Below are 144179 nucleotides of genomic sequence, written 5' to 3' on the forward strand. Positions count from 1 at the left end.
AGTTGTGTGAAAACTTTTCTCATGTAAAGAAACCTTTGAGAAGTCTGTAGCTTATCATATATTTTAGCTAACTTGTTTAAAAATGTTAATTTGATCCATCCATCCATCCATTTTCATCCGCTCATCCAGAGTCGGGCAGTGGGGGCAGTAGCCCAAGGCGAGGGGCCCAGACTTCCCTCTCCCCAGCCACTTGGGCCAGCTCCTCCGGGGGAATCCCAAGGTGTTCCCTGGCCAGGTGAGAGACATAGTCCCTCCAGCGTGTCCTGGGTCTACCTTTAGGTCTCCTCCCGGTTGGACGTGCCCGGAAAACCTCACCAGGAGGCATCCTGACCAGATGCCCGAGCCACCTCAACTGGCTCCTCTCGATGTGGAGGAGCAGCAGGTCTACTCTGAGCCCCTCCCGAATGACCGAGCTTCTCACCCTATCTCTAAGGAAGAGCCCAGCCACTCTTCAGAGAAATCTCATTTCGGCCGCTTGTATCCACAATCTCGTTCTTTCGGTCACTACCCAAAGCTCATGACCATAGGTGAGGGTAGGAACGTAGATCGACCGGTAAATCGAGAGCTTCGCCTTCTGACTCAGCTCTCTCTTCACCACGACAGACCGGTACAACGCCCGCATCACTGCAGATGCAGCACCAATCCGCTTATCGATCTCACGCTCCAGGTTTCCCTCACTCGTGAACAAGACCCCGAGATACTTAAAGTCCTCCACTTGGGGCAGGACCTCATCCCTGACCCGGAGAAGGCATTCTACCCTTTTCTGAATCAAGACCATGGTCTCAGATTTAGAGGAGTTGATTCTCATCCCAGCTGCTTCACACTCGGCTGCGAACCGCTCCAGCGAACGCTGAAGATCACGTTCTGATGAAGCCAACAGGACCACATCATCTGTAAAAAGCAGAGACCTGATCATCAGGCCACCAAAACGGATGCCCTCCACACCTTGGCTGCACCTAGAAATCCTGTCCATAAAGGTTATGAACAGAATCGGTGACAAAGAACAGCCTTGGAAGAGTCCAACTCTCACTGGGAACGAGCCCGACTTACTGCCGGCAATGTGGACCAAGCTCTGACACCGGTTATACAGGGACCTAGCAGCCCGTATCAGAGGGCCTGGTACCCCATACTCCCGGAGTACCCCCCACAGGGCCCCCTGAGGGACGCGGTCAAACGCCTTCTCCAAATCCACAAAACACATGTAGACTGTTGGGCAAATTCCCACGCACCCTGCAGGACCCCCCTAAGGGTATAGAGCTGGTCCAGTGTTCCACGGCCAGGACCAAAACCACATTGCTCCTCCTGAATCTGAGGTTCAACAATCCGATGGACCTTCCTCTCTAGAACTCCTGAATAGACCTTACTAGGAAGGCTCAGGAGTGTGATCCCCCTGTAGTTGGAACACACCCTGCGGTCCCCCTTTTTAAATAAAGGGGCCAGCACCCCCGTCTGAAAGTCCAGTGGGACTGCCCCCGATGTCCACGCGATATTGCAGAGCTGCGTCAGCCAACACAGCCCCACAACATCCAGAGCCTTAAGGAACTCCGGGTGGATCTCATCCACCCCTGGAGCCTTGCCAAATAGGAGCTTTTTAACCACCTCAGTGACCTCCGCACCAGAGATTTGAGAGGCCAACCCACAGTCCCCAGACTCTGCTTCCTCACTGGAAGACGTGTCAGTGGGATTGAGGAGGTCTTCAAAGTATTCTGCCCACCGATCCACAACGTCCTGAGTAGAGGTCAGCAGCACACTGTTGGTAGCGCACTGCTTTCCCCCCCTGAGGCGTCGGATGGTGGACCAGAATCTCCTCGAAGCCGTACGGAAGTCTTGCTCCATGGTCTCACCAAACTCCTCCCATGCCTGGGTTTTTGCCTCGGCGACCACCCGAGCCGCGTTCCGCTTGGACTGCCGGTACCCGTCAGCTGCCTCTGGAGTCCCACAGGCCAAAAAGACCTGATAGGACTCTTTCTTCAGCTTGACAGCATCCCTAACCACCAGCGGGTTCGGGGGTTGCCAACACAACAGGCACCGACGATCCTGCGACCACAGCTCCGGTCGGCCGCCTCAACAATGGAGGCACGGAACAGGGTCCATTCCGACTCAATGTCCCCCGCCTCCCCCCAAAACATTTTGGAAGTTCTGTCGGAGGTGGGAATTGAAGCTCCTTCTGACAGGAGACTCTGCCGGACGTTCCCAGCAGACCCTCGCGATACGTTTGGGCCTGCCTGGTCTGACCGGCATCCTCCCCCACCATCTGAGCCAACTCACCACCAGGCAGTGGTCAGTTGACAGCTCCGCCCCTCTCTTCACCCGAGTGTCCAGGACATGCGGCCGCAGGTCAGATGAAACAACAACAAAGTCGATCATCGAGCTGCGGCCTAAGGTATCCTGGTGCCAAGAGCACATATGGACACCTTTATGTCCATATGTAAAAGGTTATAGGTTAATTTGATCACTTATGTAAATAAAATGTATGACTAGGACGTACACTGAAAAAACGGTATTTCTCATACCAACGCAAGGAAGTCCTGGTCTTGGTTCTGACTGATATCCAGGTGGTTCACGTGCAGCAGTCACAGAAGAAGCAGTTGTGTCTGATCGTGTGTGATCGGTGTCAGCATCATGGACCCAGCAGCATCATGGACCCAGCAGCATCATGGACCCAGCAGCATCTTCACTCTGCTCCTGTTATGCTTGACCAACAGCAGAAATAGCTTTAATCCTCTAAAGTAATGGTGTAACCAATGATTTTCTCAGGTCTCTATTTTATAGGAAGGTTTCAGCCTCCTCACATGTAGGCTCATACAACCAGGCTGGACTTTTCTTACCTTGCACAGCACCTCCCCCTAGTGGCAGGAAAAGGGAAGCAGAGAGGCCTGATCATTCCCATCCAGCTTCTCCATGTTTATTTTCTTTAACGTTATTGAAGTTATTATTATTATTATTATTTTGTCTTTGAGTCTTTTTCCTTCATACTAAAGGACTTTTCTGTTCCTAAAAGTTTCCTCTAGGTCCCAGACACCAAAAGGTCTGAAACCTACAGCTCTTGATCCTCAGCGGCTCTTAATAACTTTGGGTTAAAACAATAAATAAATGAAAAAAACATTTTGCTTTGAAATTTTATTTTTAAAATACAGTTTTCTGCCTATTTTCTATTTTTCTTTCATGGGATAATTGCACTGAGTTTCCACATCATTTTAAATGTTTACTTAATTTGCTCCATCCCATGGACAAAAGAATCCACTCTTGTTAGAAAAGTTAGAGACAAGTTTGTTGTTTATCAACACTAACAACAAATCTCTTAAAGTTGATGTTTATGGTAAAGGGAAAAAATTATTTGAATCCCAGGGAAAAGTCAGAAATCCGATTTTTATGATTTTTGACTTTATTCAAATAATTCTGGGGGAAAAAATCACTTTTTTCACTAGACCTAATCCTCTTGCCCTGATAATTCTCAAAAATGATAAATAATGTTTGTGACGGTTTGAGCTCTTTGGATTGTAAAGGTCACAGACGCTGCATCAGATCAGAGATGTTCACCTGCAGAGAGCTGAGGAATATCCACTCAGGATTTGTTAGAACGGGAGATGAGTCAGTATTGTCCACGATGAACCCAAGGAACGAGGTAGAGCAGGTTACCCCTCAAAAAATATCTTCTTCTTCTTCTTCTTTGTCATTGTCTTCTTCTTCTTCTTCTTCTTCTTCTTCTTCTTCTTCTTCAAAAGCTGCAATATTTGATATTTTTGGAACTTATTTTGTTCCAGTAAGTAAAACTTAGTGAGAAACAAACAAAAAAGGTCAGATTTTTATTCCTTTTTCCTCTAAACAGTCCAAACTAAAACCATTTCTCCCAGATTTATTTTTTATCCTCTAATGTTAAAGGGATACGGTAGTTCTGGCTTGCTTGAACCCCCTTAAAGTTAAAGTTGTTTTGGAAAAAGTACAATACATTTTCTTTATTGGGGATCTTAATCACAGTTACTTTGGTCAATAATGAGATCTCTATTATTTAACACACATCGTGCGTCTGATATGGTGTCCGTTAGGGATGCTGTGGGCAGAGTATTGCTGCCAATCACCGATACCTGTTACCACTGGGAACTGGGGAAGACTTGTGTTCTGCCAGCGTTCCCGTCCTACAAACACTCTCCACATAGAAGAATTTTCTTCATTGAACTACTGACGGCCACAGAAAGGACACAGCCATTTTGAATGTAGAGCATATCTGATAAGAACATGGATATTTTAATGTTCTGTAGCTAACAACTGCTACTAACCTTATTAGAATAACTGTTTTTGTTGACTTTTATATTTAGTCCACCAAAGAGGTGTATACAGTTAGAAACAAGAGTCACTGTTTTTCTTTTGTCTAAAGACATGTTGTTATAAAAAATGTTAGTTTTCTGAAATTATTTCAAAATTTTAAAATGTTGTTCCAATAAATTTCAGAAACTGACCCAAGCGTGTATTTGCCTGTTTAATACAAAAACGTTGTGGACCATTGGGGTGCATTTATGTCCCTTTTAGGTACGGAATATGTTGTCGCTGGGGGTGTACCCTGTCAGGATCTGCTCCTACCCCTCTGACTCTCTCCTGCCCCTGATTAGTTGTTTATTAGTCTCACCTGCCCCTTGTTAACCTGCCCATGTGTTCCTGATTGTTTCCCCGTGTATTTATACCTCCCGTCTTGCACGCGTCCCTTGTCGGATCATTGTTGTGTCTTGTTTCCTGCTGTATCCTCTGCCATTAAATCCATTGTTTTGTTATCTGAGGCTGCATTCCTGCCTCCTGGTCAGCTCCACCACACATGGTCCGCCGCCACCCGCATCCCAGCGTGACATACCCTTTTCAAGGGAACATGTACTATAGCTTGAAGGTACATTTATGTCTAAAGAGGCACGTGATTGTACTTCAAATGGTACTACATGAGGTACAAAGACGGACCAGGACTAAAGGGTATAGAAATGTCTCTCAAAAAGGAACACCTCTATGGGGTGCCATTTGTAAAGTCAAACAGTCATGATCTAACAGCAATATTTTTGGTTATTTAGCATATCATAAGAGAAAAAATTGGGAGTTCACTTTTTCAAAGTCATATTTTCATCATGTTATTCATACATTTATAAATGTTAAAGTTTCCAACTAAATATTTAGTTAGCAAGCTAAATATTTAATTTGTAGTTAAATATTTATTTTGCAAACCAAATATTTAGGTCTGATCTAAATATTTAGTTTGTAAAATAAATATTTAGGTCTGATCTAAATATTTAGTTTGTAAAACAAATATTTAATTCACTAACTAAATATTTAATTTACTAATTAAATATTTATTTTGGAACTAAATATTTAATTTGTAAATTAAATATTTATTTTCCGAATTGAATATTTAGATCCCAGCTAAATATTTATTTGGGAGCTAAACATTTAGTTTGCAAAATCAGTATTTGGGAAATATATTTATATATTATATTTTTGGATCAGACTTAAATATTTATTTCCCAAATACTGATTTTGCAAACTAAATGTTTAGCTCCCAAATAAATATTTAGCTGGGATCTAAATTTTTTTTTGGAACTAAATATTTAATTTACAAATTAAATATTTAGTTCCAAAATAAATATTTAATTAGTAAATTAAATATTTAGTTAATGAATTAAATATTTATTTTACAAACTAAATATTTAGATCAGACCTAAATATTTAGTTTGCAAAATAAATATTTAACTACTAATTAAATATTTAGCTTGCTAACTAAATATTTATTTGAATACTTTAACATTTATAAATGTATGAATAACATGGTGAAAATATTACTTTGAAAAAGTGAACTCCCAATTTTTTCTCTTATGATATGCTAAATAACCAAAAATATTGCTGTTAGATTATGACTGTTTGACTTTACAAATGGCACCCCATACACTCCAGCGACAACCATTTGTACCCTTTTAAGTACAGTTTGGTGCCTCTACTTCTGAGAATGTAGTTTGTTAGTAAAACGAAAGAGAAACTTGTCTCCTCGCTGTGCGTTCACCTTTGTAACCCCTTAACCTAACTGCTGAGTGGTATGGAAGCCCATTCCTGCCACTTAGCTAAGTCAGAAATAGGAGATATCTCATAATATCTGGGTGGCAGGAATGAGCTTCCACAGAAAGTCTCCCCAGCAGAAGTGATTGTGTGTGAAAACAAATCAGCTGTGTTCACGATCTAAAACATGCAGGAAATATACTGGAAACAGACTGCAGAACTGGGCGTGTCAGCTCCACTTTACTAGGGACCGAACTAGATACTCTGAAGTTGCAAGTGTAGACGGCGGTGGAGTCTGGGTGATGTTTCATGAACTCTGTGAGGGTCATTTTTGCACCTACTGGCTCAATAAAGTTATTTAAAAACTTGAAAAAGTTGCATGGGATCCAAGATGCACCTGTTTTTGTATTTCTATCATTTTAAATGTTTATATTCAACTTTTTGAATCTCAAGTATTTATGTGATATGTTTTTTTGTTTGCGCTTTATTCTTTTACATTTTACTCTCCCTTTTGCACCTGTAAGGAATTAAATTGCTGCTGTGACACCAGAACCTTCCTGCTGAGGGACGGTTTTATCTTATTCTACCTGCTGTCGTAGATCCGTTTACACTAGAAGACTCCAAATGTATCCGTCTTGGAATTAAGTTTTACTATTTTCTTCACTCTTTTACTATTTATGTTTAAATAATCTGTAATTCCAATGATCCAATAATAAACGTTGCTTTAGAACGGACAGCACCACGCTGATAAAATAGTCAAATGAGTAAAAAGTAAATGAATTTCTCCAACAGGCATGTCTCTTCCATCACTGTGGCTGTATTAAGGTCTCTCGACTGATTTGAAGTTTTTAGCCAGATTTTACTGGTGTTGAATGTGGGAGCTATGTTCTTTAATCCATTACTGAAATGATAAATTATAGTTAAAACTTAAAACTAACAAACATCTTAGGCAAAAAGTGCCTTAAATATTTGAATCTCAGTTTTTATAGACATGTTCACCAGGACCTGCTGAGTAAAAGCAGGTAATAAACACGACTTTTCCAGTTTTACTTTGATGTTAAATGTTAATCTAGTCTATTATACTGCTGGTGTCTTAGGTAGGACTTCTTTTTTAATCTCATTGAGATTATTTTCCGTAAAAAACCAAGATTAAATAAAAAGTAAAAGGAAACCATGACTGTGTGTTTTAAATTAAAATAATAAAAGTAAAATATTTAAATTGTTTATTAAAAGAAATAAATAAGAGAACTAAACTAAAGCATTTTAATTTATAAAAATAGCAGAAAATTTTATTGCTTTGTTTCATATTTTCAATTTTAATTTTTCATCATCTTATTTATTTTTAAACAGAATAAAACCTGTTCTCATCTTCGCACTCTCTTCTGTACTTACACGTCTAGACCACTAGATGGCAATGTAGCAAAAGCATACAAGCTCTCCTCTCAGCCTGTTAGATCACTGACCAGCTGATAATAATAAAATATCAATAAAATAACAGCAATAAAACTCCACCTGGTTGCAAAAACAGAGTTTAGACACTTTAGTTAGAGTGTAAAATAAAATCCAGCAATTACATTAACATGCTTTTGAGCACTGTTGCTCTCATTGTTACTAAAACTCAAAATTCTAGCTGACTTTGGATTTTTGATCAGACTTTTATTCAAAAAATGTATTGCATTTGTTTATTTACAGTAACTGTGCACGGATAAATAACTGGATGGGGAATGTCTATTTTTCTGAGTGTGTTAATGAACACTACTGGGAAAACAAGAACAGACTTAAGAAACCCTAAACTTAAAGTTTGACCTCTAGAAATGAATTTGTATTTTTTCTGTTATTGATTTATTGCACGTTGCAGTGCTGGGAGGTCCATCTGAGCTGAAAACTAAATTCAAGGGGAAAAAAGGTATTTTTTTCTGCCTCCTGCATAGAAAACACCTGAGGTCCACTGGAACTGATCATGGAAAATATGGCGCAGTGAAGAACCTGAACACAACCATTTTCATAATGAATACAGGTAAGCTAAAGCAGGAAAGGAAAAGACTAGCTCTTCCTAAAGTGATTTTGTGCTTCAAATGCAACTAAACCACAGCCTGTGTTGCTTCAGCCAGGTGACTTCTGACTCAGAAGGACTTGAGACAGATGATAACTCGGATGTACAGGCTGTGCTGAGATCAGCTGTCCCTGCAGGACCGCTGTGAGCTGTCAGGTGTCTCCTGGTCATGGCAGGGTCAGACTGTCCCCGTGCCTTCACTGATGAGGACAAATGTCCCTAAGAGGCCTGCTGCCAGCCCTCTTTTCTCTTTTAGACGAGAGTAGAGGAGTGTTGTGTCAGCAACGTGTGAAACTGATGAGCTGGTGAAGGTTTGGCGGAAAGATGAGCAGAAAAAGGGTGTTTGATGTAATAAAGGCTAGAATCAGAGGCCAGAACAGAGATCAGGTGTGAAAATACAACGTCACAACAAAAAACTACTCAAAGTGAGAGTTTTCAAACACAATTATATCATTTGATTGTGTTTTAAGACATTTAAATGATAAGATGCAAGAAGAAGAAGAAGAAACGATCATTTCTATAGCGCCTCTCAAGATAAAATATTTATACCATAGTTAAATGTTTACCTGGGGCCAGAGCGGGCGACATTAAATCTTACCTGAAACTGCTGGCTAAGGATAAGCGTAGGGATGGGTACCGAATTCGGTACTTTTTAAGGTACCGACCGAATTCCATAGTACCGACTGAGCACCGATTCACGTCATTTCAAACGGTGCCTCGTTTCGATACCCGTCCATCATAACGAGAACTTGCCTAGACAGCTGCGCATGCGCAAGAGCGTTTTGTCGTCGCTTGCTGCGAGCCAGTTGTAAACAGAGCAGCATGGTAGAGAGAACGCACGCTAAAGCTTGGGTCCACTTCACTAAATGTGATGGGTAACTGGGTGATGATGAAACCAGCGACAACTATCTAAGTGAGACATCCTCATCTTAATCTGCTCCTGTAGGTAAATATAATTAGCTTGATATGTTAGCTTCGGTTTCGCTAATGGTGCGTTTGCTTTCTCCTCGGAACTCCGACTAGAAGAACATGAACGCGCTCTAAAGTTTGGCTTCACTTTACTAAATGCGACGGGTGATTGGGTGAAGATGAAACCAGCGACAACGATCTAAGTGTGAGGCATCATCGTTTTAATCTGCTCCAGCAGTTAAATAAACTGTTTAAGATAACGTTAGCTTGATGTGTTAGCTTTTATTGCTACCGTTGTTATCAGCTAATGGTGCGTTCGCTTTCTCCTCGGAAATTTTAGCTTCCCAGTAGGAAAAATCAAATGAAAAAGGACGGCAAAAGGAATGAAGATACACAGTAAATTTAGTTCACAGTAAAGATGTTCGCTTCAGTTTAATTATCAGCTTATAAAACTACAAGGACGATGTTAAAATACAAACAGTTGTATGTTATTTATCGTGATATTTATTAAACATTGTTATATATTGAGAAAAATATATATTTAATTATAAAAGAGAATTAAAATAATAAACACTCAAAAGTATCGAAAATTGGTACCGTTAAGTACCGGTATCGATTCGTAGGTACCGGGAATTAGTACCGGATCGATTCAAATGTCAAAGGTACCCATCCCTAGATAAGCGTAAATACAGTAAGATTGTTATTCACGCTGGCGGTAACGACACCCGGTTACGCCAATCGGAGGTCACTAAAATTAATGTTGCTTCGGTGTGTAAGTTTGCCAAAACAATGTCAGACTCTGTAATTTTCTCTGGCCCCCTGCCTGATCGGACCAGTGACGACATGTTTAGCCGCATGCTGTCCTTCAACCGCTGGCTGTCTAGGTGGTGTCCTGAAAACAACGTGGGCTACATTGATAATTGGAAAACTTTTTGGGGAAAACCTGGTCTGATGCGGAGAGACGGCATCCATCCCTCTTTGGATGGTGCAGCTCTTCTTTCTAGGAATATGGCCAGTTTTATTAGTCCTCCATGACAACCCAGGGTCCAGACCAGGAAGCAGAGTCGTAGTTTAACCCACCCCTCTGCAGCTTCTGTACTGTTACCCACCCACTACCCCATAGAGACAGTGTCCTGCCCACGGCCAAAACCACACAGATTAAATATCAGGCTTAATAAAGCAAATCATGGAAATCTCATAAATATTAGAACAAATTCAACTGAGCAGAAAACTAGAAAAATTAAATGTGGGTTGTTGAACATTAGATCCATTTTTTCCAAGACTTGATTTGTGATAATCAGATCTCTTTGCTCTCTCTCACAGAATCCTGGCTGCAGCAAGAGGACTATGTTAGCTTAAACGAGTCGACTCCTTCAAATGATTTAAATCACCATATTGCTCTAAGTACAGGGCGAGGAGGAGGAGTGGCAACCATTTTTCATTCAGATTTATAAATCAGTCCCTTACAGATTAATAGCTACAGTTCGTTCGAACATCCTATTCCTAATAAAATTTAAAAAAATATAAAAATAATTTAGAAAATGGTTAAAATATGTAAAATATATTTAAAATGAGCAAAAAATAGACAGTTGTGATTAAAAAACAAAATGTTAAGAAAGAGAGAGAGTGGGAAAGAGGGAAACCAGTGGATCCTGAGGAAGGTGGAATAGGTGGGGAGAGCAGAATAAAGAGAGAGAGGTGAAGAAGGTCATACAAAAGCCAGCTTGAACAAGTGAGTCTTCAGCTGCTTTTTAAAGGAGACCACTGAGTCCACTGATCTCAGGCTCAGGGGGAGAGAGGTCCAGAGTCTGGGGGCCACAGCAGCAGATGATCTGTCACCTTTGACCTTTAGCCTGGTGCTGCACAACCAGTAGGCTTTGGTCACTGGACCATTTAACACCAAGCTTGGCTTGTAGGGCAACTAGCTCAATTTTAAGAACACAACATTTACAAAAAGAACATCTAGATTTGTGTTGACCAGAGATGAAGTTATTTCCACATCTTTTGCAGAAGAATATTCCAGAAAGTCTCAAACGCATCAGAAACGTGACAAAATATCCAATTTTCATGCAGTGCTGAAGAATATCCAAACTCCGGGCCGGAGCAGTTATTTTAAACCCTCCGGCGAACTGCGGGAGAACATCTTCCTTTAATTTTCTCCGCCTGCTGAGATGAACTCTTCAGATGTTCTGGAATTGCCTGCCATCATCCGTCGGGTGTTCCCGTATGTCTTCTCTACACGTCGTTCTGTGTATGAGCCCCGTGGCTGATGCCTTCAAGTCCCGGCATCAAGCGAGGCATAAACATAAGACTTCTTCAGAGCACATCTCAAAATCAATGTGATTATCATATAACTATCTGGATTTTTTCTCTACAATCACACTAGAAAACGATTTCCATAAAAACAAATCCATGAATATTTGTTTCCCCGTTTTCCTTTCCATCTCCTGTTTGTGGCCAGTGGCCTCCTGAGGCAGAGGTTGGTGCTGAGAGTGTGGAAGTACACCTGAGTGTTGCTGACACGGCTGAGTGCTTCTGTAGTTCTCCACACCTGCTTCCTGTCTGGAGCTCATCAAGCTCCACACGAGCAGTAATCAGCTGACATGACTGACTACTGCAGAGAAACAACACTGTCAAAAGGAAAAACATCCTTGTTATGAATTTTATTTTTTTACTCAAAGTTTCTGCCTTAATTCTGTCTCCTAATGGCAAATGAAACAAACGACATCTTATCAATAATAATATTTTAACTAGAAACCTTTGGTGAAAACTAAGTTGACTCTGTGATTTAAAGCTGGAGTTCGTAGTTTAAAAAATTCAAAACAACTTAAAAATGCTTAAGTGTGACTCTGTGACCCCGTTCTATGATATAAAGTAGATAATCTCTTATTATTTCATAATTACCCTCCTCTAGCCTCCACAGAAAAGAGTAACCATTGACACGAGCCTGGAGCGTTGACCAAAAGAATTGGGCATCCACAAAAGGATGGCGTCAATCAACAAGAACGTGTCCCTGTTCCCAGCATGCACTACGGGGTAACACAGACGCCCCGTCGTGTCTGGTTCGATTGCCTCAATTTGGCGAGACGAACGTTTGGCGTTCTACACGTCTTCTCACACTAAACTTAAAATAACGTTTGCCCCCATTCAAAAACAAGCTCTTCCTTGGCTCCAAAATGTGTCTTTAAATCCCACATATGTGAAATCCACGGCACACATGATCAGAGAATAGCATTTATAGCCCTTGTGATGGACCTTCACATCTTATCATAGGGTGTCCTGGTGCCAAGAGCACATATGGACACCTTCATGTCTGAACATGGTGTTCATTATGGACAGAGGTGTTTATTTTACTCTGAATTTTTTTCCCTGGCAGTTTTGTGCGTTTTATGCAGGTTGTTGTGTAATAAGCTCCTTAAATGTTCAGTGAGATAAGTTTTGTTTTTGTTTTAGGCTGAAATGAGCTGGGCCAGCCTAAAAAAGAGAAAAGCAGGGAAGAGAGGGTTCAGTCAGTAAGCAGGATGAAGACCCTTACGAAAAAGAAGTATACTTTAAGTATCTCATTTCAAGTATACTTAAGTGTACAGAAGTTTATTTGCATACTTGTTCTTAAAGTTTACTTAGAAGTATACTCCTTGGGACTAAATTGGGCCACTAAAAGTATACTTGAAGTATACTACAAGTATACTTCAAAGTAATAATTTAAGTTTATTTGTAGTGTACTTCTAATATAATTGAGTATATTTTTCTCTTTGAAAGTATACTTAAAGTAACCTCACAAGTGTACTTGGAGTGTACTTCAGATATAATTGAGTATACTTTTCTCCTTGAAAGTATACTTATAAGTTTACTTGTAGTGTACTTCTGATATAATTGAGTATACTTTTCTCCTTGGAAGTATACTTAAAAGTAACAATATAAGTTTACTTGTAGTGCACTCCTGATATAGTTGAGTATACTTTTCTCCTTGAAAGGATACTTATAAGTTTATCTTAGGTGTGTTCTTGCTGTGTCTTTGTAAATCCATGCTTTCGTTCTTTTTTAAACACAGAAACAGTTTTGTTTACCTGTTTGTAGCTACGGTTTCGCGTAGAGGGGAGAGCGGGCAGTAGAGGGCGACAACGTCCTCTGCTGCCCGCAGATAAACGGAGAAGGAAGTGACGCGCCACCATCAGCGTCAGCCTGAAGAAGCCGGCAGCTGTCGGCGAAACCGTAGCTACAAACAGGTAAACAAAACTGTTTCTGTGTTTAAAAAAGAACGAAAGCATGGATTTACAAAGACACAGCAAGAACACACCTAAGATGTTCAAAGAGAAATATGGACAACAAGGAACGAAGGACTTCCGCCGTTTGGAACGATTACACCAGAAACGCGCACGTCTAAGAAACCACCTTCGCTTCTGTTTAAGATGCCGGGACGAAAACATCACACCCACAAGCCTACAGCTGAAAACATCGATCCGGACCAAGACAGCACAAAATATAATAGAAAGAGCACAGAGAGCACTGCTCAAGGAGAGGATAAGGAACGTCATAACCAAACAGAGGCGTGTGGAGGACGAACTGGAAAGAGGACACCTGGACTTGAAAAGGAATTACAAACTTGATAAACAAATGGAGGAACTAATTAAAGGACACATGATGGAAAAACAGGAACAAGAGTTCATAAAAGTGAAAGAAAGACACATAAAGAAGTTAAACAGACTCATAAACAAGAAAAAGAGGGGAGAAATACAAGGCAACTCCACACCAAACTCATGGGTATGTAACATTTCACAATACAAACTAACAGAAGCAGAAGAGAGCATATTAAAGAAAGGTTTAAACTTTGCAGTCACACCAAAAGAAATACCATATGATGAATTTATTGTAGCAACAGAACTAGCATGTCAACAGATCACAGATGAGGGAAAGAAAGCAGAACTCAGAAATAACGTAGTTGGGATATTAAAAAACAGCCAAATTCAACACAGCAATATTACAAAAGAAGAACAATCAGCCATGACAGCTTTATCCAAAAAGGAACAGATAATTATTCTACCGGCAGATAAAGGAAGAACCACAGTAGTTATGGACAGAGAAAAATATAAACAACAGATGAAACAGATGCTAGAAGACAAAAATACATATGAAATACTTAAAAAAGATCCAACAGAAAACATTAAGAAAAACATGAAAAAATTACTGAAGCCACTGCACGAAAAAGGCAAAATAACAGAAAAAATGTACAAACACTGGATTCCCACAGCAAACATAACACCAAGAATATATGGAACACCAAAAATACATAAACAAAACACCCCACTTAGACCAGTAGTTGACAGCATAGGTACACCAACATACAACATGGCAAAAGATATCAGCAGAATCATCAGCCCGTTATTAGGAAATACAGACCAACACTGCAAAAATAGCATAGAATTGGCAAAAGAACTAAAGGAAATTACAATAGAAGACAACGACATACTCATCTCACATGACGTCACATCTCTGTTCACAAAAACACCAACCCAAAAAACCATAGACATAGTAGTTAACAGAATCAGACAAGACAAAACTTTACATAAAAGGACAAACCTCACAGCAGACGACATAGCACAACTGATAGGACTGGTAGCTAACTCCACTTACTTCACATACGACAACACAATATACAAACAACTGGAAGGCTTCGCCATGGGTAACCCGTTATCAGCCACCCTGTGCCAGTTTTTCATGGAAGACCTGGAACAAAAAGCCATAGCCACCGCCCCCCCAAACTGCAAAATAAAACTATGGAAACGCTACGTAGACGACATACTGGAAATCATACCAAAAGGACAAACAGAAACACTAACACAACACTTAAACAATATTGACGACACGGGCAACATAAAATTCACTTATGAGTTAGAAACAGAAGGCAGCATAGCATTTATGGACATGAAAATCACCAGGCAGACCGACGGGACCCTAAACATAAACACATACAGGAAACCAACACACACAGACCAATATTTATTATGGACATCAGAACACCCCACCATACACAAAATGTCAGTAATCAGAACATTATATCACCGAGCAAACATGATAACAGAAGAGAGAGACCGTAAACAAGAGGACAAACACATACAACACGCTTTAAAGACCTGCAGATACCCGACATGGGCAATAAACAAAGGAAAACAACAAACAAAAACAGAAAGCAAAGAACAACCCAAAAAAAGAACCAGAAACCCAGAAAGACAAGAACCAAAACCAGTGATAACCCTACCATACATCAGAGGCATAACGGAAAAAATAAGAGCAACAATGAAAAAACACAACATAAACACACCAACAAAACCATACACAACAGTTAGAAACAGACTAGTGCACCCAAAAGACAAAATATCAGCTGGACAAAAATGTGGAGTCATTTACGAAATCCCATGCAAAATATGCAATTAAACATACATAGGAGAAACCGGACGCCAACTCAACACACGGACAATAGAACACAGAAAGGAGTGCGAGAAAGAGGCAAATCGTAAACACACAAGAGCAGCAAAAGAAGAAGCAGAAAGTACAATAAAAAAGTCAGCCGTAACAGATCATTGCTTAAGAGAAAACCATATAATGGACTGGGACAACACAAGGAGCATAAACAACGAACAACAAAAATACAAAAGATGGATTAAGGAAGCAATAGAGATAAGGAGACGTGGATGTGGGACCATGAACAGGGACGACGGAGTTTACACGCTGGACCACGCATGGGACTGCATCGTCGGAGGGGGGAGAGCGGGCAGTAGAGGGCGACAACGTCCTCTGCTGCCCGCAGATAAACGGAGAAGGAAGTGACGCGCCACCATCAGCGTCAGCCTGAAGAAGCCGGCAGCTGTCGGCGAAACCGTAGCTACAAACAAGTAAACAAAACTGTTTCTGTGTTTAAAAAAGAACGAAAGCATGGACTTATAAGTTTACTTGTAGTGTACTTCTGATATAATTGAGTATACTTTTCTCCTTGGAAGTATAAAAGTAACAATATAAGTTTACTTGTAGTGTACTCCTGATATAGTTGAGTATATGTTTCTCATTGAAAGTATACTTAAAAGTAACAGTATAAGTTTACTTCTAATAAAATTGAGTAAACTTTTGCCCTTGAAAGTATACTTAAAAATAAATATACTTAAAAAACTGTTGCTCGAGCAACAGTTTTTTGACCGAATGGGGGTTTGTTAAAGTACAAAAAGAAATTGGCTTTTGTATACCTTTTGATGAAAACTCTATGATAAATGAAGATTATTTTTTACACTGAATTTGGTATTTTTTTTTCCGTTGGAACCATCGACATATATACTAGACAATTCGTGTCCATAGGCTCCAATTATAAGTTTTTGTGCCAAAATGGGAGGTGGCCACCACCGCCATTTTGACCGTGTCACAGGTTCCGTCAAGCCCAGACAATTCCATTAAAGGGAAAAGAGGTGGGGCTGAGGGTGGGGCTGTAAGGCAGGGATCAAATGACGACACTCGTCGAACTGAAGCGACGTAGCTACACGCTAACCCAAAGCTAACGCGGAGGTGGGTGGTAAGCTAACAGAGGTAGCTACCTAGCTACAACCGGAGTTAACTGTGCACAACACCGGAGCTTGAGTCACAGATACGCTGGGCTGACCGCTGGGGAGAACCGGGTGGAACACTTTGGTTTCCATCTGAGAGCTCCACTAGCCGGCAGCCTGCGCAGCTACGCTGCTGCGGGAAGGGGATCATACCGATAGTGGGAACCCAGCTCCACCAACATGTTATATTTCAACCCATTTTCTAAAGTGCAGCATTATGTTAAATGCACTGGGTTTTACCCTATTACATTTAAATTTCATGGTTACACAGTACATGTTAAAATCTAAGCTCAGCTCGGCAGTGACCTAAAATACATAAATATAATTTTACTTACCGAAAAAAATGAAGTGGAGACTCCTTGGACGCTCTATTAGTGCAATTAATGCCACAGCAAGTCATTTTGTCCAACAATTGCACAAAAAAAATATCCAAAAAAGAATACACAAACGGCACAACTACTGGTCTAAGTTGAGAGACTGAAAATGGCGGAACAGTTTCCTGGCCAGACCGAGGCTCTACTGAGGCCTTTTCCCGGAGCTAGCTCTGTGGTCACGTGGGTCTGATGCTCATTAATTATACAGAATTTTAGGCTTTTAATACACTTAAACAGAAGAGTGAGAAAAAAATTCACCCCCCTCAGAGTTGTCATGAGTGTAAACTAGATCATTTAAACCAAAAACATGTTCTGGTACCAGGCTGTAAACATGTTTATTTCTGCTGTGAAATTGGTATTTTTAACATGGGAGTCAATGAGGATTTGCTCGCTTCTGACACCAGCCCCTAGTGGATGAGGGTGGAACTGCAATTTTAGTCACTTCCTGTTTTGCTTCATATCCAGACCCGAATTATGGGGGCCTGGTTGGAATCTTACGTGTCAGAACCCTTCACGTCCTGCAAACGTGGCCAAGTAAGCAATTTTGGTGATTCAAATAGCCACTACAGCCCCATTGATTTCCATTCATTTTTTCTTTGTTTCAGGGACCCGTGGTCCGGTAGTAGATGGGTGTGACTTAAGCATGGGGCACACCGAAGATAGATGCGCCGCGGAAGCGCTGCGGTCTTGAGAAGTCAAGTGTTCACACAGGACGCGCTGCACCGCTGAGCGCTTCTTGGAAAGTCGTGGTAGTCACAACATCACGTGCGACTTGAGAACAGGAAGTGGAACTCTTTTGTTTTTACATGAACAGACTTGCCGTCGTTAAGAGACTAATTTATTAAAAATGGGTAAGTACGCTGTTTGTTAGAATATTTTAAGAACAATAGTACTTTGAAGTTATCAAAACTGCGGTTAGGTTTGTGCCGTAAAGATGTCCCATGTCGTAATGCCCGTAGTAAAGTACTCCACAATGTTGCGCCGCTTTAAATAGAACTGGCACCCATCTTCGGTGCCTTGGCGCAGCACTTCTGAGGCGTGGCGCTCCCTGTGTAGCCACTCTCATAAACTATAATGGCTTCTATTTAAAATGACGCCGCGGACGCGTCTGCCTGCGGTGTGCCCTAGGCTTTAGGCTTCCTATAAAACGAACGGAGCACTCAGCACCATCTAGAAGGAGAGGGGGCAGCGCGGTTAAGGTCTACTTCACCCTTCTACTTCTGGACCGCCAAAATAAAATGACTGGAAGTCTATGGAGGGATACAAGTTATTTTCTTATCCTTTTGTTATGTGATGTGTGTATGTGATGGATTTCACATATGATGTCCGTGTATTTTAAAGACACATTCTGATGCCAACTAATCGCTTGTTTTTGACAGGCAGCAAAATATATTTTTGGTTTTGTGTGAAAAGATGTATAGAAAGCACGTCTCAGCAAAGAGATGTCATCAAACCAGACACGGAAAGAAAAATGGCCGTGAGTTTTTTGAGCTTCAAATCCTCCACGCAGGATGCGTCATTTGGAATTCTAGGATGTCCAAGGAAGGTCCCGCCTTTTAATTCAATTCAATTCAATTCAAGTTTATTGATAAAGCGCCAAATCACGACAAGAGTCGTCTCAAGGCACTTCACATAATAAACATTCCAATTCAGGTCAGTTCATTAAGTCAATCAGAAAATGTGTCCTATATAAGGAACCCAGCAAATTGCATTGAGTCACTGACTAGAGTCAGTGACTTTACAGCAATCCTCATATTAAGCAAGCATTTAGCGACAGTGGAGAGGAAAACTCCCTTTTAACAGGAAGAAACCTCCAGAGAATCCTGGCTCAGTATAAGCAGCCATCCTCCACGACTCACTGGGGATGGAGAAGACAGAACACACACACACACACACACACACACACACACCAAGTAATGTGTCTATAGTTATATTGTGATGTCTTAGTAAATATTCTATTTGGTGAGAGATCAACTTTATTGTATTTATCCTAGTGGATCTATAATTAAACAGATAAACTAGTAGTAGCACATCCAACGTCAAGGAAAGTAAAAAGTTATTATCAGGAGAGGGAGAATGTTTAAGGGGTCAGCAGCAGTGTGCTAGTCGATGGCCCCCTCCATGAGGCCACCACAGCTCAGCAGAACATCGTTGTAGCTTCTTCTGGGGAGAAAAACACTTAGAGAGAAAATAAAGTTAACAGCTGAAATAGCAGGAAATAATACAGTTAAAGAGCAGACTGTAGAAGAAAGTAGTAGAGTGTGAAAAGTGGTCAGTGTATCCTCCAGCAGTCTAAGCCTATAGCAGCATAACTACAGAGATAACTCTGGATAACCTCGCCTTTTAGATGGAGGCATGTTGGAGGCACCGACTGTACACTCCACCTCCCTCTACTCCCCCACTTGTCCAGATGCCTCTGATTGGCTGGATGGGCTCTACTACGATTGGCTATTTCGTGTTAGAGGAAACAGTTTTCCCTCGCTGCAGGCTTTTGTGTTTACAGCCAGATCTTGAGGATATTTTTGAAGAAAATGTGAACTCATCGCTATAATAAGCATCATTTCCTGTTTAGCAACAAACCAGGTTCAGTTTCTTTCATAAAAGAACCTGAAAAACATAAAATGTGAACTTGTAATAATTCTTGTAGCATTTTACCACACCGTAGACCAACTTTATATCTGTTGGCTCTATTGGAGTTATCTTATTACTTCATTATTAGACTATCCTGCTTTAACAGGTTAAGGCTGTTTACAAGTTAAGCACATCTCTCATGATCAGATAAATAATATTTAATTTAATCAAAAATTAAGTTAAAGCTGATTATGATTTAATCCTTTTTCACCAGTTTTCTTTATTCTAGAGAAGAAACAGACCTGATGCACACAGTTTTATTAAATGTCATACGCAGATAAGGCACATATGTTTATCCTGTGTACTTTAATGCTTCTGAGCCAAGAGCCGTCATTTATCAGAGTCTGTATTTTTCTGCCATTGCCTTCAGGGCCAGAGCCGCTGTTTAAAACAAAACAAAATGGAAAAACAGTCTTTGATTTATTGAAGAACGCTAATGCTTTCTTTTGTCTGCGTGACACGGTTTGTTGTGTTAGGTGTAATTCTGTAGCTTTTTGTATTCGCTCTATAGGGAGCACATAAAGAATGGTCTGAGCTGCTGGAGACGTGTGGTCAAGGACGTAATTTTCACTTTAGAAGTGGGGGGGACACAGGGGGGGGGGGTATCTTTACAGTATGTTCTAATGGGAAACCAGCTTCAACGGTTGTTTTCCGCTTTGTCCTAGTGCTCAGCCAGTGTCAATTTAATATAGCGTAATATTATTTTTGGATGGTAAAAAGTGCAGGGGTCAAAACTTGACTTTGGAAAAAGTGGGGGGACATGTCCCCCCTGTCCCCCCCCAAAATTACGTCCATGCGTGTGGTGCCACCAGCTCTGTTTGTGACTCAGAAACCTGCTGAGGTCGAGACCCTTCTGGTGAAGTTGGTAATCAGGCTGATGAGGTGCGTCTACGTGTTTACCGTGACCATAACAGTTTTATAGTAATCTACATTGGTTCTAATAGTTTTGGTCCCATCATTTAAAGCTGCTACAGCAAATCTACAGAACAAGCTAGCTTTCGAACACTAACGCGGTCACTGAACTCACCCCTCCCACCTCTATGGGCCACGTACGGTCCGCCTGATACCAGAACCCGGACTAAACACCAGTAACACCAGCCAGGAGAGAACACTTCTTTGCTAGAAGAAGCTAAGTGTTAGCATTAGCATCTCCACAACACAGTAGAACTCTATCAGGCTTGTGTTGTTTGTGCAGATAAAACATCAACGTTTTACCCAAGAAAGAAGAGCGAACGGAGGTAGTGGAAGAGTTGCAATGCTGTTAGCCAATCAGAGGTGAGATGTCATGAATGTCATGAATATTAATGAGTAAGATTTATTAGTATTTTTTGATTATGTTTCTGGTTTTAAGTGGGTAAAGTATCTGATCCAGTTTGATGTGCATGAAGGTCAAGAGAAAAATCTTGGATGAAACAAAGGTCAGTGACACAAAATGCGTTTAACTTTTACGCTTCATATTATTACAATTACCTGTGCTTTCTGACAACTTCTCCATTTTTTACTAATTACGCAGCATTTAAGCACACATTTATTGTTTGTTTTGTGGCTGCAAACAGTGACTAGAATAAAATGCATGCATTTATTTTAGGAATGTCTGATATTACCGGTCTACCATTTTTATAGTCCGATATCGGCATTCAAACATACTATCGGAAAATATGGGTGCCGTTTTCCAGTCTTTTAGTGACCCTACTTTTATATAGCATACACCTTTTATACATCAATCTTTTCAGCTACTTCTCCCCTCACTCAGAATGTTGAAGTATGACGGATCCGAGGTAAAACCTTTGAGATATTTTAGTTTATTTGGCTTGTAAAACTCGTGAAATAAAACTTTGCCTTGTGCTGTGAAAGTATGCTGTCCTCACAGCAAGTCGCTGCGTGTAGCTAGCCAGCTAACAAATGACTGAAACAAAAACAGGAATCCACACCTAATGTTTGCTTTTCAAGACAAAAAGCATTTTTTTTAAATCACGCATGACAGGAAAAATGTGATGTTAGTAACCTAAAAGGTTTTAGTTATTATTTTATTATGAAGAGGGAACAGAGCACATATTGGGTCCTTAAAGAGACAATGTGTAGTTTTACCATTCATTTCTGGAAATTTCCATCAAAATGTTGTTGAAAATGAATGAAATGATGCTCAGTTGTTGAAAAATATTGGTGGCTTCCTAACGTATAACCATAAAAATCTGGTCTAAAGTACATGGGTCTAAGTCTGGGTGACGCCATATTAGATCCTTCTACGGGAGCCCATGAGGACAAAATGCATTTACTGATTTGTAGCAAAAAACTTTGTCATTTTTAAATGTTATTGTTTTTACACATTTACCTCTTCACTTGTCACCAGTGATGAAAGGGAGTCTGATGTGCTCGTTATTTTTTTGCACTCCCCAGGGTGTTTTGACCCTAATGGTCATCCGTTGGTAAGATCTCACACCAGCACAATGATTTGGGTATGTACTGCCCCCTATCGTGTGGAAAAATGCACACTGTCACTTTAAAAGAGTCAGACAGAAAGGGTGTATCGGATATCGGTGAAAACCCGTTTTACACCATCCCTAATTTATTTACTTTACTGTATAATTGTTTAGGTTTTGTTTTAACGTATCAGTTTTGCTTACACAAGTAATAATCTTAGAATATTTGGACAAATAAAATTTTTGTTTTCCAGGATGATCGTGCTCTGATTTTGATTCTGTACTTTTAGCAGGACAAATGGTAAATGGCCTGTATTAGATATAGCGCCCCCCAAGGCGCTTTACAACACAATCAGTCATTCACCCATTCACACACACATTCACACACTGGTGGGGGTGAGCTACGATGTAGCTACAGCTGCCCTGGGGCGCACTGACAGAGGCGAGGCTGCCGAGCACTGGCGCTACCGGTCCCTCCGACCGCCACCAGCAGGCAAGGTGGGTTAAGTGTCTTACTTTCTTTTGTGAAAATGCTGCGAGCAAACACGCAAACGTATGCCCTTCCTTCTGACCCAGGCCTTTCTCTGTTAGTTAGTTAGGGCTAGGGTTAGTTAGTTCTCTTGTTTTCTGTCCAGAACCTCTTTTCCAAGCAGGAAACCGGAACAACTTAATGTCATTATCAACTTTTGGCTTCTTGTAACCGTGTGACCTGGCATGGCAGCCCTCACACAACACAAGTGCACCAGTTTCTGCAGGTTTGTAAGCTCACAACACGCAAAGCGACCAACGTTCATACACATCGTGTAACGCGCTACAGCACGTCGCAGCTGACCAAATAAACCATAGTAAATTATGTTTATGTTTATTTGTTTAGCAGACGCTTTTATCCAAAGCGACTTACAATTTATAACCTATAGGGCGTGTTGTGATCTGTGGGGGAAACCGGAGTACCCGGGGGAAACCCACGCATGCATGGGGAGAACAACTCCACGCAGAAAGGCCACAGCCGAGTTTCGAACCTGCGACCTTCGTGCTGCGAGGCAACAGTGCTAACCACTGCACCACCATGCAGCCCATGCATCTATGAATAATAAAATCAGAATCAGAATCAGAAAGAATTTTATTGCCAGCGCTCCAGCGATCCAGAGCATAGGAACTTGACTCCACAGTACAACCTGACCAAGGTTACACACACACATATAGACAGGACAGATACAGGCAGACCACGGGAGCAGCCATGACGGCGCTCCTTTTAGTAGATGAAGAGGGGAATACATGAGGAGAGTTCAGGGGAGGGAGAAAAAGGCATTAACAGGGTTACACCGGCAGGGTGTAGCTCTCCAATGCAAAAAAACACCCAACATGTAAGCACGAACGTCACAGTTCACAACATGAGACCCGGTAGGTAGGGGGGAGGGGCTGGGACCCTGGTTTCCTCAGCGGGGGCTGCCTGTGTAGCGCTCAGCCAACTGAATCCGCAGGTGGGAGGGAGGTCATGGGAAAGCACAGAGAGCAGTGAGTGCCTTCAACTTGATGACCTCGCTGTGCAGAGACCACAATCTGAAGGCGGGGGGGGGGGGGTAGGTAGGGTTTCACAGCATTTGTCTGCATTCCTTCCATCGTGGGGGTTGTTTTGCACGCAACTCCAAGGCTGCTAATGGCGTCAGATTCGATAACAGAACTTTGTTTGGGTCAGGCAGAGATAATTTTTCTCTCTGCCTTAAAGTCTGCATTGATCATTCAACTCCTCCAATGAAGCCAGTTCGGTGATTAAACATCTCCACACCAAAACCAATTAAAACGATGCTTTCAGCTTGATGGTTTTGGCCCACAAACTTTAGCCACCACTGATCTATTTGGTCCATTGATCGTCCACCAGAGCTGGCTTAACCCGCAGATCAGATGAACCAGAACCAAAACGAAGTTGGTGACCGTCTGAAAACCTCTTTATTTGTAATGATTATAATATTCAGTCTTCCTGATGTTCCACTTTCACACATGATGCCAGAAACATGTAAATACACTGGTTATAAAACACTGTTCTGTTCTCCGCTGTCCTGTTTTATTTGATTGAAATCACTGTCAGCATGGCTCTAACATCAGCATAAAAGCAACCAGAATCTCCAAACAAACCCAGTCACCTGCTCACACGGGCTTGGCGTTCACAGAGAAACGCTATTACAGATAAAGCTTCTAATCCTCGTTTTCACATTCGGGTTCTCGTTTTGACTGCAGAGGCTCTGCACTACTTTTCCACTCAGGAAGCAGCTGACGTCGTTCCACCTCAACACTCCTGATGAGATAAAGGTGGGACGGCGATTCTGGAACTTATGTGGAAAGTTATTTATCGTCGCACATCTTCGTTATGTTATTTGGTACGTTATATTATTGGTTCTTGACGTGCTGCTTGTTGTTGGTCATTCTTTATTTGCGTTTAACATTTTTACTCATAAATTTGTCCTTTTTTGGTGTTTGCATCAATAAAGTAAATGAAGAGTTTATTTTTGGTGAGTCTGAGGACGAAGCACAACATCCTACAGACTCTAGAGAGTGTTACAGGCAGGAAACCACTATTCTAACTCAAAGCTTTACAGTACATTACATTAGCAAAATACTGCCACCCAGCTTTATGTGGTTATTGTTGAGACTCACATTTATTCCTATTTATTGTAGCAATTAAAGCATGATAATTATGACCAGTAAGATGTGATATTCCATACAAATATGAAACATCAATCTGATTGATCTTTGAATGTTTAATCAGAGGATTCTAGTTAGTTTTACTTGTTCAGGGATCATAAACACACTTCGTATTAATTCAGACAGAGTCAGTACATAGTTTATACAATGAATTTAATAATAAATCCTAAACTAATGATACATGACAAGATATGAATAAGGAGATGTGATGTGGTGGATGTGAGGTGTTGTGATGGAAGCTAGATGTTGTAGCAGCCGCTCTTTGTATCTGAGAGAAAATGTGAACCCTGGGTGTAAAAGAACGTGTTGTTTGTTATAAACTAAAGAGTTAGTTATTGATAAAAGCCTCATCAGACACCAGTATGCAGGCTTACAATACCCTTGTACGAGTTGCTACCGGCGGTCCGGAGTGGTGAGGTCACCGGACGCCGAAACCACGATACTCAGAGATTAGTAGCTTCCTCTGAGTTCAGCTTCCCCGGCCATGAGATGCAACCCGGGGTCTGCAGATTAGGTGTCCCAGGTGTGAAGTAGCTCTGAAAGGAGCTGTTGTGTCTGTAATCACTTGCAAGGTCGTATAAAGGTTTGACTTACGGTCAGAGGAGTTTGTTTCAAAAGAGGCTTCTTTCCCGATTTGGCCGAATTGGGGGCTCAGCTGGAAACTGAAGTACTCAGGAAGTAATTCTTATTTTAGTAAAGTACTTTGTTATGATTTCTGGCCAAGTTTGGCAAATCAGAATTTGACACATTTCTGAGTCTTTACCAATCTCCCTCAGAAAGCCACGCCCTCCTTCAGATACAAAGATGTTTTTAACTTTAATATGTATCTTATTGTAATGTATGTAAATGTAATTAACAATTAACTTGTTAAATGTTTATGTTTATGTATTTAGCAGACGCTTTTGTCCAAAGCCACTTACAAGTGAAAATCGGCATATTGCCCTTGAGGCTAACAACAACAATAACAACAACAACGTTGACATCAATCATGGAGAGGAGGGAACGAGGAGTGGACAGTAGAGAGGGGGGACGGGTGCAGGGAGGGTGCTAGTTAAGAAGATGCTCTCTGAAGAACAGGGTCTTCAGGAGTTTCTTGAAAATTGAAAAGGAAGCCCCTGTTCTGGTAGTGCTTGGAAGGTCATTCCACATTTGTGGAACGATGCATGAGAAAAGTCTGGATTGTCCTGAGCATGGTGCAGGCACTGCTAGCCGACAATCCTGTGATGACCGGAGCAGCCGGGCCGAGACGTAAGCCTTTGCAAGAGGATTCAGGTAGATGGGAGTCGTACCATCTCGGACTTTGTATGCTAGTGTTAGCTATTTGAATTTGATGTGTGCTGCTAGCGGTAGCCAGTGGAGCTCAATGAACAGAGGGGTGACGTGTGCTCTTTTTGGCTGATTGAAGACCAGACGCGCCGCTGCGTTCTGGACCATTTGAAGAGGTCTCACAGTACAGCCTGGAAGACCAGTTAGAAGGGCATTGCAGTAATCGAGGTGGGAGATGACAGTAGATTGCACCAGGAGCTGGGTGGCATGTTGCGTTAGGTATGGTCTGATCTTTCGTATGTTATACAGCGCAAAGCGGCATGAACGAGCAACAGAGGCAACATGATCCAGATTTCGAACTGCCTTTAAGGAGCCAGAGATAGGAAGTCATTTTGGATTGAGATATTGTGCTGTATGGATGGTTTTGCTGGGATGACAAGTAGTTCAGTTTTAGAGAGGATGAGTTGGAGATGGTGGGATTTCATCCATTTTGATATGTAAGAGAGACAGTTTGATATTCATGCTGAGACAGTGTGGTCGTCCGGTGGAAATGACAGATAGAGCTGGGTGTCGTCTGCATAGCAGTGGTAGAAGCCATGTGATCAAATGATCTCACCCAGAGAGGTGGTGTATATGGCAAAGAGAAGAGGTCCTAGTACAGAGCCCTGGGGGACTCTTGTGGCAAGATGGTGCACGGTAGAGGATTGTCACAAATCAAACACATTCTGATTTGTGATATAAATGGATCATTGTTGGAACAATATTCATTTCAAATTCATGATTCATGATTTAAGCACAGATTATTCAAACATTTCATTCAAACATCTCGTTCATTCATCCCATATGATTATTTAACTTATAACTATAACATCGTGGAGTCTTCACTTAATCAGAGTGAAGACTGTTGACGTCTGGCGTTCACACAGAGAGTGCAGGAACCTTGGGTGAGAATGTTTGTTTGAATGTTTTGTCTTCTGTATGTAAACACGTGGTGAACAGAATCTTCTGGGTTTTAAAGGCCAGATATAAAGTGGATTTATGCTGTAGATGAAAGGTTATTATGTTTATCAATATATGGGAGAAAATTGACCCTTTTGGACGTTTTTGGAGTATTCTTTGTTTGTTAGCCATTTAGCTAGCTGAGCAAGGATACACGAGCGGTGTCTTGTAGCCTAGCCTTGGTCAAAAATTACCCAGAATACACCGCTGTATTTTCAAAAGGACGGCGGATCAGAAGCCGCTACTTCTGGGACAATTTTCAAGTTTTAAAGTAAGACAACTAATTTAAAATGGTTTTTTTTTAGATCCAAAGAAGTTATCTATGGTGTGTTAGTAGCTTAGTAGTTGCAGCGTCGGTGGCTAGCGGGTAGTACTTTGCTTAAATTTTTTATTTAATAAACATATACACAATTTAAAAGTAAAAGGCTCGTTATATATTTATACTGAAACTAATACATATAAAATACAATGTTATTTCCCATGTCACATGACGTTACGTGACCGCCGTGGAAGCCGCGGTCACGTGATGCAAGTCAGTGTCATGTTCTGTGGGTGGAGATGGCAGACCATGTGTGGTGGCGGTGTTCAGGAGGCAGAAGAGCAGGCAAACGGATGAAAAAATAAAAAGATGTTTATTGTAGACTGGGAGTAACAGGACGAACGAACATGCACAAACGACAATGAACCGACAAAGACAGCAACAAGGAGGGAGGTATAAATACACAAGGGAATCAGGAACACAAGGGCAGAGTAATGAGGGACAGGTGAGAACAATAAGGCTAATTAGGGCAGGAGAGACACAGTCAGGGAGGCCGGGGCGGATCATGACAGTCAGTTCCATATAACCGTTTACTTTGACCAAGGAAGGACCGTGTCCTCGTCAGCAAGGCGCCTTGACATGGAGCAACAGCTTAAATCTCTTCTAAAGCTTAGCGGAAGAAAAGGTGAGCCCAGATACATTTGTACTGGTAAGCTTGCTCAGCATGAAGGGTTGCTGTAAAGTCTCCGACACAAGTCGCAGACTCGATGCCATCATTAAGAAACCTGGTTGGTGAAATGAACTGAACTCTGCACAGATAAATAGGTTCAGTTGGAATGTTTACTTTGTGACTTGAGATGACTTGTTGTGACTTGGCGCTAAAATAAAGTCTCAAATAGGTTTTCTTACAAAATCAGGACAAAAAAAAATCAACTCATTTTGGAGATTTTTTTCCCTTTTATTGTTAAATGTGTTAGATATCAGGCTACATCACACAGACTTCCTCTTTCACTCTCGACTGCCCAGAAGTCCTGTTTCCTGTCTCTAACGGGTTCATGTTGACAGTAACAGAGTTTGTGATGGTCACCTTCCTAAATGACCTCCATTTGACCTTTCCTTCTTCACCCCGCTGGTCTTCCTCCCTGGTGCAGGATTCGCACCCATGGGTGCTTTTCCACTGTTTTGCACAGTGAAGAAAGGAAGTTGGGGAAGAAAGTAAAGAAACATGGGAGGAAAAGCCTGCTTTCAGCCTTGCTCGACACCACGGTGCATCCTGATTACAAACACAAAACTTTTAGTTTAGTTTTTAAAATCATCTGTTCACAGATTCTCTCTGTGGGGTCTTAAAGTCGCCCCTTCTACCAGAGTTGAATCCATCTCATTGGGTCAAGGCCAAAGGTCTGCCGCAGAGACAACAATACAAGCAGCGATGATGAATGGCTGCTGGGTTTTTCTCCAGAACCGCCATCTGGCTGTTTCCTGGATGTGAGCCATGGAGGAACTCATCCGGACAAGCGCTGAGACATCTGAGGCCACGGTGAGCACACCTGATGGAACTGATCCACCTGCCAGCTCACCAGAGGAAATGAAAAACTGTTTCATGAGTGAACCACACCTTTTAAAAATTCAGCCATCAAAATCCAACAGTTTTTTCAGCTGAGATTTTAATACTTTTTTATACGTCATCCGAGGGAAACTTGCCTCTGGTGACTTTAAACAGCCAAAAGCAACTCCTCTCTTTTCATTCACCTCTAGCCAACAGCTAAAGCACACTGTTGTACTACTAGCATTACGGTCACATGTTTTTTCACAAGGCTGTCACCCAGGGCCGGTTCTAGGCTGGTATATTTGAGGGGGCAGACTGTGGTGATCGAAGAGGAAAACACGTGTTGGAGGAGCTCTGGATGTGTTCGTCATGTTATTGGAATTGCATTTTGTTAAACACTGACCTTCCCTTCCCTTCTCTGTCCCTGAACCTTGTTCATCACATCATAAATCCTAATATTTTTGCGACTGCTACTTTGCAGAAAACGAATGACTAATGAGCACATCCGTGTGATCACAAGCAAGTTACATTTAAAAAGTCATTCATAAAACCACCGACAGATGAGCTGATTCGTGTAGAAGCATGAAAAAGCTGAAAAATGCATTGATTACATTTGCCTCTTCTTAAAGTTTCAGGGTCACCCTAATCCATACGCGGGCCCTGGAGTAATCACCGGCTCCAAAGATCCTTATTTTCCTGTTATCCTACATCAGTCGGCTGCATTAATTGTTTAAAGTAAATGAGTCCAAAGGGAATTCAGCTTCAACTAAAAATTCATGAGCTAGCTGTTTGTACAGAGTTGCTGAATCCTTTTTACCAATAATTCTTTTATCCGACTTTTCAATGAAATGCACAATCATTCATCTGTTGTCCCAGAATTCCTCCTCCTGCTGCAGTACTGATCAGCTTTATCGATTACAAATGTTGCAAACATCTCAGAACTTTTAGCGTTTGTAAATAAACTAAAGGAGCTGTTAGATATGAAGATTTTGCACGTCTCTCTTAAAGCTTCCTTCCGGAGTATTTCTCTTATCTAATGTCGCCATCTAGTGGCTGACAAGTGTATCACACAAAAACGCTGTTCCTCTGTTTTTTTAAGATGGCGACTTCACGTTTCTGTTTATAAATGTGCTTCTGTAGCCGACAAACGGAGCTAAAACACGCTGTTTCACGAGTATCATTCTCATGTCATGTTGTGTTTTCATATATTTATATTTTAGATATTTTCTTGTCTGTGAAAAGTTCATCAACTCTGCATCAGCCGAGGTATTCCTTAAATGTGAAGCGTCTAAGAGGTAGTCTAACGCTATTGGTTAGTTCTGGTCGGCGCTCAGTTTCCTATTGCACGGAGCTCTGCCGGGCAGGGGGTGTGCTTAGCAAAAAAAAAAAAAGACGTATTGCTTATATTATATTACGGATTTCTGACAAATCATCATTTCTGAAAGAAGAAAACTCCAGAAAGCGGCTTTAAAGACCCAGTTCACTCGTTTTTTTCATTACACTTGCATTTCTCTCCAAAATGAATGCCTTGTGAGTCGAAAAAACTCTGAGGTTCCTGTTTCAGGAAGTAGATTGTAGTGTTGCGCTGTGGACGGCAGGATTTGTAGTCGTATTTCCTGATAACAGCTGTTCAGCGCATTTACAGTCACATCTTAGTCAACCCAGGCCAAAGTTCGTTCCACTCCAGCACAGTAGGTGGTGTAGTGATTTGAAGATGTATATTTATATACTGTAATTAGGTCATCAGAAGTGGTTGTTTTTATCATCAGGGAGTTTACTTAAACACTCTGTATTGACTGAGAGACAAGAAAAGAGAGTTGGGATCGTTTAAGAATCTTTAATTTCTATAATTATAAATTCTTACAATCTACCAGGACTATCTCAATGATGAATGCATGTGGATGTGGATGTTTCGTGTGGGTGTGTGTGTGTGTGTTTTGTTCAGAATCTCTAGGCTGACGTAGCGAATCTGGTTTGTTATGATTAGGCTACCACGAGGCTTCAGAAGCTGATGACATGAGCCGCCATATTGCCACGTACCGTAGATGGAGTCTCCCGTGTAGATCAGGAATTGCCAGGTCCTAAGACCTCGGTTGTACTGGAGCTGGTTGAAACAGCGGTCACAGCACACAACGCCCGTCTGAGGATAGCTCCGGTAGTAGTCGGCAGGCGTCAGCAAGTTCACTCTTATTTTGAAGAAACGTCGTCTCGTTGGTACAAATGACGGAAATCTCCAGCTTGAACAGTTCTCAGCTTAAAACAGGAAGTACAGCTGGCCAGCCTGTACTCCTGTTTGCGGTGATGGATTGAGAGCTGGTTGAAAACAATGTTGAGAGTATGATGTAACTCCTTGGAGCTCGGATCGAATAGAGCTGATGTTAACGTGGAACTGAATATAAAATGGCGTTGCCTTCTTTTATATCTCCCAGTTGCTTACAAATCTCAGTAAACCGGATTGGACTACTTTCATAAACAAACCAGATTCTGCCCTACCACAGACGAAAGTTCTGATTGGTTGAAAACAATGTGTCATGCGTTTCCATGGTAATGCATATCAGTCTGTCTGGTGCAGTCCTGTTTATTCATTTAAACACATAACTCATGACATCTTTATTTCACAGATCATTCACCTGATTATTAATGATCAACATATGCTTTGATTAGCTTATCACAAATAAAGTACTTTGATTAATTAATGAAGAGCGTTCTTCTTCTGTTCTTCTGTCTCTTCTCCTGGAATGTAAACATAATGAACCAAGCGTCCGACCTTGGCGGTGTTACTGTGTGAAGGGGCAGCTGTTAAGGGCAGACCATTATAAGCTTCATAACGCTACATACACCCTTTCATAGTGGCATACTTCCGGTTATCTTATAGCAAGACAAATTGTAAACAAACACTGTTGAGAGGGAAGCAGATGGAATTGAAAGGAGAAAGGAAAGGACAACAACGCGGCGGCACATCTTATTGGGTACCTACTGCACTAGTGGTGTGCATCTCTACTTGCCTCACGATTCGATCCGATTCCGATTATCTGCCTAACGATTCGATTTGAGTCTGAAATGCATCACGATTTTTCACACAAAAATTTTTCACACACACACACACACACACACACACACACACACACACACACACACACACACACACACACACACACACACACACACACACACACACACACACACACACACACACACACACACTTTTAGTTTTGTTGTGTTATGAGCCTGGTGAGTTGCGGTCCCTGCTTCAGGAGGCCAGCGGCCCACGGGGCCTTTCCCTGATGATTTTACTGCTGAAGGTTCAGCACCTTGGAGAGCGCTCCCTCCTCTGCAGAGGCTGCCTAGCAGATGCCAGTGTGAAGTTCAGCACCATGGAGAGCTGCCTCTACCAAGAAGCTTCCTGCAGGAACACCAGCTGGAACCTATTAGGCCGTGACGAGCTAGCCTTGAAAAACACCTGTTGAGAGAGGGCTCAGGTTTTGTCTGGGTGCCTCTGCTGCTGCTGAGTGGCTTTCCCTAAGAGACTTGATTAAGGCTGGTTGTTGGTGCAGCTCACTGATCTACCTTTTTTGTAGCGTGGACTCTGTTTGCTCACCACCGGTTAACTTACTCACCGGCTCTATTAGTATATGTATACCTACCTCCTTAAAATATAAGTATCAACCCCTCTTGTAGAGAGACTTCTTCTGTTAAATAACCTCTTAAGCTACAAAGTGGCCTCACCCGCTAGTCCTCTCTTACTTGTGTTCCTCCGCCCTGGGACTCCCAGCCAGGAAGGAGTGTAACATGTTGGAGCAGAGCAGAATGCTTCTGATCAAAAGTGTCCCAAAAAACAGAGATTGTGCAAAAAAAGAAAAAAAAAGAAAAGCGAACTAAATTTATCCTGTAATGTTGTGTTTTGTTTCATTGTCTGCATTAAGGCTGGTTCAACAAGCTTCACTAAGAGCTGGCTAATTTGTGATGATGAACTGGGATGAAGTGCACAAATAAAAATTACCTTAATGGGAATGGATGTATTACATGTCAAAGATGCCAAATGAAAGCATCTAACTTAACTACATATGAGTAAACCCATCTGGGAAAGCGTGCATCCTGATTCCCTTCCTTCCTTCTGCTTTCCTCTGCATCACCAAGTTTCTCAGACATCAACAATTAAAAATTCAAAAGTTTCCAGTTGTGTGGACATTAATGTATTTCTCAATATTTGTGTTTCATCTCATTGAGGTGAAAAAAGTCGCCGTCACCCTTTCTGTTTTTTCTGTTTTTGTCCCTGAGGCACAGAAGTCGCCCCCCCCCCCCCCCCCCCCCCCCACACACACACACACACACACACCCATTCCCCTATCTCTCTGTCTTTTTCTCTCTCCCTCTACACCCTCTTTCCACTTTTGGTTCATTTCTCCTGACTTAAGCTTTTCTTCCGTAAGACTGGTTGGAACATGTATCTTACACAATCTCTATAATTCACACACACACACACACACACACACACACACACACACACACACACACACACACACACACACACACACACACACACACACACACACACACACACACACACACACACACACACACACACACACACACACACACACACACACACACACACACACACACACACACACACAGGGATGCAAAAGAAATGAACAGTGAAGAATCACATTAACTCACAAAGTGATGGGTAGCCTGCCTCCTCAGCAGAGACGATTCACCTCGAGTCGCTTTCAGGTTCTGTAAGGAACCTGATGCCCGTAACGCATTACAGAACACAGACCATCCAGAGAGGATTATATTTAAGGATGACCAAACGTAATCATCTTTTCTCCATCTTCTTCTCTTCTCTCGACCTTTCTTAGGCGTGGATCAGAGGCGGTCAGCCCAAACCTTGAATCTCTGCATTCTTCCTCCTTCAGGGTTTTCTAACATCTTCCATTTTTACCCGACTTTAACAGTGAGGCCATATTTGCCTGGCTATTGTTTTAGAAGAACAGTGGATCACAATTGTGGCGATCTCTTGGTAGATGTGTTTTTTTATTCAGTCCTTTTCTCCAAAACATCAAACCTAAAATGCAGCATGACACATAAAATGCCGAATCGGTAAAATCAATTATTCGTCATTAGCGATAAAATTCTATAAGATCTGATTTATACTTCCGCTCTGCCTTGTGATCTCTGAGATTGCTGCAGGATTTTTCTCCATGAGCTCAACTTCAGCGTACCGGGTTGAGGCGGTGTGAGTGAAACATTTTGCAGTCCGGCCATCTGTGCAAAACCTGACATGGATGACAAAGAGCTGCAAAATATGCAGCGATTATAGCTAATCTAAAGTTGCATTTCAACTGCAGCAACTTTAGTGGAGTTTTGAAAAGTAATAAAAACTCCTGTGTTATTATGTTTATGTTTATGTATTTAGCAGACGCTTTTGTCCAAAGAGACTTACAAGTGATAATCGGCATGTTGCCCTTGAGGCTAACAACAACCAATCCAATCCAGTTTTATTTATAAAGCACTTTAAAAGACCCAGCACAGGAACAAAGTGCTGTACAGAAGATACATTAAAACAATTGACTAAACAGAAAACAGCAAAGATAAATAAATAAATAAAACACATGATACATAAAATTAAAATAGCCCTATATTAAGAAATAAAAACTTTATAAAACTTGATAAAACCGCATTGAATCACCTAAAACAGCTAAAATAAAATAAAAAATAAAAACCAACATCTCACAAGGTATCAAAAGCAAGGGTAAAGAGGTGGGTTTTCAGGAGTGCCTTAAAAACAGATAAGGAACTGGCCTGTCTTATCTCTAATGGAAGTTCGTTCCACAGTTTAGGAGCTGCAACAGCAAAAGTGTGATCTCCTCTAAGTTTACGCTCAGTCCTGGGTACAATCAGGAGCAGCTGATCAGCAGACCTGAGAGAGCGGGAGGGAGTGTAAGGCTGTATCAGGTCAGAGAGATAAGAAGGTGCAAGGCCATGAAGACCTTTAAAAGAAAACAAAAGGATTTTAAAATGAGTCCTAAAAGAAATGGGCAGCCAGTGAAGTGAAGCTAAAACAGGGGAAATGTGCTCAAACTTTCGAGTGCCAGTTAAAAGACGAGCATTTTGCACCCTCTGTAGGTGACTAATACATGATGCACTGACCCCAGTGTAGAGTGCGTTACAGTAATCCAGCCGAGTGGTAACAAAGGCGTGGATCACTGTCTCAAAGTGCTGCCGTGAAAGAATTGGCTTTATTTTTGCCAGCTGCCTGAGGTGAAAGAAGCCAGATTTTACCACCGCCTTAATCTGATGTTCAAACTTCAGATCACAGTCCACTTTGACCCCCAGGTTTGTGACAGTTGGCTTAACAAACTGGGCCAGGGAATCTACAAACACTTCGGGGGTGTCAGTAGGACTACCAAAAATCATCACTTCAGTCTTTTTATCATTGAATTTTAAAAAGTTCGCAGACATCCAAGCCTTTATGTCGTCAAGACACTGAAGTAATGGCTGTATGAGGTTTCTGCCTTTTTTCTTTAGAGGGACATAGATCTGACAGTCGTCAGCATACAAGTGGAAGGCAATGCCATGCTTTCTCAATATAGAACCGAGAGGAAGAAGATACAAAGAGAAGAGCAGGGGGCCTAGAACTGAGCCCTGCGGGACACCACACAAGAAAGGAGAGGAGGACCACACATAGTCACCGAGACTGACACAAAATGTTCGCCCCGCCAAATAGGACCTGAACCACTCCAGAGCTGTGCCGCTAATGCCCACCCAGTGCTCTAAACGAGAGAATAAAACGGAAAAGCAGCTGTCAAATCTAAAAGCACAAGAACAACACAGTCCCCAGCATCCATTGCTAAAAACATGTCATTAAAAACTTTTAAAAGGGCTGATTCAGTGCTGTGAAAGGGTTTAAAACCAGATTGGAAAACCTCTAATACATTTTGCTTTTCCAGGAAGGCCAATGTTTGGCTATAAACTACCTTTTCAAGAATTTTAGAAAGAAACGGTAGTTTGGAGATAGGCCTGTAATTCGCAAGATCCTGCGGATCAAGAGCAGGTTTTTTAATCAGAGGTTTGACTACTGCATGTTTAAAATCTTTAGGGACAACGCCTGACATCAGACTATGGTTTACCAGATCAAGAACCTAAGGACCAACTGTAGGTAACACCTCTTTTAAAAGTCGAGGAGGAACAGCATCATTTAGAGACCCTGCAGGCTTAAGATGACCAACAGTCTCCTGTAGACATGACAGAGCCACAGGCTCAAACCTGTCAAAGACAGTAGAGCAGGAAACAACGACTGAGGGGTCATGAGCACACGGACAGATTTGAGCCCTGGTGGAGGAGACCTTCTCAATAAAGAAGAGTAACAAATTTTCACAGGCTTCTAATGAGGGCTCGATACAGTCAGCATATGGTGCACTAAGAACAGAGTTAAAAGTTTTAAATAAAACACGCGGGTTGTGGCAGTTAGACAAAATAATGTCCGATGGGTGTTTTCTTTTGGCCTCTTTCACAGTTCTTTGATACTGACGCCAACAGTCCTTCAGCATCTGAAATGACACCTGTAATTTGTCCTTTTTCCATTTGCGCTCAGCTCGACGGCAGTCGCGTCTGACAACTCGGGTCATTTCGTTCAGCCAAGGCTCAGATTTGGTTTTAGGCCGCCTGGTTTTTAATGGAGCCACAGTGACCAAAGCAGTCCGACAGGTGGAATCAAACCAAGAGCTCAGCTCCTCAGTCTGGCTGCATAAAAAATCCGGGATCTGACAAATCTGGTCAAAGACTGTTAAAAGGTGCTCAGCAGTGGAGGAGTTAAAAACACGTCTGCGCTGAGCAACAGCGCGAGGTTTAACTGAGGCACATACAAGAGGAACTTCAAACATCACAGGACTGTGGTCAGAAAACACAGCATCACAAATCTCTATGTTAAAACTAGGGAAGCCATGAGATAAAACAAGATCGAGTGTGTGTCCACGTTCATGTGTGGGACCTGTCACCCGTTGCACCAGATTACACGAATCAATGAGGTTTAAAAAGCCCCTCGCCATGGGCATATCAGGACAACACACGTGAATATTGAAATCCCCAACAATAAGAATACGATCATATTTTGGCATGAAATCAGCCAAAAAGTCAGCAAAATCATCCACAAAGTCCTTATTGTATTTAGGAGGCCGATAAACCACCGCACACAACACTGTGTAAGAGCAGCCCAGCTCAAACACAGACAGTTCAAAGCTGGTAAACGACGGGGCTGGTAGCTGTTTACATCTAAAATTACTTTTAAAGATAGTGGCTATCCCTCCTCCTCGGCCCAACATACGCGGGGAATTAAAATAGCAGCAATCGCCAGGTAGAAGATCTGAGAAGATGCCGCACTCACCGGCGCTCAGCCACGTCTCGCAGACACAGAGAAAGTCCAGTCCTCGGGATGTAAAAAAATCCTTCAAAATAAATTTTTTATCGTTAGAGACCTAGCATTTACCAGGCCAAACCTGGCGGTAAGCGGCGGGTCTCCGTCGCTAGAAGCCCGACACAGAGGCCGCAGGTTTCGCGGATTCACACGACCCCGGCGGGGACGAGGAGAGCAGGGTTTTCGGGACTGGGACGTCCCATCCAGGCCGAAGACAGGTACCAGCCAGGCACAGACAGGATCCAACGATCGCCGAGAGAAGCGGAGGTTTGGCACCGCTCCTTGTTTTCTAAATAAGGGCTTGTGAGAATACCCTAAAGAAGCTTTCGGCTTCACCAGGAAGCCGGCCCGGCGAGCCCGGCGATGGCACTTATGCCGGAGTGGTGGATCTGGAACACGGCACAGGTGAGCCGGGATCTCCGACATTAGCGGGGGCAGAGTTTTATGTCCAGCTTGGTTCCATTTTGCCCAGCCTTTGGCAGAAGGTCGGAGATCCAGTAGGGTTAGGCGATCATATACCAAGAGAAAGTTGGCATTTCCTACAATAGTCAATCAAATCAAAACAAACAAACATAACACTGGGAGTGACAGACGGCAAGCCACGCACACTGGCGCCATCTTTGAACTCCCCAACAATAACAACAACATTGACAATCATGGAGAGGAGAGAATGAGGAGTGGACAGTAGAGAGGGGTGATGGGTGCAGGGAGGGTGCTAGGTGTGTCTAAATCCAGGGACTGCATCCTTCCTAGTTCACATCTTTAAATCTCATTCCGTCGCAGCGAAGCAACAAAAATGTACAAAACCATAAGATACTCAAAAAATACATCCTCAGTTGCCTCCTCATTTTCTCTGAATTTCAAAGACAGGTATCCTCACAGGCCAAGGCTTCCCAAGGACTTATTGCAGGCAGAACAGGAGATTTTTGGAGGATTACAGTTTAAAATGTTGGAATATTAATGTCTGGTGGTACAGAAGTTAAAATCATGCGTCCTCTTGTTCCTCATGCGTCGTCGCTAGCTTAACCTATGTTTAGCGTTGTCAGGGTTGCTATGCAACAAGACGTTGAGGTGATAAATGTGGGCTAGGCCAAGAACCTGACCCACGTGGACCGGGTAGGACGGGTACTCTCATGAATGCTAACCCCATTAACCACTTCATTCTCACCTTCGTAAGCATGGCGTGCTTCATTCAGCGTCTCACTGGGATGATGTCATCGTGGTGGCTGGTGCTGCCTTTGGTGCACTTTGATCCCCAGCAGAACTACAAGCCTGATTCTGACTCGCAAGGACCGCTGTACCGGACATGAGTCTGAACCGGGCCTCGGTGTCACCGCAGTGATGGAGCAGGCTGATGACCAAAGGCTGTACATTTATACTCGTGTGTAAAAGCAAAAGGTAGGTTTTAGGTCAGTCGTTGCTTAAAATGCAAATCAACGTCAGGTCCTGAGCGCTTCCTCCATCCCTCCAGGCCACTCTTCTCACTTCTGTAACAGCGATGCTTCCCTGAGAGCGACCCGGCCACCCTGGGTACGCTGCTTCACTCCTGTGCCAGCTGGATGATCACGTTTTTACTCGAGGACTAAGCAGAATTGAAATCATAAGACTCAATGCACAACCCTGAATTAAATTTGGCTTTTGTTGAATTATTCATGAGGATTTGGAATGACCTGAGCTGGAACGGCACTAAAGTGTGGAGCAACAAACAGTTCTCGGTAAACCATCGGCTTCTTTGTGCATTTGGAACAGATTAATCACCTTTTTTCTTTTATGCAGCACAAGTTGGGACCTTAGATGAGAGTGGTGGAGGATAAGCAGATCCTAAATTATGGGCCATTCCCATCTGTACCGGGTCGGCCCTGCCCGGATAGCTCCAGTCGGCCCCAGCCTGGCCCGGTTGATTCCACACATCCTTGCTTAGGTATGCAAGGAATGCAGTCAGAGACACTTTCAGCTTCTAGGTAATCAGCATGATAATGAATGATAATGAATTGAGCATGCCTTAAGCCCATGTGGGCTGATTCTACCCACCAATCAGAGGCTCGCTCTAATGGAAGGTGTGGATTTGGGTGTGTTGGCCCTGGTCAGCCTGAAGCAGACCACCACAGAAAGAGGTCTCGTTGCACCCTGAAAAAAGGCAGGCCACCAAGATATGTAAGCAAGCTTTGCTATCCAGGCCGGGCCGACCAGGTACAGATGGGAATGTCTAGATGTTTTCTCTACATGATGAAAGCACCGGCGCTGTCCTGTGATGGAATCTCTTCTCACACCATCCAGCAGATATCTGACCTCAGGAAGAGGAACTGCAGCAGAAGGATGAACACGGAGACGTACAGTAGATCAGAGCAAGCGTTCGGACAGAACGGGTGATGGTCATCAGATGATGAAATGTTTCCGTCATGGACTCCACACACATCAGCAGCCTTGTTTGTGTCACTTGGAGCAGGAAGACGGGGGGTGGTATCAACTACGGTTCCCTTAGCACATCAAGTCCACCTACAGCAGTTCTGCTGCCGACTCCCGGAATCTAACTCCCTCTCTCTTTGCCTACTGCTCTGATTACAACAAGCAGAGCATTTTCAAAAGTCACGCAGGAGATGCTCTTTAGGTTTGAAATGCTCTTCACATTCTGATGGCAACCGGTAAATTAAATGTTTTGTCTAAAAAAAGGAATAAGTTTGGTCACCTCTGAAATGTGTGATCCTGAAAAAGACTCGTCCAATCATTGAGAATGTCCCATTCTTAAAGACTGGATCCTGATCCATCCATCTGTCACCTGACTGCCCCCCCCACCCCCCACCCCCCTGTTCTTACCCCTATGTGCACTATCGCACATTTTCATTGTGGAGAAGCTAAACAGGAAGTTAAGCTAGAGCTGGTCCACACAAATACTGGCTTCTCAAAAGCCAGCGATGCTAGTACGTTTTGGATTACCTGACAGGTACACCAGAAAGTCCGTTCTACGGGAGGACGAGGACGGCGTTCGGCACGAGCAGCTCTTGTTGCTACGGTTAAAACATGACATAAATATAAAAGGGAAATAAAATAAATAAATAATAGACATGTATACATATTATTTGTATAATATTATGTCTACTTTTTATCCAAACTGATAAAATACCAGCATTTCCCGCCTCTTTTATTTTGATAGTAGGTTAGCTAGTTAACATGTTGAGGGGTCATAAAAAGTAAGAAACAAATATGTAGTCTCCGGAAATGGTCTGTTGTTCCATCGACAGGTCACCTCTTCAGTATCGGGTCACATGGAGACATAAGTCTCAACTGGGGCTTTAAGCTGCAAGAAAGATACTGTGTGTGCCCAAGGTCCCTCGCAAGCTCCCTCTTATCTAAGACTGCTTTGCTTCACAGAACAGGACGGATGAACTTTTATAATTAAATCATATAATGAACAAGGTGAGTAAATAATCATATGGTTGAATGAACAATAATGGTTGAAGAATAATAACAATGTTCTGATTAATCTGTGCTTAAATTACTGAGGTTGAAATGAATATTATTATGTTTTTTTAATTTAACCTTTATTTACCCAGGAAAAAACGTCCCATTGAGATTTAAAACCTCTTTTTCAAGGGAGTCCCGCAGCAAACATCACACAAATGTACAAGACAAAATTTACAATTTAAACTTGTATGAAAACAAAAAATCTCTAATAAGATTTCTAAGAACAAAGTTAAGTAAAATATTTAAAACTTTAAACAGCCCAAAAATAAAAACAGTCTAAATAAAACAGGTGCATGTTATTGAGTAGTCTCAAGATTTCTTAGTTTAGATTCAAAAACATTATATGAAATAAAGTCTGTCATCTTCCATTTTTCCTGCAACTCATTCCAAGCTGATGGCGTTGGATGGGCAAAAGCTATCTAGCACTTCACTCTCAGACTGCAGGTCTACTGGTGGTTCCCAGAATATCTAAAATTAGGATGGGAGGCAGATCTTTTAGTTATCAGGCTCCTCTCCTGTGGAACCAGCTCCCAGCTTTAGTCCGTGAGGCAGACACTTTGTCTACTTTTAAGACTAGGCTTAAAACATTTTTATTTGATAGGGCCTATAGTTAAAATCTGATGTTAGCCTAGATCTGGACAAGTGGGGGAGTAGAGGGAGGTGGAGTGTACAGTCGGTAAAGACGGCTCTCCCTTGCCCTGCCTCCAACATGCCTCCATCTAAATAGGATAGATTATCCAGAGTTATCTCTGTAGTTATGCTGCTATAGGCTTAGACTGCTGGAGGACACACAGACCACTTTCCACACTCGACTACTTTCTTCTACAATCTGCTCTTTAACTGTATTATTTCCTGCTATTTCAGCTGTTAACTTTATTTTCTCTCTAAGTGTTTTCTCCCCAGAAGAAGCTACAACGATGTTCTGCTGAGCTGTGGTGGCCTCATGGAGGGGGCCATCGACTAGCACACTGCTGCTAACCACTTAAACATTCTCCCTCTCCTGATAATAACTTTTTGCTTTCCTTGACGTTGGATGTGCTACTACTAGTTTATCTGTTTAATTATAGATCCACTAGGATAAATACAATAAAGTTTATCTTTCACCAAATACAATATTTACTAAGAAATCACAATGTAACCATAGACACATTACATGGTGTGTGTGTGTGTGTGTGTGTGTGTGTGTGTGTGTGTGTGTGTGCGTGTGTGTGTGCGTGTGCGCGTGTGTGTGTGTGTGTGTGTGTGTGTGTGCTCTGTCTTCTCCATCCCCAGTGAGTCGTGGAGGATGGCTGCTTATACTGAGCCAGGATTCTCTGGAGGTTTCTTCCTGTTAAAAGGGAGTTTTCCTCTCCACTGTCGCTTTATGCTTTGCTTAGTATGAGGATTGCTGTATAGTCACTGACACTAGTCAGTGACTTGATGCAATTTGCTGGGTTCCTTATATAGGACACATTATGTCTGATTGGCTTAATGAACTGACCTGAATTGGAATGTTTATTATGTGAAGTGCCTTGAGGCGACTCTTGTCGTGATTTGGCGCTTTATAAATACAATTGAATTGAATTGAAACGTTCTTCTTCTTCTTCTTCTCTGGTTTGAAAACTTGTTCCATGCTCCTCTTTTTAATTCTGCGCGGCCTGGATCCCTCACAGCTGATTTTTTACCCACAGCGGCACCAAACAGAACAAACCATATTCATCAGGATTGCATAAGGCTTTTAATGACCCAGCTGTTGGCAGAGAAGGGTCGAATAAGGACATTAATGTTAGCTTGGCATGCTAGCAAATAGAGGAAATATGTATCTGTGTTTGTGTGACACAGTGAGGCACCATTCCAGTCACCAAACGCAGTCCGTCTGTGTATTGAACCCTGAGGTTAGATTTGGCCAATTTGAACTTTTATCATTCCGCCGTGCACCATTCAGTGTGTGTGTGTGTGTGTGTGTGTGTGTGTGTGTGTGCACTGCCAAAAGTTTTAAATAAATTCACTTGCGATGAGGAGACTGGATTCCACCTGACTTGGTCTGGTGAGGTCTTTTCTTCCTGCTGACTATTGATTCTAACCAACACTGTTTTCTGTTCACGTCTCTGATCTCAGGTCAGCCCGGTAAAATCAGCACCACCATAAAGCTGTGACTTACATCACTCATTTGCATATCACTAATTTCTTATATTCATTTTATTTTTCTCAAAATAGACATTTACAGAGAAATCTGTGGACAATATTCGAGGAGAGTAAATGACACAGAGCACAAAAAGACGCCCAGTAGAATTATAATACAACACCGGTTCAAAAGGGAATATGTATAAAAAAAATACAGTAAAGTTTTCTTTATATCAGGATTTCATCTTTGCAGAACTGTCAGTGATTCAGCTCAGCTGTTTTAGCTCAAAGGGACTGTTTGGTGCGATTACGAGTAGTCATGATCTTACCTGCAGGCATCAGCTTTTAATTAAAATTTTAAGTATTTTAATAATTTGACAGCAGTTAAAATTGCAGCCTGCCTAGAACTGATTTCCACCTCTTTTAAACAACTCAAACTAAAGACTGATTCATGCTTCTCCGTCAGCTCCAACAGGGACAGACACGCACGGACGAAGACATTTTGCTCTCATTCTTCTCCGTCTCCTGGAGAGCGTTGCAAAGCAGTTCCCCGCCAGGACAGCAGAGGGCGTAGCGCTGTTCTGTGGTATCCTGTCATGTATCCGGTCCAAGATGGTGTGTTTAAATTATGTTTTTGTATATATACGAGACTTTTTAACGTGGACAAATTTGTCTCTTATCCTCCTCCACCTCTTCATGCGCTCGCCACCTCTAAACCAACGTTTCCTGTCATTTCCGTCCACCAATAAAACGCTTGCTGCGCATCTTTTCACTCCTCCAGTCACGGGGGAATTAAACGTTCATGTTTTTAGAGTTTTTTCGCGAGGTATTCTTCAAGCTGCACCGTGTCTGCCGCTAGTTATCCTCGGCTCTCTTTATGTTTTTGAGGGCGCGATGGCGGCGGTGTGGACGACAGCGGCGTCCTGACCAATCTCAAGCTTGCGTTGTCCATCTCGACGGATGGATGTTTAGAAAAGAGAGCTCGACTCCGTCCGTCTGTCCGTGTGGGGCTCTCCAGCAGGCCTGCAAGGACGGATAATGGCGTTGCGTGTCTCCGCACTGACGCATGAATCAGGCTTCAGTATTTTGTCTGCGTGTCACTTTTGCATGACTTATTTTTTTCAGCTGAACAATGTGTGTGTGTGTGTTTCTGTTCATAATGGCCTACATGGAAGCTGTCTCCTGCACATAATCAGCTGTGCTTCACAATCTAATCCCAAAGCAACAGAGGCAGACTGCGAGGATGGCATTTGCCATTTTCTCTTGTAGGATTTCTGTGCAGGTCTGATTTTATTCCGATGAAGACCTGTTGAGAGAAGGAATAACCGCAGGCTCAGCTCTTCAGAGAAATGTTCCTGTAACACGATCTTGGACCCAAAATATCTTTTTCTGCCACATTTTTAGCCTCGCTCACACAGCTTTAGGTCGCTTGGTGATTAAAAATCACTTCTAAAACAAAGTTAATTTGTTAGAAACACAAAATGCTACTTACATCCTCAATGCCTGGTGGAACGAAAACACTAAGATGGTGATAATCTTTGTGCAGGTCGGTATTTATTCTTCAAAGTCATCCTCTCCACATTCTCCTGCATGTTGGTGAGACGCAGATTTAATTGTAGAACGCAAAGCTACGGCTGAATATTAATCTGCTGGAGGCAAATCTTTCTGATTCCTGATTTTGTCAGCATTCAATTCCCAAAAAAGCCAAAAGTGTAAAAGCCTGGAGTCTAAGCCGTCACTTGCCGAAGCAAAGTCATTTTGCCTTGCAAGTCGGTCTAGCAATGCTCCAATGGAACCGCTGCAGCCCCAGCCAGTATTGTGGCTGGCCAATCACAACACTTCATTTAGAAAAAACCCAAGTATTAATGTCTTCTTCCACGATGTTTGGTGAACTGCCCTAAAGAACTGACACCCATAGCGGTCCAATCAAAGCACTCTATTGGTTTAGAGGGCCAATCACAGCGCTTTGTTAGTGGGCGGGATTTTACTGCAAAAACAAAGATGGCAACGGCTTGTTTGAAATGGCTTTGCCTGCAACTTTGGACTATTTAGACTTGAGTTGCAGTTTATTTTATGAGCTGTTTACCTCGTCTGCAGTGGTGTAACGGGTGCTAACACATTTCTTATAACTAGCTAAAAAACTGGGAAAATGCACGTGACTTTTATTTTGAAAGTTTCCAGATGTTTACACTGTAAGGCACTTGATGCATTCTGAAAGTGTAGCATGTAAAAAAATAGTCTTGAAGTGTAAATTTAGTGGAGCAATGCAACACTACGTTTCTGGGACCAATGGGAATGAACCCACCCACCATAACGGAGGCTAGTAGCTATGGACTACACTTTGCGGAATATATGCAATGCCTAGGTGTGTGGTGGAAAGATACGGTTAGAGTAAATGCTATTAAAGATGGCTGCCGCGGGTTTTTGACATAAGGTTTCACGTAGCCTGGCAAGCCATCATAAATGTGAAAACATAGTCTGGCCACGACCCATAGACAGATCTCAGCGGTAGGGTCGAAGCTGCGGTTGTCTTACAAAATGCCTCCGCATGCTATTGGACGACGAACATGACATACTCACAGCTACGGGGCAGTCCACCATACTCTGTTGAACAACACACAAATACAGATTTTTTCTAAATAAAGGACTTAAGTACCTCTATCTGCTCTTGACTCAAAGAAAAGCCCAAGTCTAAAGAGTCCAAAGTTGATGCCAAAGCCGTTTCTAAACAGCCGTGGCCATCTTTGTTTTGTCGCTCCATCAGGGTGACATCCCACCCACTAAACCGATAGAGCACTGTGATTTTTAAAGACACAAGGCTGTTTGGGCCCGCTGATGCTCACATGAAGCGTGGCTAGCTTCTGCTGCTGTCTGTCTAGATTTCTAGGCTGGGTTTTACAGTTAATGAGCCAAAACTTGGTGTTTTAGTAGCCGAGTCATTTAAAACATAAGTGCTAACAGGCTGAACAACATCTGGTAAAATGATGAGATCACAGAAAAAAGTTATTACAACTATCATCGATTTCTCTGGCGGATGAGGCGAGTTCTTTGACGGAAGTGGCTGCTGCTGCAGGAGCCTCGCTGCTTTCATGCCTCTTCCGTGCTGCTCGAGTCTCAGCTGACGTCAGTCCGAGATTTCACTCTCATGCCAGAAAACCAGAGGATGAGTGGGACAAAAGTGATGAGGCTGAACACAAATCTGTTGCATCGGGTCACCCAGTAATCCGTGTTGTTGCTGCAGATTAGAGAAGTGTTTGCTTTCTGCTGAGCATCATCGAGAGGAAACACAAAGCGCTGCACACCACAAAGGAGTAGATGCAAATGCGTCCCAACGGGGGGTGGCAGCCCTCAGAGCTCATCTGTCCCTCAGTCATTACTCTCATGCTCCCTTACAACAAACACCAACCTTCCCAGGGACCACTGCAAATAGATACGAATCACAAAATGTCTCTAAACACGCAAAACCTGCACTAAAGACAGAGAGGGGAAAAGAAATCCTGAAATTCCCATTCTGGGATTATTTCACAGCTTTAAAATGTATCAGGAATGTCACAGTTGAGTCTGACTTTTACTCTGATGAAACTCCTCACTGGAGGGAGCGAACAGATTACGAGTCGTCTTCGCTTGAAAGGCAAAACTGCTGTAAATCTACTGGCTACAGGTGTGGAGCTAAAGTGACAGCAGCATAGGAACATTTAAATGAATTTAACAAGATTTTGAGGTATTAGACTGTTGGTGAAGGGAAACTTCATCAATTTAAAGAGGAAATTCAGAATTTCCAAGCATAAATGTACAACATGACAAATCCAATCACAAACTAAAGTACTGGTGTGAAAAGAGTCCAAATAAAACTTAACTGCACAGTTTTATGTGTGAAAAACACCAAAAAGCCACATTGGCTCAAGAAAACCACATATTAAAATACAGAACTGATGTAAATATTAAAACTTTGCATTATTACTATACAAACCAGAATACTCACTGGTATGTGAAACGACTGACGGATGTCATTCAGCTTTTTGAGATTGGAGGATTTAGAGGAAATGGCTTGTTTCGGTTAGAAAAAGAGAAAAGAAGGATGAGGAGACGTGAAGCTGAAGAGGTGGAAGGTAGATGAGTGATGAAGAGTGTTTTTACATCATGAACTTTAACCTGTAGCGTCATCATCCTGTTAGGACAGCTACCTTAAAACAAACATCATCCAATCACATTTACGGAGACACACGTAAACACACAGCGACAAGTTTTAAAAGACTTGTGAGGCGTCACACGGTGGCCGGGTTCCTCGTGGAGAGCAGATCCGACCATGTTCCTGCAGATCTTCTTCCTGTTTTCTTCTCCAATGGGGGGGTTATGTGAAGTCTTTGGACACCGCCTCAATGAAATTGGGAGCTGACATGAGTATGGTGAAGGTGCAAATGATGGAGAACAGCGAGAAGGCCACTAAGCATAACCGATCCACGACTGCGGCGGCAAACTTCCACTCGCTGCAGATGTCCTCTCCTTCATCCTGCTCCCGGAAACGATTCGCTATGTACTGCACCTCCTCCAGGATGCGTGAAATCTCTGGAATCTGCTCTAACAGCAAAGTCCGTGCTTGGTCTGAATGGATGTCGGGCTGGGAGGAGCTGTTAAGGTGGCTTCCCCCTCCTCCCCCTCCCCCACACATCATCAGTCCTGAGTCGGTGCTGGGTGGAAAAGCGGGATTGTCCGTGCCCATCGCATGGTAGCCAAAGTAAAGGTTCATATTCCCGTTAGTTGTGGTTGACTGGGTGGATGCCTGGCCCGGGACGGCACTCATCTGAAGGCTGCTGGTGCTGGTGTGGTGAGGAGGCGAACTGGAATGTTTGTAGTTCGGAGGATTCCTCGAGTTTCCAGCTGTTTGATTTTCTTCTCCTGGCTTCTTCATGCGTAGGAACCAGGCACACCAGTTCAGTAGAACGACTCTGATCTGTTTAAAGGAAACGGGAAGTATTGAGATGGCTACATGTTTGAGAAGCACAACCATAACGTATGGAGCACACACACACACACACACACATCGAACATCACATTCATTTCCAAACAACACAGAGTTAGTCCTGATAGATTGTAGAATTTATAATAAAATTCTTAAACGATCCCAACTCTCTCTTTTCTTGTCTCAAGGTCAATACAGAGTGTTAAATGAACTTCCTGATGATAAAAACAACCTATTCTTCTGATTATAAAAACTAGATCTACTTACAGTATATTAAAATACTAGATACTAGATCGTTACATCACTCTATTTCTCTACAATTGGCGAGCCAGCCAGGCGCTCTTATTTTGAAAGGATGTCGTCTGGTTGTTAAACGACGAAAATCTCCAACTTCACAGTTCTTAGTTTAAAGAAGAAAACACATCTGGCCAGTCTGTGCTTTTCTTTGGGATGACGGTGAACAGAACTGAAGTCAAAATGGAACTGAGCTTAAAATGGCGTTGCCTTGTTTTATATCTCTGAATTGTTGATAAGTTTTAGTAAAGCGGATTGGACACTTTAAGTCAACACCAGATTCTCTTGCGGCAGCCGAAAGCTCTGATTGGTTGGAACAATGTGTCATGCGTTTCTATGGAGATGAGGGTCAGTCTGTCTGTGCAGTAGTCCTGTTTTCATTAAACACATAAATCATGACATCTTTATTCCACAGATCATTCATTTGATTATTATTGATCAACATCTGTTTCGACTAGCTTTAATCACAAATAAAGAACTTTGATTAATGAAAAGCGTTCTTCTTCTCCTTCTGGCTCTTCTCCTGGAATGTAAGCAGTCTGAGGAACACCCGACCTTGGCGTTTTCTACACGGGTGTTACTGTGTACAGGGGCAGCTGTGTGGAGCTGAAAATAATGAACTTCATAACGTTACACCAGCAATGCTCCATTCTCTTCCCTCAAACCCTAACAGCCAGGGGCTATGACCTCCCACACGATGGCGTCATTAATACGAATTAATCAAGTAAAAAAGATCCACATGACCCACTTGATGGAAAGGTGGTGAAACATCTTCAGACAACAAGGAAAGTCCAGTTGCTTCTGTTTTCCTTTCTATTGTTTTAACTCTTGGACCACCATGTCCTGGAGGACGGGGAATCTTCACCAACATGAGTAAAGGTTGGTTTATGCTTGACGCGTCCGTGAGGTTCGCACGGCCCAAACTTTCCGCACCGCGCACCTAGGAAATTTTCTAACCACGCGGATGGTCGGACGCGGAAAAACATGGCGGACCGGCAAGAACTAGTATGGCAGAGGTTGGTAAATACAGACATTTCTATGATTCAGCTCTCAGAGATCACCGTGATCAACATGTTGTTAATAATTCTTGGAGAGAAATAGCTCGCACTGTCGGAAAAGACGAGGACGCTGTTAAAAATGCTGGAATGCCATGTTGTAAACAGTAATTTCTACTTCTACTATGGTGTAGTGTTGGATGCATGCCGTAGAGCTCCATGCTGCCCCCTACAGTTTGGGAGAATATTGGCTCACCGCAGAGACGAGCCGCACGAACCATAAACGCTGCGAGTTGTGAAGCGCGTTCCATCCGCGAGCCGAGCGGAAAGTGAACGCGTCGAGCATAAACCAAGCTTAAATGTCGGTGCTGTCTGAATTTAAAACATCGTGAACTTAAATGTCTCTTTTGTTGTTGTTTTTAGTAAATCTGCTGTGGTGTCAAGTATAAATGAATGCCTTGTGAGCCGAGTTTTCTGTGTGAGAAACTCTGAGATGTTTCCAAACCCCACCATGATGTCAAATGTCAAAATGCTTTGTATGGAGCAGCGGTAGGACACTAGTCTCTGCTGGGATAGGTTGACCTTCCAGATGCTTCTCAGAATGTAGATGCGTGTTTCTGGGAGGGGGGCAGGAGATGCCAAGTCTCGATCCTCTCAGCTGCGGTGTCTCCAAACCTTTCTAGACTTTAAGAAAGGTTCAAGACTCACCTTTTTAGTATAGCTTTTAAGTGATTATGATCTATTTTAGCCAGTTTTTACCTTTTTATTTATTTATTTATGTATTTGTAACATATATTTTATCAGTGTTTTATTACTTACTACTCTTAATTAAATAACACATATTTTCTTACATATTTATTTTAACTTGTAATAAATATTAGTTTTAACCAGTCTTAATACTTTGTGGTACAATATTTTATAAATGTAATTATATGTTTCTACTTGGTCATCTTTTATCAGTGTGTTTTATTTAGATTTTTATTTATCAGCTTTTTATGTTTAATTTGTTTCCTAATTCTTATCTTAGTCTCATTAGTAAAGTAGTGTTTCCTCTGTGGGGGCCGGCTGCCCCGGGGGCTGCGGTGGACTGTGGCGGCCGGGGTGCTTCATTTGCCTACTCTTACCAAGGCTGTTGCTGCCAGTCTTGGTGCTCCCGGTGCAGTCGGCTCCTTTGATGGCATTTTCGTCTTCTTCATATACATTACATCTGCACTCAGCCAGCTGCCCTTTCTTTATTGTGTGTGTGCGTGCGTGTGTGTGTGTGTGCGGGGTTTTGAATCTGCTTGGGACGGGATTGAGGGTGGGAGGAGGGAGAAACAAAGGGGATCTCTTATCTGAATCTGTGTGGGAGGGGTGGGAAACCGACTGCTGTCTGGTTGTTTTTAATATTGTAAAGCGCTTTGAGCTGCATTTGCATGAAGAGCGCTTCATAAATATATTTTGATTTGATTTGATTTGAAGATGTCAGAATATCGCAACTGCTTTGGCAGTGAGTGATGTCACTGATCAGCGCCAGAAAACCGTCCACGGACATTAATACCATAAAAAGTTTTATTCTGCCGTACTTCTCACTAAATTTTCTCATTTATCTGCTGCAGGAGGTCTTTGCTTTTCCTCCTGAAGTCGATGATCCTTTATTTTCTGTTTTAATTTCAATCCCACATCAATAACATCACTCGGTCTGCCTAATTTCACCTGTGCAATATTAATCGCCTTCACCCCTCTCTCACCCCCCACTCTGCTTCCATACTTGTCCACAGTCTTGTCACCTCAAGAACTGACTACTGCAATTCACTTCTATTTGGTTTCCCACAAAAGTCCCTCCATAAGCTCCAACTGGTCCAGGATTCTGCTGCACGCGTCATTTCTAAGGCCCTGTCCACACGTAGCCGGGGATCTGCCAAAACGTAGATATTTTTCTACGTTTTGGCCTGTCATCCACACGAAAACGGAGTTTTTTCACACGAAAACGGATCTTTTTAAAAACCCAAAGTGAAGATCTGCGTTTTCTCCGTTTTGGGTGTCTGCGTGTGGACGGACAAAACCGGAGTTTTAAGGTCCGCAACGTCACTTTCCGCGACAAAAAATGCTGACATCACGTGTGCGACCTGTGTTTACACTAGCCGACAGCATGGATGCCCTCAGAGCTGCGCTCGCTTTATCAATTGTCCAAGCGCTTTCTGATTGTTTGTTTTTGCAAGCGGAATTACTGCTCCTTGCGGAAGACCACAGACGAAGGACGAGGTTAAGAACGGGGGAAGTACTGCCACCTACAGGTCTGGCATGTCCTTAACAACGTATTTATCCGGGTACGTGTGGACAGAGTTTTTTTTTTTTAAACGAGGTGGTGTGGATGCAAGTTTTTGGAGGGGCGGATATTCGTTTTTAAAAAAACCCGGCTATGTGTGAACTAGGCCTAAAACCCCTGTGAGTCACCATATCAGCACTGTCCTGCAACAGCTTCACTGGCTTCCTGTTACACGACGCATAGATTTCAAAATCCTTCTCACATTTAAAGCTAGCCACAACCTTTTTCCCCCATACCTGTCTGACCTCATTCACATTATCTCTCCCATCCGTTCCCTCAGATCATCATCCTCTATCACTCCCTCTGTCCCACCTTTCCGTCTCAGCACTATGGGGAGAGGAGCCTTCAGCAGCTCTGCTCCCAGTCTCTGGAATTCTCTCCCTCAAGCCATCCGTAAACTCTGACTCGCTCTCCTCTTTTAAATCTAGAGCCAAAACCCACCTGTTTCAGACTGCATACTGCTAGTGTCACCTTTTCCATCTTCATTGATTTTATTATTTACCGTATTTTCCGGACTATAAGTCGCTACTTTTTCCCCACGCTTTGAACCACGCAGCTTGTAATGAGTTGCAGCTTTAGCTAACCAGAAAGGATGGATGCTGGAAAGTCTAATGAAGGAATGGTTAAAGGAGCACTACGGAAATCGCCCAGGAGGATTTTTTTCACAGTAAAACGGCGCAGCTTGTTTTCCCAGCTTCACCCGGGGATGATGACAGCAACACGAAGAGCGACACTGACATCGCCACAGAAAAGGTATGTGACGAAGCTCTTCTGAGGCTGTTCAACTCCGACACTGACGAAGAGGACTTCAGTGGTTTCAGTGCGCAGGAGGACGATGAATAAACTAATCAATAACTCTTCTGTTTTGTTTGATACTGATCAGTTTTCAATTCAGTGAAGATCTGCGGCTTTTAGCCCGGTGCGGCTTATATTGAGGTGAGCTCTATAGTCCGGAAATTACGGTAATTTGTATTTTTTGGCTTCTGTGTGTGATTTGGTTTCTTTGCTGTTATTTTATTGTTGTAAAGTGTCCTCGTGTCCCTTGAAAGGCGCTTTTAAATAAAATTATTTTTATTATTATTTTTTTAATAAATAAAAAAAAATTCATTATTATTATTATTATTATTATTATTATTACCATTGCTGTTTAGGAGCAGATTGCTTTAGCTAGACACAGCTTCTTTAGGTGCACTGCAGGTCTTGTTGGAACACCTGAACATGTCCTACTACCAACTTCAAGTCTGAACATTTTCTATAAAAATTCAACTGCTGCACATTTTGAAAGCCTAGAAACGGTTTAGACATTCACGTCTGCACTTCTCCTATTAAACAACCACTTTCTGTACTTCAAGGCTGATTGTTATAAAGGTGGCTCCACTAGAAGATGTCACCTTGTTACTAAAATAAGCAGCAGCTGTGATCCTCTGCTAGTCTTTGAAATGATCCCACCATCTATCAGATGGAGAGGAAAAATGAAGAAAATTACGTTTCTATTTCCTGATTAATGTACCCATTTAGGCATCTTCCCTCCTCGAGGATCGTGATGGTGGAACTGCAGAACGAGGACGGTTACGACCACAGACAAGCCCACGATCATCATGGTGCTGGCGAAGTACTGAGCTGAGGAGGAATGACAACAGATCCAAATCAAATACTAAAACATTTTGCTGTAACATGCAATTATAGCCTTTCATTTGATGTTTAGTTCCCAATCTTAACTCATTCACTGCCAATGACGACTAAAGTCGTCATTTGCATTTTTTTTACTGTTTTGAGCATCGGAACGAGCCCCCGCGCTAAGAGAACAAACATCTCAACCCTGAAGCCGATCTTCATCCGCATACGTCACAGATCACATGATCAGGAAGCAGACCATCCATGTGTTAGGAGATCGTTTTGGGCCTTTCCTGTAAAAAAAGTGAGGTGCGAACCGGAAAAGCGTCTGCCGATCACAATTCGACAACGGATTATGAAAGAACGGATAACGCTCGAAACACGCGGCGTCTTCCCGATGTAAGAGGTGAGTCTCCTCTTTGTTTTGGTTGTTTTGACATCGACATCATGCTAGCGCGCAACGTTCTGTGACTCTTAAAAAAAACAGTAAAAACGGTGAGAAACGCTGGCATCGAAGGCCGTTAGTGATCAGGAAACGGCTGACAGTGAATGAGTTAACTTCAGATTTCTCCCGTAAACAATAAATGTGACCTGATAAAAGGGACCACATCATGGAAAATCAGCTTTTTGGAGCTTTTTACCATGTGATATTGTTATTTCCTCATGAAATTAAATAAATAAAAAGACAATCCTGTTTTTGGCTGCGTTCATGCATTTTTCTGTTTCAGCTGCAAATTTAGAGTTTTACTTTGAAAATCCTATAAGGTGTCAGTGGAGACTCATCTCGTCATCAGGTCCTGCTCCTCCCCCGGAAGCTAATCTAATCTGACACCTGTCATCTCCTGGCCACCATAGGACATGTGGCTTAGGGGCTCGACACACGGGAGGCGACAAACGACCGCGAACAGCAAAATTCGTCGCTGTCGCTTTTATTACCTGACACACGGGAGGCGACCCGCGGCAGCGGCCAGCGGCAAAGCCGTCTACGTGTTCTGTTCCGTGGCGAAATCGAAACTTCCGTTGTTTTGTTTGGCTGTGTCAGGTTGGAGGGAATTAAGGTTATTTAAGCGGTTCAGAGTTAATAAAGCGGTAGATATGATGTTTCACAAGGTGCTGCTAGAGTTATGTGAAATCTTACTTCAGATTTTACTATAAAACATAATAATAATCAACTTCTCCTCCATGTTTGCTCGGAGGTGTACGGAGCATCCTGTCCGCTCATTGGTCAGTGAACGAAACCTGCGTTGATTGGTCCTCGTCCGAGCGACAACGATGAAAAGTTGAAAATATTTCACCTTTCTGGGTTCGCGTCGCTGGGTCGCCTGTGCACGACACGTGCACGAGCGCAAAATTTCACACGCACGTTTTTCGCGTTTCGCTCAGTAGGAGGGAGACCCGCAATTATCGCTTTGTCGCGCACGTCTCATTGAAAATGAACGGAAGAGAGGCGAAGTCGCCTCCCGTGTGTCGAGCCCGTAAGGCGAAGGCTGTCATGTCGTTTTGCACAGGTTCGCATCGAGCAGTAACTTCTTTCTTGTTTTTTAGCCACGCTCGCCTGTATTATGTTTTCCTCAGTAAACGGTTTAAAAGTCTTTTTGTTTTTACTTTCTTTCTGTTTCTTAAGCCAGTGTGAGTCCATGTTAGGTGACCCGAGTAAACAAACTAAAATGCTGCTTGGAAACGACCAAATTCAAAGATGTTTAAGCCCTTTTCAGATTGACACTCTGGAATATGTGTGGACAATTCAGTCCGGTTTTTAACCGGAACTGTGTTTTCAGACACACCTTTTGTACCGGAACTAGTCCTTTCGGCTGCCTTCACACAGCAGGGAAGACTTCCAGATGTCTGGGGATCAGACTTATGTTAAGCATAATTCTGCGCACACGAAGACGCATAAGACCTGGATGATGGCGCTCAATGGTTAAAGGAATCACGGAAGCGGTGTGATGCGCTCCGTCGCGCGTCTAGACGGTACCGTAGGAGGCGAGCTGCCATGGTTTGCTGCATGCTACAGGAGCGAGCTATCTAGGAGCACACAGCGTCCCCCGGTCCACTCCTCCTCCCTGTCCGGAACTCGACCTCACCAGTCTGAAGCAGCCACCTTGTCCGTAACAAGTCCGGACCTGTTACCAGGGGCGTCGTCCGGTTTAATTACGGAACACGTTATCCGGATGTTTGTATTCAGACACAAAGGTTTTACGGACAGAGTCCTGAACATTTCCGTTTTTCATGGCCTGTCTGAAGGGGGCTTTAGAGACACAAAATATTTAGCAGAAAAGAATCAATGAAGCTAAACTATAAAAACATGAAATCTACTTCAGTCGGCTAAATAAATGGCCGCAGACACCACCAGGATTCAAACCCACATGGCAGACAGATGCTTTCACTACTGGACGACAATAGCCATACAAATACTGACTCGCCTAACAGACAGAGTTTCACTGAAACAATGGATTTTATTTCCGGGTAGAAACTCAGGCTGATGTAAATAACTCTTATTTAAGATAAACGACTTCTCTATAGCGCCAACGGTAATATTTTATCACTTACTGTGCCTGACTTTGTTCACATAGCATGATACTGGACCCTTAAAGTAAACATGGTAAGACTGCAGCCAACTCATCGGTTTGTTTAGTCAGAGGGAAGTTTTTATCCATGTCAGCTAATCTGAGGTCGAGACCCCCTGAAGGCTGAAAACAGGATGACTAACATGATGTTTCCCATCTGCAATCCAACCAAAACAAAAACACAGCAGAAGCCACAGACACATGAAATTGCACATTATGTGCATTTTGGGAAGCGTGACATCCCGTCTACATGCATCTGATGCAGCTGTTAGCTCACAGAGAAATGGACCAATCAAAGCATCCCATCTGCATGTGAAAGTGTAACTAGAAGCTTCGTGAAAAGCTGTCAGGGCGATTGCTGTGGAGCATTTCAGTTCACTTTATCAGCTCTGCTTTGTCTGCAGTGTGCTGGAACATCCGCTCTCATGAAGAAAACTTGGCTAATGGCTTTGTTTTACGTCGCTGAGCTGCCAGATGATGCAGAGCAGCAATTCTGTCTGCTGCCTCCCCTCTCATCACTTTGCCCGCTGCCTTGTCTTTTCTTGTTTGCATCAGTAGGGCCTCACACAAAACATCATGATGTGTGTCTCCAGCGCTGAGCACAATCTTCACATGCTGAATTAGCAATCAAACGCCCACCTCAAACCCAAACACCACTCCCCAGTCACAACGCGTTAGTCACTCGGTGTGTAGAAAATGTCCGGTGGCGGAAGGTGTAGCTATCTTATTCGGCGGTATGCCCATCATGACCAACTGTCTTAAATCTGCTAACTGACGATTCCTCCCACCTTGTGTAGCTTTCTTCCCGAGTAACTGTACCTCCCTGCAGGCGGTTGGATTAATGTAAAAAAATAAAATGCAAATCAAAAATTTGTTTTGCACTTCTTGAATGACCCATTTTGTGCAAAACCAGGATGGGAAATGATGGAGGTATACATTATCTTTGTCAAACCAAGCTGCTGTAGCATTTCTAGCTCCCCCTCCGGTATCTTCCCTGAGACGCTTCTGCCGGAACCGAAAACCCACTTCACCAAAGGAAACGAGAGAGAGCCAGTCGTCGTTTTCTAGGTCCAAGCGTTGTTCGTTGTCCATGACTTCAAATTTGATTTTTGGGACTCTGGTAGTTTGTCCTAAAGTTGAAGCGGTAGCAGCCGGCTGTTTCTCCTTCTCTGATGTTATTGAGCGGAGAACCTCTCACACCAGCGGTGTTCTGTTGCTAAATACGTAAGTGTGTGATGAGTGGAGGACCCACGGAAGTGCAGAAGTACGGCGGGACCGACAACCAGATTGTTGCTTTTGGTCCGAAACGCGTTATTGGTGGAGGTTTTTATACAAATGTGAGAGATTTCCTTTATTACATTTTTCTTTTATCTCCACAATATATTTATAGCTATACTATGTTAAAACGTTGTTAAGAGGCATGAAAACAATGTTTTAAGATAACCTGTTTTCCAAATTTGCCACTGTCGCACTAAAAAAGACCAGACCTTGTCTCTCAGCGACCAATAGCATTAACTGGATTGGAGCTATTCGTGTTTAGAAGGGTTGGGTTGCTCTGGCAGTCGCTTTCTTGGCGGTCCCTGTCACCATGTGCAGTCAGCTGGTGGGGATGACTCTTAATTAATGCAGCGTTAAATTTAAAGTAGCTCTGAAATGAACAAAACAATAGCTGGTTTTACATTTTTTTATGTCAGTAAGCTGGGGCAGCCATCTTGACTACAAATATGTACTTTCAAATACCTGCAGGTGATGTGGATGACTCTTGGTTATCAACACATTACAGATTAGCTTAAAAGGAACTCCGGCTATGAGGACGTGTGTGCCCTAATGAGCCACAATGTTTCTGTTGTACAAAACTATGTTGTTAGAAACACACAAAATATTGCTATTTATGCATAAATCTGTAATATTTAGTACATTTTTGGACTTACGTAGGACGCCATGTTTTCCGCACCAATGCACTCTGGGGGCGATGACGTATTTTGGTTGCTCTTGGAAGAGTAGCTATTGACGCTAGTGTTTGTTTACGCGCTCACCGTATTAATAATGAAGTAAAATGCTGCCTTGTGCTGCTTTTGGATGTAATTTCCAGTCAGAGGGCAACAAGGGGAGTGATGTGAGTTCACAGCTTTAAGCAGTGGGAAGATGCCTGTGGACGGACACAACTTCCCAAAGATCCGCGGCTGTGTTTCCAACATTTTTCTTGGATGCGTTTGAGGCTTATAGTCGACCACAACTACTTAAAGAGCTCACCAGAGCGTCTGGGTATAAGAGGAGGAGATAACTAAATGCTTTAGCGACCATTTTCCCACACAAGGAGCCCGAACGCCCTCGGAGAGACAAGAGACGCAGGACGCTGTCCTGAGCCAACAACCCGCTCCTGCAGCTGCCGCTTCTGTCACGTTCAGCCAACCATCGGACACGCCACTCGTCACGAATGAAGCTGAACGTTCACCTCTCCCGTCAGTAAAACAAGCAGCAAGTGTAATAACCATCGACATATAAATATCGGACAATGGGTTTCTATAGGCTCCAATATCACGTTTTTGAAGAGAAATGGGAGGTGGCCACCACCGCCATTTTGACCGTGTCACAGTTTCCGTCAAGCCCAGACAATTCCACAAAAGGGAAGAGAGGTGGAGCTGAGGGTGGGGCTGTAAGGCTGGGATCAACTGATGACACCTAGCTACAAGCTAACCTGAAGCTAACGCGGAGGTGGGAGCTAAGCTAACGGAGGTAGCAACCTAGCTACAACCGGAGTTAACTGTGCACAACACCAGAGCTTCTGAGTCAGAGATACGCCGGGCTGACTGCTGGGGAGAACCGGGTGGGACACAGAGGTCTCCCGAGAGCTGCTGAAAGCCGGTGTTCTGGGAATTTCTCCTACCCTGTAAACCATCCTACCCGTTATTACTGAGCATGTGCGCGCATGCGCACAACACAAAAAGGGAATGCTACTCCGCTGTCAACCCATTTTCTAAAGTGCAGCATTATGTTAAATGCACTGGGTTTTACCCTATTACATTTAAATTTCATGGTTAAACAGTACATGTTAAAACCTAAGCTCAGCTCGGCAGTGACCTAAAATACATAAATATAATTTTACTTACCGAAAAAAATGAAGTGGAGACTCCTTGGACGCTCTATTAGTGCAATTAATGCCACAGCAAGTCATTTTGTCCAACAATTGCACAAATAATATCCAAAAAAGAACGCACAAACAGCACAACTACTGGTCTAAGTTGAGAGACGCAAAATCCCGGAACAGTTTCCAGGCCAGACCGAGGCTCTACTGAGGCCTTTCCACGGAGCTAGCTCTGTGGTCACGTGGGTCTAATGCTCATTAATTATACAGAATTTTAGGCTTTTAATACACTTAAACAGAAGAGTGAGAAAAAAAATTCACCCCCTCAGAGTTGTCATGAGTGTAAACTAGATCATTTAAACCTAAAACATGTTCTGGTACCAGGCTGTAAACATGTTTATTTCTGCTGTGAAATTGGTGTTTTTAACATGGGAGTCAATGAGGATTTGCTCGCTTCTGACACCAGCCCCTAGTGGATGAGGGTGGAACTGCTATTTATTTCATTTAAGCGTTTGCTTAAATTTTTCACCCGCATTGTGGGGGCTTGGTAGCAACTCAGTGTTCTCCACATAAATAATATCTGCAACAATGATTAAAGTCGTTTCACTGAATATGTTAATCATCTATGAAGCACACGACAGCTCTGGATGCTAATATCCAACATCATTCATAATTGAATAAGTTTAATCACACGATAGCTTACCGCTAACTTCTGCTGACAAAAATGCGAGCTCTTGAAAACAAACACTCTCCCTCTCGGTTACCATGGAGACGCCCTTGCTGCGCACGCACCTGCGGTTTTGTCCTGCTCTCGCTTCATCCCGCCCTTCTTGCTCTTCTTGTTGATGCTCATTTTGTGAAACGTGGTCAGTGATGTCATCATTAATGTTTCGCTCTGGTTTAAACTGAAAGGCTGAACAGATGACATGCTGACGTCGCTGAACAGTCCCTACGGGGTCCCAAAGCCGGCCGGTGCAACCGAGGTACAACCATGTGACGTCACTACCCAGAGAGCATTACGAAGCTAACAACAATGGCGACCGACGAGTTAAACTGATTTTACATATTTTATAAAAATGAAGACATTAACAAGGTATTTTACACCATTTTAATATAACTGATACTAACATTTATCTTTTAAGAACCACAAAGTTTTGTAACCTGGGTTCCTTTTAAATCCTGGACAAACCTCATCCTGTCAGCATCCTGTTCATGGTTGGATCTTGATCCATCTGGTTCTGTCCCACCATTTTAGACCTTGACTTGTGTTTTGTTTTCCAGAAACTCCTAACCTAACTTCCAGTTTCCTCAACGCCGCCAACAGGTAAAAACACGATGGGACGTCGTCGTCAAGCTTCATAAAAAGTTTGCACTAATTCAACCAATTTTTCTCTTTATAAATCTGAAAATGTCAACCCACAGCAAACGAAACCAGTTCAACATTTTGAAATCTACTTTTATTTTATTCCTAAAAGGATTCTTCTGTCCCACTTTTCCTTCTCCAAAGTGAGTAATAATTAGAGAGGAGTAGCGTCTCACCAATCAGAGGAACCGAGTCGGAAGTGGCGGGCATGATCTCTGCTACCAGCAGCATGAACACCGTCAGAGAAAGCAGCACGGTGATGCCTGGAGACAGATGAGAACAGATAACACATCCTGTCACCCCGCTTCTGCGTGTAAACAACTAAACAAGTGAAGTTTTTGGGTGAAAAAGGGTGTCTTTATCTCAGAATGTTTTGTTTTATTTACGGTGGCTTGTCTCCGCCTCGCTGACGGGGCTGACGTTTTCAGGTCCAGGTGAATGTCTTCTCTGTGCTTATGTTGGTGCTTTTACTCGTCTGCCAGTGATTAATGCCAGACACAAATGCTAATCCACAGCCTTAATGTCGGCATTAGCATAGCGCGATGACAAATAACTGCTTTTGGGACCTGAGCTCATCGAGGCAGGGCAGAAAGACCCATTTTTGTTTCCGTCTACTGTTATAATCATGATTTGTGGTGGTGTGACGTTATTTCTGTGTGTAAGACTTGGTACCCAGCGAGATCTTCTCTCCAGAGTCAGCAGGGAGCAGGAAGACCAGCAGAGCCAGACCAGAGATGAGCACGCAGGGGACAAGCAGGTTGAGGCCGTAGTACAGCGTCCTGCGGCGCATGGTGACAGTGAACGTCACATCAGGGTAGGGCTCCTTACAGCACTCATAATACAGCTCGTTCCGTTTCCCTGGAACACCTGTGGGTCAAGGGAATACGACCGGCGTTCAGCGGACATGTGGACAGTCTAACCCTCTAGGAGAAAGACACGTCTGTTCAGCTTCGTACTTGTTACTTCTTGAGGGGCAGAACTGCAAAACAACACATTGTTAATTCATTATAAAATCCTTGGATTGCCGTTTAAACCAAATCATTAATCAGATTAGATCGACTACATTGAAAAATGTTAATTTTGGGGGAAAAAGGAGATGAAAACATTTCTGTTTAATTTAAAATTTTATTCTAGTCACTTGTCAAACCTTTGCTGTTATAATCCACTACGGTTGTAGATTCCTTTCAAATGCCTTCAGCATGTTTACCGGCTCACATCCATCTATGCTGATGTGCTTCCGGACCACGACAATGTTCTGAGACTCAAAATATAAAAACGAAATGAACTTTAAGTCTGGAAAGGCGACAAGTCTACAAAGAAGATTTCAGTTATGGATTGAGAAACTCGTATATCCTCATCTGCTTCCTGTTTGTGTTTAACAGAAATAATCTGTGTGTTTGGGTGGAGAACGCGAAGCAATACGACCTTGCTCTGATCATAGATGAGTGTGTGTGTGTGTGTGTGTGTGTGTGTGTGTGTGTGTGTGTGTGTGTGTTCAATCAAAGGAACAAGATAACACCAAGTCGTTTGAGATGATTGTGAAATCAGTCAAAATCTTGATTATTAATCAGTTCCTCATGTGCTTGAGTGTTTGTGCACAGGTGTGTGTGTGTGTGTGTGTGTGTGTGTGTGTTTGTGTGTGTGTGTGTGTGCGCGTGTGTGTGTGTGTGTGCGTGTGTGTGTGTGCTTGCGTGTGTGTGTGTGTGTGTGTGTGTGTGTGTGTGTGTGATAATGAGATGAAGAGAGTCTCGTGGTCCACTATCAGGGATGAATTAGAACCAACCTAGAGAAGAATTTATGATTAAACCACCCAGAAGCATTTTGTTAGCACCCCACCCAATTTGTAGATCCTCTCTCTCTCTCTCTCTCTCTCTCTCTCTCTCTCTCTCTCTCTCTCTCTCTCTCTCTCTCTAACTCTCTCTCTCTAACTCTCTCTCTCTCTAACTCTCTCTCTCTCTCTCTCTCTCTCTCTCTCTCTCTCTGTCTCTCTCTCTCTCTCTCTCTGTGTGTGTGTGTGTGTGTGTGTGTGTGTGTGTGTGTGTGTGTGTGTGTGTGTGTGTGTGTGTGTGTGTGTGTGAGGCACCAAAAGTGTGTGTTCTTGGCTACCTCGTATCCCAACTGTCCTGAATTAAGTGAACCTTCTCTAAGACAACTGTCACCTCAAGCAACCCCCCCCTACACACACACACACACACACACACATACTCTCTCTCTCTCTCTCTCTCTGGGCACTGTCTGACACAGTCTGTGTTTCTGTCTCTGGGTTTAACTCCAACAAACTAAACGTGTTAAATAGACCAGGGGTCTCATTTATCAAACATGGCGTAGAGTCCTTACTAAAGCCGTACTTAAGCTCAGCAAAAAAATGTACTTATGCCAAGCAGGTGTGTGATCTATCAAACACGGAGGACGCACAGCTGGATGCAATCTCCGCTTCATAAATCAGAAACTATCTAGAATGTTTCTCAGCTGTTTTTGAGTCACATCCCGCCCTCACCATCCCCACTTACTGCCATAAATAGTCAATGCAAAGTGCCTTGTGGATCTCATGCATATACATAAGCCGGCTGTTGCAGCCAATGACATGGCGACCGTAGATCAAGGCAGATCAAGGAAGCACTATTTCACAGAAGCAGAAGTTGAGGTACGTGTGGGTGAGGTGGAGAAATGAAAGGAAGTACTTTTGCAAAACAAAAAAGAGAAAATCCACGGAGTGGCACAGCGTTGCTGAAGCCGTCAATGCTGACTTCTTCAGCGAGATCTGTGGCGGATATAAAAACAATGGTCCAATCTGGATTTAATCCCCAGACTCCTGGGTGAAAGTCACGCGCGCTAACCAGTCAGCCAAACAGAGGTCTCACCTGTACAAGTAGCCAGGGCGCCTGATCAATCGGGTCACAGTGACAGGACACACACTGTCACAGACGCATGATGTTCCTTCTCAATCTGTCCCCCTGCTGATGTTCTGCATTCTGCGCTTCAGGCTGTGTGTGTGTGTGTGCGTGTGTGTGTGTGTGTGTGTGTGTGTGTGTGTGTGTGTGTGTGTGTGTGTGTGTGTGTACAAGTGATAATGCTGCAGGATTTCATAATTGTATCTTCTCAGCAGCAGCACTGCAGGTGCTCTCCATGTCCAACACGTGCGTAAGCCAGGTCCTTAGTCAACTTAAAGTTGTGCACATTTTTCCGCTAAGTTTTCTTTCATAAATCCCAAAGTTTGCGTGGGAAGTTGCTTACGCAGTTTTCCGACCCGTTTTGTGCGTAAGCAAGCTTGATGAATGAGGCCCCTGGTGAATTACTCACGGTGACGCTGAGACGATGAGAAAACAAAACTCTTTTTGTTTAAAGACTTCTAAAATTCAATGTTTTGACTTCACTCAGATTCTTTTGACTAAAGAGTGAGAAGAACTCTTTAGTCTCGCTGAGCTCTTACCGCTGGAGAAAACATGTAGGATGTAAACTAAACTGGTGCTTGCATCATCCGTGCCCGAGTCCAGACTTTTCTGTGAACAGTGTGCAAATTTTATTGTTGAAGTTTAGTCAAAATATTTGTTTTGTCTTCAGAATGATAATTTGTCTTTTTTGTCAGAACTCAGTTTCATAGTTGAGCTAAACTCTGACGTCCACGATGACATACAGGAAGTAAAAAAAAAAAGCTATTTGCTAATATTTTTAGACATTTAGAAAACTCTAAATAGTTTTTTGTAAAACTTTTTATATAAAATGTTATGCTAACGTGGACGTTCCTGAGAAATAAATATTGCAAAAGGACATGCCACCATGCTGAAACAAATCTGTTTTAGTCACTAAAAACGTCTCGTTTTAAAACTGAAATGATTTTGTTTACCTCAGCAACTTCCTTGATTCAAACAAACACAAACATGCAGAAATGTGTCAATTATTATCAGGTTGATTTCATTTGATTGTGTTTTATTTTTATGTACAGGTTAGGGTTAGGGTTGGCATTACTTAAACTCAAAGAGGACTTTCCCAGTAACCCCCAAATTCCACTACCTCCGCTCCGCTCCGGTCCGCCCCCGCCTTCCGCAGCCGCTCGCTTCCAAACTCAATTTTTACTGGTACCCGCTCTACAACGGCTCCGCTCCGGTGCGGAGACCTGAGGTGGGCAAACAAGCATGCGCGGGATTTTCGAGATCTTGCGATACAGTCCGAGCAATAAACGCGGAAGTTAGATCCAAACACCCGTTGTGTGGGAGAAGCATCGAAATGAACTGTTTAATCTGCCCATCATTTGTGTTGAGAGGTCAGCAGTGTTTGGATCAACAAAGTGTGACTACTTTGATAGTGGAAACTGTATTTATGGCTTACTTTTGTGCATTTAAACTTCAGCCGCCATTGATAGTTGTTAAAAGTTGTTAAACCTGTGCATATGAAACAAAAAACGCCTTTTGTTCATCGATTTATTGTGAAAAACGGAAATTGTGCTTGCTCCTTTTCCTGTTGGGCGTTTGTGATTTCTGTCCATTTACTGCGGAGGTGCTCCGGCGTCCGGCGAAAATAGGATCGATTCTATTTTTGCCGGACGCCGGAACAGAGAGCGGCGCCGCACTGTCGGAGCACGGCCGCAGTAGTGGAATTGCTCTGATTGACTACAACGGGACCGATTTTGCTCCGGCGTTCGTGTCGGAGCGGAGCGGAGCGGAGGTAGTGGAATTTGGGGGTAAGGGTGAATTTGGCAAACTTATGAAGTTCAGCAAATGCACAACATGAAAAAAGCTAAACTCCATTAAAATCCTGAGAATCTTGTGAAAACTGATTTCACATTATTGAGCAAATGTCTTTGAGTTCAACACACACCAGGGAAAAATATCTAAAATCGTCACTAAGACCCACCTACAAGATCCCACTCCCCGTTGGGTATGTAGGTAGAAATGTCCACTTCCATCATTTGGAGGTCCAGTAACCAGCCGTTATGGGTCCAGGAGCCGAACTTCAGGTCGCACTTCTGCACGTCGAATGGGAACCACCGGACATCGATGTAGCAGGTACTTTTTAGGATACCTGGACCGAAGTACAGCAGAGCTTTAAGGCGTTTAGTGACTTTTTTAGGCTCGGTGAGCTCACATGACCATGGCGTTCTGCTCTGGCTGCCTGTGCGTCATTGGTTCTGGGGTACCACAGCTGAGATCTGGACCCAGAGTGGCAAAAGCCGTTTTTGTGCCAACAACTTGAATGTTTGGGTGAGAAATCATTTTCAGTTTATTGTGCAATGTTCCAGCTCAGTGGCCTGGTAGTATGAGTGTTTGCCCTGATGGGAGCTTGTGGGTTCAAATCCAATGGGGTCCAATAAATGATGTGACCTTCTGGAGACCCAAGCCAAAGCAATCGTCACTGATCGAGCCAACACCTCACTGGTCACGTGATCAATGAAATGTCATTTCATTGGCTAAAAGCCACTCAAATCGATCAAGTGATGATTACTTTGGGTTGGGTCACCTGGAGGCCACCACAGTTGTTAAATTTTTGTTGATGGAATAAAAAAATGTCATGTCTAAAAGAAGTCATCCTGTTGTGGCTGTGTTTCTTCCATAAGAAACCGGAATGTGTAACAGGAGAAGAGGATGAAGTCTCACCTGGTGGGAGGTACTGGCAGGACCCCGAAGCATTCACCAGAACGTTTGTATGAAACGTAGCATCGAACCTCTCATCGGCGCTGCATTGAGACAGGAGCGGTTGGCATAACGTTAAAACAGCACATGATCAAATTACAAAGTCAGGGATTAAAAGAAAGGAGTGAAAGAAGGTTAAAGAGCCTGATCAGTATTACAGCAGCCAGAGAGGGAAAACATGAGAATGAAGGTGATAATGTGGATGTTTCATTTAACATGTTACACATAAAAGCTGCATTTCTCTCCAGAGAACAAAACTCCTCGCCGGATCATTTCTAACAGATACAAATAAACACTTCAGAGTCTGAACGGTTCTCTTTTAAATGAACTCGGACAATAAAACACGCATTTCCCTTTTAGCTTGTTGTTGTCACTGAACACCATCTAAAACACAATGTGTGTTATTCAGGCCAGCAAACCAGCAACTTAGAGAAAGGACAGCTGAAGGGTCAGAGGTCATGTGCCTCACAGCCTCAGAGAAGAAAACGATCTTCAGACTCGTTCTCCAGGCTTCAAGGCTGCAAAATCTTCTGCCTGAAGGAGGGTGGGTAGACGGGCGGGATTCTGTTGAATCTGCTGATATAAATGATGTAAGTAAATCCTCACAGCGCCTTTTTTCTCGTGTCTCATTGGGCTCTGACTCTGTGTGTGTGTGTGTGTGTGTGTGTGTGTGGGGGGGGGGGTGTTAGGATGCTTTTGAGATCTGTTTCTCTCAGGGCCGCGCTCTTATGCGAGTCAGCATGCACTTCTAGAACCCTTCCTTGTTTCGTTTCCAGGGTTTGAGAGGTGCAAAAACATGAGATAGCCATTTGAAACTGTCATAATACACTCGAGTGAGCAAATCAAAACTAAATCTGCATCAAATTTCTGGAATCATTTGATTCACATATTTAATTTATAAATACATGAATTAAAGTATTTAATATAATTTTTCATGAAATGTAACTTTGTTAGTATGACAGACAAATATGTCTTAAAGTGCTTTATGGTCTTTTTGGGTTCAGATGTTAATCAATACTTTATTAATCCCAGAGGGAAATTAGAGTTTCAGTACACACAATTCAGAGATCAGACATACATGGGCATAGACACATGACAAGAATTGGTGACTGTGGTCATTCGCAACCCGAGTGGCGCTACCTTAATAGAGATCAGAGGGCAACATGAGGATTGGTTCAGGTAGAGGAAAAAAGGCACTTCAGAGTAGGGTTGTCACGGTTTGAAAATGTAACCTCACGGTTATTGTGACCAAAATTATCACGGATTTCGGTATTACCGCGGTATTTTTTAAACGGTGTTGCATATGTTCAGAAAGCATTGATAGTCCTGTTCTACACAAACTGAAATAGTTTTGAAAAGGTTTAACAGTGTTTATTAAACCTAAAATAACACAAAGCCTTAACAAAAGTGCAACTTTTCACAAGTAAAGGATTAAATAGCTTATTTTTCTGGAACATGTTACAGTAGTCAGTGCAGGTTTAAATTATACAAATCCAAACATTCAAAACATAAACAATATGTAAACAAATCAAAGAAACACCACTTGTTTTCTCATATACTTGTTTTCTTCATTATCAAAATGAAAATCTAAAACTCCAGTCCACACTTGACTTGAGCACTGTACAAGTCAACCTTAAAAAATATGTATTTAAAATAAATAGCCACTTTAAACAAATGACTAAAATAACTACTACACTATGTAATCAAATCCAAATGTTCAAGTATAAATGGCATTGAATAAGTAAACAAATCAATGACAAGGAACTAATTGTATATTTCTCTTCATCATCAACAAATAAGATGCTTCATCCAGCAACAGGGTGTCCGTGACACGGTTTAAATGCTGGCAGAGGACGCTGCGGCGACTCGTTGCATTCTCCCTCAGCCAAAAGTCCTCACGTCATGCATTTAAGCTAAAATGCTAATGTTAAATTACCTTGCACTGGCTGTAGAGACGTGGGTGATGGTCACGCAGATGTGCCATTAGATTCGAAGTGTTGCTGCCTTTTGCAGACACTTGTTTCCTGCACGTTCTGCAAACGGGATAGCAGTCTTCTATTAACTGTCCCTCAGCATTTTTCAGAAATCCAAAATATGCCCATACTTCCGATTTAGTCTTCTTTGAGGGCTGATGGATGTCCTGGGCACTGCCGTCTCCTCCTTCGGCCATTATTTCAGCTTCAAAGTTTTGGTGCCGTTGCAAACTAAAAAGTGCGCGCCGCGGGAACTTCAGCTGAAGCGACGGTGGCTGGTAAGGGTCACCGCGCCGAAACCGCGGCCACGGTAAACCCACCGAGATAATTTAGTTTTTTAAATACTGGACGGTTATTTTTATTGTCAACTTTTTTACCGGGGTTTACCGCTATACCGGTTACCGTGACAACCCTACTTCAGAGTTACCCTCCACAGGCTGGGATCCTGTTTCCCCCAGGGAGAGCAGCCATCTACGGCGCTCATCTACTGTACAGTCACAGGTGGGAGGGAGATCTTGGGAGAAGCAAAGAGTACATTGACTCCTACAGATTGATGACCTCGCCAGGCTGAAGCCCCCCAATCCAAAGGTGGGGGTGGGGGGGTGTTTCACAGCATCTGTCTGCATTCCTTCGTGGGGGTTTTAGTTGCTTGCCGCTCAAGGCTACCATGGCGTCAGATTCAGATAACAAGAATTTGTTTGGGTCAGGCTGAGATAATGTTCCTCTCTGCCTTCAGTCTTTAAACTGATCATTCCAGTTCTTCAGTGAAGCCAATTTGGGTTTTTAAACCTGTGCACACCGTCCGGTGACTCTCTCCGAGATGACATCCACTTTGCGCACTAATACCGGTATCGCAGCTAGAACATTGTCCAGCTTACGATTCACCTCGAGTAATGTCCCAGTCTGAGAAGTCTTCACATGGACGGTGCTTTCCGTGGGTGCGGGTCGCCCTCCAATCGCTCCCGTCTTCCCAAATTTCCAGAAAACCAGATATCCTCCCACTCCAATCAGGAGAAATCCAGCGATCATCAGGCTGAATATCCACACGTCTTCTACATCCTCAATGGACAGCTGGGAGAGGCATACGATCTTCCACTCCTTCCAGGAATCCAAAATATATCCCACCAGGTGTGTACCCCGTGGTGGGAGCCCCCTGCTCCGTTCCCATTGTTGGAAAAATCTTATCGATCACATTGAATGATCAGTTTATCAAATCCATGGTTAGTAAAAATAGAGTTTTTCAGAAGAAATGCGGAGAAGTGCTCTGTGGGCAGACAGGACAAAGAGCCTTGAGAAATAAAGATAAGGGAGTGAAAGAGAGAAGCATCTGTACTCCTCGAGTGCCGTGAAGAGAAAATTGTTCCCCCAGCGAGAACGAGTTGTTTCTGGTAGCATATTTCATGAAACATCTCAATGTGCATTACACTAGATCAAAAATATTGTTATGCCAAAATAAGTACTTCTAAACACATGCCTTAAGTAAGTAAAATTATTTTAAAAATACAAATTTATATAGACAGACATACTCGCACACACCAAGTGGGAAACACCGCCTGCCTAAAGCGAAGCCAACATGGAAGTGACAAACATTGCAGTTCCTCCCTCATCCACTAGGGGCTAGATCCAACTCCCCTGTTAAAATGAACACCTTCACAGCAGAAATAAACATGTTTACAGCCTGGTACAAAAAAAAACGTTTTAGGTTTTATACGTCAAGATTACCATCATAACTACTTTGAGTGGGATGAATTCCACTTAAATGTAATTAAAGCTTGAGATTATTCATAAGTTGACTGACAGGTGTCAGATGAGTCATCATCAGTGCCTCGCTTGCTCCAGAGAAGGCTTCAGCCTTGGCCCCACATTGAAAGTGTTACAGCCTATCATAACCACCAGTGTGTGGATGTGTGTGAATGGGTGGATGATTGACTGTGTTGTAAAGCGCCTTGGGGGGTTGTAGAACCGTACGAAGGCACTAAACAGATAAAGGCCATTTACCATTTACAGCCTAGAAGGCAGAGGGTAGTAGAGTCCCACAACTGCAGTTACCTGGCTAAAAGGGCCCGCCAACATCAGTTAGCTTCAGTTAGCTCAGTTAGCTCGTAGCTACACTGGACCAGAGTTTGATGGGTGCATTATCTGTCTCAACCCTCACAGCTCAGCTCTCTGTGTCATTATGTGTTTTTAAGGGAGTAACGAGACATGGCCAAAATAGTGGTGGTGGGAATCGCCCACTGTGCTTCAGTTCAGCTCTTTAGAGAGCTATGGGTGATGATGCGGAGGGGTTGTCCATTATATGTACAGTCTATGGTACAAATGGAGCCTCGACTGTAACAAAAATTATTTAAAAAATAAATACCAATGCAGCATAAAAACAACAATTTGTGACTAAGATGTGACAAGAACATTTGCACAATATCCATGACAATGTTGTCATTCCTTTCCAGCCACACAAAAACATCACAAGTAACCAAATAACTGAGATTAAAACTCAGAATTCCCATATTTTCTGAATATTTTGTGTCTCCAGCTCTGAATAACCCAGCGATATACATTCTTAATAATGTTTTAAAAAACGTTGTTTATGAAATATGCATAAACAAACAGAAGAGGGACAAAAACAACCTGGATCTGTAGAACCAGTGAACCTGCAGGTTTGTTTTGCTGTAATAATATTTTTTCTGTTTTTGAGCAGGTTTTTTGTGTTCTGTCCTCAGAGAAAAGGTCTCTGCAGATCAATACTTCATTGCTTTTGGGGAATAAAATGACAAACGCACCAGGCTGGTGTGAAAATAAACACTGCAGCATTTCAACTGCATTTCTAAAATGTTGCTCCACATCAGGATTTATGTGAGCATCAAAATTTCAGGAGTTTATGTGCAAAATATTCCTAACTATATAAAATTAAACATGCATCATCTATTATTGTTATAATTATCCTTAATCCTCCATTGTCATTACACTTCCCTGAATTTGAGTCATCTTGTTGTTATTATGCTAAGTAATGCATGGATAGAATAATCTCCTTAAGAAAAGTAATTAAGAGATAAAGACAACATATTTATTTATGCTTACTAAGTAAATATTTAGTGACATTTACTTCTTTATGCTGCTGGATGAGGTACAGTGGAGCCTGAATAATGACTGAATGCTGACTCCATCATTTGTTACTGTCAGTTATTTTCCTGCCACTTACTGGAAGAGACCAGAGGCCGACAGCGAATCCTGAAGACGTTTTGCTTGAAAGGTTGAACGTAACATTCAGAAACTTTTTTTAACAGGACAAAGCTTTAACTGATGCTGTTTTATTTCCTTCAAATCAATCATATTAGCTTTTCCTTTACTACGTAGAGAGGAAATCTAAAGTGGTTGGAAAAATACTGTGAAGAAGCCGCCATGATCAACCAAGAGCACTCCTAATGGAGTTTCTTAGTTACGTGAATAGTTTTTGGTTGTTGTATTTTTGTAGCCTATGTGCATATATTTGTTGTTTTACAAACAATCAGCAGAAATTATTAAAAATAAATAACTCTTAACACAGACAAGGACATCCATATGAGAATAAACAATCATCCTCGGGGACAGTCTTACTAAACTACTGAATAAAATCCAAATATTAAAACTCACCAAAAGTCTTCGAAATGGAGGCTGATTTAGGGATAAATTTAGTCTTTTATTTAAATTAGTAAGCAGTGTAGGAGTAGCACTCTGATTTAATTGGAGTGTTGAAAGGTTGTTTTGCCTTCAGAATGAATAAATGCAGTTTGAGTAGTCAGATGACATAAATAAATGACAATTTCATGCAAGAGAAATAAAAAATCCATAAATCAGACATTCTGGACGAAGCCACGATGAAAGCTCTGGACCCTGATGTAATGATTTTACTCTGAAAAAAATTATTTATGTTGGTAGTAATCTCCTTTTCTGTGTGAGCTGCTGAGTTATAAAACACAAAACAACAACAACAAAAGTCAGTCACTTACATAGCAATGACTGTTTTTTATGAAGTCCCGTAGGAGTTGAGAAAAAGATGGAAATGTAGCCATCAGACAAACTGCACGGTGTTCATGCAACTTTAGAAATTTATGGCAAAAAAGCTTTTAATGCTATTCCCACGCCATTCCCACATGATATTTTTATAAGAGCAATTCCTTTCTTTTTCTGTGGGGATTTCTGGACTCCAACCCAATGATCCCAGAAATACATCTGGAATGTGGGGTTGTTGATGTGCTGACAGTAGCAAAGAGAAACGTGGGCATCCAAGGATGCTAAATACAGATTTATGTGCAGTGTGTTTCAAACAGTAAAGTAAAAAATGGGGTAAACTAGGTATAAAAAAATGATAAGGCAACCAAAAAAAGTCTGATTAATTCTAAAAATGGCACAACATGTTTAAGTTATTTTAACTGGACTTTGTTTATGTGGAAAATAATATGTTATAATGTCTGTAGAATGTGTGTGAATGTGAATGGGTGAATTACTGATTGTGTTGCGAAGCACCTTGGGGGGTTGTAGCCATTTACCATAATGTCTGTAGAAAACTAAACTAGAGGGTGAATGTTAATATACTATATATGCAGATTGCTGATTGTTTGCAGCATGTTGTGGTTAAAAATGCACAAACTGTAAATGTAAAAGTTGATTTTAAACTGAAAATTGTTCTTTTTCGCTGCAAACGGAAACTGAAAAAGTAATTTGTTTGACTGGACAATGGGAGGACCTGTGCAGAGACGAGTGAAAAAGTTCCGTTGTTCCGGAGAAAAAGTTCCGGACAGAAAAACGGCCGGTGAGGTCTTTTTGACCTCCCTCCCTCTCTCTTTGTTGTTTATTGTCCAAACTAGCTTGTGGATACGTAGTTTTTCCATTTAACTTTTTTGTGTGCTTGTATATGTTTGTTTATCAAGTAACCAGTTTAAAGCACAAGCTGTCGCTGAAGATTTTTGTGTCATTTTTGGTATAAAATTTACCGGAGGAAATAGGAGCATCAGTCATACGGAGCCTAAGTCCTCCCTAAAGATGCTAACACCTTCTGAAATGCCATTCCAGCTCCATTTGTACATGTGTTTTCTATGAAGGTCACCCAGTTTTTTTTAAATACATTTATTTGTGCACAAGTGTTTCAACAGCCATGACCTTATTTCCCAATGGGGAACATTAAATCTTCTATCTCACAATTTTAATCTTTTCTTTTGCTCGCTTCCTTAATTTAGGTAAATAAAACCAAATCATATTTTCCCAGGATTTCTACTAAATGCACAAATAACATGGGATTGAATCTGGGTGTGCGTCAGGACTGTTGTCATTATTATGGTTTGTGATTGGTGGTCCCCACCATAAGCAGCTTAATATTCTGTGTCATCTCCGTTAGACGGCCAAACCTCATGGCTTTCGCTTTCATCGCCCTCCTTCTTTCACACACACACTAAACTTGAGCCCAGCAGAAAATCTTTACTCATTTGATCATAAAAAAATTAACCACGTCAATGGGGGCTGAAATGCAATTAAATTTATTTTCATCTTTGAATCGTCTTTTCTTTTTTCTTTTTTTTACATTACAAGAACAAGAGCTGTTTCCTGAGCAGGTGTATCAGGAAGAAAACTGCATCTTTGCAGTCATAAACACTGATGGAATAAATACCCTCTGTTGGGGTTTAAGAGTTACAATAATGATCAACAATCCCACAACAACTCTCCCCTGGTGCTTTTTATTGTCAGCAACTCAATAAGAAAAGCTGTTTAAGTCACATTGTCCTGAACAGCAGACAAATACACCATTAGTGTCTTCGAAAGTGAAATTCCCCTGCAGTTTCATTATTAGTGTTCAGTTAAAAGGGTCCTCTTTAAAATAGTGGCAGTATTTATGTTCTTTGCTAAGAAAAACATAGATTTGTATTTGATTCCCCATCTAAACTTCATATAACGTAAACAATTATGTATGGGAAAAGTCTCAAGGCCAAACATTTCTTGAGGGATTTTTTCCTATATTCCACGTTATGCCAGACGAACCCCTGGCCACCCTTTTGGCAGATCTTTCATTTTTAAAGGGAAACTTTTCAGTTTTGGCCTGCTTTTAGCACGCCCTAGTGTCCATTTTATTTCACTGTCATAAAAACTACGATGTAATAATGCCTTGTAAGTCATACCCATGGGACAAAAAGCACAGCTGAGCTTAAGATGACAGGATTTGGAGTCTTATTTCCTGATATTTGGGCATTTCACCTCTGACTGGCTAACAGCAACGCATCTCGACTCTGCTGAATTTATGTTTTATCTCCACAAACAACACAAGCCTGAAGGAGATCTGCCGTGTGGTGAAGTTGCTAATGCTAATGGTTAGCTTCTACTAGCTGTTTCTTGGACGCTAAACCAACAACAGCCTTCCCCGTCGTGAGTCAAGATGGGTGAGTCCACGAATGTTAGTGACGGTGTGATGTAGATCTGTCAGGATTTTCTAATCCTAGAGTTTCACCGTCTGTTTTCTATTAGAAGCTGATGCAGGAGGTAGGTGTAGGAGACTATTTTCATGTTCAGCCTGCATGAAAGCACAGAGTGACCCTTTATAATCAGAAATAAGATTTTAAAAATGCCACACCTCTGAGCTTAAACAATATGAGAAAAAGTATCACAATTTCACAACATTAGTACACATATTGTAGAGAGAAAGTAATGTAACTCATTAAAACACTTTATCTTCATTTATGTCCTCATTTATGAAAATGGCCACAATGACTTTTTGTCTTGTAAGGGTTGCAGACCCTTGCCTTTGGGTCGCTGCATTTATCCGTCAACATCAGACACTTTCTCAGTTTCTCTCAAAAGAAACTGATTATTTTGTCTCTAATGATCCCTTAGGGCAGTGGTCCGCAAATGGCGGCCCGCGGGCCACGTCCGGCCCACAAGCCCTCTGTGACCCCCAAACCCCGAGCGCACCCCCTACCCCCACCCCCGATGGCCGACCGGGAGGTTTAGGATAGAGCTGAGGAAAATAATCAAATAATCAATGCATGAGATGCGGGCATGAATGATTCTGCATCATAGAAGAGTACCATAATCAGTTATAATGGAATGTAGTTGTGTTATTTTAACAGCGGCACCAGCGCAGCATCCAGATCTGTCAGAGCGGTGTTCTCCACATTTACCGGGTAGGAAACTTTGGTCTGCCTTTATGAGGTTCTGCAGGGCGCTGGAGGTCTAACCTGAGACCGAACCCGAATCGAATCAGCCCGACCGGTTCTGTTTGATTAGGGCCGTAAATTATGTTAATTGAGTGGGTTGTCACGCAGCACGCTCGATCAGAGAGAGAGAGAGAGAGAGAGAGAGAGAGAGAGAGAGAGAGAGAGAGAGAGAGAGAGAGAGAGAGAGAGAGAGAGAGAGAGAGAGAGAGAGAGAGAGAGAGAGAGAGAGAGAGAGAGAGAGAGAGAGAGAGAGAGAGAGAGAGAGAGAGAGAGAGAGAGAGAGAGAGAGAGAGAGAGAGAGAGAGAGAGAGAGAGAGAGAGAGAGAGAGAGAGAGAGAGAGAGAGAGAGAGAGAGAGAGAGAGAGAGAGAGAGAGAGAGAGAGAGAGAGAGAGAGAGAGAGAGAGAGAGAGAGAACGCTCCTCCAAACACTCATTATTATTTTCATAATTTCATTTTTGTTTCTCCTGGAAGCGCTCAGTCAGACTGAGTGCTGTGATGTCAGGAGGTCCGGTCTTGGGGAGGGAGCGGGGTGAGTGATGGCGGCTGCAGCGTAACTTGTCTTTTATTTAGGGACACAGAGAAGTTTAAAGGAGACAGAAATAGGAGATAGAAGTTCTTGTTCCACTTTATTCTTTTGTTTCATGATGATAAACTGATGTTAAATTCAGCTTGAAGAGAAACTGGGAGAAAGCTTTGGTTCATTTTAAGTTACAGGAGATCTTGTCTCCTATCTGCTCCTCCAGAGACAGCATGGACATGAGGGTCACATGGTAAGGGTCACACAGGACAGGTTAGTGCAGTCACACAGCCGAGCAGCACACCCCACCCCGGTCCGACATTCATACAACAGCTACCTCCCCGCCCCGGCCCTCTAGCTTCTGGGTCTTTTTAGTGTGTGGCCCTCGGACCATTATAATTGAGGACCCCTGCCTTAGGGGCACTGCAGCTCCATGTGCACACATAATAGTGTGCACAAACTGGTGTGCATGAGAAACCATTTTATTTGTGTATTCTTACCATTTGTGTTTATTTGGAAGCTCATGATCAGCTGGATAAACTAGAAAAGTTTAGACATCTTAATGCTGTCAAGGAGCGTTTTTATTTTAAAGTCACATTAAGCATAACCAGCATTAGCTGCTTCATCTAGAATTAAAACTAACTTTTTTTGTAAAAGATGTTAAAATGAAATTTCTGCCTCCAAAGTAAAAAGCAACAAGCAAACAGTACCGCGCAAGTTCCATACCAAACAGGGTTGAGTGACACAAAGATGTTAACTAAGCTTTAAAACCGTTTACTTTCAAAACAAACATAAAACCAGGAGTAAGAAAACTGATAAAGGAAGTGAGAGAGGCCTACCTGTTGTAGAGGAGGATATCTGGGACCCAAATCAGATTGGATGGGAAACGAAGGTTCTGGACCCCGGGATAGTTCTCTGGGTTCCATGAAAGGTAAATATCTGTCCAACCCTGGAGGAAATGACAGAAAATAATCAAACATGGGGGCGGTGAAGTACGGCGATTTGGAAATAAAGCGATGGAATAAAAAGAGCTTTGTAAATCTTCAGCTGTGGTTGTAAAAAACAGAAGCTTTAAAGTAAGGATGTTCGATATTATTAGTCTACCATTAATGTCAGATGATATTGGCGTTAAAATAAAATATCAGTAATGGTTTGAATGGTACAACTTTTATATACCATGCACATATTATACTTCAAACTCTAAGATTTCATCTCCCCACTTTCAAAATGTGAAAATATGACAGACCTACTTATTCAGATATTTTAGTTTTATTTAGAACAACTTGTGAGGAAGTAGAAATTTGTCCTGTGTAGTGAGTGCTGTCCTCAACAAGTAGCCTAGCTATTATAGCTAGCACCCACAAAAACAACACGCTTAACCAAAGGCTTGATTTTCTTAACTGAAGAGCTTCATAAATGCTTTATCACCGTAACAGTAACATATAAAAATGAAAAAACACATTACTAATTATTAAGAGGACCTGTATTGTGCAATTTTACACTTTCCAGAGCAACAATATGTGATAAATTATTACCATTGGCACCATTTAGATGTCATATTTTATTACATAAAGCTATTTTCAGGAGCCATTCCTTCTATTCAAAACTTGTTTGAATTCGGTGAAAAGGCACGTCCACATTGGGGTCAGTACGGTCGGAGCTGGCTTGCGTCAGTCTGCGCAAATAGCGTTATTGTTCACTTTATTATATGGTTCCCATGGACTTGTCAGTAATGCAGAAATCCCTGAGCACGTGGGCCATAAAAAAGACAGGCGGAAAAGTCTGTGGTGTCCTCCTTAATAAGATAAACACTAGCAGGTGTGAGCCATGTTGCTTATGGAGACTCTGAACCACATTATTTTATTGATTTGCTCCGTGTTCGCCCACTGAGACTGCTGTGCATGTCCTCATAATGCTCTGTCCTCCGCTGCTGCTGCTGTGGTGCTCACAGACATTCCTTCCAGCTCCCTTCTCGCTCTCTTCCTGCTGAGCAGCAGTCTGCCGCCGCGCTGGCAGCTGGAGCTCCGTGCTGCAGTCAGAGAGATGTTTACTCCACAGCACCCAGAATTATAATGAATCAGGCATTCAGGAAGCCCCCGCTGGCTGATTCTACTCGCCAATCCGAGGTGGTGGGTGTGAATTTCAGCCAGCCAATTTCGAAGCGTCACCTCAGTCCCAGCTGGACCTGTGAGGAAGTGCTTTGAAAAAAAGAGTCACCTCAGAATGGAAAACGCATATATGACCCAAATGTGAAACCAAAAAAGATATCCAGCCCAACACTGTACTGACCCAGATGTGGAAGTGGCAAAAATCTGTCCTCTCGGTGTTAATTCCACCAGCTGCAGACCCTGGAGACTGCAGATTTATGCCAACATGTGCCTTTTAGCGATTGCAGAGCACTCATTTTTCAGTTGTAGAAGTTTTTATGATATAACAGCAACGCAACTCCTCCACTGCCTTTGTTCCTTGTTGCCTTTGTTGGGTAAAAAATGCAACATTGATGTTTTATTTCCACAAATAACATGAACCCCGACATGTTCTGCCATGTTGTGGAGTTGCTAATGGTTAGCTTCAATTAGCCGCGACACACTCTGCTCTCTCCTTCTAGTGGGCGGTCCCAAGCCAAGGTGGGTGGGGCATGAAAATTAATTGGCTTTTGTGACTTGATCATTTTCCAGTGTATTTCGTTTCTGAGGTTAATGCAAGTGATTGAACACAATTTTCACAGTGAGCATGCATGTGTAACTCAGTCTGACGGATCATATTTCAAAAAGAACAAGTATTACATGGTTTCTCAGTGAAACAGACATTTAGCAATGATGACTCATTCATCGGTGCATTAAACTGTATTCTAAGATTGCACACGCACAGAAGTGTATCTGCAGAGCAGAAACGGGAGCTAATTTTTTTAAAAGAGTGATCAATCTTCAGCCATCTGAAGTCAAACATTCTCCAATTACACCATATATTAGCTGTTGGCTGCTACACTTTGTCTCCTGCTCTCATAATGAATGATAGAGCTGAATCTTTGCCAAGACAGCGTTTGCTGGCTCCGATTCCCTGAGCTCCCATTTGAGCCTGGGCCCATTCAGTAAAAGGTGAACTGAGTGCAGCATCAAACTGTCTAAAGCACACACACACACACACACACACACACACACACACACACACACACACATACACATTGGGTGTGTTGTGTCATTTTACATATCGTCTAAGACGGGGGTCGGCAACCCGCGCTCTGGAGCCGCATGTGGTTCTTCCATCCATCTGATGCAGCTCTCTGTGCTTGTAAAATAATGATTGGATATTTAAATAAAATGCTTTATAATTTACTGCATTAATTTTACATCTGTATGCACATTCTAAATGTAAAGATTGTCTGCGTAAACCTGAACAGGTCCAACCCGGTCTTACTGTGAGACCGGGTTGACGCATCACGCTTGTGCGTAATCATAGGCACTTTCTAAGCTGAAGAGGATGTGAGATCCTGGGATTCTCCTCAGACGGCTCCTGGATGTGTCGCCACATTGGAGACAGGAACAAGCGCTATTCAGCCAAAGTTTCATAATCAGGGAACATTTTCTAAGTGACAAGTCTCGCTTCAGTCGGAGGAATCTTCCTGCATGCGCTCTGGTTCTGCGACGCGCTCCAAGCCCCTCTCCACATCTTCAGCTCGCTGTGCACATACGCGCTGACGGTGAGCAGTGTCCAGCTCAGATGTTCAGATGGTAATCTTTTCTTGAGTGATTTAGCTACATCTGCAATGTGCGAAACAAATAAAATGTCAGTTCGTCTGCATGCGTCGGGGTAATTCTTTCTATTCTTTCTCCGTCAAAATAAACGGTCAAATACGGGAACTGTCCGGTCAACACAAGCCCTGCTTTTAACTGTTCTGTTTTCTTGTGAAAATTGTTGCAAAGAGATATAATTTAACTTGATTAACACCAGAGCCAGGCGCACTGCGCCGTTATCTCCGTCACTGTAAATGAGGGAAAAACAAAATGATCGGATCCTTTTCTGACCTTCCCCACCTACAAAGTTTAATTGCAACAATCAAATGTGACAGAGCCTGGATTTGTATTCTGAACAGTCTAAACATGTTTTAAAAAGAAACGTATGATAAAAGTGGCACCTGCTCAGTAAAACCACCAACAGGGTGAAAAATATCAGAATATTGTCGGCAGAGACGGGCTACAACTTCTGGATCCACTTTATATAAATCGTTTTATTGATTATCGTCTTATGAAAGATACATTTGACATACACGAGCGACCGGTACTGGCTGCTGTCTGAGGGTAGGCCCCGCCCACAACGCCGTGGCTGCTGTGGCTCCCAGTTTTCTTTACTGTGGGAAACGGGTAATAATGGCTCTTTAATGGGGACAGGTTGCCGACCCCTGGTTTAAGACGATCCCTGGCCTGTACTTGAATTTGTCTTTTGCACAAATGTTACAGGGTGTCCGCGGGGTTTTAAAAAGTATTAAAAAGTGATAAATAAAAATAGTCAAATTTAAGGCCATTAAAAGTGTTAAATTTGGTCTCAGAGGTATTATTTTTTCCAAGTTAGGTATTATTTTTTTCAGACTATCAGGTGTCGTATTCTGAACATCGACATAGAAATATATTCCGAATGAAATGTTTTGAACGATTATAAAAATAAAACAAGCCGATTATTTGCTCCTCCCACTTGAGCTGCCCTGAGTTACAAATGAAGCGCTCCGTTGCCAACTTAGCAACTTTGATGCTATTTCCAACAGCTTTTCAGACCCCCTTCTTGACTTTTTAAATCTTAAAAGTACCTAGCGAACACCTCAGAAACATCTCTGGTAACCCTTAGCTACTTTCTGGATAACTATTGTCGACATTTCCTGCAGGTTAGCTAAACACTCCGCCTGCGCTCCGGACCGTTCTTCAGGACATTAGGAAAGGGAATGATGTAGTGATGTGTCAGTCGCTAATGAAACGGCTCTCGGAGCCGGCTCCCTGTTGCATTAACCAGAGTGAGTGACACACACACCGCACCTGCGGGCTCCTGAGCCACTAAAAACGGCTAAATGTGCGCGTGCGGCGCGCTAAACACACATGCAGCTTGCCCCGATTGCTGTGAGACCGGGTTGGGGGGTGGGGGTGCAGCTGTGGTTGGGACAATTATTACATTAACTGATGGACTTGTAAATAAATAGTTTATAAATAAGGTAGAAATAAGTTCCTCACGCTGATAACTAATAACTAATCTCTCTGAGGACACGGTGCTAGTGCACGCGCCTACAGCAGCTTGACATGACTCAATAAATGTTATGCAACATTTTGTGAACATCAATTTATTTGCATTTATTTGTTATAAATGCCACTGTATAATTCTTGCTGTCAGTATTTGCAAGATATTGGTATTTGGGTCTGTACGGGTTAGACTTAAATGAGTTAAACCAAGGTCTACAGCCCTTGGGTCATAAACTATGAGCTATAAGTATATTGGTCTTTTTATACTGGGAATCAGGAGTTCTTTTAGTGATCATCTTGTTTCTTGTTTATTTTTGCCCTGATTGTGCCCTGAGCAGTTTTATGACTGAATAAAAATAAATTAAAAAAATCTACATAAATTGAAAAATCGTCTTAAATAATCGAGATCTCAATTTCAGTCACAATAATTGTGATTATTGTTTTTGCCATAATTGAGCAGCCCTACTTTAGCATATCCGGTCACATTATGATGACGTCATATTCAGTGGTCGTTCTGCATCATTTCAGGCCCCGTGGTCAACTGTCTGAACCGCTGAACAGAAGTGCCTGGCTTATTTTCTAAGTAAAATAAATATGCGCAATACGTTGTCAACATCAGTGAGTCTCTAAGTCTATGCTTTTTGTATGTTATATATGTTAAAATATGTGTAAATAGGTCGCTGATTAACACTTGCAATTTAGTGTTGTGATGGTTTTAAAAAAATTCTGAAGGTAGTAAAAAAAAAGTATTAAAAAGTAGTAAATTTTACTTAAGGATTGCTGTATATACCCTGTGTTATTACAATGACTTGTGATGAGTTTGTGTCTAATGGGTGTACGCTGCACAGATGGAGATGTCAAACACATAAAGCTGTTTTCCTATGGAGCAACCATGGTGCCGTTGCTAATATGTGCACAGAGCTCATGTCTCTTAACCTTCTAGAGGCAAGCGCTGCAGATTAAAAACGTTCAGTACTACCTGGCTACTCCAGGTAGGTTTTTAATGTTTCATGAGTATTTTTTAACCCAGAAGTAATCCTGAAGGACTTAGTTGTTTGTCCTTTTATCAAAACTTTATTTGAGCCTGAGAGGGTTAACTCATGAGTACACGTCTGTGTACACGCACGAAAAGTATGTTTTCACCACAAGTGGTTTAACAACTTTAAAAAAAGAACAGTTTTCTTCAAAGACATTTCATCTTTGAGTCTTCTCACATAAGTTTCCACCGATGCAGCTAATGACTTAATCACTACACTCGCCGTCGCTGGGACTTTGACAGTTTGATGCTTATTTCATGTTTGTTGGCTGGAAAACCAAAACTAGCAGCCAACAAATCCCAGTCACAGCTCACTAACTTTGTCAGCTATCAGAATCAGATGGGTGGGGGTCTAAGAATAGATTTGGAGTTATGTAACAGAAATGTCCCAAAGCATCACTAATTTGAGACAAACTGTATTAAGATAGTGTGAAATAGGCTCTGTGGACAGAGGATTAAGGAAGAGTTATTTCAGTATGTTCAATACAAAACGTGTCAAATTACAAATCAAGAGCAGCCAGAGCTAAAATAATGTTATGATATAATTGTCGTTTGCTTCCTTTAAAGGGACTTTACGGAGTTTGGAATTTCTATGCTCACGATTGCCCCCTCAGGCCAAAAACGTAACGGCAGCTTCAATAATAGGCTCGTGCAGGAGGCGTGCATGCTATACGTGCACACTCCTTAACGAAAATAACAGCTGAGACAGTCCCGTGTATGTGTGTGTGTGTGTGTGTGTGTGTGTGTGTGTGTGTGTGTGTGTGTGTGTGTGTGTGTGTGTGTGTGTGTGTGTGGCCCGGAGGACAGAGGACAGGAGAACGTGTGCAGCTAATTAATTAAATAATGTGGTTCTGTACCTTTCTCTTCAGCACAGCCGACAAAGGTTTATGATGGGTCAGTCCTCCTGCATGCTCAGATCATTCCCTTCCCTTGCTTGAAAAATTGTTCCAAATGAAAGTTGAACCCACATCTTTTTTATCTGTGAATTCAATGCCGTTCGGCGAGTCTCAAATAAAGATTTGGGCATCTTACTGTAAAAAATATACCATTAATGTAAAAAAGAAACTTTAAATAAACTATGTTCACATCCAGAATCAAACCCAGGTCTTCAGCATGAGTGTCAGACATCTTACTAGGTGAGCTAAAGCACCAGTGACGTCCTGAGTATCAGTAACATTTATATCCTTGACGACAGCTGAAACAACGTTCAAAGAACGGTTGGGAGTGAAAATGGCTATTTTGTTGCTAATTTGAAGGAAATATCTAGAAGAAAGTTCTACAGAAAGTAGCTAAGGGTCCTCAGAAATGTAGCTAGCTTTGTCACTAGGCGTTAGGAACAGCGACAAAGTGGCAGTGCCTCTCTCTCTGCTGCTAAAGCTACGGATAGCAAATGCTACGGGCGATGCCTGAGCGTGAACGCGCATGAAGCAGCCTGCTCGACCCGAGCATCTCTCTTTTTCTGTGATTTTACAGAAAACAGGCAATCACAGTAAAAATGCCAGGGCTCATTCTACAGGACCAGGGCATTGCAGGAGAATGTATGAAGAAGACATTTAGTATTTCTATACACATTTTGGCTGTCAAACTTCCATAATGCCCCTTTAAGAGGCCGCAGCTGGTTCAAAATACAGCGGCACGCAGGCTGACTGGCACCAGGAAGCATGACCATATCACCCCAGTACTGGCCTCTCTGCACTGGCTCCCTATAAGCTACATGACTCATTTTAATACTCTACTGTTTGTTTTTAAATCTTTTAAAACATTTGGCCCCTACACTCATGCCAGAAACATGAGGTTGAGTTTGCAATGACTTCTAAAAATTCCTCAGACTTGTTTAAAAACCAGGGGAGACCGAGTGTTCTAGGTGGAAAGAGAGAAAGAAAATCATTTATATAGTGCCTCTCAAGATAAAAATCATGAGGCACCTCACAAGAACAAAAATGTAAAAAATAAACAAGTAAAAATGATTTTTTTTAAATATCACACAATTTTGAAAAATGAACTCTTGTCATTAAAAAATGTGAGGAAAGGGAAGGAGAAAATTAATAGGAAAAAGGTAATCCATGGGTCCTGGGAAAGACAGAATTTGTAGAAAGAGCTGAATAAGGAGAGGTTAGTGATGAAGGTCACGCAAAAGCCAGCCTGATCGCGTGAATCTTCAGCTGCTTTTAAAAGGAGACCACTGAGTCCACTGATCTCAGTCTCAGGGGGAGAGAGGTCCAGAGTCTGGGGGCCACAGCAGCAAATGATCTGTCACCTTTGGACTTTAGCCTGGTGCTGCACAACCAGTAGGCTTTGGTCACTGGACCTGTAGGACCTGCCTTTTTTTAGACTTTCATATTTGGTATCTTAGTATTACATGTACAACTTTTTAATTCTCGTTTTATTGACTGTGTCTTTGTAATTTTTGTCTTTGTGCTAAAATATTTGGGATTCCTTGCGTAACTGCAAATGTGCTAAACAAATAAAGCTGACCTTGACATTGAATGACATGCACTTATATAGCACTTTTCTGAGAGAGTATTCCAAAGTGATTAGCTAAAATGTAGCTGCAGCTGCCCTGGGGCGCACTGACAGAGGCAAAGCTGCTGGTGCCAACCGTCGACATATAAATATTGGACAGTGGGTTTCCATAGATCCAATAACACATTTTTGAAGATAAATGGGAGGTGGCCACCACCGCCATTTTGACCATGTCACAGGTTCCGTCAAGCCCAGACAATTCCAAAAAAGGGAAGAGAGGAGAAGCTGAGGGAGGGGCTGTAAGGTTGGGATCAACTGACGACACCCGGTCGAACTAGCTACAAGCTAACCTGAAGCTAACCCAAAGCTAACGCGGAGGTGGGAGCTAAGCTAACGGAGGTAGCAACCTAGCTACAACCGGAGTTAACTGTGCACAACACCAGAGCTTCTGAGTCAGAGATACGCCGGGCTGACCGCTGGGTAAAACCGGGTGGAACACAGAGGTCTCAGAGAGCTCCACAAGCCGACAGTCGGAACCCAGCTCCACCAACATGTTATATTTCAACCCATTTTCTAAAGTGCAGCATTATGTTAAATGCACTGGGTTTTACCCTATTACATTTAAATGTCATGGTTAAACAGTACATGTTAAAATCTAAGCTCAGCTCGGCAGTGACCTAAAATACATAAATATAATTTTACTTACCGAAAAAAATGAAGTGGAGACTCCTTGGACGCTCTATTAGTGCAATTAATGCCACAGCAAGTCATTTTGTCCAACAATTGCACTAATAATATCCAAACAAGAATACACACACAAAGAGACTCAAAATCCCGGAACAGTTTCCAGGCCAGACCGAGGCTCTACTGAGGCCTTTCCACTGAGCTAGCTCTGCGGTCACGTGGGTCTGATGCTCATTAATTATACAGAATTTTAGGCTTTTAATACACTTAAACAGAAGAGTGAGAAAAAATTCACCCCCCTCAGAGTTGTCATGAGTGTAAACTAGATCATTTAAACCTAAAACATTTTTTGGTACCAGGCTGTAAACATGTTTATTTCTGCTGTGAAATTGGTATTTTTAACATGGGAGTCAATGAGGATTTGCTCGCGTCTGACACCAGCCCCTAGTGGATGAGAGTGGAACTGCAATTCATTTCATTTCTGGGTTTGATTTAAATTTTCACCCGCATTGTGGGGGCTTGGTGCCACCAGCAGGCAAAGAGAGCCAAGTGTCTTGCCCACAAACACAACAGCTGCAACAGACGGGGCTTGAAGCTGCAGCCCTTCGGTTCAAGGACGGGCACTTGACTCCCCTGCCATCCTCATCCCTACACCCCTACATGAGTCAATGTTCATTCTTCCTTCACTTCAAAGCTTCCTCAAAGTTGTCTGAGGTTGAGAAGATTTTCTTTTGAGGTGAGAAACACTCAATGTAGCCGTCCTTGAACCTATGGAAGCAGTTTTACTGGATGAACTGACAAAGTTTAAAACCCTGTTAACCCTGGAAGCGAGCGACTGCTGCAGATTGAAAACAATCTTTTGTTACTGAATGCTCTGTGCACACTGTCGGGTCATTTGCTACAGAATTATATTCGCTGTCAAGTAAAACTCCTAAACTTTTCCCACTAAACGCAACTAGGACATTAGGATAAAATGGTCTTTTTTGTTTGTTTTTTCTGAAACTTTAGGGGACCCTGCATCTTCTCCGTTTAACTGACTGATTGTCCTTGGCTGCATAATGTACTTTTTAAGTCTCCAACAAAACCCGCCGTGTCTGCAAAGCCCCCATAAGTCAAAGTAGACATTGGTATTAAAGAGGAAGCTTCCTGAATAATTTATGCATTCATAACCTGTAAGGCAGTCAGCAGCTAACTCGACCTGACTGTGACATCCTTAATGCTCTTCTAACTCAGGCTGCCATGATAATAAGGTTGTTGTTCTTACCTGGCTGGCCTGATGTCACTCTTTCCTCGTCACTGAGCTTTATGACACATATTTCTAGAACCATTAACATTAAATCTTCCATTATCAAATGATGCTCATTTTAAAGTTTAGTTGAAAGCACTTTAAAGACATTTTAGGAAACTGACAGGAGAAAGCGTAAATAACAGAAACAGGTGTGTTCTACCAAATTAGAAAAAGTAGGACTATTGGCTTTTTTTTACCAATATCGGAAACAGGGAGCCTAAAGCCTGATTTATACTTTTCTGTGAGCTCCGCAAGAGAGAGACACACACAGAGCGTCGGAAAGGTTTTCACATGCAAACTTCTGCGCAGGCAGCGGAGTGTTGCAAACCCCCCCCCACCCACCCCACCCCCACCCCCCCACCCCCACCCCCCGGGACAACAGAGGGCGTATCGCTTTTCTGTGGTATCCTGCCATCATAGCACTCATGTATCTGGTCCATGGTATTGTGTTTACTAATGTGTTTATATTTATCAGAGACTTTATAACATTTTCCTTCCCCTTTTAACGCGGTCGCCACCTCTAAACCCACGTTTCCCGTCATTTCCGTCCACGTTTGCTTTGTATTTTGTACTCCTTCAGTCACGGGTGAATAAACATTCATATTTTCAGACTTTTTCCACGAAGCGTTCTTCAATCTGTTCTGTGTCTGCCGCTAAATATCCTTTTACTTTGTAACTAGGCAACAGTGGTGTTAGTGACAAATTTACAGGAAGCTTCATCCTGACCAATCACAAGCTTGCTGTCTCTGTTGTGTGATGTTTAAATTTTGGGCATGTCTCCTTCACCCTCTGTGAACCAGTTGGAGAGCCTTTGTGCCGACTCATAATGGCGTTGCGTGTCTCCGCACCGACGCAGATGGAGAAGTATGAATCGGGCTTGAATCTAAATAGCTAGCTTTGACTCACTGCTGTTATCCCCTCCTACGGTGGCCTTTTTTGACCGCTGTGTTTTATTCATGCGCCATGCAGCGGCGGGTTACAGCGGTGCTTTGTCGTATTGTAGTCCCAAGTCTAAATAGGGAGCCTAAGTCTCCTCCCTTTCCAGTGGGCTCATGGGTCCCTGGAAGAACGAAAAAATCAGTGCAAGTCAACGGGGCTAAAAGAGCTATTTTCTAATCTGCTTTGCCTAACGTCCTGAATCATACACATGTTGAACTTCAATTTAAATGAAAAGTAATGATGGGTGTTTCGACCATGCCTGTCACATACTTTGAGCTATATCAGCTTGTAAAAGTTTCTAATTAGCAAGACTACAAATCAGACATCGTTATGTCGCATATATGACGACACCACAGAATCTCCTCTTCCCTAGCGTGGCTGCTATACTGCACGGCCAGATTTATGGTGGTCCTTTCCTCCTGAGGGAAGGATTTGAAGTTTGCTGAACTTACAGCCATTTTTCCTCTCCCCGCTTACTTCCGCTTCTGGTTCAGTGACGCAAATTTGGTAATGTGCATTTGTAGTCCTGGACATATTTTCACACAAAACCTAAAATACAGTTTGCCTACGTTCAAAATATAAACGCGTTCTTGGCATCAAAGTGCATCTTTAAAATTCACGAACATCAAATGTGAACTCCATGGCACACAACAAACAGGATTGGAAAATAGCGTTTCTAGCTACATTGGGTGTTTCTCAATGCCAAGGAGCCTCGACTTGATGTCTTGGCCCCGCCCCGGTTGCCAAGGAGACACGTTATCAGGAACCGTCAAGACGTGTTTCAATGTTCATGTTCTACTGAAGCATGTGTTCTCCGTTTGTTAGCCGTTTAGCTAGCTGAGCAAGGATACACGAAAGGTGTCTTGTAGCCTAGTCTTGGTCAAAACTTACCCAGAATACACCGCGGTATTTTCAAAAGGATGGCGGATCAGAAGCCAGCAGCTACTTGTGGGTCAATTTTCAAGTTTAAAAGTAAGTCAGCTAATTTAAAGTGGTTTTTTTTTTTTTTTAGATCCAAATAAGTTATCTATGGTTGGTTAGTTTTCAGTAGTTGCAGCTTCGGTGGCTAGCGGGTAGTAACTCGCTTTTATATTTAACTTTACAAATTTATACGCAATTTAAAAAGTAAAAGGCTCGTTATATATTTATATTGAAACTTATATGTATAATTTATATATTATCTCCCGTGTCACGTGACGTGACCACCGCGGTCATGTAATGCAAGTCTGTTCCATTTAACCATTTTCTTTGACCAAGGAAGGACGGTGTCCTCGTAAGCAAGGTGCCTGGCCTCGCCAGGCCAGGCGCGACATTGAGAAACACCCGTTAACTTGCATTCATTTTTTTCGTTCTTCCAACAACTCAAGGTCGGGAAGTAAATGGGTGTGACTCAGGCTCCCTATATGCCTACTGATATAATCCAAACCAAAACCATTGTATGCCCCCACCCATTAAAAAGAAGTCAAGTCAACATTATTAATATAACACTTTACGACAGCATTAAAGCTGACCAAAGAGCTTAACAAAATAATCCGTTCCTAATTCACTGTTAGCATTGGTGGCGCAACGCTAATGGGAACTGCGGAGAGAAGCGACACAATTTGCCCCCCCCCCCCACGGAAAGCGGGGGAGGCGACATGAATTGTTGTCGACCCCCAGAACTTCAAAGGTTTGCAGCCCTGAAGTATGCAGAAGAAAGTCAGCTGGTATTTCAAGCTTGAATTTGAATGCAAGTGGAAATATTTTACATCTACCCTCTGACATGTTGCAATAAAAAGCTTTATTCAACATTTTAACCATTACTCTGGGAAACTAGTTTGACCCAGTTAAAGATTTTAACAGCAGCTTTATAGTGCCACACGAAGCCCCGAAGACTCACTGCAAGGAGTGCAAATCTACTTTTTCTTTACTTCCGTCACAGAAACCACACAGCAAAAAAACACGCCTTCTAAAAATATCCTAGCTGACGATTATCACACCGAGTTCTCAGAGAGGAGACTCACCAGTTGCAGCCATGCGTTCGTGATCAACACTTGGTTCTTTTCATCCTAGAGGGGAAACAACAAGAGACAGGATCATCAGCAGCAAGCAGGCGTGGATCAGAATCAGAATCAGAAGTTTTTATTGCCATCCGTAACGGAACCATTTGTGTTTTAAAAAAGAACGACAGCATGGAATTAGAACCAAGACACAGCAAGAACACACCTAAGAGATTTGTGCTTTGTTGATGAGGCGATGGAAAGTAAGCGGAGAAGCTTTAAGAGTTTTTGGTTCATTTGTTTGAAACGCTGTGATGGCCTTAAAAAAGCAAAAACTAGAGAAAACCATTGAATAGTTAGTTACTTCTGAATGAAAGTCACCAATAATGACTCATTTCAGTCCAAATAAGATTTAAAACAAATTTATTCAAAGCAGAATTTCATAACATGTGTTTCTTTACCAAGTTATTTTTTCATATTAATAGAAATCACTGAAGTTAGTTGATCGCTATCGTTTATCCATGACTGAATCTGGAACAAAGCAGCTGCTTCAACCCTTTGAATAGATTTTCTTTCATGTTGCTGTGATAAAATCTTGAGATTCGTTCCTTTTGTTTCTCTGTTTCTCACACAAATGCAATGTTTTTTTTCTGCATCAAACAGTTTTTCCCCCCTTGTTTCATCTGTGTTTTATTTCTCTTTTTTAGGAGTTTCTAATTCCTGTGAAAACCCCACAAAGCCTTGGGTTTGTGGTGAACTGATAGTGTAGGTGAAGTTCAGGAGAACTTGCTCTTAAACACTCTTTAACCCTTTACAGGGCCAGCGTCCATATGTAGACACTTCCACTCACATCATAAATGATGTCGGTGTGCTCTTTCAGACTCGTGTAATTACGGGATTTTACCCAGTCATCAGAGATCAAGCTAGTCACGGTTTGCGCCATTCCACCAATCAGTGCGGGGCGTTAACTCGCAAAATATTGGTTTAGTCAGTAAGTAAGTAAGTAAAAGTTTATCTATAGAGCGCCTTTCTCAGATATAAATCACAAAGCGCTGTACAACATGATAAAGATCAGGGCAAATACCTCTAACCAATAAAAACATCAGAAAAACAATAGCAGTGATAAAATAGTAAATAAAATCATGAGTATAAACAAAGTGAAGGTGTGAACCCGAACAAAGCCATCTTTTTGAAACATTTAGGGAGGGAACGCCTGGATGAAAAGGTGAGTTTTTAGATGATTTTTAAAGACCTCTACAGTGTTAGAGAGACGGAGATTTGAAGGTAGACTGTTCCAAAGTCTGGGTGCAATAGTCTGAAAGGCCCTGTCCCCTTTGGTTTTCAGTCTGGTTCCAGGAACAGTCAGGAGGTTTTCAGATGTGGATCTAAGGTTCCGAGAGGTGGTGTGTGGGGATAAAAGCTCAGATAGGTAGCTTGGAGCCTGGTTGTTAAGAGCTCTATAGGTCAGCACTAAAACTTTAAACTGTATTCTATATTCTACCGGGAGCCAGTGGAGGGACTGTAGAACTGGAGTGATGTGAGCTCGTCTGCTGGATTTGGTTAGGAGTCTGGCTGCTGTTTATGTTTATTTCATTGGCAGACGCTTTTATCCAAAGCGACGTAAAATTGTTAACCTGTAGAGCATGTTGAAGCGTCTTATGATGAATGCTGAGTCATCATCGGGACTTTTTATGAGCTTCCACGGACGATTCCACTTCTGTTCTCAGTGATAAACAAAACGTTTGTAGTCAAAATCTGTTCTTGCACCATTCCATCCTTTCTTTTCTTCCCAACCTCCTCCCCACTTCAGTCTTATCTCCACCTGTCCCTGTGCCTCCTCGTCTCTGCTGCTGAAATAGAGCAGCTTCCCATTGTGAGCATCACAAAGCAACATGTTTGGCTTTGCTTCTTGCTTCTTTTGCGTCTGGCCTTCCTGTTGTGGTCGTCTGTGGGATTTTACTTGTCTGCAAGTAGGCAAAGGCAGTAATCTCCGACGATATCTGTTGGTTGACAAGATATTGATGGACTCTTGCATGTACTGAAAGCTATCTAATATTACTGCAACATCACATGAGTTCATATTTCACTGTGAATAATCCTGCAAGTTGATTCTGAAACAGCTTCCATCTGTGGAATTCATTCATTTTTATTCCCTGTAGTAAATTCAGATATCATAATTGTTTAAAATGTATAAAATCAACGAACATTAAATTAAATTAAATTAAATTAAGCTGCGCAGTGGCGCAGTGGTTAGAGCTGTTGCCTTGCAGCAAGAAGGTCCTGGGTTCGCTTCCCGGTCTGGGATCTTTCGGCATGGAGTTTGCATGTTCTCCCTGTGCATGCGTGGGTTCTCTCCGGGTTCTCCGGCTTCCTCCCACAGTCCAAAAACATGACTGTTAGGTTGATTGGTCTGTCTAAATTGTCCTTAGGTGTGTGTGTGTGTGATTGTTTGTCCTGTGTGTCTCTGTGTTGCCCTGCGATGGGCTGGCTCTCTGTCCAGGGTGTACCCCGCCTGATTGCCCGTTGACCGCCGGAGATAGGCACCAACCCTAGCGACATTTCTCAGGACCCGTTGCTGCTTTCTGTAGAACTTTCTTGTAAATATTCCCTACAGATTAGCAACAAAGAAACCATTTGCACTCTGAACCGTTCTTCCGGGAGTAAGGAAAGAGAACAATAATCTGCACATGTGCATGAGGACTGACCAATCATAAACCGCTTTCGGCCGGGCTGATTCGCCGAAGACAAAGATACAGTTGCAGAGAATTGCAGAGTTGGAGAGAAAACACAACAGAGAAGTTGAGAAACTATGAGGTGTAAAAAAAACGCTTTTTAGGAAAATGTCTGTGAGAATGAGGAGAGCAGTGTCATGTTCTGTGTCCCTATGTTCCCCAGCTCCTCCAGTTCCCACTCCAGGTTCTCCTTTTGTGTTCTCTTAGCACCCTCATGTGTCCTTTGTCTGCATCACTGTTGTGTGTCAAGTTGTAGCCCCAGCCTCTTGTTCCCCAGTTCATTGTATGTGTGTATGAGTTTGTGTGTGTCAGTATGTGTATGTGTTTGTGTGAGTCCTTCCCTTAGTCTTTAGGTTTGGTTTTGTGTTTTATATAGTTTGAGGTTTATCTGCCCTCCGCTGGTTCTCTTCCCCATCCAGATAATTGTTGTCTCCTGCCTTCCCTCCAGCCTCACTCCACACACCTGCTTCCTGTTTCCCTGATTGCTCCTCCCAGTCTATATAAGCCCTCCTTGTCTCATTGTTCTGGTCGGTCAATTGTTGTTTGTCAGCGTTGTTCTTTGGTGCTCTGTGTGAGCTTCCCGTCTAGTCCCCAGTTTGTGCTCTAATTGAGCTTTGTTCTCCTGCTTTTGGATTTCTGGATTGTGGGCTCCATGCCTTTGGATTTATTTTGTTCATCCTTCAATAAAATGATTTTTTACTTTATATCAACTCCTGCCTCATATTGTCTGGTGCTCTGCATATTGGGTCCTACTCCTCCTAATCAGAACGTGACAAGCAGGAGGTCTAAGTTATATCCTACAACAGAACTGTTGGGATCACCACACCAAATCTGTCTTAATGCCACTTTATTGATACTTTTGGAATTTATTGTACATATCAAAGCAATCTTGGCCATTTTAATCATACTAATTAATAACTTTAACACATAACAGAGTTTTTATTTTCCTCCCTTTTAGTCATATATATATTGTAGCGGTCTCCGCCGCCCTCTAGCGGGGGGTGTGTGTGAAGCAGCAAAGAAGAGTCGACAGGTGGCAGACATAGAAAACTTTTAAAAGCCGGATGGCTCCCCTTTTCATCCCCCCACACATGCATTTAACTCACGGTGCCAACAGGCACCAGATAAGAACAACACAGAGTGAACTCCAAACTGAAACAAACAACACTAACATAACCCCGAACAAAATAACCCTTAGGACACCACAAACTGAATAAACAACCCCAATTTACCCCCCCCCCCCCCCCCCCCCCCCCCAGAGTGCAATGCGGCCTTGCCAACCTATCAGGGCCGCCACAATATCTTTTAGATGCTATGGGGAAAATGAACGCCAATGTGGCGTGATGACGTCATCAATATGTAAATTAGCACGTGACGTCATCTGGCGACATATAGCAACTTTGGGGGGGGACTTCAGCTACTTTCACTCAAAAACAGTTGGCAACACTGGAGGCCGCATACCTCTGTGCTGGGAGCGTCCGGGAGAGGAGGAGCATGTCAGCGGTGTGGCGGTGTTTCCAAGTGAACAACGGGGACAAGAGTAAGGCTGACTGTAAATTATGTTCGGCAAAGTTGTCAAGAGGAGGAATAAAACCCAGCTCTTTCAACACAAGTAATTTTATAAAGCATCTAAAAAAACCAACATGATGTTGAGTTCAAGCAGTTTTCTCTTGGGAGCGGGAAACAGCTACAACCAACTTTGCAGCAAACGTTAAAGAAGCAGGAAAAGACGTCTAGAGACGTCCCGCATGCAAAAGAAAATCTCAGAAGCTCTTACCCAATGACCAACCATTATCGGGTGTTGATGACGTGGGATTGCGACGTCTCCTCGCTGTGTTGCAGCCAAGGTATGATATTCCTGGTCGCCGCCACATCACTGACACAACACTGCCTGAACTACACGACTCTGTGAAGAGACACGTTCAGGGCCTTCTGGAAGATGTTTCAGCCATTAGCTTGACTACGGATATCTGGACTAGCAGCGTTAGCCCGGTGTCCCTCATTAGCCTAACTGCACAGTGGATGGACGGAGATTTTAGTCCACGGCGAGTCGTCTTGCATGCAAAACAGTTTTGTGGTTCACACACAGGGCGAGCCATCGCTGATGTGTTTCGTGACATGCTCCAGGAGTGGGGGATTAACAAATGTTCTGTTCCTGCTGTGCTTCGTGATAATGCTAAAAACATGCTAAAAGCCATGACCGACGCTGGACTCCCAAGCCTGCTGTGCGTCGCACACACCCTCCAGCTGGTGGTTAATGAGGGACTTCTGGCTCAAAGGAGTGTGGCTGTTGGTTGAAAAATCGTTGGACATTTTAAACTCTCCACATTAGCCTACTCACCGCTAGAAGATATCCAGGGACAGCTCAACCAGCCAATTAAAAGACTCCAACAGGATGCGCAGACCCGCTGGAATGGCACATTCTACATGTTACGGTCTCTCATTGAGCAGAAGAGGGCACTTGGAATATATGGATCTGAACATGAACTTCCAGATGCTCAACAGTGGGCAGTTCTGGAAACAGCTATTGCTGTCCTGGCTCCTTTTGAAGAGTTAACAAGAAAAGTAAGCTCCTGTGATGACCTCCCTGCCGCCACCGTGCTTTTGAGGCTCCTTAACAAAGTAACTGACGAAGATCACGGCATCAAAACTATGAAGTCAGCTTTAGCTGCAGCTGTCAAGAGACGCTTCACTGACGCTGAGAAGACCCCCCACCCACCCCCACACACCCCCAATATCGCGATGCATTTGCAATGTATTGTGAAGACCTAAGCACAACCATCCATCTACACTGCGTGTCTGAATTTTCTTTTTAAAACTGCAGTGTTAAATTCGGAAAACAAATTAGCTTCAACATGCTTATGCCTCTTGACAACATTCAAACATTGTATAGCTATAAATATATTGTGGAGCTTAAAAAAAGATATATTAAAAAAAAGAGTAATGTGGTTTTCTCGCATTTGATGGTCTCGCCGAGCCACTGCACTTCTGCACGTCCTCCACTCAAACTTAATCGTGCATTTAGCAACAGAACACCACCGGTGTGAGAGGATCTCTGCTCAATAACATCAGAGAGGGAGAAACAACCGGCTGCTACCACTTCAACTTTAGGAAAAACTACCTGAGTCCCAAAAATAAATACACCATTTGTCATGTCAACACCCGCTGATGTCACATTTACTGTCTGTTACACCCCTCCCGGCCTAGGAGTACCAGGAGGGCCAACACAAGTGTGGTGGGAGCAAACACGAAGACAATAAAAAGTTCAAAAGGAGTTTATTAACTAAAATTGTCCCAGGCGGGTGTAAATAAAGTCTCTGGAAATAATAATGTCTATAATAACTGAAGACAAGGGCAAAGCCCCCCTCAAGCTCGGATAATACCCTCCTGTTTTGTGTACTGGTCCTCCTTTTAGTCCTGTGCTGCTCCTAACGTGGCCGGCGTCTCACGCTCTCCCGTTCTCTCAGTCTCTCTCTCTCTCAGGGGATGGGTTCCTCCAGAAAAGATCCTCGTGTCATCTGTAGTCTTTAGTTCACTCGTCTCCACGATCTCCGGCTGCAACTCTCTGTTTCTTTTACACTGCTTTCCTTTGCAGCTCAGCTCGGCACTCCTTCAGCAGCTCGAAACTCCCGAACTCGGTGATTGGAATCCTCTTCCTTTACACGACTCTGTCTAGCGCACCTTCACTTCTCTCTCAAACTTTTCTTTCAGGCAGCTCCAAACTCCGTCCTTTCTCCACAAGCGCGCTGTCTGTAACCTCTCATCGAACTCTCACTGAAAACTCCTCGACGACCTTTCACCTTCTCAACCGCTCAACTCCTTCTCTCCCGCTTTTTTCTTACTTCTCATCTCGTCTTCCTTTATAAGAAGCCTTGATGAGCGCGGATTGTTTCCAGCTGGTGGCAGCGGGCCGGCAGGAAGGGTGCGTCTCAGCGTGCCTCTCTCCATGGTGCTGATCCTGTCTCAGCGGGGCCGGAGCAAGGAGCTGTCCTTGGTGCGGTGGTTAAAATGGAGCCCAGGAACACAGAGGTCATAACACTGTCACAGACGATTAAAAATTCAGTTTGATTGGTTGGTCGGGTCACACTGGGCACTGTGCCAGCTAGACACAGAAATGAAAGCGGACAGGTACTACAGCCAAATACTACCCGTTGAAGGCAGCTGAAAACAGACATTCACGCGGAAAATGTTTTACCCGTTTGCATTTATCCACAAGGAAGGAAGATTTTTCAGGACAGCTCAAACGTTTCCACGGTTTTTGACTTTTTTCCCATTGTCCATGTATTTTTCATGACTGGAAAAAATGTCTGTCATTTTCCTAATTTCCAGGACACGTAGGAACCCTGTACTAACACAGTCTTCCTCATCTTGAGTCAAGATCGGTGAATCCATAAATGTTCAATGTGACGTACGTGTGCTGCTTTTTCTTCCCCAGGCATTTCTCCATCTATTTTCTATTGACAGCTAATGCGAGAAATGTTGGTAGCCCAATTTATGATCAGCATGCATGCGACAGTCAGGGTGACCGACTGTATTTCAGAATGAACAATTAAAAACGGTTTCTCTGTGAATTCCGCTTTAATAAAATTGGACACAAAATATTTTTATTGCATTTGTTTCTACATTTTATGTTGAGATGTGATCTGGATGATAAGTAGTGGAGAACTTATTGAAAAATCCATAATTAAATAATAATTAGAAAATCTGTGTAACCAAGACTGGAATCCAAAATCCATTGTTTCGTTTGTTCTTAAAGGAATTCAAATCTCTTGATTACCTAAAAGAACTTTTAATACTTTATTGCGTCTCACGTCGTGGAAAAGCCGCGGGGTTCTTAAAAGTTGAATTAAAGAATCCTGGTTGGCTCCCAGGTGGAGGTCAAGAGACAAAAGGTCTCTTTTGGACTTTCTGTCATAACAACAAAGCTTGTGGTCCTCAAAAAACACCTTATTTGTGTTCATAGAATATTTTTTGCACAGAGCCCAACTGCTGATGGTGACCAATACATGCTCGCCTGGTTTAGGTTGTTATTAATCGTCCTTAACTCGGTTTGTGGGCATCAACCTGCCCCAGTTTTCTGCTTTCAGTTACCCAGGAGCAGATGGAGAAATCAAAGGCCACACACACACACACACACACACACACACACACACACACACACACACACACACACACACACACACACACACACACACACACACACACACACACACACACACACACACACACACACACACAATCACAACTTGTTTTGCATTATTCACAACTGCCCAGTAAGCATTAATTCACTGGTTTTGCCAGCTTATCCATTATATATTGAGCCAGCAAACAGCACATGTAATAACAATAAATACACATGAAATGCAAGGAAAGTTTAAAACACAACAGGCAACAACTGCCATCACAACTGAAAATCACTTTTAGATAGTTAAGCACCTTAAAACCAAGCTGGAAAAGTGGTTAATTATTCATATTTTAACATACAAGAATGCTCCCTATTGACTTTGTGTCTCCAGTTTGTCATTTGAGAGCAATTTGAATTAATTACAATGTTTTCCAAGTTGTCTGAGAGACATTTGTAGTACAGTCAGATGCACATTTACAGTATTCAACACGAGAGAGGTCTTGTGAAAGGACGGGCTCACGGGTGTGACGGGTGTCAGATTAGGGGGTTTTGGATGAGTGCTCTGGTTGCGTGTCGGGGCTAACGAGCTGCGATGTGCGTGCTGCTGTCATACATGAGATGGAGAAGAAAAGGGAAGACACGATGAAGAACAGAGGGAGCCCTGAAGGAATAACACGTAAGGATTGACATAATATCCATTCGAAGCACAGATGTGTCGATTTAAGAGCTGCAGGCTTCATGAGAAAAAAGACCACACAATGACGGAAAGCTGGAGGACTGTGACCACTTTCTGTTTAAAACGGTGGCGGAGTGAGAGTGACAGAGCTGGTTTAAAGTGCTCGAAATCAAACGTTGTGCTCAACCTAAAGCATTCAAACCAAAGTGTTGGATTTAAGGTTGCATTATTTTGGAAATCCCATAAAACTCGTTCATATTACAGTAAAAACAAAAGAGAAGAGGGGATCAGTGAAGAAAAGCATTAAGGGGAAAAGTGTGAGGCCATATGTCAACGCCCACTGACTGGAGTGAAAATGGAAGAAAGAAAAAACACAATTTGCTGTTTCAGAGATGAATATTCTCCAGGCATAATCAGTTTTAAGCTCAGAGGAAGATGGAGTGCAAGACCCTCACGCGCAATATGCACCGCATTCACTAGAAAAACGAAACTTCTTCAACAGAAACAAAAAAAAAGAGGAAATCTACCAGCTTTGTTTAACATGTTCATATTAAACCCCCTCATCATTCATTCTGGCGTCAAAAACATCATCATCATCATCTCTGAAAACTCACCACGTCGATAATCTGCAGCAGCGTGAGGCCGAGTTCCACTACGATGGGAGCGGAGTCGTTCTGGACCGGCCTCTCCAGACGGTTGTAGTTGACCATCAGGTCTCGGTACAGCTTCCTCTGGAACACACCGCCAAGACATCCTGGATAGAGCACACTGATCAGTACTAGTACTGTGATCAATGGAGAAGAAGTAGCTGGCTTAAGCGCATGTTCCAACCCCCAAATCCCTGAAGAGACGCTGTAAATGACAATAAAGTGAATTTAATGGGTCCTTTATTAACTCCCCCAGCTTTAATGTGTTGATTGTGCTTTTATTCAGTCACACTTGTCCTCATTAGGCCTCATCATGAGGTTTACTCCGAACAACAAGGTATCCATCGTAAGCAGGGACACTGCTGCACCCCCTGCAAACCCAGTTATTCACGAAGGAGCGTGTTTTCTTTTTGGCACTTCCCTCCTGTTCCTCTTTTGCAGAAGCTACTGTAAGTTTGTGCATTTAGCCAAAATAAATAATTAAACGAAGCAAGAACTACACTGTTAGGAGAGTTTCTGCAGACCAGAGTAGATGTTTATACTTTGCCTTTTTCGGGTTGTAAAATAATAGAAATGCATTTTTTTTCTTTTTGGTGCTGAAAACGATTCCCGTGTCCAACGAGGCGGAGGTTAAAGCAGCAGCACTTCTAATTTACAACAGTTTTGTTCTCAATCCACTTAAAGCAGAACCTTCGTGTAACTTTTCACCTTCCTCGTGCCTCAACGTCTCATTTCAGCCATGTAGAAAAAAGTTTTCAGCTCCCGTCTCCCAAATCGACCTCCGTTCAAATTAGCTGCTGTCTTAACATATTCCAGCAATTACCAAGTGACAGCCGAGATATCTTTGCAGCCACGGAGGCCGACTGGAAGGTTTATTAGCTAATGAAGCAAAAATAATGAAAGACGGCTCAATGTGCATTTTGTGTGTGAGGCTGTAGCCGTGTGTTGGTATGGGGGGTCTAGGTTTGAAAGGACGTCTGCATAATGGAGGACAGAAGTAGGCAGCAAAAATAAAGTAATTAATAAATTACAAGACATTCCTAACAGGTGAGAGCCAAAACAGCGCTTGGCATCCTATAATCCTGCTGCTACACAATAAAATAATTCAAGCCGCTATACGGCAAATTTGTAAGACGAATTAGCTTCAAACATTTTTTTCATGCCTCTCAACAACGTTCTAACATAGTATAGCTATAAATATATTGTGAAGATGAAACAGAAAAAATGGAAGGCATTTAACTAAAAACCTCCACTATAAACACGTTTCAAACCAAAAACAACCATTGGACCATCCGGTTGTCGGTCTAGTCGAACGCCGCACTTCCCTGGGTCCTCCACTCATTACGCACTCGCGTATTTAGCAGCAGAACACCACTGGTGTGAGAAGTTCTCAACTCAGTCATATCAGTGGAGAAACAGCCGGCTGCTACCACTTCAACTCTAGGACAAACTACCAGAGTCCCAAAAGAAAAACACCATTTGAATTCATGGACAACAAAAGATGTTTGGACCTGGAAGATGGTGACTGGTGTTAAGCGCCATCTTGGTTCCTCTGGTAAAGTGGGTTTGTGGTTCCGGCAGAGGTGTTTCAGGAAATAACTTTCCATTGCTTCATCTATGACCAAGAGAACGGTCTTATAGTTTCTAATATATATATATATATATATATATATATTTATTTATTTATTTATTTATATGCAAATATAGGTGCAATGACTTCTAGAAATAGTTTTATAAACAGGAAACTTTCATTTTTCTAGTCTGGAAAATGACTAAAGCTTAAATCACGTTGCTGACAGTGATTTATGACATCTAACAATTCCTTTTACACAAAATAAAATAATTCTTTCAACAGCATCCCTAGATGCTGCTCTTCTGTGCTGCAGGTGTAAGGGTCAGGTAAGTCCTGAAGGAATGAAACATGAAAACAAAAACTTACCAAGGAATCTCCACTAAAACATTGCAACACATGCAGTTATAAAAACACTACTTGGTACTAGTGTGTGTGTGTGTGTGTGTGTGTGTGTGTGTGTGTGTGTGTGTGTGTGTGTGTGTGTGTGTGTGTGTGTGTGTGTGTGTCTACTTTAGTTAGATAAGTGCTCCCCAGTCGTGCTCTCTGCACACCTGTTCTCACTTTGTAACGACCACAGCTTAAAAACGACCAGATTCATGATTTATTCGTTAGATCCTCCTGATTTCAGTGCTGGTTTCTTGTTCTGTGGTCTCTTTCACACCTTGTTCCTTTTAGTTTCTAGTTTCATCACAAACCTTTGGTACCGTCTGTCCAACTCCAACCAACTCATGAGAGTTATCTTGATTTGAGATAAAATTGCTTATTTTTGGTACACTTTTGCTAATCGTTTTTCTCAGACTTTAGATAGGTGGGCAGGTAGGTAGATAGTTGGTTCAATAAGTAGAGAAACAAGTTCAAGACAACTTGTGCTAGAAATTGGTCTAAGTATTTCTGTCCATATTAATTATGTTTATGTGTTTAGCAGACGCTTCTGTCCAAAACGACTTACAAGTGATAATTGGCATGTTGCCCTTGAGGCTAACAACAACAATAACAACAACAATCTTAATAAAGGTGTTTATTGAAATCTGCTCACTCCACATAGCATTAAACTGAATTTAGGTAAAAATGTCCACATGTGAGAATCTCTTTTCTTGTAGTTGAATTCTTAATTTTAAGAATTCTAACCAAGCAACTTTTGCTCACACCATTGGCATATGTTGTACTGAAAACAAGATATTTTATGTTTTTCAAGAAGGTTTATCTCGTTTCAAGCAGTGCTGTTTTTGCTGTATATATAAACACATCAGGAAAAAGGAAGAAAACACTGGGGAGATACCAAGGGCTCAGGGTGTCAGGTTCGGTGGGCTGAGCTGGAGTGGTTATGAGACCCAGGCGCGGAGAGAGTGGTGGATGGAGACTGATATGTGGCAGCGTGGGAAGTTCTCTTCCCGTATGGTTTGTAGAGTTAGTGTCTTAGGTCTTAGAATGGCTTGGCGTCTATCGTTAGATGATGACTGAGTGCCGGCTCCGCTGTGACAGGTCCTTAAATAGGCTCAGCGGGATGACGTCACCGGGAAGCGTCGGTGACAGGCATGCTGGGAACTGGAGTGCAGCGCCAGCCCGGCCCGCAGAGGAGGTTAAGAGGAGGAGTTCATGACACAGGGGCGAGATAGAAAAATCCTGGCAGTTTTAGGCCTAGTCCACACGTAGCCGGGTTTTTTAAAAACGAATATCCGCCCCTCCAAAAACTTGCATCCACACCACCTCCTTTTAAAAACAACTCTGTCCACACGTACCCGGATAAATACGTTGTTAAGGACATGCCAGACCTGTAGGCGGCAGTACTTCCCCCGTTCCTAACCTCGTCCTTCGTCTGTGGTCTTCCACAAGGAGCAGTAATTCCGCTTGCAAAAACAAACAAGCAGAAAGCGCTTGGACAATTCACAAAGCGAGCGCAGCTCTGAGGACATCCATGCTGTCGGCTAGTGTAAACACAGGTCGCACACGTGATGTCAGCATTTTTCTGTCGCGGAAAGTGGCGTTGCGGACCTTAAAACTCCGGTTTTGTCTGTCCACACGCAGATCTTCACTTTGGCCGGAGTTTTTAAAAAACTCCGTTTTCATGTGGATGACAGGCCAAAACGTAGAAAAATATCTACGTTTTGACAGATCCCCGGCTACGTGTGGACAGGGCCTCAATCAACTGCAGTGTCTGTGTCATTGGAGCCCCACGCTGGAGGAGTGGCTCCAACAAATACCTGGACAACATCGAACACCTCAGTCCAGAAGAGTTCTAGAAAGCCTCTACACAGAATGCAAAACGGATGCAGTCAATATTCCGTACGGTTTCCTCATGGATAAAACAAAGTCGATGACTCCAATCGGAGCATTCACTGGCTGTGGTGCAGCACAGATCCAACGCCCCATAAAACTTCTGCATGGAGTCTTTTTTTCCCGGATGTCGCACGTAGATTCCATGAAGTTGAAGAAATTACATGAGCCAGACAGGATGTGAGACGTGTTTCAGTGAGGTACATCCGATTCATTCATCCACCCATCCATTTTCTTCTGCTTTCCCGGAGTCGGGTCGCGGGAGCAGCAGCCTAAGAAGAGAGGCCCAGACTTCCCTCTCCCCAGCCACTTGGGCCAGCTCCTCCGGGGAATCCCGAGGCGTTCCCCTCCAACATGTCCTGGGTCTTCCTTTAGGTCTCTCAGTTGGACGTGCCTGGAAAACGTCACCAGGGAGGTGTCCAGGAGGCATCCTAATCAGATGGCTGAGCCACCTCAACTGGCTCTTCTTGATGTGAAGGAGCAGCAGGTCTACTCCGAGCCCCTCCCGGATGACCGAGCTTCTCTATCTCTAAGGGAGAGCCCAGCCACCCTGCGGAGAAAACTCATTTTGGCCGCTTGTATCCGCAATCTCATTCTTTTTGTCACTACCCAAAGCTCATGGGGATAGGAACATAGATCGATCGGTCAATCGAAAGCTTCGCTTTCTGGCTCAACTCTCTTTTCACCACGACAGATCGGTACAACACCCGCATCACTGCAGACGCAGCACTAATCATGTCTAAACAAAACCTTTGTTGCACTATTTCCGTGAGCTTTAGTTTTATTGACAGTGACTTCACAGTGTATGATGGCTCGCTTTAATTATTACAGGAATATTTTAAAATGCCGTTGTCGTCTTCCTCCGCTTATCCGGGTCCAGGTCGCAGGGGCAGCATCCCAACTAGGGAGCTCCAGACCGTCCTCTCCCCGGCCTTCTCCACCAGCTCCTCCGGCAGGACCCCAAGGCGTTCCCGGACCAGATTGGAGATGTAACCTCTCCAACGTGTCCTGGGTCGACCCGGGGGCCTCCTGCCGGCAGGACATGCCCGAAACACCTCCCCAGGGAGGCGTCCAGGAGGCATCCTGACCAGATGCCCAAACCACCTCAACTGACTCCTTTCGATCTGGAGCAGCAGTGGTTCTACTCCGAGTCCCTCCCGAATGTCCGAGCTCCTCACCCTATCTCTAAGGCTGAGCCCGGCCACCCTACGGAGGAAACTCATTTCGGCCGCTTGTATCCGCGATCTCGTTCTTTCGGTCATTACCCAAAGCTCATGACCATAGGTGAGGATTGGGACGTAGATCGACCGGTAAATCGAGAGCCTGGCTTTCTGGCTCAGCTCCCTCTTCACCACGACAGATCGGCTCAGCGTCCGCATCACTGCAGACGCCGAACCGATCCGCCTGTCGATCTCCCGATCCCTCCTACCCTCACTCGTGAACAAGACCCCGAGATACTTAAACTCCTCCACTTGAGGTAGGACCTCTCCCCCGACCTGGAGTTGGCAAATGATTACAGGAATATTTGAAAATGTATTGTGCCAAATATTATTTGGTGCTCTTGTGGGAGCGCGTATCTGGATTCATTCCACACATGGCAGTCCGTCTGAAAGGCTTAAGATGAACCCTTAAGGTGTGTGTGTGTGTGTGTGTGTGTGTGTGTGTGTGTGTGTGTGTGTGTGTGTGTGTGTGTGTGTGTGTGTGTGTGTGTGTGTGTGTGTGTGTGTGTCCTCCATCATTTATATAAGCTGCATCTTCATAATATTTTTTTTTTATTTCTAAAGACTGTTTACCAAATTCTTTTGAATGTGTCAACAACATGTTTTTTTAAGCATTCATCCAATGGGAAACGTTCTAATGTGAAACCAGATTATTGCTTCAGGTGGCCAGAAGGCAACCCCCTAACAGTTTGTAGCTTCCAGCATAAAAAGATAAAAGTAAAAAGGACCCTTCAGGCCAGTAGGCCAAACACTCAGTTTTGTGGATGGGAGTCCATTTTTAACGCGTCCCAACAGGGAGGTTGGTTCACAGTCGGTAGTCAAATTGAGGCAGACTGACATTAAAAGCAGTACTTTAAATGTGATCGCTGCAGAGTTTGAAGCGAGAGATGGTCACAATCTGCTATCCCCATCCACCAAACCTGAACATCTGACAAGGAAAATAGCTTGTTTGAGTCCAACAACCGAAGGCTGATGGAGCAGGAGACATAGTGCTGCTATTAGTGCGGCGTCTGGAGAGCTGGGTGGAAAAAAGAAAACAGTTGGTTGTGCGGCGCGTTCTGAAGACGTCAAACCAGCGCATTAACTTCAGCGTTTGTTTTATTTTATCTTGGTCCCCTCGTTGTCACGAGTCGGGGTGAGTACTCGTCTCACACGTTCCACCTTTGAGTTGTGTTTCAGGAGAGGGAGGCTTCCAGCTGCGTCAGGTTAGCGATCAGCGGGACCGGCTACTTAAGGAGTTGGAGAGCACACCTCGACGCGGGATGATTACTACAGCTCGGTAGTTTCCAGCCTTCTAGTGTTGCAGTGATTTTGTGCCTCTTGTGTTTTTGGCTTATTGATCTGTGTGGATTTTTTGTGCTCACGCCTTCTTCAGGATTTTTTGGAACATCTCTGGAGTAGAGACTTCTCAGGATTCAGTGACTCATCAGGATAGTCACCGTTGCCACATAACCCTTCAGGACGCAGCTCTCTGGTGTTCTCCGTTCCTCCGATCCGCTCACCTGCTCTCTCCACGCTCCCTCTCCTGGACCTCCTCACCCGGACACACCCCGACTCTTGACCTGCCCTTCCCAATCCTACACCTCCCAAATTCCCTACGCTGCGCTCCGTTTCCCGACCTCCACTGGAATTCCCAGTGCGCCTTCTGTTCCAACACATTCTCACTCCCAGCGCGTCTTAAGCAAACGCTTGGTCAGCCACCCTCCACGTCAGACCCCTGATGCCAAAAGTGCCCTTTTTCATCATTTATGTGCAAAAAGGGGTTTTTCCCTTTTCTGACTGCAGATCCCAGTGCAGCGTAAAACTGACGCGATGGGATGTCCACTGATGCGGCACCGAACCAGCTCATTTAACCGCACCTAAACCTTAACGTTTCACTATTTATAACCTTCCCCTCTCCCTCATCTAGGGCTGCAACAAACGATTATTTGGATAATCGATTAATCGGATGGGGTCCCGACACGATTAATCGATTAATCGGATTACATGGGGAAATTTTTAAAAACTGCTAGGGAAACGTTATTTCTCTCCTTCCTTCACTTTATTTAACACAACATTATTAGAAAACAGTTCAATAGCAGAAAAACAACATGCCATCACCTAAATTGTCTTATAAGGTGTATAGACAGAGACCCTAAGCTACATCTATCTGTGACCTAAAATGCTTGGTCCAAGTTAAACAGCTTAAGGGCAATTCTCATCTGTTTTTTTTTATCTCATCTGTTGACATTTATTTTAAATGTAATTAAACATAGGCTGTGAATTAATCAAAATTGATCACTATTTCCAAAAATGACTGAAAAAATACCAAATAAAACAAAAGTCAATGAATGCCATCCTCCTTGCGATGATGCCCTGGGCAACTGCCATAAAGTCACATCAAGAACTGCTGCTGATCATTCCAATGATCCCAAATAGACTCACATTAGGCCACATGAAAGCAACTGAACCCAAAAATATATTAACCAGTATATAACTGCACTCTCACACAACACGCCTGCAGCAACAGTTGGACTCCTCCCTCCCTTTTAAAAGCGTTTTTGCTTCTGAGGACATTGTGGTTGTAAAACCACACGCTAGTAGTCTGGCCCCGGTGTGATCAACCAGTTTCTGTGGGAATGTGACGGCGGAACCAGGGCCAGATTAACACTTTGTTGTACCCTGGGCAACAATATTCAAGGGCTCCATCATCACGACCCGAGGATCACCATAATGTGGTCACATACAGAATATTTTACTGTAATATGCAGTAAATATACTCAATACTTGAATGCCTGACAACACGTAACCCGCCCAGAGTAACCTTTGACCCACCTCGTGTGGACTGACCAATGAGGAGAGGGTCTTAACTTGAGGCCCTCTCTTCATTGGTCAGTCTGCATGAGACTGACTCTCAACTGACGTTCAAAGTCGTAGGCAGCGAAGCGTCTCTGTGCAGTGCAAAAGCCCGGGTGGACAGTTTGTTTAATGTAGGGTGACCATATTTCCATTTCCAAACAAGAGGACAGGGGATCTGTGCCTATGACGTCACACTATGGCAACGCCACACAATCCATGTTGGGACCCATTTTTTGTAAGAACTAAATTAATATCAGATTCTGCCGATAAAAGGGCTCTAAAACAATTCATATGTAAATATTTTGCATATTTAATGCAAAATCTAATTTTTCTGCTTTAGTGCTGCAACAAGGTTTTATTAATAATAAATTATTATACCTTTTGTTTTACTACAGCATCGGTAAGCTTCCTGTGCACAGATTATTAAGGATGCTTGTTTCAGCTGTGAGATTAGACGATAGGATCAATGATAAAAATAAGTTGTCACACACTCCATGGAAACTTTCAGAGAATCCACAAATAGTGGCTTTCAAATGGTTTTGTTACTTTTTGCAAGTTTATAAAAGCAGCAGATGAGACAGCATGTCTGATAATTTAGTTTTTCATCTGATAATATTAGAACATGTCAGTAATGTCTGAGGGGCTTTTATAAACACTGTATAACTAATACTACTGGAGAGGGCATGAATTACACAGAGGCTTCTGGGGAGCCCAGTTATGGGGGGGGGGTTATTTTGCCTTGGCCCCCAAAATGTCTTGAAACGGCCCTGGGTGTGTGACTGAGTGTTGAAGGTGATCTGAATTGTATCAGATGTATAAATATAACATGTGTATAACTTATTGTTTTATACAGGTAAAAACGTGTAGTGGAGATAAATCTACCTACATTTTACTTTTCAACACTTTGTTTTGTTTTCTTGTTTTTATTTAACTATTTTCCTGTCCTGTCTGTCTCTCATCTTCCTGCATCTCCTCTTAATTCTCCAGAAAATCTGTTGCCTGGATTCTTACCTTTTCACCTCATCAGTTACTTTTGAGCAGATCAAAGGGATCTCCTGACCGAAAAGCGCAGAGCGCGTTTTCGATGCTGCGTGAGGTGACATCACCACAGCACAGGTGATGAGCTCCGCAGTAGCGAGCTTCAGGCACAAATAAGACAGAAAATAGAGAACATGTGCAGACAAGAACGATCGTGTGCTAATTATAGTTTTTTGGTTGCGCCACTTTGAGAATGGACCGTGCGCTGGAAGCAGCAGCCTGGATGGCTGCGCGACAATGCGGAACCGGTTCGCAGCAGCGCAAGTCTGCCGGCTCTCCCTCGCGCTGATCTGCCGGTACCGGCTCTCCCTCGCGCTGATCTGCCAGCTCTCCCTCGCGCTGATCTGCCGGTACCGGCTCTCCCTCATGCTGATCTGCCGGTACCGGCTCTCCCTCATGCTGATCTGCCGGTACCGGCTCTCCCTCGCGCTGATCTGCCGGCTCTCCCTCGCGCTGATCTGCGGCTCTCCCTCGCGCTGATCTGACTTGCTCTGGTCTGCGCGCAACGGCGGGCGGGAAGGGGGGGCGCTTTTGGAAGAGTTGTGCGACACAACGAATCGATGACGCAATTCGTTGCCAACGCTTTTAGTAATCGATTTTCATCGAATTTATCGATTCGTTGTTGCAGCCCTACCCTCATCCTAACCTTTATCCTCTTGCTACCTAAAACGTTACTCTCACTGTGATCAAGCATCTGTTTCCCATGCATTCTGACTGAATTTTCGTATTTGCCGCCCAAGGGGAACGTTAGAACATACCGTCTGGCGAGGGGGAGGTTACAAATACCCTCTACTTTTAACCTCCACCTTGGTAGTTGAAACCTCCCCATAGCGTTGGCTCGGTCCAAACTCGACCAATGACGAGGCGGATCCCGCCGTTCACTTCGTAGAGCCGGCTTTTAGAGCAACCGACACATTAGTGATGGGAATTCCAGCTCTTTTTAGAGAGCCGGCTCTTTCGGCTCCCAAGTGGCTCCTCAGATTTTCTGTTGCGTAGAGTACATTTATAACCAAAATAATGCAAAACTATATGTAAAATGATTTTATAATGTAAAAATATGCAATATGTCAAATATTTATCATTTCTATGGATTTAATAACTGAACACTTTAAGAAATCTCCACTTTCCGACTGCTGGTGCTCATTTTCTCACCGTCTTCGTCGCACTCTCCTCTCTCGCTCTCTCTCGCCTTTTCCCTCCTCCTCATTCCCTCTCGTCTCCCTCCATCCGCATGTGCTCTGCTGTGTGTCTGAGTCTGATCCTCCCTCTTTCCTGCCCCTACTGCTCTGTGTGTGGACAGTCTGGACACGCAGTTACACATGTTGACCAATCGCCTGTAGCTTTCACCAAAACAAGAGGGGAGGGGGGAGGAGACGGCTCCCGTCGTTCACTTCAAAGAGCCGGTTCGTTCGCGACCGACACATCACTAACGTGTTCGCTAGCAAGATGGTTAAGGTTAGGATAGCGGTGAGGGGAAGGTTACATAAGAGGATAAGGTTAGGGTGAGGTACAATGAGCTTGTTTGGTGCCCTGGCTGCGGACATCCCATCACGTCAGTTTTACGCTGCATTGGGATCTGCAGTTAGAAAAGGGAAAAATCCCTTTTAGCACATAAGTAATGAAAAAGGGCACTTTTGGCGTCAGGGGTGTGAGGCGGAGGGTGGCTGACCAAGTGTTTGTTTTTGACGCGCTGGGAGTGAGAATGTGTTGTATGTTTTCATTCTAAAATAAACATTCTTATTTTTTTTATTAATCAGTGAGTTTGTTGTGATTCTGCGTGTCCCGGGTTAAACGCCTCCCCCAGATCATGTCGCTCGTTGTTGCAGGTTATTAATACAGAATGTGTTCGAGATTGCAGTCCTGCTTTCAACGTTTCTTCATCCTGGAACATCCCAGCGAGCGTTTACGATGAGCGAATTTCCATGAAGCCAGATGCGGTTTGTGTCAGTGATGATTACCACGACTCCTCGTGAGGTCCACAGTCTGCCACCATAAAGTCAAATTAAATATTGATTCAGCCTTGGGTAATCAGAGCACAGAGGAGATTTGGCCAAGTTTTAAAATCAAATCACAGGAAAGCAGCTGTTTTTGCAAATTTCTGCAAAAGATCAATCAAGAAATGGAAAAGCAAAGAGGGCGGAGGGTGAATGTTGCCGGGTCAGAATCCTTTTAATAATTGATTTATTAAGTCGTTTTAAAGAAGAAATTTTGTGTTTAGAAACGAATCTGATTCATTACAGCAGGAAACAAAAAGGTTTGAACCATATTTGGGTTTCTAGTTGTGCTAAAATCTTTCTCAAACCTTTATGGGCTTAAAAGTAAAACGGATTTTATATAGCAGCTTCTGGGGTTCTACAGCCCCCCAAGGCACTTTACAACACAATCAATCACCCATTCACACGGTGTGATGATGAGCAACAATGTAGCCACAGCTCAGTAGCCCTGGGGAGGGGGAGCTGCCCAGTACCTCTGACCACCACCAGCAGGCATGGCGGGTAAAGTGTCTTGCCTAACAGACGGGGCTTGAACCTGCAACCCTTCCGTTACGGGGTGGGCACTTAACTCCTCTGCCACCATCATAATCAAAGTCCATCCAGTGGTTTGTGAGATGGATGTTGCTAAAGAACACAGAAACTCAAACACATCACCAGCCTTTGGGCAGTGCACTCTCTCCACAGCACAAGAAGCCTTCGGCCACCCTCTCACCTCTGCAGCTCTCCTGCCTCAGGAAGACTGAGATCCCTCCCACCCCTTTGATCTGTTGACCTCTGGGAGGCGCTGCAGGGTCCTAAAATCACAAACCATCAGACGAAAAAGTCGGCAAGCATCTGACAAATCAATATTTGTTTTGAATGTTCTTATTTGTATTTTTATCCTAGGTGTCCTGGGGTCTTAGAAAGGTGCCTTCAAATAAATGTATTATTATTATTATTATTATTATTATTATTATTATTATTATTATTATTATAAATAAGGTTGAACGGAGTAAAGCAGACCAAAAATTCAGACTAAGAAATCCATAACCGTGAGATTTAAGATGTGCTCGTTTGATTTGACGGTAACCTGTTTCATGCTAGGCTCAGAAAAGATTCCATTCAAAATACTTTCTTACTTAAAAATGGATTTAGCCGGCTGATTGACCCTCAAAATTACTTTAAAGGGACTTTACGGAGTTTTGAATTTTTATGCTCGCGATTGCCCCCTCAGGCCAAAAACGTAACGGCAGCTTCAATAGTAGGCTCGTGCGCGAGGCGCGCATGCTGTACGTGCACACTCCTTAACGAAAATAACAGCTGAGACAGTCCCGTGTGTGTGTGTGTGTGTGTGGCCCGGAGGACAGAGGACAGGAGAACACGCAGCTAATTAATTAAATAATGTGGTTCTGTACCTTTCTCTTCAGCACAGCCGACAAAGGTTTATGATGGGTCAGTCCTCCTGCATGCTCAGATCATTCCCTTCCCTTGCTTGAAAAATTGTTCCAAAATGAAAGTTGAACCCACATCTTTTTTATCTGTGAATTCAATGCCGTTCGGCGAGTCTCAAATAAAAATTTGGGCATCTTACTGTAAAAAAATATACCATTAATGTAAACAATAAACTCTAAATAAACTATGTTCACAACCAGAATCAAACCCAGTTCTTCTGCATGAGAGTCAGACATCTTACGAGGTGAGCTAAAGCGCCAGTGACATCCTTTGTATCTGTAACATTTATATCCTTGATGACAGCTGAAACAACGTTCAAAGAACGGTTCGGAGTGAAAACGGCTATTTTGTTGCTAATTTGCAGGAAATATCTAGAAGAAAGTTGTACAGAAAGTAGCTAAGGGTCCTCAGAAATGTAGCTAGCTTTGTCACTAGGCGTTAGGAACAGCGACAAAGTGGCACTGCCTCTCTCTCTGCTGCTAAAGCTACGGATAGCAAATGCTACGGGCGATGCCTGAGCGTGAACGCGCATGAAGCAGCCTGCTCGACCCGAGCATCTCTCTTTTTCTGTGGTTTTACAGAAAAACAGGCAATCACAGTAAAAATGCCAGGGCTCATTCTACAGGACCAGGGCATTGCAGGAGAACGTATGAAGAAGACATTTAGTATTTCTATACATGTTTTGGCTGTCACACTTCCATAATGTCCCTTTAAAGTCATCAGGCTGATGAATGAATGAATAATCTTCCCTAATCAGCAGATGTGAACAGCTATTTGGATCCTGGATGTCTCCTCAGCCTTCTACTCTTGCATTCACTGACCTGGGTTCACTACATGTAGCAGAAACCCTTCATGTCACTCTAGTCATTGTTCTCTTTCTGCTGGAGCTCCAACCACTGATGGTGCTCTGCTGACGTGGAAACACAAGCTATAGGTCTCCATAGGTGCTCCTGAGGGGAAAACGGCAGCTTAAGAACAAAATGGAACAGAATCCCCCTTTTGCCATGCTAGACTCCAGATTCACATCTAGCTGCTGTGTTTGTTGGTCTGCAGAAGTAAACATGCACTTTTCCTCCCATCCTTTGTCTTTTGAGGTGACTCTGTCCAGCAGAAGCTCTAAAGCCAGCAGAGATCCAGTCTGTATTTAACAGCCAGCTGCAGAGGACAGTGACCTACCTCCTGGACTTTCTGCTGCTGCGGGATGCTCTCCTTACTAGGAGGCAGATGTTGTAACTAACAGGACTGCGTGGATTTTACGCACGGACACACAGGACACACGCTGACCTACATGTTTTTTAAGTTATGTTGTGATTTTGTGGAATCGCTGAACAGAAAAATGTAACATCTGAGTTTTCTGGTCTTTGCTGTATAAATGACCCAAATGATCCAATAAAATAACCTAAACATGGCGCATTTTCCCAGGAAAAAGCCAGATGTGCCCACAGTTTGTATTCAGCAGCTCGCTGCCAAGAGAAAGAAGAGAAATGCTGTGCTTGTTGGGTTTTACTCACCTGGGTAGTAACACGTCGTCCACAGGTAAATCCCAACCAAAACGCATCCGTTGCGCCTCCAGAGCTCCATAGCTGCGCCGGAACAGGGTCCCCCCTGAAGGACGCCGGGGATGTTGAAGTTGGAAAAAGAGGAGCTTTATGACCCTGTTGCTCTCGTGTCGGATGCTGAAGCCAGCACGCGCGCACTCACACAGGCAAGCGCGCCATGAAGCGCGCACAGAATTGTCTGTCTCCTTGCGATTGGATCGAGCGTCACTCCAAAAGTCACTTTGGATCCTTCAGATTCTCTCTCTCTCTCTCTCTCTCTCTCTCTCTCTCTCTCTCTCTCTCTCTCTCTCTCCCCTGTATTTCACATAAAACGCATTCCCGTGCACTTCGTGTGGAAGCGGCGCGCGCTGCTGACAACCACCTGTCTACTCACGGGAACACCGCCAAATTCATCAACGCTCGTCTGCTCCAGCCATGTCATAATACTATGAATGCGGGATGACTCAAATGGCGCAGAAACACGCAATTTCAATGAGAGCTTCTCTGACAAGCCCCGCCTCTTTAACCGAACTACAGTTTAGTCGAGTCTGACGTTGTGCGTCAGACCAAATCTCACTTAGTGAATCTGAAGAGAACAGTTGTGTGTCTGGAGCTGTCAGTAAATATTGCAATTGGAATCTTAAAGCAACACTAAAGTGTTTTTACCACATTAAAGCTGTTGTAGTGAGCCCACTGGTGATGGGAATTCCGGCTCTTGTTAGAGAGCCGGTTCTTTTGGCTCAGCTCACCAAAAAGAGCCGGCTCTTTCAGCTCCCAAGTGGCTCCTCAGATTTTCTGTTGTGTAGAGTACATTTATAACCAAAATAATGCAAAACTGTATGTAAAATGATTTACTAATGTAAAAAAAAGCAATATATCAAATATTTATTATTTCTATGGATTTAATAACTGAACACTTTTAGAAATCTCCACTTTCCGACTGCTGGCGCTCATTTCCTCACCATCTTCGTCGCACTCTCCTCTCTCTCTCTCTCCCGCTCGCCTTTTTCCTCCTCCTCATTCCCTCTCGTCTCCCTCCACCCGCATGTGCTCTGCTGTGTGTCTGAGTCTGACCCTCCCTCTTCCCCGCCCCTACTGCTCTGTGTGTGGACAGTCTGGACACGCAGTTACATGTGTTGACCAATCGCCTGTAGCTTTCACCAAAGCAAGAGGGGAGGGGACGCTCCCAATGATGAGCTGGCTCCCGTCGTTCACTTCAAAGAGACGGCTCTTGGAGCCGGTTCTTTCGCGACCAATGCATCGCTAGAGCCCACAAAACAAGCTAGGTTTTTCACAAAACATCCACACCTCCCCTTGGGTATCGAGGCACTTCAGCCAAAACCGGAAACCCACATTGCCAGAGGAAAGGAGAGTGCGCTTTTGCCGTTTTCTAGGTCCAATCGTCTTTTGTCGGTTGTGACTACATATGTATTTTGGGAGGGCTCTGGTAGCTTTGTGGCAGTTTTACCATTAGACATAGGTTGGCGGCCGCCTGGGGCCCCCTTATGTTGGGGGGCTCCCTAGCCCTGACTGCTGGCTCCCCTCTGTTAATGCCACAATGGACTATTCCTGTAAGACGCCGATGCACAAACAGGAAGTGATTGGTAGCCATTCCACTCTAATCCAGTTGGTGGCAGTAATGCACCAAATTGTTGTTTGCCAAGTGCCATAAGACCACAAATAAGAAGAAGAGAGGCGGGAGCATTCATAACAAACTCAAAGCAGTAGTCAAAACATGAATCATGACATGGTGTTATCCCAAAATTCCACTATCTCCGTTCCGCTCCGGCACGAACTCCGCAGCAAAATCGGTTCCGTTGTAGTCAATCAGAGCTGTTCCAATACTGCGGCCGTGCGGCGCAGTGCGCTGTCTGCCGTTCCGCCATCCGGCAAAAATAGGATTGATCCTATTTTCGCCGGACGCCGGAGCTCCACAGTAAATGGACAGCAATCACAACCGCCCAACAGGAAAAGGAGCAAGCACAACTTCTGGTATTTCACAATCAATCGATAAACAAAAAGCATTTTTTTGTTTCATATGCACAGGTTTAACAACTTTTAACAACTATCAATGGCGGTTGAACTTTAAATGCACAAAAGTAAGCCATAAATACAGTTTCTACTATCAAAGTAGTCACGCTTTGTTGATCCAAACACTGCTGATCTCTCAACACAAATGATGGGCAGATTAAACAGTTCTTTTCGATGCTTCTCCCACACAACGGGTGTTTGGATCTAACTTCCGCGTTTATTGCTCGGACTGTATCGCAAGATCTCGAAAATCCTGCGCATGCCTGTTTGCGCACCTCAGGTCTCCGCACCGGAGCGGAGCCGTTGTAGAGCGGGTACCAGTAAAAACTGAGTTCGGAAGTGAGCGGCTGCGGAAGGCGGGGCGGGGGCGGAGCGGAGCGGAGGTCATGGAATTTTTGGGTTATCCTAGTGGCTCCAATAAGAGAAAGAAGGAGCTTGTTTTAAAAAACCTTTTATCTTGACTTCCAAAAGTGACGTCGTTTTTCAATGTAAACATCAAAAGGAAGCAGAAAAGGAAAGACAATGGAAAATGTTTAAAAGGAGGAAAACATAGACCAAAATGGAGAATAGAAGAACAAAAAAAGAAAGGCAAAAGCACAGGAGCACTGACAGGAAGGAGAAAGCAGAGCAAATATTGAAGGCACTCAAAGGGAGAGAAAGACAGGAAAAAAGAGGAGGACTAATAAAAAGTGAAAATAATTCATGTAAAAGAGGGTAAAGTTTCACAAATCCAGTTAAAGATAAGATTGTTGAAAATGTAGTGTATGGGGGCCCCATGTCTGTGTTCGCTTTGGGCCCCCAAATTGCTAAATCCGCCATTGGGTAGCTTGTCCTGCAGCCGGCTGCATCTCCGTCTCTGATATTACTGAGCATAGACCAGTGCTGTTCTGTTGCTAAACAAGTGAGTGCATAATGAATGGAGGATCCAGGGAAGTGCCGCGGTTCAGGGAGCCTGACAACCGAGTGGTCCAAAAGTAGCTTTTGCTCCGAGTCGTGTTATTGGCAGAGGTAGATTAACAAATATGACATAACCACTTCCTTAATTAAAAATAAAAAAAGTTTTTTAATCTTCACAATATATATAATACGAAGTTAGAATATTGTTACTGTAACCGGCATTAAATGGTTTAAGCTATTGCAATAACAGCTTTAACCTATTGCTTTCAAACTGGTTTCACTGGTTCTTCAGTCATAAACCTGAGCAACATCACATAGTACAGTAGTCTGCAGCCCTATGCTGAACAGCAACCGCACCTGAAGTTTTGTGTTCGGGTAGGAACATTAGTAGGAGGTCTACCTGCATAACAACAAGAGCTTTTTACTGTGCCACTGGATAATATAAAGACCAACATGCTTGCTGTCAGTCCATGAAAAGCCCAAGAAGGGGAATTTTACTTTATTTGTCAACATCATGCGGAGCCTGGAAGTAAAAGCAAGATTAATGTCTTTGGAGTGTGAACATCAGTGCGGCCTACATTAGTTCCAGGGAGCTAAAGGAGGCTATGAAATCACAGACTGATGGTGACCTGGCTTTGTTTGCTACTGGACTTCTACTGATTTTTTTTTGTCCAACAGTGGGGATCTTTTTACTTTTGTGGCTTATTTAGTATCCGTTGGCTTGTGTGAGCTTTAGCTTGTTGTTAGCGCTAGCTACAGCAGGCTGCGACAGGGCTGTTTACAACAGTTGTAATTCCACTTTCAACCAGTAGGAGAAGCCCAACAAACATTGGTCCGACGCCGACATGGTGTCCACATCCAAAAATGGTCACGGTAGGGCGACCCGAATTTGCTTAAAAATATATAACAGAACATGTCTTAAAAATCCATTCAGATACATTCGTACGTGCCTACAGTTATATGTATAATTGTTATTTAGACAATTAGTTACGTATAGTTCAACATAGCATCCCAGCAAATATTGGTCCACGTCGTGTCCACGACCCAAAATGGTCTCGGTGGGACGGTCCAAATAAAAAAAAAATTTAACATAACATTTCCTAAAAATCCACTCAGATTTTTTGTTACATGTATAATTGTTACGTGTAATTCACGTCCAGAAAAGACGTCGATTCAACTTTCATTTTGGAACTATTTTTCAACCATGGCGGGACGCGTCGGCACAACGTCTTTTCAACGTTGATTAAACGTCCGAATGTTTGCTGGGAAGCAACGGGAAAGTGTCGCTTTAGGTATTGACGGACGAGTCCTCGGTTTCTTTTGGTGCAGAATCACTGAGATCAATAAAGTGTTCCATTTCATTTGCATAGCTAGCATTTTTGTTTAGCTCACAAAAGCTAATTTTACACATTTGTTGAATTCCTTTTGTCCAATTCAGCCGTGCCACTCCGCTGATTCCAGAAAGCTGCTTTTGATTTGCGAATCGAAACTGAAGCACAACAGAATTCATACTAGTTTAATATTTTATAAAGTCGTCTGTGTGTGAAACCGACTTCCTTCAGCCGTCTGAGAGGAAAGCCAACCAGACATCTTCTGAAGTTGGGGTCACTGTGTTTCTCTTTAGAATAAATATTTCATGAATGCTTACATGTTGCCAATGACAACAAGAAAAGCAGCGATGTGACGGTCCTGGGAGGCCAAAAGATGAATGCACTCTTCTGAAGATGACGAATTAAGTTTCTGTGTTTTTACTCCTCAGCACCTGGTTGGAGGTGCTTTCAGAAAAAAGCAAGCATGCTTGTGTTTTTTGAAAAACTCATGGATCAATAACGCTTTTCACGCATGCATGTGGGAAACCCTTCCAAACAGGAACTCTGAGCTTTAATTACAGGGTATCTGCCGGTCCTTAAAAAGTCTTAAAAAGTCTTAAATTTGCTTTTCCAAATTTAAGGCCTTAAAAATCCTTAAAAATGACAAATAATCCTTAAATACAGTTTCCAAAGGTCTTAAATTACCAAAGACCCAATAAACAAAATTATTTTATTTCTATCAAATTTTTGTGAATTTCTAGTTAGTTCAGGATTTTTTGTGTATGATGTTGGCGTAAGCGGAACTGTACACATACGGTTGGTTGTGAACAGGGGCTATTTTTAGAGGAGCATGCTAGCGGGGAAGTGCAACATTAGTGGTGACTGGATGGCTAATCCCACGTTCACGTTGTAGTTAGCACCGGTTCCAGGCAATAGCTGGAAATTATAACTTAAATTTAATTTTAAAAAATAGCTTAAATTTGGTCAAAGTGGCCTTAAAAAGGTCTTAAAAAGTCTTAAATTTGGCTCCCTTAAACCTGCAGACACCCTGTAATTACATTTTAAAGCCGTGTAGCTCACCGTCTACCGGTGATTATGCTCATTTGGCTTTGATCCGGGGTATTTTTACACCATTCTCCATCATGTAATTCTGAGAATATTCTCCCTATTTTACTTTTAAAACACAAGACAGTTCATCCCTTCCTCCGAGTGTCTTCCGGAAGCTGCTCCTGCTGATTTTCCTGATGCGTGTTGAAGTGAAAATTAGGCGTTATTTGTTGACCCAGAATATCACTCTGACATTGTGTTATTGTACTCACTCACGAGCATTTCTGCAGCAGCTGCAGAGATAATGAAATAATTCAGATGAACATAATTTCGTGTCGGCGTGCATCAATGGAAGCTTTTTTTGTTCCAGCGAGGGTGAATCTGGTGCACGCTTAATTGCGATACCATCTCGCTTCATGTAATTATTCCAGAAGGATCCTCAGTGATGTGCTGACTGCAGGACGCCTCCGGGCCATGCAGACGTCTCACCTTACACTGCCATGACTCATGATTGTGTGTGTGTGTGTGTGTGTGGGGGGGGGGGGGGGGGGGGGGGGGTAACTGTGGCGATTTGCTGCCCTGATCTGTTTCCTCACCACAGCCGTCTCATTTTCCCCACCGTCTCTTTCTCTTTGTTTTGCTTTTAGTAAAAGTAATTTCTTTTCACTCAGACTCTCCAGTTTCACCACTTCTTTGAGCCTCGCGGTCCTCCTCATTTTCTCAGTCCTGTGTCCTTAATTCCTCTCTGGCCATTCTGAGCTCCTGCAGGTGCAGCTGTGAGTGTCAGTGATAACATCAGACACTTACAAGATCACCTGCAGCATTTCTGTAGCTCTCACCATCTATCACTCTCCTCGGTTTTCTTTAGTCTCAAGGTGTAATCCCTTCATCTTCTCATGTCAACATTCTTCCTTCTCTCCGTCTTTGATCTGGACTTTCTGTCATCTTTTTAAAAGAGAAAGTGACGATTTTATGACTTTTCCTCTGCATCAGTTTGTTTATAGTGCAGGTTTGGGTGTGTGCCATGCTCTAACCTAATTTTGCTAAATATCAGAGTAACCTTGAGCCCAGGTCATGAATGTCAACAAGGAAAGCGCTGCTCAAACAAAAACATCAGGTATAAAACAATACGTGATTCATGCCACAGCATGTGTCGCTGGTTTACTGTTTGGGATCTCATTATTCATAGAAGGGACCCTTAAAGTGCACACAAAACAAATAAAAACGGCAAACAGCCAAAAGTTGGACTCATTTGCCACAATAACATGTTGAATTTATCCTGCAAAACATCCTGATTTTATATTTGTTTTTAATCACCTTTTTTGAAATTCACATTCAATCTTTAATAGCCATTCCATACCGAATGTTCCACATGTGTTTCATAGTTGTTGGGAGCGTTGCCTCTTTAACAGGATTGGTACTTTCCCTATAGTCTGTCATATAAAATCTTACACAAGATGTTTGCCCTCTTGTGGAGCATAGAACAACTGCATGTTGGTGGTTTTAGCGCTATTCATGATATTTTGTTATTTACCTACAATGTGTAGCGTCACACTTTATAGCGTGACGACTGCACATTTAATTAAGACCAATAAGATGTGATGAGTCCATATAAATATGAAATATCAACCTGACTGATCTTTGAATGTTTAACCAGAAGAGTTTAAGATTCTTTGCTCGTTCAGGGACCATAAACACACTTTGTATTCAGACAGAGTCAAGTGTGGTGATAAATATAGATTTATATCTATATTTCAAATGTGGTGTAGACTTAGCTTGTCTTCGTCGTTTATAATTTTATATTAAATAACTCGGGGCACCACCCAGTTTTGTCTGTGTGAATTAGGACTCTGGATTAACACCGTATTTTAATCTGAAAGCTGAATTCTTGTCAGAATGCGTCGGCTATTCTCGAGATCGCTAGGCAATGATCAGGCATGATTTAAGTTTTGTGAATTTATTACAAACATCGGTTGTGACACTTGACAAAGAGAACCAAACGCAGCTTATTGTTTCATGCATGAGAATAAGTAAGTGGATAAACACAAGGCTTTATGGCAGTGCTATGACATCACTAGTCTGTAATAAAAGTGGAGCTTTGGTGACACACAGGATTATAGCAAATATTAGGAATAACTTCTGTAAGGAGAACAAGTGTGTGTGTGTGTGTGTGTGTGTGTGTGTGTGTGTGTGTGTGTGCGTGCGTGTGTGTGTCTGTGTGTGTGTGTGTTCCTATGGGTATAGGAATACGTGTGTGTGTGTGTGTGTGTGTGTGTGTGTGTGTGTGTGTGTGTGTGTGTGTGTGAGAATAAGGATTCGTGTGCGGCAGAGAAAGAAGATAAATCTTGAGAGATAAACGGGAATTTGGATCGAAAATAACAAGCCATAAAAGTTTGTCTGAATTCACTAATCGGGCTGAGCAGGAAAAGTCTGCCAGATGGAAATGATTCACAGACCTTTTCTCCGTCGCCAAAGAGGTGTCCTGTGGACTGGTTCAGCCGGTCCAGAAGCTTGAATGTGGCATTCAGGGGTCCAAGGACGTAATTTTCACTTTAGAAGTGGGGTGGACACCGGGGGGGGGGGGGGGGGGAATCTTTACAGTATGCTCTAATGGGAAACAGGCTTCAACACAAACGGTTGTTTTCCGCTTGGTTCTAGAGCTCAACCAGTGTCAATTTAATATAGCGTAATATTGTTTTTGGATGGTAAAAAGTGCAGGGGTCAAAACTTGACTTTGGAAAAAGTGGGGGGGACATGTCCCCCCTGTCCCCCCCCAAAATTATGTCCATGCAGGGGTCGTAGGACTTTTTGGCACCTCAGCTTAGGTCAATGGGCATCTGTGTATTGGAGAATGATGCAGTCCTCCACCGTGGCTTGACTTTAAGGTCCTCAACTCAACTGCACCGAAACATGGAATTCAGAGCGTGACTCCAGATTCACAAACTGTGCAGAATCAGAACTGTTCCAAATTGCTTTCAACTCTTAATGCGCGAACTTCTTGAACGTGTCAACTTCCGGTTGTGCATGGAACGTCAAAACAAAACAAACGGAGTTGCCTCTGTCCTGCCGAAACTTTTGAGAGCTAATGGCTTGGTTTCTTTAGAGCGTAGATTTCTTGCTAGGCCAAGATGGAAAAGCCAAGCAGAGGTTTGCTTAAGGCGTCTGTGGTTCTTAAAACTGCTGCCGCGAGGTTCGGATGGGTGCTTATTGCTTATATAACCTTTTGGGCACGCCCACCTGTGTCTCACTCAAAAACCACTGGAGGGCACTGTGGCTCTTCCAAATAAACTCTACTTTCTCCAAGATGGAAAGTCCATGATCACAATTAAACACAGTTATTCATATAAAGTCTCAAAAAGTATTACTTTAGCATCAAAGTATTACTTTTAATGGGAAAGAATACAATTCATGTCGTAAAACTGGACAGTTTTACCATTAGCATGAGTTTTAACTGGAGAAACACCCAATGACAGAGTTTTAACATAAAAGAAAACACAAAACAAACAGTTTAGGTCTGTGGCGGATACAATTCTAATTTAGAGCACCTTGATTTCTGTTTTAAGGGTAAACAAACTAAACACCTTCTTTAATTGTAGATAAACAGGAATGCAAGGTTTATAAAGACTCAGGTCTTGAAGCTACCAGGAGGACCTAAATGAAATTTTACGACTTTGCGTATCTTGAGGAAAGGGTCAGTCTGAGGTTGATGTAAAACAGCCCAGTCTTTTTATACTACTTGCGCCTCCTGATTGGCACAGAAGGCAGGCCAGTCAAATTGGTGCAATTTACGATCCTGGGAGAGAGTCGTAGGAGGTAACCAGAATGCTGAAACTGCGGGCCAGTTTCAAATTAGCAGGTTGATTGCTGATTGGCTGCACCTGGCGGTAAGGCGTTTCCTGTTTTCAGTGTTGCACTACGTGTAGCTGTTTGGTGTTTGGGGCTCGCTAAAACTGATTTAATTTCTCTGTACTAGGATATCTCTGAGTTATTGTAGCACATAAGCACGCTAAAACACACATTTTCTGTTGTTCCATCTAGCTTTTAGGGAACCATTTGAGTTCGCACGCAGTTTATTTGGTGTTGAACAGTTTGCTCGTCCAGTTAGCTTAGCCTCAGCCCGGCTAAGCTAACAATCCAGACTTTGGTCGTCATTTGCGGTGAATGTCTGGATTTAAAATGAGGACTTTTGTCATCAATGGCATTTAATGAGTTACTTTTCTAACATAGTATAGTTATAAATGTATTGTGGAGATTAAAAAGAGAGAGAAAGGAGAAAAAATGAAGTGCTTCTCTCACATTGGTCTAAATACCAAAAAGTAACGGTGGGACCGTCTAGTTGTCCAGCTTGCTGAACCGCCATAGTTCCCTATAGGTCCTCCGCTCATCACACACTCATATCCCGTTTCATTTGGAAGACACCCGAGGGGAGGGGCTAATGTTCCGTGATCGTGCTTGCACTCAAAACCTTCTTCTGTAGATTTGCTATAGCAGCTTAACCCTATCCCTGAAAAGTCATCTGTTTTTTTTTTGTCATGTCAATTTAAATTTCTAAGGCCTCCAACTCTTTAACAGGATTACTACGTTCCTGTTTTAGATCATCTGATTGTTTTCTGCCACCTGGTGGAGGACCTAAAAACTGCCAATGACATTATTTTGTTGCATTGTCTATTAATCATGTTGCCTCTGTTGCTCGTTCATGCCGCTTTGCGCTGTATAACATACGAAAGATCCGACCATACCTAACACAACATGCCACCCAGCTCCTGGTGCAATCTACTGTCATCTCCCGCCTCGATTACTGCAACGCCCTTCTAACTGGTCTTCCGGGCTGCACTGTGAGACCTCTTCAAATGGTCCAGAACGCAGCGTTGCGTTTGGTCTTCAATCAGCCAAAAAGAGCACACGTCACCCCTCTTTTCATTGAGCTCCACTGGCTACCGCTAGCAGCACGCATCAAATTCAAATTGCTAACACTAGCATACAAAGTCCGAGATGGTACGGCTCCCATCTACCTGAATCCTCTTGCAAAGGCTTACGTCTCGGCCCGGCTGCTCCGGTCATCACAGGATCGTCGGCTAGCAGTGCCTACACCACGCTCAGGACAATCCAGACTCTTCTCATGCATCGTTCCACAAATGTGGAATGACCTTCCTAACACTACCAGAACAGCGGCTTCCTTTTCAATTTTCAAGAAACTCCTGAAGACCCAGCTCTTCAGAGAGCATCTTCTAAACTAGCACCCTCCCTGCACCCGTCCCCCTCTCTACTGTCCACTCCTCATTCTCACCCCTCCATGACTGATGTCAAGTTATTGTTGTTGTTATTGTTGTTGTTAGCCTCAAGGGCAACATGCCGATTATCACTTGTAAGTCTCTTTGGACAACAGTGTCTGCTAAATACATAAACATAACAAACAATAAAGTAATAAAACTATAAGAATTTGATTTGGCATAAGTAGTTTGTTTGAACCAGATATTTGATTATTTTTTTCATGTTTATACGTTTTAAGGATTGGGACATTTTAATCGTAGCGAGACCCTGTTTGTGGCAGTTTTTGCCTTTTAGGTCTATCTGACTGTTGCGTCTTGTCACGCAATTTAAAACCTTAAATTATTAATTTTCTAACAGCAAAGTGGAATTAAAACCTTTTAATATAAACATAAAGACACACATTTGTCCTGGAGTCCAACACACGCGCGCGCACACACACACACACACACACACACACCTGTCTCTATGACTCAGATCTGTAGCTGTGAATAATGAAAGAGAAAACTGAGGTCAGACTCCTCAAGTGCAGAAAAAACAAGCGACTGTTCAAACAATTTTAATGAGACTAGAAACAAAATCCGTCCTCTGAAAACTGGGTCAAAGCACAATCTATGACATCACTAATCTTAGACTTGCTGTAATATTCAGTAGACGACAAAAGCTTGAAAACTCACACTAAATAATTCTTTAAAATCTAATTTTAAGCCTGTTTCTAAATGAGATTTTTTGTTTATTATTGAACAAGTGAACCAAACTCAGATATTTAGGGTAAAATAACAGTAAACCTTTATTACCATCTGGTGGTCACTTTGTGTCATTGCAGTTAAAAACATTTGACTTTTCCAGCCTGCATGACTCGAGTCCGCTGCTGAGCTCCAGGGTCAACCACGCATGTTGGGCCTTTAAAACCTTTTGGTGAAACGTCACGGCTTTACTGACAGGAACAGTTGGAGGAAAAAGCTGTTTTTATTAGCACGCACACATAAAAACAGTTTTCATTGTTCTGGGAAAGCCACAACATTACAATCCATTTATCCAGCTATTATTATATTTAGCTACATAAATTCTGTCTCACTGCTGAGTGATGGTGCAATGGTGCAAAAACAGACGGAGGTTACATTTCTCCTGGTTGCCTCCTTTTGAAGATTTTCCATCAGAAGGAGACACAGAACCTGCTGGAGGGATTGAATCTTCTCTGAAGTGTCTTTACTTGAGGACTCGTGGTCAACAATGTGCGAATGTTTCAACACGAGGGCCAAAATCAAAAAGGTAAAATTACTCATGACCCAAAAGGTTGATTCTTCTGTTCAATGATGCATCAAACCAGCAACTACAGCCTGGTGGGGTAGTGAGTGGCTTTGCCCTACACTGGATGGGGAGGCATGCTTATTGTTACTCCAGTAAGAACGCGACCATCTCCTGGGATTAGGAATGGTTGTGCCTTCCGTGCAGTAGAACCTGGACCAGTGTGTAGGGTGTGTATGAGGAGTGAGAGTGGGTGTAGGCTCCTGTGGCGAACTCCCTGGGATCCCATGTTCCAGAGGGATGTCTGGATCTCTGTGGCTTGGATCTCCTCCATGTTTTCCAGGGGTCTATCCATCTGCTAGACACTCCTGTAGAGAACCCTTGCATACACAAGTGTGTGTACGTACACAGGTTCTGTTAGGAATGCTGGGCTCCCACTTCCTGAAAGGCCCAGCTCTCCTCCCTTTCGCGGTTCAGGACCTTGGACAGGTCCCCAGTCAGGCTGGCTTTCCACCTCTGCCTGCCTTCAGCACCCCAGCTGCAAGCCATCAGCCGATGAGAGCTGATGGCTTTACACACATTTCCTGAAAGCATGCCTCATATCCTCAGAACTCTACACACAAATCCAAAAAAACACAATGGGCAAAACCCCTCAATTAACCTGCAAAATGAACCTTCACATTCAAAACATGTACTTCCTCCTCACAATGTGATTTTGTTGTCAAATGACACACAAACCATCATATGAACAGACATTTATAAGAACCAGCAGAACACTCATGTGCTCAATGAAAAACACTATGATGAATGGAAAGCACGTCTTCTTATTCATCATAATGACTTAAGCCTTTTTGGTTCTGTGTTACACCTACTATACTACAGACAGTATATACATGCATACATGTGTTGTAAAATATTTCAGAATATTGTTTTTACTCTCTGAACACACAAATACATGGTTAAAATTATTTTAGTTTTCCCACAAAACATTGCACACAATGCTTATCCCATTCCCAACCAGCGCAAAGTTGCGCACATACACTACATACAACAGAAGAATTGACTGTATACAGTTACAGTAAAACAATAAAACTATGCTGCTTCCTCTCTTCTGTTGCAGTCTGGCCACAGTGCCTCATCCACAACACAAGTAACGTTGTCCCTGGCCAAGCAGCGGGGGAAATATCTCCTAGCCTGGCGATTCCAGCCATGAAAAGAATCAGCTCTTTACAGTATGCTCTAATGGGAAACAGGCTTCAACACAAACAGTTGTTTTCCGCTTGGTCCTAGAGCTCAACCAGCTCCCAGTTTTAGTCCGTGAGGCAGACACCTTGTCTACTTTTAAGAATAGGCTTAAAACATTTTTATTTGATAGTGCCTATGGTTAAAATCTGATACTAGCCTAGATCTGGACAAGTGGGGGAGTAGAGGGAGGTGGAGTGTACAGTCGGTAAAGACGGCTCTCCCTTGCCCTGCCTCCAACATGCCTCCATCTAAATAGGATAGATTATCCAGAGTTATCTCTGTAGTTATGCTGCTATAGGCTTAGACTGCTGGAGGACACACAGACCACTTTTCACACTCTACTGCTTTCTTCTACAATCTGCTCTTTAACTGTACTATTTCCTGCAATTTCAGCTGTTAACTTTATTTTCTCTCTAAGCGTTTTTCTCCCCAGAAGAAGCTACAACGATGTTCTGCTGAGCTGTGGTGGCCTCATGGAGGGGGGCATCGACTAGCACACTGCTGCTAACCACTTAAACATTCTCCCTCTCATGATAATAACTTTTTGTTTCCTTGATGTTGGATGTGCTACTACTAGTTTATCCGTTTAATTATAGATCCACTAGGATAAATACAATAAAGTTTATCTCTCACCAAATAGAATATTTACTAAGAAATCACAATGTAACTGTAGGAACATTACTTTGTCTTTGTGTGTGTGTGTGTGTGTGTGTGTGTGTGTGTGTGTGTGTGTGTGTGTGTGTGTGTGTGTGTGTGTGTGTGTGTGTGTGTGTTCTGTCTTCTCGATCCCCAGTGAGTCGTGGAGGATGGCTGCTTATGCTGAGCCAGGATCCTCTGGAGGTTTCTTCCTGTTAAAAGGGAGTTTTCCTCTCCACTGTCGCTGCATGCTTGCTTGCTTGGTATGATTGATGCAATTTGCTGGGTTCCTTATTTAGGAAACATTTTTTCTGATTGGCTTAATGAACTGACCTGAATTGGAATGTTTATTATGTGAGGTGCCTTGAGACGACTCTTGTCGTGATTTGGCGCTTTATGAATAAACTTGAATTGAATTGAATTTTCAGCAAATTTTGCTACTGTTATATATCCTCGTGTTGTTTGGTGTTGTATGTTGGTTTTGTTTGTGTGTGTACCTTCTTTTTGTCTCTCTCTCTCTCTCTCTGCAGGTCTAGAAGTGGATTATTTTACAACCTTTTATTGTTTATTTTTGTGAACCTTTTCCCCCACTTCTTCCATTCCTCTTTCATTTCCGTCTCCATGTTCATTGGGATTAGAAACAACCAACAGCATTTCTAATAAAAGTTTTACTATCAGGCTCCTCCCCCTCTGATAGGCTCACGGGTCCTGAAACTAAGAAGACATTGAATCCAGGTCAACGGGGTTAAAAAAGCTATTTTCTTATCCACCTTGTCTTAAGTCCTGAATCACACACATGTTGTACTACAATTTAAATGAAAATGAATTGTGAGTTTCAACTGTGTGTCACTTGCTTTGAGAATTGTTAGCTTGTAAAAATGTGTAAATAGTATCACTACAAATCAGACGTTGTGTGTGTCTGACATCACTACAGAATCCCTTCTCTCCAGCGTAGCTGCTACTTATCACATGGCCGGATTTATCGTGGGTTTTCTCCATGTTTAATGCTCCTTTTGTTGTCCCGAAAGAAGGTTTGGAACCTCCTCTTCTTCATGTCTCATTCAATGATGTCAAATTTGGTTGGATGAACATTTGTAGTCTTATACGTCTTTTCACCAAAAAGCTAAACTAACTTTTGCTGCAGTTCAAAAATGTGCATTTTCTTGACATCAAAATGTGTTTTAAAGGGGAACTAGACAGCTTTGGCATGCTTCTAGCACCCCCTAGTGTCTGTATGAAGAACGGAAAACCAAACCTTCTCGCTGTGCTCCCCTCAGCTTTCATTAGTGTCTACAGGAATTATTCATCTCTAAATTAAACAGATCAGTTGTGTTCATGATCTAAAACAAGCAGGAAATGTGCTGGTACCAGACTATCGCCAGCTAAGTCAGGCGGCATTTTTGGTTTTTGCCGCCTCTTTAAGATGTTTCGAGTATTTTATGTGGCGATCAAAAAACCACGTTCTTATGAATCTAACCTGAAGAAGAAAACAAATGCAGACTGTCGTTTCAGGATCCTCTTGCACATCCAAACTAATGGAAGCTGAACCTGGATGAGCAGACTCCATGGAGCCCTTGGGTAGCTGCTGTGTTGCCTGGTTGCCATCAAATTAGTCTCAACAGTCGAAGAACATTGATTTAATATTTGCTTTTATTCTGACGCATCACATGGAACATACAGTGGACAACAAATTACACGCGATAGATAAAACCGCCGACTTTTTACAAAGTGAAATTGTGCATTTTACTGTAATCATCACTGCATCATTACAGCCATATAAAAACACGTCTAATTCACTCACACTACTTCATCCTACGTATTGCTCCCGCTTTCCCACATCCCATTCACGTGCAGCGTGGGACGAGGGATGAGAAGGACTTAAAACAGAACAGTTCCTGGTTGTTAGAGGCTGCGAACTAAACCGCTGGGAAGATGAAACCCGGAGCCCGAGCTTGTTTCTGCAAATCGAAATAAATAGTCCAGATCTTTTATCAATTCAGTCCCAGAGAATGAGATGTAGGTGTGCTGAGGTACATCTGCAGAGCAGGAGTGAAGATTAAAATGGTTCCCAGTATCGACACCGTGAGGAAGGCCCACAGAAAAATCCTGTCCAACACCTGAGCCACAAATTTCCAGTCCTGTACAACCTGATGAGACAGACGGAGACAGAAATCCACAACAAGCATTTTCTCACACAAAGAAAACTTCTCTGTTGGGACGCATTTAATGGGATCTTCAAAAGAAGTGGAACAAAGGATTGAAAAACTAATAGACTTGAAAGGGACGTGTTATGCTAATAAGTTGTGCTGTCATATGGTCTACTGCCTCTTTAAACAATCAAAACCTGCATTAAACTATCCACGAGTTTCTGTAAGACCTTGGTTTCAGGAATCAGTCACTTCTACGAGCCGTGTGAAAATGTTCCCTATTGTGACATCACAATAAATAAAATTAGCATAGAACCCGTTGTCACTAAGGGAGGCCTGTGTTCTGGACACAGAGGAGCAGCAGCTCTACTTCAAGCCCCTTGCCCCAAAACAGCCAATCGGGATGGGTGGGTGTGGCCAGCATGTTTTCCCTAAAGTGACAGAGCCCTGAAAATAGCTCATTCTGGACAGTACTGAAACTGTCCAGAATAAAAAGCCTGAAACCACTTTATGTGAGAGTGATTTGGTGAAAAACATACTTTAGGGTATAGATTTACAACTTTTTTTTTAAAGGTTTTAAAAATGTGACACGTGGGCAAAAATGTGTCCCTCACCTCTCGTATGAAATGTTCCTTCTTGATGTGACGGCTGATGTAGCGGACCGAATTTGTTGCTTTCTCCAGCATCGCGAGCCACGCTTGGTTCTCATCCTCGATCCCGCCGAGGGCTCCTCTCTGTGGGCCGCCACCGTGGCTCCTCCTCCCCAGACCTTTCCGAGGCTTCGGCTCGGGGCTTCGCATCTCGATGTCTGGGAAGTGAAATCTAAGGTTGACAGCACAGGTCGGAGTTTGGAGGTTTAATTGCTACTGCCAGACTAGTGTGTGTGTGTGTGTGTGTGTGTGTGTGTGTGTGTGTGTGTGTGTGTGTGTGTGTGTGTGTGTGTGTGTGTGTGTGTGTGTGTGTGTGTGTGTGTGTGTGTGTGTAAATGATAAATGGCCTGTACTTGTATAGTGCCTTCTTAAGGTTGATTTATGCTTGACGCGTCCGCGAGGTCCGCACGGCTCCGCGCGGAAAAGTTGCATCATTTTAACAACCACACCCCTCTGCCGCGCCTCCGCACGGCCCAAAATTTCCGCACCGCGCACCTCGGAAATTTTCTAACCACACTGATGGTTGGATGTGGAAAAACATGGCTGACTGGCAAGAACTAGTATGGCAGAGGTTGGTAAATACAGACATTTGTATGATTCAGCTCTCAGAGATCACCGTGATCAACATGTTGTTAATAATTCTTGGAGAGAAATAGCTCGCACTGTCGGAAGAGACAAGGACGCTGTTTAAAATGCTGGAATGACATGTTGTAAACAACAGTAATTTTTACTTCTATGGTGTAGTGTTGGATGCATGCCGTAGAGCTCCATGCTGCCCCCTACAGTTTGGGAGAATATTGGCTCACCGCAGAGACAAGCCGCATGAACCATAAACACTGCGAGTTGTGAAGCGCCTTCCATCCGCGAGCCGCATCACCGAGCGGAAAGTGAATGCGTCAAGCATAAACCAAGCTTTAGGGGTGATGATGTAGCCACAGCTGCCCTGGGGCGCACCGACAGAGGTGAGGCCTGCCAAACACTGGCATCACCGTTCCATCCGACCACCACCAACAGGCAAGACGGGTTAAGTGTCTTGCCCAAGGACACAACAGCAGCATTCTCTGGTTAGAGCCGGGATCGAACCTGCAACCTTCCACTCACTGGATGACCCGCTCGCTCTACCTCCTGAGCTGCTGCTACTTATCTATGAAAAGAACTAGCGCTGACATCTTCTGAAGGTAACCGGTGTGGAGAGCGTTGTGTCGACTGAGCGTCCAGACTGAGGCTTACCTGTCGGTGTGTCCCCTCATGCACAGCAGCCGAGGAAGCCTCTGAAGAAACAGACTTTTTACCCAGGGTGCCATGGGGTGGTAGGTGGCAGAAGAGCGGTGGTGAACATTAATCACAAACACCGTCACAATGATGGAGAAGGTGACGAAGATCATGATGAAGAGCAGGTACTCTCCGATGAGGGGGATCACCTGTTGACGTAAATGAGCGATTCACCAAGGTGACGAGATTGCTTCGCTGTTGGCATCACCTGATACTTGGAGAAGAAAGGTGGACAGTAATGTTTTTGCCTCTCCATGCTGATTTCTCGATGAATTTTGATGAGACTTTCAGTTGGTTTTCACTTGAAAAACATCAACAACGTACTCAGGTCCAGCTCAAAAGTTACCTTTTTAATTCTGTAGGATGATTTTTATAACTTAAAACTGCACACCTGGCCATAAAAATCATGGAAATCATGGAGCTCTTACCCAATCAGAAGTGAGATTTCCGAATGCAGGAGATACGATGTCTACTTCCTGAAACATGAGCTCCAGAGCTTATTCTAGAGCAGCGGTCCTCAATTGGCGGCTCGCGGGCCACGTCCGGCCCACGAGCCCTCTCTTTGTGGCCCCCAAACCCCGTGCGCACCCCCCACCCCCACCCCCGACGGCCGACTGGGAAGTGGAGCATACATAGAGCTGAGGAAAATAATCAAATAATCAATGCATCGAGATGCGGACATAAACGATTCTGCATCATAGAAGATAACCATAATCAGTTATAGAGGAATGTAGTTGTGTTATTTTAACGGCGGCACCAGCGCAGCATCCAGATCTGTCAGAGCGGTGTTCTCCACATTTACCGGGTAGGAAACTTTGGTCTGCCTTTAGGTGGTTCTGCAGGGCTGAGTGCTGGAGTTGTAACCTGAGACCGGACCCGAACCGAATCAGCCCGATCGGTTCTGTTGGATTTGGGCCGTGAATTATGTTAAAATGAGCGGGTTGTCACGCAGCGCACTCAGCTCGCTCGATCAGCGACAGAGAGAGAGAGAGAGAGAGAGAGAGAGAGAGAGAGAGAGAGAGAGAGAGAGAGAGAGAGAGAGAGAGAGAGAGAGAGAGAGAGAGAGAGAGAGAGAGAGAGAGAGAGAGAGAGAGAGAGAGAGAGAGAGAGAGAGAGAGAGAGAGAGAGAGAGAGAGAGAGAGAGAGAGAGAGAGAGAGAGAGAGAGAGAGAGAGAGAGAGAGAGAGAGAGAGAGAGAGAGAGAGAGAGAGAGAGAGAGAGAGAGAGAGAGAGAGAGAGAGAGAGAGAGAGAGAGAGAGAGAGAGAGAGAGAGAGAGAGAGAGAGAGAGAGAGAGAGAGAGAGAGAGAGAGAGAGACCGAGTGCTGTGATGTCGGGAGATCCGGTCTTGGGAAGGGGGCGGGGTCAGTGACGGCGGCTGCAGCGTGATCATCTGTCTCTTTTATTTAGGGACACGGAGAAGTTGAAAGGAGAGAGAAATAGAAGATAGAAGTTCTTGTTCCACTTTATTCTTTTGTTTCATGATGATAAACTGATGTTAAATTCAGCTTAAAGAGAAACTGGGAGGAAGCTTTGGTTCATTTTAAGTTACAGGAGATCTTGTCTCCTATCTGCTCCTCCAGAGACAGCATGGACATGAGGGTGAAAGGGTGAGGGTCACACGGGACAGGTTAGTGCAGTCGCACAGCCGAGCTGAAGGGGGGCAGGTGGTGTCCTGCCCCCCCCCCCACACACACACACACACACACACACCCGCGCCCTCTCGCTTCTGGGTCTTTGTTGTGAGTGGCCCTGGGACCATTATAATTGAGGGGCCCTGCTCTAGAGACTACTGCACATACGTCATTAAAGGAGTGGTCTGTCAATAGCCTGAGAATGAGTTGAGACTGAAATCCAAATCTGCTACAAACCTTTGAGGATGATGGGATGATTTCTTCTATGACCAACAAGAACACGGTGAGTGACACCAGCACCGATGTGGAGAGCGACAGCTTCTCCCCCTCATCTGACGGCAGATAGAACACCAACACGGTCAGGAAGGACAAGCCGAGGCACGGGATGATGAGGAACAGGGTGTAGAACAAGGGTAGCCTCTTCAGGATGAAGGAGTAGGTGATGAACGGGTACCAGTACAGCCCATCTCTCCTGCTTCCTTTTACTCCGGTGGCATTGAGGATTTCCCATTCACCGTTGTCAAAGAAGTCCTTACGGTCCACGTGGTGATCCACCAGCACCAGATCCACCATGTGTCCGTCGTACGTCCACGATCCAAACTTCATGGAGCAGTTCTGACGGTCGAAGGGGAAGAAGGTGACATCCATGGTGCAGGAGGACTTATAACTGGCAGGTGGCGTCCAGGTTACGGTGCCATCCCAGCGCACAATAGCTTTAGTCATCAAGGAACCTTCAAATCGGCCATCGGCACTGAGAGGAAATGAACACGGGGTTAGGAGAAGGTCAGGATGGGCACGGAAACATAGAATGGAAACATGGGGGGTGAGGGGGTGATGATGAGACGGGATCTGTGCAACTGACTTTTCATACAGAACAATGTCTGGGAGCCAAATCGTCTCCGATGGGACTCGGATGGAGGTGATACCTCCGTAGTCATCAGGGTCCCACTTCAGCTTCGTGTCAGTCCACTCCTTAAAAGAACACACCAGCACACGATGAGCTGCTCGCGTAACATCAGCCTGATATCTGCTGGTGCTGTTGTCGCGTTTACCTGCCAGAGCCAAACGTTTGTGGTCATCAGCTGGTTCTTCTCATCCTGCAGGATAAATACACACAAGAGAAAGAAATGGAGCTCATTGGGGATGATGAGAGAGGCTTATGAGGAGCAAACCAGCAACATCAGAAGGTTGTTTTCTTTGATTATTTAGATTGTTTACAGTAGAACAGCTTGAAGTATTTTCTTCAGATTACAAATGTAACTTTAATCAAAAACATATTTTAAAGGCGTGGTGGGCTGAAAAGCCATTATGTCTGAATATAATCAGTCACTCTGAGGTTTTCATGCAGGCTGAACATGAAAATAGTCTCCTACACCTATCTCCTGCATTAGCTGCTAGTCGACTTCACTGCTCTGTAGTGACTTTTTATGTCTTTCATCGACTAGTCGCTGTCACATGATAATGACCGACAAGATGCAGTCCTCGGAAAAGACAGCAGGCGACGAGCCGCTGCGCGTCAAATACTGAGGTGCTGTGCCAGAGCGTCGGTACTGACGCCCGCGGTAAAACGGACATTTGACCAAATTGTGACCTTTACCCTCTTGCAATTTAACCTTCCCCTCACCCCCATCCTAACCTTAACCAGCTTGCACATGCAAAGCTCTGATCGTTGACGCGCTCCAGACATCTGCGTCCTGGGCACGGCCACAGTAACATCAAATCAGGTGTCGCCACCTCAAAAACAAATTTAACACGCGATTGTTCATGTCGGCTCATTTCCTTTTATGTTTTCTGTCTTTTATTTGTGCCTGATGCGTTTCGCTGCTGTGGAGCGGGGCACATCACCTGTTTTGTCCTCGGTGACGCACCTCACCGGTGCGGCCGGCGAGCACTCCGCTGTTTTAGCGGTCGGTAGATCTTTTAGAACTGCAGTTCAAAGGTAACTCATGAGGTGAATATATATGAACCCAGGTAGCAGTTTTTCTTTAGGATTGAGAGGAGATGCAGGAAGATAATAAACAGGCAGGACAGAAAAATAGTCAAATAAAAACAAGTTAGTTTTTGTACCTGCTGGTTGCAACAAACAGACACCATTGAAGGTAATCAGAAGTGAGGAACAGAAAATGAAAATATTATTTTAATGTTTAGAGCAGCAGGAACTCCGAGAGGCTGCAGGCGCATCAGTGAGTTTGTGGCCGCTGTGCAGGGGGAGGGGGGAGATGGCTGAAGCAGGGGGAGGGAGGATGGGGCTGAAGCGGGGGGGGGGGGGGGCTGAAGCAGGGGGAGGGGGCTGAAGCAGGGGGAGGGGGGAGAGGGCTGAAGCAGCGGGAGGGGGAGAGGGCTGAAGCAGGGGGAGGGGGGAAGAGGGCTGAAGCAGGGGGAGGGGGGAGAGGGCTGAAGCAGCGGGAGGGGGGAAGAGGGCTGAAGCAGGGGGAGGGGGAGAGGGCTGAAGCAGCGGGAGGGGGAGAGGGCTGAAGCAGCGGGAGGGGGAGAGGGCTGAAGCAGGGGGAAGGGGAGAGGGCTGAAGCAGCGGGAGGGGGAGAGGGCTGAAGCAGCGGGAGGGGGAGAGGGCTGAAGCAGGGGGAGGGGGGAGAGGGCTGAAGCAGGGGGAGGGGGCTGAAGCAGGGGGAGGGGGAGAGGGCTGAAGCAGGGGGAGGGGGAGAGGGCTGAAGCAGAGCAGTATAGAAGCAGAAACTACCGTTGTTAAAAGAGACGTGTTTAACTTTGAAAATGTGGGCGCAATTTTATTTGTCAAAAACTCCAGCGAATCGATCCCCATCTCCAGCATCTCAGAACAGAGCTTCTTCTTAATGACTCATCAGGCATCGATTTACACTCCAGAGCACTGCAAATGTATTGAATAAACAAGCAAACCACAACTTTAAAGACTAATATTAAATACCAAATGCTAAGTAAATAATGACTGGATAAGTGTTATAAAAAATAAAACAGTGATTATTATCCTTACGCTGCTGAATAAAAGATAATGACTCAGAAAAATCGATGACGGAGACTGGATTTCTCATTTAAGAGAAAACTTGTTAAAATATCGTTAAACATTTGAATTATGAACATCAATGACACCATGAACTAGCTCTAGTGAATATAATTTGTGTAAATAATTATGCATTTATAAGGTTAACCTCTCTGGTCCTTGTTGATTTGTGTGTTCTTGCTTTAAGAATGAATGTAATCTGGGTTCTTACAGCTCAGCGCTCTTAATCCCTCGTTTGGTTCCACAGAAGATCCCTTTAGACCTTTAAAGCTTTTCCACGTTCTATTCTTTTTTCTTCGTCTCACTTTATTTGCTTTGGGACATTCTTCAGCCTTCCTCTGTTCCAGGTTTCTAGTTTTCAGTTCTTATATATTTTTCTTCTGGTCACTCGTCTCCTGTAAGGAGAAATCCATTTCCAGCCCTCTTCCTTCCTTCCACCACCATCCGCTCCTTTGGGTTCTACAACCCAACTTCACTATTATGCTGCATGTAACATAATCATATGTCATGATATATTAACTGAGGAAATTAAATGCCAGAGTTGAAGGATCCATGTCCTGTGCACAACTGTCAGAAATGCAGAAGATGCAAGAAAGTTCTTATAAATAATTCCTACCAAATAACGAGCCTGGTGACTCAGCTCCATCACATGTTAAAGAATTTAATTTTTCCAAATTATCCCAACAGGATGCTTTAATCACGCCGCAGAACTGACCTCAGAAAGTAGAACATAAAGAAGACGCTCCAGCTATGTGGTTCCTCTCGTGGAGAACCAGCTCCCAGGTTTGGTGGACGGTTAGTGAACTTCTTCTTTGGTCCTCTCTTTGTCCAGTTTTTAATTTACTACACACACACTGCTCTAAATGCAGTCATCTAACTGATGATTCTGTCTCTTTGAGAACTTGACAGAAACTGAGAGGAACAGCCAGATGTCTAAAGAAAAGTCTTCTGGAAAAGCAAATCAGTGCCGGTGTCGGTACAGGATCTGCTCGGGTGCAGGATCTGCTCGGGTGCAGGATCTGCTCGGGTGCAGGATCGGCTCGGGTACAGGATCTGCTCGGGTGCAGGATCTGCTCGGGTGCAGGATCGGCTCGGGTGCAGGATCTGCTCGGGTACAGGATCTGCTCGGGTGCAGGATCTGCTCGGGTACAGGATCTGCTCGGGTGCAGGATCTGCTCGGGTGCAGGATCTGCTCGGGTGCAGGATCTGCTCGGGTGCAGGATCGGCTCGGGTGCAGGATCTGCTCGGGTGCAGGATCGGCTCGGGTGCAGGATCTGCTCGGGTGCAGGATCGGCTCGGGTGCAGGATCTGCTCGGGTGCAGGATCTGCTCGGGGTCCTTCGACTGCCGATGACGTCACATGACTGCAAATCTACTCGGCTTTCACACACACGTTTTGGAAAGACATCAGCAGTTTTGTTAATAAATTCTTGCTTGTTAACACCTAAATGTTTTCTTTATAATTGTAATTTGTTAATAAAACACCATATTATCTTTGTTTTGTAAAGAATGTGAAACTGCATAAAACCAACATCGGACTCACAAACAGTTCTTATATGTGAAGCCACATCTTTTAGTATTAATGTGGAGTTGTCTGTATATTTCCTTAGTTGTTATCTAAATACATTCTTTGACTCTAAATGTCGCTTGGTGTATTTCAATAAAGTTCTAATATTTTATTTTGCCCCATTTCATCAACATCAAGAGCTTTTGAGGGTCACCGTTTATCATTTGCTTTTATTTTACATTTCCTTTAGAAATTCAAACATATTTTCTCCAATAAGTGTTGATTTTTGGACTACAGGACTACAACCGCTAAGACTACGACCGCAAATTTGTTCTGACCAATCAAAATCATAACGTGATAACGTCACTTCCGTAAGCTTCATGTTCAGCCAATCAACTACTTTGACGTCATCGGCAGTCAAAGGACCCCGAGCCGATCCTGCACCTGAGCAGATCCTGCACCCGAGCAGATCCTGTACCTGAGCAGATCCTGCACCCGAGCAGATCCTGTACCCGAGCAGATCCTGTACCTGAGCAGATCCTGCACCTGAGCAGATGAGCAGATCCTGTACCTGAGCCGATCCTGCACCCGAGCAGATCCTGCACCCGAGCAGATCCTGCACCCGAGCAGATCCTGTACCTGAGCAGATCCTGCACCCGAGCAGATCCTGTACCCGAGCAGATCCTGTACCTGAGCAGATCCTGCACCTGAGCAGATGAGCAGATCCTGTACCTGAGCCGATCCTGGACCCGAGCAGATCCTGCACCCGAGCAGATCCTGCACCCGAGCAGATCCTGTACCTGAGCCGATCCTGCACCGACACCGTAACCAAAGCTAGTTTTTATCAGTTAAGGAGGATCAGCAAGGTTCAGCATCTGCTCTCAATCCATGACTTTGAGACGGTGATTCACGAGTTTATTTCATCACGCCTTCACTATTGCAACTCACTGTACCTCGGTCTCCCTCAGTCTCACCTCTCCCGTCTTCAAATGGTGCAAAATGCAGCAGCACGCCTATTCTTTCTCTTTCGTCTGTTTTTAGTAGCTTTTATGTCCGTTTGATATGTTTGTTTTTGTCATGTTTTTATTTTTTGATGAACTTTTGTCTTATTTTCAGCATTTTAGGAAACGTCTGTTCGTTTTGGCTTGTTAAGCACTTTGGTCAGCGTGTATGCTGTTGTAAAGTGCTTTATAAATAAAGTTGACTTGACTTGGCTAAAGATAATGACCATAAAAATATCTGAAGAAGAATTCAAAACCATGTTTAAGATGAAATCTTTATAAAAGTCAGGGTTTGCATTCCCAGTGAATAAACATTCTGATGGCAGCCGCGCCACTGTACGCTGTATTTGTGAACTGATCGTTTGCCCACCACATCAACCAGCTGTGAGATCTTCAGTCCGAAGCGAACTGTGATGGTGTCGTTGGCGTGCTGGACTGGCCGCACCCACTTCTGGTAACCTTTGAAGAGGTTTCTCAGCAGGGAATCTTCCAACTCGGCCAGCGACACAAAGTCCTCCGAGGCTGGAAAGGAACAGCAGAGGTTAAAGGTGCATTATGTAAGAATGAAGTCAGTTTGACATCCTGTGGTCAAATTTGGGTACTGTGGTCGATTTTTCAAATGCATGGGGTGACTTTTTCACTCCTGTCCCGTGAGCTTCATGGCTGTTGCCAGTTACGGATCAGCACCGGAAGATTATTGATGACGAGCAAAGACGAGTCATACACAGTAAGTTGATAAGTAAATCAATTAATTTCAATTAGGGCTGCACGATATTAGGCAAACCTGCGATATTCGATAACATTGCTTAATATTGCGATATCGATATTACTCATGATAAATGAACAAATACTAAAGTATGCAGTGTTGATGTCGTCTGCGTGTGACGTCTGCTCTGGGTTCAAAGCAAACAAAAACTAATGCATGAATTCCATTACAACATAACATTTTTAATGCAAAAATATGCAGCTGCACCTGCTACTGGATTAGCAGCTGCACCTGCTACTGTATTAGCAGCTGCACCTGCTACTGTATTAGCAGCTGCACCTGCTACCGTATTAGCAGCTGCACCTGCTACCGTATTAGCAGCTGCACCTGCTACTGTATTAGCAGCTGCACCTGCTACCGTATTAGCAGCTGCTCCTGCTACCGTATTAGCAGCTGCACCTGCTACTGTATTAGCAGCTGCACCTGCTACTGTATTAGCAGCTGCACCTGCTACTGTATTAGCAGCTGCACCTGCTACCGTATTAGCAGCTGCACCTGCTACCGTATTAGCAGCTGCACCTGCTACCGTATTAGCAGCTGCTCCTGCTACCGTATTAGCAGCTGCACCTGCTACCGTATTAGCAGCTGCACCTGCTACCGTATTAGCAGCTGCACCTGCTACCGTATTAGCAGCTGCACCTGCTACCGTATTAGCAGCTGCACCTGCTACCGTATTAGCAGCTGCTCCTGCTACCGTATTAGCAGCTGCACCTGCTACCGTATTAGCAGCTGCTCCTGCTACCGTATTAGCAGCTGCACCTGCTACCGTATTAGCAGCTGCTCCTGCTACTGTATTAGCAGCTGCTCCTGCTACTGTATTAGCAGCTGCTCCTGCTACTGTATTAGCAGCTGCACCTGCTACTGTATTAGCAGCTGCACCTGCTACTGTATTAGCAGCTGCTCCTGCTACTGTATTAGCAGCTGCTCCTGCTACTGTATTAGCAGCTGCACCTGCTACTGTATTAGCAGCAAAACAACAAACTGCATGCATGCAGTTTCTCAGTGACTTTAAAACATCACCTCCACCATAAAACTTTTTCTGATGCTCCAAATACAGAAAAACATCCCTTACCAGGGTTTTCTGAATAAATAAAAATATCAGAAAATAAGTTTAAATGTTAAATAATAGTTAACATCACTTAAATGCAACAGCAAATTCTCTCATTGCTACCGAACATTTTCTCCACTTATGTGGTTATGATATAAGGCTGTTGCTGTAACTGGGAAGTGAACTGTGCTGGGCCAAACTAGGAGAATATTAAGATTTTCTGAGGGAAAGAGAAAAACAATTGTCTACCTTTCAGAAGAGGAACTGGCAAAAAAAAAACTACATGTAAAATATGTGAAAACGTTTGTTTTTATCCCCAAATTGAACAAGTTTACCTTGATCTTAAAAAGCAGCTCAGATGATGAAACTGCAACTATGATTCTGATAACAAGCTAACAAATTGAACTAGCTCCTCTTAAGATAACCTGCTAGCAGAGCTTCTGACTGACAGTTTATGTGCAGCAGTAAATCAACTATCCTGATTAACAAGGTTATAAAAGCTCATAAATGAAAAATCACTTTGATGTGTGGGGGAACTTTTCCAGGCCCTCTTTAGCAGGGTGGGACTGGGAGGAGAGTGCTGTAGCCTTTTAGCTGGAAGCTAACCGGAGCCTGGGGCTAACACTAGCGACATGAAGGTGGGTTGGTTCACCGGCACATGTCGGAGTCAGCCCAGTAAAAACGATTAACGACACCGAGCGGAGTCACGTTCACGTTTGAAAGCAGCGCTGAATCCAGAAACATCAGCACAAAGTGTGTTCGTTGCTCTGAGCCAGCATGACGAACAAGGGAACAGCGCCGCTAACTCTGTTCAGGTGTTGCTTTCCAAAAGGGTCTATGTAGGGGCGGGCGTATTACATTAACGGAACCATCTGATTCATTTGATTGGTCAAATAATACTTCCGCGTAAAAAACAGAGCTGGTTTACATAAAGCTGATGTATGACACGGATGGAAATGTTTGAACCAAACATTTATCGCCATTTTTGCCATGTTTTGCGATGGGCCTATCGCACGTCCTGTTATCGCGATGATGATAATTTTTCAATATATTGTGCAGCCCTAATTTCAATGTAATATTGCTGGCTGCATGGTGATGCAGTGGTTAGCACTGTTGCCTCGCAGCACGAAGGTCGCAGGTTCGAAACTTGGCTGCGGCATTTCTGCGTGGAGTTGCGTGTTCTCCCCATGCATGCGTGGGTTTCCTCCGGGTACTCCGGTTTCCCCCACAGATCACAACATGCCCCATAGGTTGTAAATTGTAAGTCGCTTTGGATAAAAGCGTCTGCTAAATAAATAAACATAAACATAAATAAACATAATATTGAGTTGTTGGTCATTTGAGTATGTTCTAATTCACCGTTAGCATTGTTAATTCAAAATTAGCAACTAGCTTGCTGCATCCGATATTGGAGTAAAAGAAAAGATGTTGCGGGTTCTTACGGCGCTGGAATTTCAGCCGTGGTGCAGCGCCACACCTGAGCCTATATAGGGGCACCTTCTATGAAGATGAATAAACCAAAAACTCCATTGTTCAGTTTAAAGTTTAAAGACTGAATGCAGAGAGGAAAATTAACTCAGCCTGACCCAAACAAATTCTTGTTATCTGAATCTGATGCCCTGGTTGCCTTGAGTGGCGAGCAAATAAAACCCCTATGAAGGAATGCAGACAGATGCTGTGAAAACCTGACTCCCCCCAAGATTGGGGGACTTCAGCCCGGCGAGGTCATCAATCTGTATGAGTCAATGTACTCTTTGCTTCTCCCAAGATCTCCCTCCCACCTGTGACTGTACAGTAGAAGAGCGCCGTAGATGGCTGCTCTCGCTGGGGAAACAGGACCCCCCCCCCCCCTTTTGCAGAGGGTAACTCTGAAGTACCTTTTTTTCCCTCCACCTGAACCAATCCTCATGTAACCCTCTTATCTCTATTAAGGTAGCACGACTCAGGGTTGCGAATGACCACAGTCACCAATTTTGTCATGTATCTTGCCCATGTATGTCTGATCTCAGAATTGTGTGTACTGAAACTAATTTCCCTCTGGGATCAATATAGTATTGATTGATTGATTTGATTGATTCCAGTGTAAGATAATCGTACAGCTATGGACAAAAGAGAATGTCAAAACACAGAGGCAGCACATTTTGTGGCCAAGACTTCTGTTTCAAAATGTTTCAGTTTTCATTTCTTATAACTACAACTTAAGCTTGTTTCACACTGAATGTGGTATGGAGGCGGTCTGGTTTCCGTACAGACTGCCATTGTCACAGACTACGTTTGGTGAGCTGAACGTCTCCGGATCTCTGCTCCCACAAGAGCAGCGATCAGAAATTTGACAGATTTAAAAATATACCTGTATAAATAACATGGACTGTGCCTGTCATTTATAATAAAACAAAAGCTGGCAAAAAGGCTACACACGTTTTATTTTGAAATTAAACCAAATGTACCTCGCTGAAACCAGGGGCGCCTCCAGAAAATTTTGATAGAGGTGGTGGCCAGACGAGGCCAGAGAACTTTTTGGGGTGGCACACCTCACTGGTCCTTGAGGTAACTCTGGGAGAGTTTAGCCTTGTGGTGATGTATTGCATTGCTCTTTTATTTGTTTTTATTGAAAAAACAGTATAGATCCAAAACATTTTGCTCAAATTTTACAAACACAAACATACATTTCAGACAAATACATTTCAGTTACTTCAAATGTTATTTTAAAATATGTATGCTTTTTTAGTTTAATTCACCTGTTGCTTTGTTCACAAAAAGCTATGGAGATAAAACTTTTTTAAATGGTGAGCAGCAGAAACACGTGTACTTTTAAAAATTCTGATTATTTCTTAAATCGTATTATTTTGATTTTATTTTACAATTATGTCTTGAATAAATAAGATCAATTTATGGTTTGAGTGAACATTAATGCTAATATGATTTATTAACACTGGCTTTTGCTGGGGGGCCCAGCAATTTTTTTAGGGGTGGCCATGGCCACCCTTGGCCACCCCTTGGGGGCGCCATTGGCTGAAACACGTCTCACTTTCTGTCTGGCTCACGTCATTCTTTAACTTCATTATAATCTGCATGCGGCATCCAGAAAAATTAGAATACCTTTCTAGAGCTCCACATCCAGATCTGAACCGCACCACGGCCGGTGTGAACGCTCTGACTGGACTCGGGGGTTCTAGATCCGTGCAGAAACCGTACGAAAACCGGACCACATCGGTTACGCATTTGGTCTGAAAGAGGCTTTAGGCCAAGGGAGGTGTTAATTATTCCACCCTACAACCAAGTCAACGAAATCAACCAAAAGAAATCAGTTTGGCTTAAATTATTTGGCTTGTCTAATATTTCCTAAATGACAAATGTCAGCCAAGAGTGACACAAAAACCTAGAATGTGCCACGTGTCCCATAGACACGCCTCACGTCTTACTTGAGTTAGAAAAAACATCTATTTAATTTTTGACCAAACTCTATTAAATATCCAATAAAACAGCAAATTAAGCTTCTTCTTTGGGAGGAAATGTGAAGCCGTGTCCTCCGAATGCTGCAGCACACAGACCATCGGCCTCGCACTGACAGCCGGTCACGGCCGAACGGACGCTTCCGTGCTCCCAAAGCTGGAAAATGATCATGCTGACACAATCACCTCGGACAGATCAACTGCCAGGGGAGACTAAATGAGCACAGAGCCCTCTGCGCACTCATGCACAAGACATAATCATCAGCTAAAGGGTGGCACTCGTGTCCGACGCGAGCCCGTGAATGAAGGAGTGGCGCTCCCACTTTACCAGACGCCAGCCGTTTTCCAGCAGCTGGGAGATATTTGATTCCTGTGTTGGAGTTTTACAGTGAAACCAGGAAGTCAGGCTGCTTTCATTTCACTTGTAAACGGAAATCATGAACAATATCGTAAAGAAAGGAGTCGTGCATTGGGTAGAAACAGAAACGCTTTGGTTTAAATCCTGCGTTCCTCACCAAGAGCGTCATGTTGTGCCTTTTAGTCCTGAAGTCAGAAACTGAACCACTCCTCTGGTACTTGTTCACTTTAGCAGTCAGACACAAAAGGCTGCAGCGTTCGCTGGACGCTCGGAGCAAAGTGTGACATTCACACACAAGCAGTAAACAAGAACCTCCCTGGGAGACTCGGTGCCTTCATCAGCCCAAAGCTCGGAGCGTTTGTCCTCGTAAGGAGACGATGTGTGGCACAGCCTGCACGTCACAGAACCGACAACAGACGGAAGACAGAAGTTCGGCTCTTTCGTGTAAGAGGAATGCATCAGAGGAGTGGTGAGAGCTGATAAGAGGAGTGACCCAGAGCAATTCCCCAAAGCGCCGGAGAGGCAGAGTGAGCGGGAAAGAGAATTCAGAGCAGGACACATTAACTGGGTCAAGGAAAAGGAGAACAGACAGCTAAACAAATAGCAGGGGCTTGGGACGGATTCCCGTTTCTGCTTCTTTCCAAACACTGAAGCTGTTTTTAACTGTGTAAGGCATTTGTACACACAGCATGCTGACAGGAAGCAGATGTGGCTCAGATTCTGGCCAGAGCAGTCCTACTGACGCTTGTTTACGTTCTTGCTAACACAAATTTCTAATTAGATCATTATGACGCCTTTAGTCGTCTGGAAACGGTGAAGACAAATCATCAAAGTTCAAACTGAGCGTCAGAATGATGCAGAAAAGAGATATAGGGCACTTTGAATGTGGTATTAGACAGGCTGGACTGGGATTTAAACCCACAACCATCTCTACGGTTCACTGACAAGCAGAAAACAGACAGTGGTGTGGATGGAAGTGCCTTGCTGAAGTCAGAGAATGAGTTGTACTGGTTCTATGTGATGGAAAGGCAACTGTGGGTCAAAGAAGCATTGGTTCCTACCAAAGTCTGCAGAACCACACCAGCTGCTCCAGATGTACTCCAGCAGGAGAAGACCACACCGCGAGTCTCTCCTGTTGGCTAAGAACAGGAAACGGAGGCTACACAAGATCACCACTACTGGAACCGGACCTTTCCTGGTCTGATGTGTCTGAATTTCAGGTGTTGGGTCAGAAGTTGGTGTCGCCAACTTGAAAGCATGGATCCATCCTGCCTTGTATCAACACTTCAGATTGCTGCTGGTGGGTATTGGGTGGGTTCTGGACCCACTCTGGACCCTTTAGCACCACCTGAGCCTGGTTTAAATGCCGCCGCCTACCCGAGTACTGTTGCTGATCATGTCCAGCCCTTGTGGCCACATGAACCCATCTTCTTATGGCTACTTCCAGGAGGATCATGCATCATGTCACAAAACTCAAATCATCTCCAACTGGTTTCTAGAACATGACCATGAGTCCGCTGGACTCCAACGGCCTCCACTTTAACCAGGCCTGAGTCCAGTCCAGAAGCTTTGGGATGTGGTGGAACAGAAGGTTCTCGTCATAGATTATGCTGTCATGTCAGGATGGACCAGAACCTCAGAGGAACATTTGCAAGAGTTTGTTAAAATCAGTACCTGATAGTACTAATGTGGGCCCAATAACATGACCGGTAGGTTTAGGTATCACCATCAACAATCACTAATGGGA

At 43.3% G+C, this 144179-nt stretch overlaps 2 protein-coding genes across 3 annotated transcripts in view; both read right to left on the minus strand.

The window, feature by feature from the left end:
• Window positions 1-42656: 42656 nt before the first annotated feature.
• LOC139070282 (neuronal acetylcholine receptor subunit alpha-7-like) lies at window positions 42657-112437 on the minus strand. The gene is made up of 10 exons (XM_070552089.1): window positions 111898-112437; window positions 97986-98125; window positions 88863-88907; window positions 76067-76176; window positions 65526-65605; window positions 64786-64953; window positions 60607-60801; window positions 60111-60197; window positions 52816-52925; window positions 42657-47699 (listed from the first exon to the last, which is right to left on the minus strand). The coding sequence occupies exons 1-10, from the start codon at window positions 111965-111967 to the stop codon at window positions 47100-47102; spliced, it is 1605 nt and encodes a 534-aa protein (XP_070408190.1). The 5' UTR covers window positions 111968-112437; the 3' UTR covers window positions 42657-47099.
• A 14801-nt stretch (window positions 112438-127238) lies between these two features.
• LOC107393718 (neuronal acetylcholine receptor subunit non-alpha-3) overlaps window positions 127239-144179 on the minus strand; it is a 21560-nt gene continuing 4619 nt past the window's right edge. Inside the window, exons 2-8 of one of the 2 annotated variants that reach the window (XM_070552088.1) lie at window positions 137179-137330; window positions 132359-132403; window positions 132178-132278; window positions 131544-132057; window positions 129634-129824; window positions 128368-128575; window positions 127239-127753 (exon numbers count right to left, since the gene is read on the minus strand). In XM_070552088.1, coding sequence (XP_070408189.1) covers window positions 127598-127753; window positions 128368-128575; window positions 129634-129824; window positions 131544-132057; window positions 132178-132278; window positions 132359-132403; window positions 137179-137330 — 1367 coding nt within the window. In that variant the 3' untranslated portion in view covers window positions 127239-127597. Of the gene's footprint in view, window positions 127754-128367; window positions 128576-129633; window positions 129825-131543; window positions 132058-132168; window positions 132279-132358; window positions 132404-137178; window positions 137331-144179 lie in introns of both variants that reach the window. The other variant, XM_070552087.1, reaches the window with a different exon arrangement.

This window comes from Nothobranchius furzeri, chromosome 6 (genome assembly GCF_043380555.1).
Source record: "Nothobranchius furzeri strain GRZ-AD chromosome 6, NfurGRZ-RIMD1, whole genome shotgun sequence".
NCBI classification, from domain to species: Eukaryota; Metazoa; Chordata; class Actinopteri; order Cyprinodontiformes; family Nothobranchiidae; genus Nothobranchius; species Nothobranchius furzeri.

Excerpts from the sequence above, each read along its gene's own strand:
- LOC139070282 (XM_070552089.1), bottom strand. The coding sequence starts at position 111,967 with ATGGAGCTCTGGAGGCGCAACGGATGCGTTTTGGTTGGGATTTACCTG. Across the intron at positions 88,908-97,985 it reads TGCTGCAGATTATCGACGTG|GATGAAAAGAACCAAGTGTT; the intron begins GTGAGTTTTCAG and ends TTTCCCCTCTAG. Across the intron at positions 60,198-60,606 it reads TGGAGAGAAGATCTCGCTGG|GCATCACCGTGCTGCTTTCT; the intron begins GTACCAAGTCTT and ends ATCTGTCTCCAG.